This window comes from Saccoglossus kowalevskii, chromosome 17 (assembly GCF_978046115.1).
Source record: "Saccoglossus kowalevskii chromosome 17, keSacKowa6.1, whole genome shotgun sequence".
Classification (NCBI taxonomy): Eukaryota; Metazoa; Hemichordata; class Enteropneusta; family Harrimaniidae; genus Saccoglossus; species Saccoglossus kowalevskii.
This window is the reverse complement of record NC_140657.1, coordinates 5898132-6022113: the sequence shown is the minus strand read 5'-3', so window position 1 is coordinate 6022113 and position 123982 is coordinate 5898132. Positions and strand designations below refer to the sequence as shown.

At 35.3% G+C, this 123982-nt stretch overlaps 9 protein-coding genes across 16 annotated transcripts; 6 read left to right on the top strand and 3 right to left on the bottom strand.

Annotated features, from left to right (window-relative positions):
* Positions 1-12971: 12971 nt before the first annotated feature.
* Positions 12972-25291, bottom strand: LOC100368577 (G patch domain-containing protein 4-like). The gene is made up of 6 exons (XM_002735237.4): positions 25218-25291; positions 18711-18784; positions 17907-17999; positions 15356-15457; positions 14081-14220; positions 12972-13404 (listed from the first exon to the last, which is right to left on the bottom strand). Exons 1-6 carry the CDS (start codon positions 25270-25272, stop codon positions 13083-13085), a joined length of 786 nt encoding a protein of 261 aa, XP_002735283.2. The 5' UTR covers positions 25273-25291; the 3' UTR covers positions 12972-13082.
* Positions 25292-25830: 539 nt separating this feature from the next.
* On the top strand, positions 25831-29702 carry LOC144352799 (uncharacterized). Its single transcript, XM_078009663.2, has 2 exons — positions 25831-26058; positions 27037-29702. The coding sequence occupies exons 1-2, from the start codon at positions 26023-26025 to the stop codon at positions 28912-28914; spliced, it is 1914 nt and encodes a 637-aa protein (XP_077865789.2). The 5' UTR covers positions 25831-26022; the 3' UTR covers positions 28915-29702.
* A 4373-nt stretch (positions 29703-34075) lies between these two features.
* Positions 34076-52552, bottom strand: LOC102804082 (3-keto-steroid reductase/17-beta-hydroxysteroid dehydrogenase 7-like). Of its 4 annotated transcripts, none has more exons than XR_014926922.1 (10): positions 52346-52552; positions 48731-48934; positions 48007-48099; positions 46035-46149; positions 42232-42350; positions 41382-41562; positions 37477-37533; positions 36891-36989; positions 35012-36157; positions 34076-34625 (listed from the first exon to the last, which is right to left on the bottom strand). XR_014926922.1 is itself a non-coding variant. In XM_085492576.1 (9 exons), the coding sequence occupies exons 1-9, from the start codon at positions 52381-52383 to the stop codon at positions 36071-36073; spliced, it is 993 nt and encodes a 330-aa protein (XP_085348702.1). In that variant the 5' UTR covers positions 52384-52552; the 3' UTR covers positions 34076-36070. The 4 variants fall into 4 exon arrangements, 2 of the variants coding, with proteins under 2 accessions (XP_085348702.1, XP_085348703.1); XR_014926923.1 differs by having other exon boundaries at positions 34076-35096; positions 35293-36157; XM_085492576.1 differs by having other exon boundaries at positions 34076-36157.
* Positions 52553-52659: 107 nt separating this feature from the next.
* On the top strand, positions 52660-62258 carry LOC102803958 (torsin-1A-interacting protein 2-like). The gene is made up of 2 exons (XM_085492575.1): positions 52660-52769; positions 58166-62258. Exon 2 carries the CDS (start codon positions 58186-58188, stop codon positions 59209-59211), a length of 1026 nt encoding a protein of 341 aa, XP_085348701.1. The 5' UTR covers positions 52660-52769; positions 58166-58185; the 3' UTR covers positions 59212-62258.
* Positions 62259-63027: 769 nt separating this feature from the next.
* LOC100368886 (pappalysin-1-like) lies at positions 63028-84456 on the bottom strand. 2 transcript variants are annotated; one of them, XM_085492043.1, is made up of 17 exons: positions 83944-84456; positions 79740-80805; positions 78358-78503; positions 77782-78078; positions 77388-77690; positions 76629-77076; positions 74689-74817; positions 74122-74213; positions 73216-73415; positions 72795-72875; positions 71895-72404; positions 71057-71219; positions 70396-70600; positions 69849-70026; positions 65830-65962; positions 64359-64513; positions 63028-64117 (listed from the first exon to the last, which is right to left on the bottom strand). In XM_085492043.1, the coding sequence occupies exons 1-17, from the start codon at positions 84326-84328 to the stop codon at positions 63908-63910; spliced, it is 4701 nt and encodes a 1566-aa protein (XP_085348169.1). In that variant the 5' UTR covers positions 84329-84456; the 3' UTR covers positions 63028-63907. The 2 variants fall into 2 exon arrangements, with proteins under 2 accessions (XP_085348169.1, XP_085348170.1); XM_085492044.1 differs by having other exon boundaries at positions 69849-70023.
* A 4523-nt stretch (positions 84457-88979) lies between these two features.
* LOC100368424 (medium-chain specific acyl-CoA dehydrogenase, mitochondrial-like) lies at positions 88980-110497 on the top strand. 2 transcript variants are annotated; one of them, XM_085491785.1, is made up of 11 exons: positions 88980-89045; positions 104155-104227; positions 105497-105594; positions 106438-106507; positions 107258-107358; positions 107987-108067; positions 108427-108666; positions 108866-109006; positions 109106-109201; positions 109952-110200; positions 110303-110497. In XM_085491785.1, the coding sequence occupies exons 1-11, from the start codon at positions 89007-89009 to the stop codon at positions 110381-110383; spliced, it is 1269 nt and encodes a 422-aa protein (XP_085347911.1). In that variant the 5' UTR covers positions 88980-89006; the 3' UTR covers positions 110384-110497. The 2 variants fall into 2 exon arrangements, with proteins under 2 accessions (XP_085347911.1, XP_002735282.1); XM_002735236.4 differs by lacking the exon at positions 88980-89045 and adding an exon at positions 103012-103113.
* Positions 89584-95297, top strand: LOC100369033 (medium-chain specific acyl-CoA dehydrogenase, mitochondrial-like). Its single transcript, XM_085492347.1, has 7 exons — positions 89584-89589; positions 90334-90406; positions 92744-92841; positions 93058-93127; positions 94179-94279; positions 94771-94851; positions 95202-95297. The coding sequence occupies exons 1-7, from the start codon at positions 89584-89586 to the stop codon at positions 95295-95297; spliced, it is 525 nt and encodes a 174-aa protein (XP_085348473.1).
* LOC146732611 (medium-chain specific acyl-CoA dehydrogenase, mitochondrial-like) lies at positions 95286-99648 on the top strand. The gene is made up of 5 exons (XM_085492345.1): positions 95286-95441; positions 95644-95784; positions 95882-95977; positions 99217-99465; positions 99568-99648. The coding sequence occupies exons 1-5, from the start codon at positions 95301-95303 to the stop codon at positions 99646-99648; spliced, it is 708 nt and encodes a 235-aa protein (XP_085348471.1). The 5' UTR covers positions 95286-95300.
* Positions 110498-114839: 4342 nt separating the features above from the next.
* Positions 114840-123666, top strand: LOC102808014 (serine/threonine-protein kinase Kist-like). Of its 3 annotated transcripts, none has more exons than XM_085491806.1 (10): positions 114840-114943; positions 116087-116202; positions 116338-116590; positions 116824-117101; positions 118867-119085; positions 120239-120366; positions 121268-121437; positions 122520-122608; positions 122969-123111; positions 123470-123666. In XM_085491806.1, the coding sequence occupies exons 3-9, from the start codon at positions 116359-116361 to the stop codon at positions 123101-123103; spliced, it is 1251 nt and encodes a 416-aa protein (XP_085347932.1). In that variant the 5' UTR covers positions 114840-114943; positions 116087-116202; positions 116338-116358; the 3' UTR covers positions 123104-123111; positions 123470-123666. The 3 variants fall into 3 exon arrangements, with proteins under 3 accessions (XP_085347932.1, XP_085347933.1, XP_006817136.2); XM_085491807.1 differs by having other exon boundaries at positions 114848-114947; positions 123528-123666; XM_006817073.3 differs by having other exon boundaries at positions 114848-114947.
* Positions 123667-123982: the final 316 nt, after the last annotated feature.

The following is a 123982-nucleotide window of genomic DNA, read 5'->3' as shown; positions in this document are numbered from 1 at the left end:
AAAAATCCCCAGCTGGTTTTCTCAGGCAGTCTCCCATATAGGCTAATATAGGCTGTTTTCATCTCGCTTTTATTCATTTGTTTGACTTTACAATGTTGGAATGTTGGGAGAGGCGATGTCCACCACAGAGACGCCGCAAGCACGTGTAGGTGACAGGGTAACTTCGGGTGTAGGCGACAAACGATCGTAAATATGTTGGATTGTGTAAGAGGCGGTATAATGGTTGGGAGATGTGTACTGTGGAAATGCCGGGAGTGAGTGTGGTCGTACTGGAATGTTGAGAGAGGCAATGTTCACCACATAGACGCCAGGAGCGGGTGTAGGTTACAGGGTAACGTCGGGTGTAGGTGACAAACGATCGCAAATGCCGTGGATTATGTAATAGGCATTAAAGAAAGGTTGGGAGATCACTTGTGCACCATAGATATGCCGGGAGCATGTGTGGCAGTACAGGAATGTCGAGAGAGGCGATGTACACCACAGATATGCCGTGAGCACGTGTAGGTGACAGGGTAACATCGGGTGTAGGCGACAAACGATCGCAAATGCCTTGGATTATGTAATAGGCGTTGCATGAAGGTTGGGAGATCATGTGTGCACTGTAGATATGCCGGGAGCGTGTGCGGCGGTACAGGAATGTCGGGAGAGGCGATGTTCACCACAGAGACGCCGCGAGCATGTGTAGGTTTCAGGGTAACAACGGTTGTAGGCTACAAACGATAGCAAGTGCCGTGGATTTTGTTTATAGGCGGTACAGGATGGTTGAGAGATGCCGTGTGCACCATGGAAATGTTGGGAGCTGGTGTGGTGGTACAGGAATGGTGATAGAGGCAGTGTTAACCACAGAGATTCCTGGAGCATTTTTAGGTGACAGAGTAACGTCGGGAGTAGGCGACAAACAATCACAAAAGCCATGGATATTGAGGCAACAAACGATCACAAATCCCGTGTATTTTTTATAGGCGGTACAGGATGGTCGGAGATGCCGTGTGCATCGTGGAAATGTCACGAGCAGGAGTGGCGGTACAGGAATGTCGGGAGAGGCGGTGATCACCACAGAGACGCCAGGAGCACATGCAGATGACAGGGTAACGTCGGGTGTAGGCGACAAACGATCGCAAATCCCTTGGATTTGTTTATAGGCGGTACAGGATGGTTGGAGATGCCGTGTGCACCGTGGATATGTCGAGAGCGGGTGTAGCGGTACAGGAATGTCGGGAGAGGCGGTGTTCACCACAGATACGCCGGGAGCATGTGTAGATGTAAGGGTAACATCGGGTGTAGACTATAAACAATTGCAAATGCCGTGGATTTTGTAATATGCAGTACAGGGTGGTTGGGAGATGCCGTGTGCACTGTGGAAATGCCGGGAGTGGGTGTGGTGGTACAGGAATGTCGAGAGATGTGATGTACACCGCAGAGACTCATGGGATGTGTGTAGATGGCAGGGTAACGTTGGGTAGAGGCGACAAACGATTTCAAAATCCATGGATTTTGTGGAGACAAACGATCACAAATCCTGTAGATATTTTTATAGGCGGTACAGGATGGATGGAGATGCCGTTTGCACTGTGGAAATGTCACGAGCAGGAGTGATGGTACAGGAATGTCGGGAGAGGCAATGTACGCCACAGAGATGCCGGGCGGGTGTAAGGTGACATGGCAACATCGGGTGGAGGTGACAAACGATCGCTAATCCCTTGGATTTTTTATAGGCGGTACAGGATGGTTGGAGATGCCGTGTGCACTGTGGAAATGTCGCGAGCAGGTGTAGCGATACAGGAATGACGGGAGAGGCAGTGTTCACCAAAGATATGCCAGGAGCACGTGTAGATGAAGGGTAACGTCAGGTGTAGGCTACAAACTATCGCAAATGCCGTGGATTTTGTAATAGGCAGTACAGGATGGTTGGGAGATGCCATGTGACCGTGGAAATGCCGTGAGCAGGTGTTGCGGTACAGGAATGTCGGGAGAGGCAGTGCTCACTACATGGATGCCGAGAGCGGGTGTAGGTTACAGGGTAACGTTGGGTGTAGGCGACAAACGAACGCAGATGCCGTGGATTTTGTAATAGGCAGTACAGGATGGTTGGGAGATGCTGTGTGCACCATGGGAATACAGGGAGCGGATGTGGTGGTACATGAATGTCAGGAGTGACGAAGTTCTTGACCGAGACACTGAGAGCGGGTGAAGGTGACAGGGAAGCATCTGGCGCAGGCGAGAAACAATCGTAACTATGTTGGATTGTGTGATAGGCGGTATAATGGTTGGGAAATGTGTACTGTGGAAATGCCGGGAGTGGGTGTGGTCGTACTGGAATGTCGAGAGAGGCGACGTTCACCACATAGACGCCGGGAGCGGGTGTAGGTTACAGGGTAATGTCGGGTGTAGGTGACAAACGATCGCAAATGCCATGGATTATGTAATAGGCGTTAAAGAAAGGTTGGGAGATCACTTGTGCACCATAGATATGCCGGGAGCATGTGCAGCAGTACAGGAATGTCGAGAGAGGCGATGTACACCACAGATATGCCGTGAGCACGTGTAGGTGACAGGGTAACATCGGGTGTAGGCGACAAACGATCGCAAATGCCTTGGATTATGTAATAGACGTTACATGAAGGTTGGAAGATCACATGTGCACCGTAGATATGCTGGGAGCATGTGCGGTGGAACAGGAATGTCGGGAGAGGCAATGTTCACCACAGAGACACCGGGCGGGTGTAGGTGACAGGGTAACATCGGGTGTAGGCAACAAATGATCGCAAATGCCGTGGATTATGTAATAGGCATTGCATGAAGGTTGGGAGATTACGTGTGCACTGTACATATGCCGGGAGCATGTGCGGCGGTACAGGAATGTCGAGAGATGTGATGTACACCACAGAGACGCCGCGAGCATGTGTAGGTGACAGGATAACGTCGGGTGTAGGCTGCAAACGATCGCAAATGCCCTGGATTATGTAATAGGCGTTACAGGAAGGTTGGGAGATCACGTGTGCACAGTAGATATGTCGGTAGCGTGTGCAGCGGTACAGGAATGTTGGGAGAGGCGATGTTCACCACAGAGACGCCGCAAGCACGTGTAGGTGACAGGGTAACATCGGGTGTAGGCGACAAATGATCTCAAATGCCTTGGATTATATAATAGGCGTTACATGAAGGTTGAGAGATCACGTGTGCACCGTAGATATGCTGGGAGTGTGTGCGGTGGTACAGGAATGTCGGGAGAGGAGATTTTCATCACAGAGATGCTGGGAGCGGGTGTTGGTGACAGGGTAACGTCGGGTGTGGGCAACAAGTGATCGCAAAAGCCATAGATTTTGTAATAGGCGGTACAGGGTGGTAGGGAGATGCGTGTGCACTGTAGATATGCCGGGAGCGTGTGCGGCGGTACAGGAATGTCGGGAGAGGCGATGTTCACCACAGAGACGCTGGGAGCACGTGTAGATGACATGGTAACGTCGGGTGTAGGCTACAAACAATGGCAAATGCCGTAGATTTTGTAATATGTTGTACAGGATGGTTGAGAGATGCCATGTGCACCATGGGAATACCGGGAGCGGTTGTGGTGGTACAGGAATGTCTGGAGTGGCGAAGTTCTTCACCGAGACGCTAGGAGCGGGTGTAAGTGACAAGGTAACGTGGGATGTAGAAGACAAATGATCGTAAATGCCGTTTATTTTGTAATAGGTGGTACAGGGTGATTGGGAGATGCCATGCGCCCCATATAGACGCCGAGATCGGGTGTAGGTGACAGGGTAACATCAGGTGCAGGTGACAAACGATCGCAAAGCCATGGATTTTGTAATTGGCGGTACAGGGTGCTTGAGAGATGCCATGTGCCCCGTGGAAATGCCAGGAGCGAGTCAGGCGTTACCGGAATGTCGGGAGAGGCGGTGTTCATCACATAGATGCCTAGAGCGGGTGTAGGTGACTGGCTAACGTCGGGTGTAGGCGACAAAAGATCGCAAATGCCTTGGATTTTGTTCATACAGGATGGTTGGAGATGGCGTGTGCACCGCGGAAATGTCGGGAGCAGGTGTGGTGGTACAGGAATGTCGGGAGATGTGATGTACACCACAGAGACGCCGGGAGCGGGTGTAGGTGTCTAGGTAACGTCGGGTGTACACGACAAACGATCGCAAATGCCATGAATTATGTAATAGGCGTTACGAACAGTTGGGAGATGCCGTGAGCATCGTGGAAATGCCAGGAGCGGGTGTGGTGGAACTTGAATATTGGAAGAGTAGATGTTCATCACAGAGATGCGGGGAGCGGGCGTTGGTGACTGGGTAACGTCAGGTGCAGGCAACAAGCGAATCTAATGATTTTTTTCTCTTTTTCTAGGATATTTTAGAACATGTTACGGTCAGCACATAAGGCACTATCCTAATATACGAGACTTTCACTTGCATTTTATTCACTTTTCGTACTTTATAATTTCACGGTTAGATATGCCAACAACTTAGTTCAAACATACACGCTATTCTACCAACTTTGTACTCACTTTGTACAGCTCTGTACGCAATTTTAATAGCTGACATCCACTATAGCCGGCCGCAAGGGGATAGTTGTGCATTGAAAATATGTGCACATTTTAAAACATTCTATGAACTTATATTATCAAAATAACTAGCACGACTTTCTACTATTAAGGTGTAACATTTCAATAATAAAAATACAAAAAAATGCTTTATGTGTTTTCCATGTTTGTTTTGGAACCAACAAAAACTATTTCACCAGCTTGTTTGCTCAAATAGTCTCCCATGCAATTACTAGCCATGCCCGATTGATCTTAAATTTTGTGACAGGTCCAGCACATGACCACATGACTCGACTACTGGAATTATTTGAATTTTATTCGAATTGGTAGCCATTTAATGCATGGAAGTGTTTCGAAATTATATTCGTTTGCACGTGTGTCTTTCTTAAGTTGACCTATGACCTAGGCGGCTTTTATCTGGTTTTATTCATGTTTTCGTCTTTATAACTGAGGGGTTCTGTATGCTTAGGGCATATATACAAAGACATCTACTAAATTTGAACTCACTTTGCACAACTTTGCAATCACGTGGCACAACTTTGCAATCACGTGGCACAACTTTGCAATCACGTGGCACAACTTTGCAATCACGTGGCACAACTTTGCAATCACGTGGCACAACTTTGCAATCACGTGGCACAACTTTGCAGCGTGTGTCCACAGCCTAAACCCACGATGTACCAATAGCATCGACAACTTGTTCATTGAAAATTAGAGGAAATTTGAAAACTTTCTATGAATTTAAATAGTACGCAAATCTTCACGATTTACTGCAATAAATAATTGACATCGTGGTAAGAAAGAATGCACGTACATTGCCTAACACACCGTGCAAAGTTGTGCAAAGTAAATTGTTGGCATATAGAAACGCGCAGCTGTAAAATCGACAAATTCAATAAAAGCCAGTTGAAAGCAGCCTACACATGTTCACATGAGCTGACTGTAAAATGTTAGAAAACGGCGTGCAAAGTTGTAAAAAACGCAGTAAGTGTTTGCGGATTTGCTTGTATATTTACCCTAAGTCATTATCATGACAGCCCTGCAGTTAAATTTCGAAAACATTAAGTAAATGTTGCAAGAATGCCTCCTATATAAGCATAATATCACAACAGTCAACCGAAAAATCGACAACAAACTGCTTACAAAGTTGTGTAAAGCAATTTCAAAGTTGGTAATTTCATTCGGGATCATTACATGTGATATCATATTAACACGTTCCAAAGTTAAATGTTCGAAAATGTTAATAAATATTTCGTAAATTGCTGTTAAATTACCGTAGCGTTACTCCAAGTATGTAGAGGTCATAGGTCAATTCTATAAGGTACATGTGCAGGCGATATTGATTTTAAAACATTCAAAAACATGAAATAGCCGTCAATTCGGCTTAATGTCAAATAATCCATGCAGCTGTGTGGTCAGGTGACTGACAAATGTAAAAGTAAAGCACAATCAGGCGTGGTTAGTACTTGCATGGGAGACTCCCTGAGTAAACAAGCTGTTGAATTTACTTTTTTTTGTTTCATCACACACATGGAAATGATTCTCGGCAACGTTCCTGGATTTTTTTACTGTGATGTCAATCATTTATAGTGGAAAATTGTGGCATTTGTGTTGCTTTTTTAATAATAGAAAGTTTTCAAATTTCCTCTAATTTTCAAAAACAAGTTCTTGATGCTGTCGGCACGTAGTGGGTTTTAATCTGTTAATGGTTAAGTTGTTCAAAATTGAATGCAAAGTCGTGCAAAGTTAATGCAAAGTTATTGCAAAGTTGTTCAAAGTGAGTGCAGAGTTATGCAAAGTGAGTGCAAAGTAGGTAGATGTATTTGTATATTTGACCTAAGTTGTTGGCATATAGAACCCCGCAGTTGTCAATTCGCAAAAAATGAATAAAAGCCAGATGAAAGCAGCCTATATTAGCACATTGTCACATGAACTGTCTGTATAATGTTACAAAAACAGTGTTTAAAGTTGAAAAAATTATTAAAATGTTGCTGAAGTTACTTGTTTATTTAACCTAAGTCATTGTCATGCCAACCCCGCAGTTAAATTGCGAAAACGTTAACGAAATGTAACGAAAATGCTCTTATATAAGCAGATTATCTCAACAGCAAACCGCAAAAACGGACAACAACCCACTTACAAAGTTGCGAAAAGCGATTGCAAAGTTGGTAGATTCATGTTGATGTGTGACCTACGATATTATATTGACAGAACCCATAGTTCGAAATTGTGAATAAGTATTTCGTTAAATTACCGTACTGTCTTTTGATAAGTGGAGGTCAAAGATCAATTCAAGAAGTCACTTGTGCAAACCTGATCAATTGTAAAACATTTTCAAGCATAAAATAGCCGCCAATTCGAATAAATTTCAAATTATTCATACAGCAGTGTTGTAGAGTGATCGACCATTGTCTAAAGTTAAAAAAAAAGTAAATTCAACAGCTTGTTTACAGAGGAAGTCTCCCATGCAAGTACTAACAACGCCCAATTGTGCTTTACTTTAAACATTTATCGGTTACCTAACAACACAGATACATGGATTATTTGAATTTAAGCTGAATTAGTGGCTATTTCATGTTTTTGGATGTTTTAAAATCGATATCGCTTGCACAAATATTTTCTAGAATTGACCTATGACCTCTACATACTTGGAGTAAAACTTTTAACTTTGGGACGTGTTAATATAATAATAATAATGAATTTATTGCATCCTTAGAAATAATTTCCATTGGTTGACAGCAATAAAATGTTAGTAGTAAAGTACAATACATATAAAACTAAAGTAAAAGTAAAATGTCAGTTATTGTTATTTCTGATTTCAAATATTTTGTACAAGTATTCACCAACTTGTCTTCTCTTGAACTCATAATATATTTAAATATCTGGTTATCACTTTTCAATTCTTCTGGAATACTGATATTATTAAATAACTTTTGTATTTCTGTTTGGTACCTAAGACATTCCATGAAGAAATGTTCTTCATTTTCAATTTTGATCAGGGAACATTGCTTACAGATTCTGTCTTCTAAAGGTATTTTGGGTTGGGTATGTCTACCCTTCTCAATTTCTAATACATGACTGCTTATTCTGAAACGAGTCATTATGAATTTATGTTTCAGATTACATACGAGCAAATATGGTTCAAAAGTGTACGAGTCTTTAAACTTTATATACGTTCTCAGTTTTCTATTATCATTTGTTACACTCAACTTCCATAACTCTACATACCTTTGTCGGATGTTTTTTTGTATGTTTTTTTATTTTACTGTGTGGTAATTTTTGAGGCATGACAGACGAGGACAAGTTTGTAGTATTTTCAGAGACCACCTTTTTTACTGATGTAAACCAATGTAAATTTTGTTGTTTTTGTTCTTCAAAGGCTTGTTTTGTAATATTACTGTCTGGTAAGGCACTAATACGATACAAGTATTTAATAAGATTTTCCTGAATATCTACGAGTAATGGAAATTCAGCTCCACAAGCTGCATTTATGAGAATTTATTCACATCTAGTATTTGTTTGCAGAATTTCAAATGTTCGATTTGGTGTTTTGTCCCATCTATTATTGTTTAGTATGTCATGTCCCCAAGTTGTTGATCCATATAACAAATTTATTTCAATACATTTCTGAAAAAGGTGCATAAATGTTCTACAGTCAGTCTCTCTTGGCATTGCTTTCAACAGTGCATACATTGCTCTAGTAGCTTTGTCTGCTAAACGTTTTTTTTCTTGGAACTTGCCATTTGATTGTAAAGTTATACCTAAATAAATATAAGAATTGACACAACTTATATTTTGTTCTTGGAATTGAAATAACTCTCTCTTTCTCATTATTCCCTTTTTGAAAATCATAACTTTGGTTTTATTAATTTTACCTGGAGTTTCCATTTGTCGCAGTATTCAGATAATTTATTTAATGCATTTTGCAAACCTAATTGTGTTGTTGAAATCAATACTAGGTCATCTGCATAAAATAAAGAGTTAATTTATAATTATTTAATGTTACCTGGTTTACTGAATCATTTAATGTGTCATTCAAGTCATTAACATAAAGATTAAAAAGCATTGGACTTATAGTACATCCCTGTCTCACACCTTTATTTGTATTAAATATTGGAGATATTGTGATACCAAAGCGAATACATGTTTCAGTATTGTTATACATATCACAGGGAATGATGTATTTTTTATATGTATATAAATTTGACCCAGGAATTAAATTATCCATGTCATCATTGTTCTGTGATAGGTATTTTTGATGTTTCGAAATCTTTCACTTAGGTAACCGGGATTCGATTGTTCTCCACGTTAGACTCACAAAAAACACACGCACAAGCTTGATTCGCGTCACATTTGATTCTCTACTGCCTCTCCTTTCTTCCCGAGACAGCTTCAAATCACCTTTATTACTTGTCAACCATTAGCCAATTACAATACAGTACAAGTGACTTTGAGGCGTTACCTCCAAACAAACAGCCAATCACATGAAAGTTTTACACATCATAATACAATTGATTAATCGTCACTATCATACATGTATCGTCAACGTCAGTTTATATTTATGGGTACTAATGGTCTTGCAATAACATTCCACAGTTGACATCAATATACATCATTCGTTCTGGACAACGACCAAGACATCGCATAAGCTTGAAATTGCAAACATCATTAGTTTTGGTCTACGACTAAAGCACCACATAAGCTTTAAATCGCAAACTCATGAGAATGTGTCGTCTGGTCTCGACCAGTTCCGTCATCTGGCCTCACCATTTAACTTTTATCAGTATATGTCATGGCAACCACTATTAAGCCGACTGGCCTCATCATTTAACCTTTATCAGTAGATGCCATGGCAACCACTATTAAACCGAAGTATAAATCATGATAGTTCTCATAGTCAGCTAAGAACCTACTCTGCTATTAAAGTCCACAAGAATGGCAATAGTACCATTGAATGAAAAGTTTGTAATATGGTTGTCTAACCGTTCAAAAAAGTCTGGTTTACAATGTTTAGAGTTGAAGGGTGGGTGGTATACAAACAGATATACATGTCTTTTTCCAATTGAAAAAAGTTTTTTTTTCCAGTTGGCACCATTTCATTTCTGATTGTGTCTGCTCAATTCTTATGCCTTTTCTCAGTTGTTTTATTAATGGAAAGATACCTCCTCTAGATTTGTTTTTTCTTGATACTAAATAAGTATAATACAAAAATTGCTTTATGTTATTTCCATGTGTGACGAAAGCAAAAAAAAAGTATTTTACCAACTTGACTACAATCGAAAATATTTTATTAAAATTACGTTCAAACTTTCTTGAACATTATAGCAATCTTTATGATATTCTACAAAATTGTTTGTCATCACAAGTAACGAACATTTAACTGAAATATGTTATTTCAATGTGTGTAACAAAATACAAAAAAAATAGTTCCACTAGGTGAATTGCTCAGGTCTCTCCCGTGCAAGTACTTACCACTACCGCGGAAGCTTAATATTTCGTACCGGCCGATCTCTCGACCACTCTGCTGAAGAGGTATGATAAATTTGTTTCTAATTGTTGGCCATTTAATGTTTGCAAATGTTTCAAAATGTATATTTGTAGCACTTGATGTTTTGGATTTGACCCATGATGTTTACATGCTCATGAATACAATGCATTTCATATGATGGGTTTATAAAAAACTCTTAAGCCAAATTTCCCAATCAAACCTAGCAACATTGCAATCGCTTTGCAAAACTTTGAACTCTATTTCTTAACATTATCAAGTTAGTTCGCATGGTAGTCTATTTAAATATGATTTTGGCTTGCTTTTACTTGACTTTTGAATAATTTTCAAAACTTATAACTGCGGGGTTCAGAAGGACAACCACTTACGCTAACTTTTTGATCACTTTTTAAAACTTTGTACAGTAGTTGTTATCATTGAGCTCGCTTTACAACTTATTATCACATATAGGGCTTTTATTTGACTTTTGAATAATTTGTCTAAACTTTTACTGCAGGGTTTGGTAAGACAGCCACTTAGGTAAATTTTGCACACATATCTACTATGAACGATTTTTTCAACAGGCTAGACCCACCCTTACGTGCACATTTTCAAATTTCCTTGAACATTATTTGAGGCTGGTGTCACTTAGCTGGATTTCCATGTAACTTTACCAGCTTTGCAAGCTTTATACGTAAATTTACCAACATATCAGACAACTTTGCAGGCATTTCATCTTCGCAGGATTTCCACGTCGTGTTATCACCTTTGCAAGCAACTTCACAGGCTTTCCATGCAAATTAATCAACCTCGCTTGCCAAGATTTCCACACGACTTTCCCAACTTTTCACAAAATCTTGCAGGCTTTTTATGTAAATTAACAAAGCTTGCAGACAACATCATGAGCCTCTAATGTAACGTTATCAACTATGTACAGCTTTTCTGTCTTTCCATGCAACTTTAACAGCATTGCAAGCTTTCTACGTAAATTCCAACTTTGCTCATAACTTTGCGGTCTTTCAATGCAACATTATTGGTTCTTATAACAACCATGTACGAAACATTAAAGGCAGTTTTTCCCATAACACAATTTTACCAACATTTCAGGTAAATTTGCAGGCATTATATATAACTTTACCAACTTTATACACAAGTTTACAGGCTTTCAACACACCTTCACGAACTTTGCACAGCTTTCCACATAACATTAAAGAATGTCATGCCTCTTTATCAGTTTAGCATGTAACTTTGCAATGTTTCTACATAATTTACCAACTTTTCATGCAACTATACCAACTATGCACAAGTCTTGTTTGAAGCGAGACGAATATCAATTATATAAACATAGTTGAACTCTGGTGACCTTGCCCTTTGTTATATAATATAATTCCCTCTATCAGTTTGTTTCAATATAAATATGCATTGTCATAATTAATTTTGAATACAAACAAGTTTTGGGGTTGAACCAACAGTGGGGAATCAGCCTACCGAATGTCCTTAAAAGATGTAAATATCTTACAAAAACATTGGTGCCTTATTTGTTTAATTATTTTAAGGGACATAATTTCCAGTTTTATTCAAAGTAATTCAGATATTTTAGTATAAAAATAAATGCCTCATCGCACAAAAAAAAAGTTCTGCAATTAGACGTGAATAGATTCATAAAACATGCAAGATAACAGAAAATCTTAGCTGGCTTTTGTCCAAGTATTTTGTATTACATGAAAAGTAAAAAAAAAAACACCCTTTATGAATAGCTATCATGTTGCAAGCTCTGCTTTGTAATGCAAATCAACTTAAATAGTTGGTGTCCAGTGGAGGGAGAAGTCAACAGTACTGTTGCCTCCTGAGAATCTACATCTTCAAACACTGCAATCTTCGAAGTGCGTTTTTAAACTAGTATTATGAAAACATTTGTCAAATGAACTGTTTGTCAAATACAGAATACATACATTTTAGAACAATTTTCTTTTTAAAATGTGGATGAAATGTTTTGCTTTTTATGTATTTTTTATGTATTGTTTTTGATTTGAACAGATTTTCTATTAGCTTCAGATCTTGATCAAAGTTTGGCACCCAGTTCATAGGAGTGCTTATATTGATTTTCTGTAAAGATTTTATTGGTAGGTTTGCAAATGTGTATCAGAAAAATCTCTCCATGAGTTGGTTTTGAAACCCAGTATGGGATTCTGAGATACATTACCAAGGATATTATTACAAGATAAATCATTTGCTTCATTTAACACATACAACAATGCATATTTCCACTGAGATCAGTGACCTTTGATGTGTATCACCAGTGATCAGTCAAGTAGAAACAGTCAAAATATTTTATCAGATTTTCTCAATTTTTGCATGATATTTTCATACAGGACATCTGTTGTTCAAACTCAGGGAAGACATTATACTGATGAATAAGGTGACCAAGTTTGATAAAGTTTGGAATAGAATTAGTAAAGTTATTATGCACACAATAACAATTATTAACGACGACGACGACAACGACAACGACGATGACAACGCCGGACAAAATCTTTCCCTTAATATACCTTTCCCTTCCATCTTTGATGGTACGGGCAAGGTAAAAATTCACATCATTGGGGCATTTTTCGTGACTGATGGAGATTGTATTATTCAACATTCAACGTATTATGTAACTACTACATGTAGTTAATAATGAGGTATCAAGTTTGAATTGGAAGTTTGAAAAAAAATATGTTCTTATAACAATTTTTTCAATGTGCATGACAAAGGCATTATGATAGAGCTTGGACACACAATGTAGGTTATAGGCTACTAGTAATTCCCACACAAGTATCATATGACAAGTGCATCTCTGTCTTGAAAACAACTAGATTGATATGCACAGTCAATTTTTTTTCTTGACAAATCACCAAAACAACTATTATACAATTAAAAAAAACAAGTATAAGCAAGAGATTTTGTTATAGACAGTCTTTGCAAATATCAACTTTTAATTTAATGAATGCCAAATCTATCCCACAATGCAATAATCAAAATGGATGAATCTATTACATGTATGTACAAAAATCAATGTTTTTTTCGCTTTGATTTCTTTTTCTTTATTGACTTCTCACTTTCAACATCGCTTATACTCTTCTTCCTTTTCTTAGATTTCTTTTTTCTTTTGACATGTTCATTAGTGCCACTATTTTTGTCCAATTCATTGTTTGCACTGATTTTTATTTCATCCTTGAATTCAGTTGGTAACTTGTTATTACTATTGCTTTTGTCATCTTTATTAATAGCTTTACTGCAGACAGTTTCCAATTTCTGTTGCTGTAGAACCCATTTTTCTTGGTCTTCTATTCTTTTCAATTTTCCATTCAGTTTCAGTCCATGACGAGCAGCTCTGTGACAAACGTGAACAGTTTTAGTATACAACAGACTTGCACATCATTGTATGCATCATGTAACAATTTTTAAATACAATATATTCACATTCTGCGCCATTTGTGAGATGACATGAATACTGTATTCACTCGATTGGAAGTGCATTGTAAATGTGTGTTGAACATAAACTAAATGAGGTTGGTTCACTCTCAATACAAACAAAAAAACATAAACCATCATTAAAGATGCTCTTCTAATAGAGCAAATATGCAATATAAATATGCATCATATTTTTATCTTTTAGCGCCCTATTTATGATAATTATTTAGTATACTGTTCTTGCAACTAATTAGTAAAATCAAGAGCTTGCAACGTTCTTTAATTTCACACGACAGATTTTCTTCAAATTTGCAAGTTCGTGAATGAATGTTGTAGCAATGACTTTTGCAAAAAATGTTCTCACAAACATTACAAGATCAAATTGTGAATTTTCTTAACAGTGAAAATTAAAAGGTTTACATTATTATTAGGAAGATAAGATTTTCTTTGGTTTCCAAGAAATCTCATAAGGGGTAAACTAAAAATGGTTGTCAGTCTGGTTACAAGTTATTTCATAATAGATCACCCAAAATGGCAGTCACTTTGTTTATAGTCTGCTTATACTTCCTATTAATGTAGAATGATTTCAGACTTACTTGTGTGCTGTCATTCCTCCACATGCTTTGAATAGCTTCTCATCTTCATCATTGCCATGGCAACTCTCTGTAGATGAATCACTATCAGATGAAGATACATTACCATGTTGTTCCTCTAGACCATCTCTCAATGTTGATGACTAATGAAAACAGAAATTTACAGATAACTTAATAATATAAACTGAACTGAGCTCTAATTTGTGTATAATTTGTAAAAGTAAATGTTTGTTTTTTCAAACGAATGCAATCCATTTAAAACATGAGATAAGTGAAATTTGACAGATCAGATGATTATGATAAAGGTATGGAAGTACATGTATGTTGTTTGGTTCACTACAGAGAATTTCATGAAGGCATGAATGCTTTCTTATAGTAATTTTTAAATTATATTTATGATTCCATCACTATACTATAAAACCAAAATTTTATGTGAAGCATTTTTCTGTTATAGTTAATCTGAGATATACTGTGAAACATGTCTTTTTCGCGAATTTAGCGAGAAAACTAATTCGCTAATTTAAGATGTCACTAATAATTTCATTATAAAATCAAAATGGCGGCCAAACAACCTCTTTTCCTCCACACACACTTTGTAAACAACACAGGAAACGTAATAATCTGGAGCGCATCCTTATTACACTTGACAGTTTTTCTTTGTTTTTATGGAGGTGATAACTGCGCATTTGTTTTGACAGGTGACAGACAAGTATTGTGAAAACAGGAAATAAACAAAGACAAGAGAGATTCGCTAAATCAACATTTCGTTATTACGTCATTTTACTACAATTCGCTAAAATAGTATGTCGCTTTATCAACACGTTTTACAGTGCACACTGGAATCTTTGAGTTGATTTCTGTATTATAGTTATAATGCCACGCCTTCTTAAATTGATAGACCCACTAGGTTAGTTGTGTTTAGCACAACCCCCTCTCCTTCCAAAGCAGAATATAGCAATATATGGTATAATAACAATAGTATTAATGAATAATTCTATAAAAAAACTTGTTGGCTTTTCAATCAGTATAACTTGCAAATCAGATCTGATTGTTATCCATGTATACTCAAAATTGAAAGGGCTTTCAACTAAAGTCCATATTACAACTTTAAAGTGAATATTATGAATACTGAAATCATCAAGTCTGAATAACAGGGTACTATAGTATATGCTCTATTAGTGGAATTCATGTTTGTTTAAGATCTTTAAGATCAAATAAAAATTGTTTGAGATATCTTAATATTTGAGATTGCTGGTTGCCATGGAGACCTCTGCTTACCTTAATAAACCTACCATACAGCATGTCTTTATCAGCAAAAGTTTTAGAGATTTTCTTTGTAGTAATATGTGTACTGTTTCCACATTTAACTTCAACACCATCCTATAATGAACAAGCCATGCATGGCACAGTCCCTGTTAGTTATCAAATTTAACATAGTTAGGTTTACAGTAATATAGTTGGAACATAAATATGAATCAAAAAGCTGATGCTTGATTATAATTTTATAACATTAAAATGACTGATATTCAGTCATCTTGTATCTGATCATCAAACAAGAACTTGTCCATAATGATAGATATTGCTCTGGAACAGCATTAATTGAAACAAGCCATGCATGGCACAGTCCCCGTTAGTTATCAAATTTAAGATATATATTTTTGTTTATACAATGTAGTAATATAGCTAGAATATAAACATGTCAGGAATATGATTTTTTAACATTAAAATGATTGACATTTGTATCTGATTGTCAAACGAGTATTGAAAGATATTGCTCTGGAACAGCATTAATTAAAACAAAATCAGCCATTTTGAATACATGTATAATGAATATTCAAAATTTGAACATAATCAGTCACAGAAAGTCAGAGATCTGGCACTATAGAACCACATTCATTAAAACAAAATGGCCGCCAGTCAGCCATTTTGAATCTTATCAGAAAAACAAAATTATGTGCATCAAAGTCCTATAATGTCCAACATATATACCAAGTTTGAACAAAATCCATATGTAAACAGCCAAGAAATGCTTGAATTTGATGAACTGATAGTGATACATGTAACATGGGCTGATACAGAAATACGTGTAACATGGGCTGATACAGTAATACATGTAACATGGGCTGATACAGTGATACATGTAACATGGGCTGATACAGAAATATGTGCAACATGAGCTGATACAGTGATACATGTGATATGAGCTGATACAGTAATACATGTAATATGAGCTGATAAAGTGATACATGTAACATGAACTGATAGTAATACACAATGTACATGTAACATGGGTTGATACAGTGATACATGGAAAATTGGCTGATACAGTGATACATGTAACATGAACTGGTACAGTGATACATGTAACATGGGCTGATACAGTGATACATGGAACATTGGCTGATACAGTGATACATGTACATGGAACAATGGCTGATACAGTGATACATGTAACATGGGCTGATACAGTGATACATGGAACATTGGCTGATACAGTGATACATGTAAAATGGGCTGATACAGTGATACATGGAACATTGGCTGATACAGTGATAAATGGAACATTGGCTGATACAGTGATACATTTAACGGGCTGATACATAGAACATTGGCTGATACAGCGATACATGTAAAATGGGCTGATACATGGAACATTGGCTGATACAGTGATACATGTAAAATGGGCTGATACATGGAACATGCGCTGATACAGTGATACATGGAACATTGGCTGATACAGTGATACATGGAACATTGGCTGATACAGTGATACATGGAACATTGGCTGATACAGTGATACATGGAACATTGGCTGATACAGTGATACATGGAACATTGGCTGATACAGTGATACATGGAACATGAACTGATACAGTGATACATGGAACATTGGCTGATACAGTGATACATGGAACAATGGCTGATACATGGAACAATGACTGATACAGTGATGCATGGAACATTGGCTGATACAGTGATACATGGAACATGAACTGATACAGTGATACATGGAACAATGGCTGATACAGTGATACATGGAACATTGGCTGATAGATACAGTGATACATGGAACATTGGCTGATACAGTGATACATGGAACATTGGCTGATACAGTGATACATGTAACATGGGCTGATACAGTGATACATGGAACAATGGCTGATACAGTGATGCATGGAACATTGGCTGATACAGTGATACATGGAACATTGGCTGATACAGTGATACATGGAACATTGGCTGATACAGTGATACACGGAACATTGGCTGATACAGTGATACATGTAACATGGGCTGATACAGTGATACATGGAACAATGGCTGATACAGTGATGCATGTAACATTGGCTGATACAGTGATACATGGAACATTGGCTGATACAGTGATACATGGAACATGAACTGATCAGGGATTGAAATAGAATTTTTTCCCTGTATGCATAGTGTGCATGTTGAATTTGAAATTTACCTGCACTAACTTGTTGTGAAATGCACCATTTTTAAAGTTTAAATCAAATTTACGGGTTCTCGATTGATGCAATCACAAAAGAATTTGATTTTTTTTTAGTTGTCTCACAATGTTGGTTGAACTTAATTTAGGCTTAGTGAATATAATGAGAAAATGTTGTGTTAAAGTCTACATGCACAGTGTGCACATTATATTTTGAGTTTACTTGCACAAGCTAATAATCTATGTGCATAGTGCAGTGTGCACCAGGGTATTTCGATCCCTGCTGATACAGTGATACATGGAACATTGGCTGATACAGTGATACATGTATGTAACATAGATGAATATCAGCAAGATAATATTAATCTCTTCACTTACATCTTTGCTTTCAACTACAATATTATTGGCAGCTTTATTGAAAACATGATTCCACCATTGGAAAGTGAACTGCTCTCCATGGTCCACACCCACCTACAATAGAATGCAAATATTTGGCATGTAAAAGTCAAATATAGTAAAACAAATAATGATTCATTAATTTTTTTAAAAAACCTGCCTGACCTGTATATATACCATAAATGTATGACATGTCCTCAGAGTCCTCCAGAGGCTTGCTGAAAGGATTGCCATACATACATGTACAGCACACAATCCAAATTCATGTAAACAGTTTATGTACTTTACATAGATTGTATGGTACCCATATTCAACATACACTTTATAAAGTGAAGACTTCCAGTCACTGGTAGCATAGTGCTAGTGCAATTGATGAATTATTAGTGGACTTCAGTTCAATTCTTACCTGGGATTGAAAACAAAGAACTGTCAAACTCTAATCTGCATGAGTGTGCTACAGAACCAATGGGAAGGCTAAATCCACCGGGCAAAATTCATTGACTGACGAATACGACTTTGAGGGAACCTTGATTATTAAGGTCTGCAGGTGCTTGTGTTCGACCGGGACTGGTTGATGGAAGGGTAGCGCATTAAATTCCCATTAGATAGGGAGATGTCATGTAGTCCCATACACGGGATATGGCTTCTGTGACAAAAATGCACAATGTGTAGTTGTCTAGCAAAGAAAAGTGAACACCAGGACCTCTGTTGTACTAGTTCACTTACAGTTTATTAAACCAACAAATATTTGGGTTTGATTATAATATAATGTTAGAGATTACTCACCCCAGCTTTGTCATTTTTAATTTTGACTTTTATTGCTTCTGTGATTCCAGACTCATTCTTGCCAAGTCCTGACCCTTTAAACCAAGAAAAGATAATTAAAAACAAACGAGTAATACATGTACACTGACAAGTGATGTTATCAAAACTATAGATGATTACAGTCTCGGTATAACCTAAAGCAGAGGAGTTGTGACATGAACATGTGGCAAATGGTCATAGCATCTCGTTTACAAACAAGCGTCTATGCCATGAGCCTCTATATTTGTTGTTGGCATACATTGCACAGGTACCACCCTAGACTGGCAAAGTCAGGACTACTTTTTGGTTTTACAAAAGAAATAATTAATTGTTTTAGGTTTTTTTAGCGTTATCGCAAAAACTAACATGACCGTGAAAGAATCCTGAATGAACGCATCTGCGGGCATTTGACTGCTATTAATTATTCATGATGTCATTGATTATTCATGAGTGGGTGTGTTAACATGACCTTTTAAAGGTTGCGTCACATTGCAAATGGCGGACAAGTCACAGAAACATGTGAATGTTCTGCTGCTAGTCACATCTTGTAGTTTAGAACTGAAAATGTAGCTGACACGGAATAAAATGTTGTAATGTAGTGTAGTGCAAGTTAGAATAATGGTGGTCGTGGTGCTGTGTAGTTATTTCACTCTCAAAAATGACAACGTAAATGTGATTCAAACATCAGAGCTGCATTTTGATTCATTGTCAATGCTAGTCAACAACTTTCGCTCTGGTTTTCACACCAACGCAGGGGATTGTCTGCTGATGCATTCAGTCGTCAAATGACCGGATGCACTCACCCTTTGCTGATAGTTCAATTTATTCCTTTTCTCTACAATATATTACTATTCACTTATTTTGTATTTACCAAGTTAATTTTGAAAAATGACACGGAAGAAAAGTGATCCAATGAGAAGCGAAAACTCTGAGTTCCTTATAACAGAAAGCGTACTTTTTACTACAAAACAGAGTCAAACAAGTCAACATGTGAAACACAAGTAAAATCTGCTCCACCACACCGGAGACTGAAGACACCACCGTAACCACACTGAATGCTGATGACACCACACCGTCACTGGAGGCTGACAACACAACAACAAATCATATTAAAATTACCTGGCAACGCTTGCGGTGAAGCAGCCATTTGAAAAGTAACAAGCCTAACACCACAGAAATCATGATTACGCAAAAAGTTGTAGTCTGATTTCATTGATTTTTTTAGAGATTGAACTCAAGATCAATTGAAAACAAACTGTTAAATCGTTTTCAAGTATCATTCTTTTCAAGTATCAAATTCTTCTTCAACGCTTTGTAAAAGAACTGAACAATTACCCAACCCCCAACAACATGACCTAGCCATGTAATATTCCTCCAGAGTGACATGCACAATTCTCATTTTTATCAAAATCAAAAATGGATAACCTATGTGTATTATTTTATAATACTTTTATGAGTGGGTTGGGGAATGTACCAGCTTTAGGTCCTTTTTATTATCCAAGAAACGTACCGAATGTTGTGCTGTTGCTACCTTTAAAATGTCACTATTCTATTCATTTGTCGAAGCTTTACTAATTATTTGGAACTTGTTGAAAATGCGCCTAAAAATACTTTTAAAAAATAGGCCAATGGCCTGTTGCTCAACGGTTATTGTACAAAAGATTAGTGCTGTATATGACAAATACCCCAAAAGGCAGTGAGTGAGACAATAAAACATAATGCTAAAAGTGGATTTTTTTACAAAAATAACAGAAATATTCAATAAAATTAGAATCAAAGAGAGCTTAAAAAGAACTCCAGCGTGTTGAGAGAATAACATAACATGATATTTGCAATTATCTGAATTCGTAATACATGTATATACCAAGTTTTGTTGAAATATGTTGAATAGTTCTTGAAATAGCACCCAAATAGCTTGAATTTCACGAGCTGATATGCAAATTAGATAATTTGCATTAGTTTGCATAAATTACCACCAAAAACTAAATATATCTGGAGACTGCCCCAACACATCTATGCACCGAGTTTTATTGAAACATATTAAATGGTTCTCAAGATATCACCAAAATAGCCTAAATATTGGTATGTAAATTAGGCAATTTGCATAATTTTCCACCAAAATCAATCATGTATATACACATTTAAATATGTTGAGTGGATATGTTTTTATTACAATCACAATAGACAAATCAAAGAAAACTTAGAACTCCCATGTGCTATGTGAGAATGAGAAACAGTTGACAGAACAAATGGGGAACATTACATCTCCCTGTGAGCATATAATTTCAATATGGCATCATTGTATAATCTTCCAAAGTTTTGTCCATTTTCCGACAACTTTAGTGCATTAAGCAGAAGGTTTCTGAAACTTTTGATAAATTTGGACACTTATAATGACTGGGTGAAGTGTCATGTGTATCAAGTATGTATCAAAGAATTTGGACTCTGGTTTTGAAGAACAAGTCAAAAGTACTATTTTTGATGAAAAATGACAAAATATTTGCTAAAAATAGAGAATTGAAGATGTCAACACAAAATGAATAAATCTGATAGAGGTCCACCCAACGTATATACCATGCTGGTTTGAGAGCAATCGGACTACCAGTTTCGGAGAAGAAGTCGAAAATAGCATTTTTGACCAAACATGACAAAAACTATTTGCTAAAGATAGAAAATTGAAGATATGGACATGAAATGAACAAATCTGATAGAGGTCTACCCAAGGTTTATACCATGCGAGTTTGAGTGCAATCGGACCATCAGTTTCAAAGAAGAAGTCGAAAATAGCATTTTTGACCAAAAATTACCATTTTAAAAAATTTGCAAAAATTAGGAAATTGCAAGCACTTCAAATGCCTATCCAAGCAACAGTTATAATTAAAACAAAATTAAACCACTGCAATATTATTTCGAATACAGTTTAGAATATACACAACTACATGTATAAATTAAGGCCGCATTTAGGTTCGCTTTCGCTTTAAATGTCTGAAAAATGTAAATAATGTTTTCGGAAGACGTCATTGTGAAGTGTCTGGTCTCCTAAGCAAATATTAACTAGCCATGCATGGCACAGTCCCCGTTAGTTATCGAATTTAAGATATATATAGTTTTGTTTATAGTAACATAGCTGGAATATAACCATGTCAGGAATATGATTTTTTAACATTAAAATGATTGACATTTGTATCTGATCGTCAAACAAGTACTTGTCCATATTGAGAGATATTGCTCTGGAACAGCATTCAAAATCAGCCATTTTGAATACATGTATATATATATTTAACATAATGTATAACGAATATATAAAATTTGAATATAATCAGTCAAAGCATTTAAGAGATATGGCTCTAGAAGCCCAATCATTAAAACAAAAAGGCCACCAGACAGCCATTTTGAATCCGATCTGAAAAATAAATGATATGCATCAGGAACCTGTAATGTCTAACATATGTACCAAGTTTGAACAAAATCCATCCATAAATGCTTGATATTTGATGATTTTTTTGGACAAAAAATGGCCACCATTTGGCCATTTTGAATAGGATCGTCAAACCAATACAGTATATCTGTCTATCTATGACATGATGTATAATGAATATTTAAAATTTGAACATAATCAGTGAAAGCAAGTCAGAGATATGGCACGAGAACTACATTCATTAAAACAAAATGGCCGCCAGTCGTCCATTTTGAATTTATCTGAAAAACAAAATTATTAGCATCAAGGTCCCATAATGTCTAATGTATATACCAAGTTTGAACAAAATCCGTCTGTTAACAGCTGAGAAATGCTTGTTTTTGATGATTTTTAGCACCAAAATGGCTGCCATTCGGCCATCTTGAATCAGATCGTGAAACAAATTGACGTGCATATGTATACTATCATGTATGATGTATGTGTGAAGTTTGATTGTGATTGATCCAGGCATTTCTAAGATACAGGTCCCGACGCACGCACAGACGCACGCACGCACGCACGGACACACGAAGGTCAAAACACAAGTCCCCGTTTTCGGACTGCGTCCGAACGGGGACTAAAAAGTAAACGATCGTGTTCTCCTATACCTAAGCTTTCTGGAAACATATATTACAAGTTGTACACAGACAACATATCTCAACGCGGGTCATTAACTTACATCTTCAAGCTCAGTTTGACCCGGTACGGGTCATTCCAGTTTTTGTCCACACCCCCCCTACGGATGGGTTAAATCCGAGGGGTCATATTTCTACAAAAAGTATGGATGGTCCAATTCCGAGAGGTGTCATTTTTTGACTATTTTCTTTTCTATATCCACACCCCTACAGATGATTTAATTCCGAGGGGGGTCATATTTTTGATATTTTTTTTTTCATATCATGCACACTCCCCATAGATGATGTGAATCCATGCGGTCGTAATTTTTAAGCTTCCAAGGGGTAGGTTTGTAAAAAAAAAATCTGTCAGCCAAGAGACCTGGGGGGAGGGTGTACGCCCTTTTAAAATGCATGCAGTCATACGTGGCTGTACCCCTGCTCGCAAACTGTTTTAACCCAAGAAAATCTATTTATTATTCTACGACTGTGCCGATCAAGCCCACACAAACATATCAGTCGCAACTTAGAATAAAGAATAAACCAATGTGTTGGGGCAAATAATTCATGTGTATACTTGATACATTCATTTAAAAGAGTCTGACTTGTACATTTCAGTTGTTCTCAAATTTCATTGGCATCCATGAGCTGGAATAGTTCACATTATAAATTTAAAAAAAACTCAACTCGACATGTGGCTATTACATCGGACATTACAACACTTGTATACATTTTATTTATAATATTTGAAATCTCTGTATTTTACTGGCTGGCATAATTAGAAAGTTTCGCGTTCATTCCCTTTATTCTAACTCTAGGCTCGCACAGCAATTCACATTTATTGTCAAGACCATGAATGACTGGGAAATTACAAGAATCACAAAAATTTCTAATAGAAAATTAAATAAATTTGCCTTAGTCAAAAGCTTGGAAACTAGTCTATAATAGTTAGCAGAAGAACATTTGTTTTATTTGCCTGAGCCTTGGAATGAAAGACGTACATAATATAAAATATGATTTTGTGAATATACATCATGCATGGTCTCAGATAATGTTTAGAAAGTTTATTGTTCCGCGTAGACCAAATATAATCACGCAAAGTATAAATTCAAAGTGTTTTAATACATTGGTGAGAGGTCGCATGCACTTAGAAAAAAAAGCCGAAGTCAAAATTTGGTACAACATACGCCGCGACAACTGAGTGATCAGCGACATCATTTTGGGGCGCAATTGAATTCAAGTACTTCTTTGCAAAACTTGCTGTGCTGCGATGCTGACATCAAGTGTATGTTGACCGAAGTTTGGCACGTTACCTTAGCAACCCCTTTTGTTCTTGCTTTGTGTGTCGTTCTAGGCCAATGTTGGTAAGTTACTCACTGTTGCATCATGGGATTTAAGTTGTTTTCCTAACTTAAATAACTTGACCATTTTTCAGGCAAAACCCATAGATGTTGTCCTGGATTTTGTTTTTGGATTTGGTTAAGGGGGTCAAATTAACCTATTTACAAAGGGCTTTCAACTAAATATAGAACTTTAAATTAATGTTTTTGTGACATTAAATCCAAAGCAGTAAACCTGTGTATTAAAGTTTTACCAATAGTCATTAGACCTTGCAAATTATGAGCAATAAAAATTTTTTATTACACTCTACATATATATATGCACTCTAGATGTATATTTTTGCATTTACACTGAGCGCCATATTGCTTCATACATGTACACATGATTTGTGAATCAGTCCGCAAATTACCTGGCCATTCAGTTGAACGTACTTCTACATTGCAATTACTAGAGACATATCACAATAAAAAAAAAATCAACACCAATGACAAAAGTCATTCAACTAAAAGGTGCACAAAGCAATGTGGGACACAAACATCCCTCTAGGTGACGTTATGACATCACTCTAGTTGTGCAGACCCCCCCCCCAAAAAAAAATCATTGACTCCTTCCAACTGCACTGCTCTTTGCAACATACCATCCAATTTACCAATTTCTGTTTTATAATTAGAAGACCCAAGTAGGCCACTTGCAAGCCACACAGCTTTTTTTCCGAGGGGTTCTGTTTTTGTGTGTATCCGAGGGGTATAATTTTTTCACATACCCATCCGTATACGTCAAATCAGTAGTTTCCAGGGGGTGTGTTAGTGAACAAAAATCCGACACCTGAATGGTGGATTTGAATCCATAGGGTGTCATAACCTTAATATCCATCCGTAGGGGGGTTGTGGATAAAAACTGGAATGACCCTACATACAATATTTCACAACGAGCTCTATACTATTACTGTAGTTTTTGACGACGACGATCGCCAAGAGAATACTTATTTTGCGAGTCATATGCCATCGTGTACTATTGTCTATAAAATAAAATACATTCATAATCATACATCTTACTGCAGTAAAATAATACAAGTACCTGATTTCCAGCCGTGTTTTTCAAGTTGACAACGTGCGAATTCGCTGTTGGCCATTTTGTAAGTCACCTGACTAATCACGTGACTAAATAGCATGTCAAAGTTTAAAATCCTAACATGGGTTGGAAGCATTTGTACTTTCCAGAGGGTCGGCAAGGGGTATTTTCGTAACTTTATTTTGTTTATCCACAGTTTTTATATAGAGGATCTGTGATTCATCGTAACTTCGGTGGCGGCCATTCATTTATTTTAGAAGCCATTCAAAAAGATATGCAGCAAAAAGGTCTGCATAGAGCAAAAAAAATAGTCTCAATTAATTATAAAAAAAAGTAGACATCGGCTTATAGCAATGTTGGAGACGTAAGTACTGTAAATTTCACGTTGTAGAAGACAATTTGCTCTTTATTACACACGTCTATTTATGAAACTAACAGATGGTAATTATATTTTTTGTTATTGCCAGAGAAAATCATTTCAAAAAACTACCAGTTGCCCCAAAATAAACTTATTTTTTTATTCTTTTTTAGCACTCCTAGTTTTGCAACTTCCTCAGTTCTTCATCTTTATTGTAATTTTCTTTTTTCTGAGTCAATACTCAAATAAGGATAGAATTATACAGATTATTATTATTACTTGTGTCCCGGCTGGAAGGTCAGTCGGTGAGGGCGCAGTAACTCACGGCGCGATGTCATGTTCGAGGTCCAGTCATATGCCAGACCACTTAGAAGCAAGTGGCAGCGTTTGATCATAGTTGAACAGTGCCTGTAAGATGGGTTATGTTTGCACGAGTTGAATGGTTCGGTGTATATGTTATGCCATTGCACCATGCAAAAACGTGCTCCGGTAAGTCATTCCCTCGTCCTTAAATCGATAGTCCGTCGAACATTTCTGCCTTGTCACGTGTGCGCTTTCATTCCATATTTACATGTGTTGTACGCACAACAGCGACTTGTGCAGGTAATACATTGTGATTGTGACATATTACGAATTTATTCCAATCTTGTTTCACAAACTTGGGTCACTAGGTGCATGATGTTAAGCTTCACCTTCCTATCAATTTTTATTCAAAACATCTCAATATCTCTTGGAAGATTCTTGGCAGTGTTTATACATGTACCTTTTTATATTTCTTCTTTAATTTTATTATTTATTCAAATTACTAATACTAATCAACCTTTCAAGTGGTTTTAAACATATGCATGTATGTAGTATCAGGCACTCTGAATATCATATTTTCAGCTTATTATAATTATTATCCTAGCAATTTGGTCAAACACATTAAATCATGGTCATTAGTTTTGAATCGATAATCGTGTTCAAGCTACACCAAGAACGGGTGATTTAAGCTACACTCGTGTGCTTACATATACATGTACATGTAGGCTAGACCCAATTGCGTTCATGCATGCTTCGTTATAGCCCGTGCTAAGTCTGGACCAGGTTTTAAAAACTGATCAGATTTAATCTGTATTAAGCAATTCTTAACCCATGCTATTAAGTGTTCTTAACACAGGCAATGTTTTTGAACTTTTAGCCCATGCTAAGGAACTATGCACAAATGCAACTAATCTATCAAGCATGAGCAATGCTGAGGCAGAAATTGTTGTTAGTTGTTCAGTAAATGTCAAAGATTATTGAACTCACTTCACACAGAAGTATTTTCTAGCAACTTTTGTTAAATAATCCAATAAAATAGTGATAGCAAACTGTATGCAACTGAAACCTTATACTACTATAGGAATTTCTGAGCATTATTGATTTATATAATAATTCTTTTTGTTTGTTTTTTTCTAATCAAATATTATGTTTTTCCACATTTAGCCACTGTTGAGGAAATCTATACCTATTAAAAATGAGCAAGTACCAACAGTCAGTAACATTATGAAAACTTCACCCTGTATACGGAAAAGATCTGCTCCACCACCAGTAGCTCCATTGGGTCAGAGGTCAATGTCACCTGCCAATGTCACAAACACTATGTCAATTTATAGGGGTTCACTGCTACACCAACCTAGTATTAGTCGTGCAACTAGCATTGACAGTAGCTTTGTAACCACGGAAACTCGATACCAACAATATGAACATCATTCTCCTCGCTTTCTGCATCGTAGTATTTCAACATCCTTTGAACAATCTCGTTCTCAAAAAGAAGGTTTTTCATCAAACAAAATGTTAAGGGAAGTTAGCTTTACAAGTAATTTGGGAGTTGATATAAATACTTCCATTTGTAGTCCTGCAAGGATGACAAAGGGAGATAATTCCATTCAGACTCCTGTGAGGGTTAGGGAAGTTGACAGTTCTTCTATTTGGAGTCATACGATGAAAAGGAAGGAAGGTGGAGATATTTCCATTCAGACTCCTGTGAGGGTTAGGGAAGATGACAGTTCTTCTATTTGGAGTCCTACGAGGAAAAGAAAGGAAGGTGGAGATGTTTTCATTCAGACTCCTGTGAGGGTTAGGGAAGTTGACAGTTCTTCTATTTGGAGTCCTACGAGGAAAAGGAAGGAAGGTGGAGATATTTCCATTCAGACTCCTGTGAGGGTTAGGGAAGATGGCAGTACTTCTATTCAAAGTCCTGCAAGGAGGAGGAAGGGAGATGGAGATATTTCCATTCGGAGCCTCACTGGAAGACACAGAAAGAGAATTACTGACAATAGTGATCAAGATGTTCAACCATTGGGATCAAAACAAGTGACTAAAAGGAAGCTTTTCTATTGTGTTGTCTTAATTGCTTTTGCTTCAGTCCTTATAGTTACTGTGCTGTTTGCTTCGCACCCTGCTGTCAACTCTGTTACAATGTCTATGATATCAGCTATGTATTCTACAGTTAATTCAGTGCCAAGTCCAGAGTTTATATATTCCCACACAGGCATTACACAAGTATTTGTTAAATCAGTGTTTGGTCAAGACTTAGTTAATCAAATTTTACCATCAGCGATATTGAAATACATGTATAATAATGTTACTAAACCTTTGGTGTTGTCATTTCATGGTTGGACAGGCACTGGTAAAACATTAGTTACGAGTGTACTCATTGAAGAGTTGTTTATAAAACATAATTTAGACAGGTGTGCGCATAGATTCATTTCGTCTTTGGATTTTGCATCTGAAGACAACTATAAAGTTTATAACACTGCCATTATGAATTTCATTAATTCTACTGTCAAATGTAAAGTCAGGTTATTGGTATTTGATGAAATTGATATTATGCCGAAACAGATGATTCCAAGATTGCATGCTTTGTTCAGTGATAACTCCCATCTTAGTCAGATTGGGAAATCAATTTGCATCTTAGAAAGTAACTTGTTTGGTCATGAAATTAATAGATTCATGGTTAAACAGTATTTTACAAGATCATTCGATTCTACTGTTTCTGTTTCTAGTATTACAGAATATATAAAACAGACAAGATCTGCGAGGGAAAACTTTGCATACACTGTTGATGGTGAAAGTGTTGAAGGTTACTTGTGGTACAGTGAGTTAGAGTCAGTCATAGACCAGTTTATACCATTTTTACCAATGACAAAGGAACATGTCAGACAATGCATCCTCAACAGTTTACGAGAAAAAGGTATATCTGCTGGAATTAATATTGAAACTATACTTGATCAATTACAGTATTTCCCTGCTGATAGTAAATTGTTCTCTGTCAGTGGGTGTAAAAAAGTTTCGGCTCAAGTTGATGTTTTCCGTACATAATGCTGCAGTTTTAGGTTTCTGTTCATCCAATGTAATGTAACAGAGCAGCACATCATACTATAGTGTACGTTCTTTAAACTGGAATTTACTGTGGCAGTAAAAATTCACTTGCTAATTTCCATAAAATTTGGATAATTATTCTGAAAATTGTGATGATTTCTTTACTTTTTAAACCACACACAATTCATTTAAAGCGGGGGAGTCATCACCTGTGCATGTGTCAGATGGCCATAGCGTGTCATTGTTTACAAACAAGAATCTACCCATGAGCCTTTGTGGTTTTAGCATGTATTGTTATCATTGCTTGAAATTATTACCGTGTATGCGCAGGTGACGACCCGCTTTAAGAAGCTCAATTTACAATTTAAAAAATCAGCAATGGTACAGTGGAAATAAACTACTGTTACAGTGAGGACAATGTCAGTATTGGTCCATTGTTGTAGAGTACATTCTGTCTATTATCTTGAGATTTTTAAAAAGATGTGAATAATAGACTAATGAATCAGTTTGGAGGGCAGTGGACGGGCCTTGCATACAGGTCAGTCTAAGTAAGCAATTTTCTGACTGCCAATCAGTGATGACACAGAAATCTGTTCAGTCTAATATTTATAAAGCAATTCATCAGACCATACTTAAGTGCACTGGGAAGGGTACTCTGAATGCTGGAGTCTGGGCTATAATTGTGTTTGTAAAACAAATCACTGTGGAGGTACTTTTTGTATCCTGGAAAAAAACAAACACTGCATTAAATGGCTAATCATGAAAATAAACAATTAGTTAAAATGGTATATTTTGAGTTTCATGTTTTGAAGTGAAATGTATATATATATACAATGAATAGCACAATGTATACAATGTACCAGTATAGTAAAGTGGTACAGTTTATTGTAAAAGACACGATATGTCAAAGATGTATTGACAATTTAATCGAAGATGAGAAACATTTGCTATTAACTTGTCCAAAATATGATACTGAATAAAAAATATTCTTTAATAAAATTAAAACTTAAGACGCTAAAAATATATTCATATATTTACTTTCTAGTAGAGATACTAACATTAATTTAAATTTAACAGATTATATATGTACAACAGAGAGGCTCTTGAACTAATATTATTTTATTCACATAAATTCTATCATATTTCATAAAATATCACTTTATAACCCAATGTATTTACAAGAAGGCAATAAAGTTATTATTATATTGGAATTTAAAAAAAATAAAATGGCATCAGCACATCACTTACCAACAATGTGAACATTCGGAAAGCAAGGATATTTACTCGTAAGTCAAAGACGTGTGCTAACAATTTTAGAAAAAAATAAAAGGTGATTTGTTCTGTTTTTAAAATTAATAGTAAATGAGGTCAGAGATGTTTCAAGTTATGAAAATGAAGCTGATCAACTACACTAGTATCGGCATTAAAACAAGTTTCATCACTATGAATGCATCAATCCAGTATTAAATATAAAAGTTTTAATACAAGCATGCCATTCATTGCACAAAGTTGTTTGGAATACAAGTTACTAGCAAAATATGAACAAATACACAAAAGTCTACCGGTGGTATTACATTACATTACATTTGTGTTGTCTACCCTATCTGTATTCTAATTTTGGTGTGAAAACTGAACTTGATGTGATATTGCTAAGCAACAATCGTTCAACAACTCATTGAGAATTTCATAGTGAATTGTGTAATATATTAATTGGTTCACTGAACAAAACAAAACAAAATAGTAAATTGTTTGGCCTAGTGAATCTGAGTCATTTTAAATAATCAGCATCATGTTTTGGTGAATAAACCGCATGGTCAAAATATTAAAATGAATAATCATAGGAAGTTAATTGAAATTTGATTTTGACATTGAAATTTTGAAAAACAATTTTGGCTGGCCACCAAAACAAACCTGTTTGATCAATAGAAAGGATAACATAGTTAAATTAAATGTTGATCCTTATCACTAAATTATGGGATATCCTATACAAACAAATTAACATATTAAAAAACTTCAGATTTGACATTAATTTTGGGGATCCCTGTACAAATATGATTTGTGCAAGATTAAATTCCCAGCCTGTACAATAAAAGTTTAGCAGATCGTGAAATTATATGAAAGCTCAGTTTCTTTGTTGAAAACGGTTTGCATTTACTGGTAAGCGGTATGTTTTTCAGAACAATGTGGTTCTCCGTGATCAACTTTCATATCAGTATTTAAGTAAGCAGGTGATTTGTGATGAAATGCATCACTTAGTTTATTATGATACGTACATGAATCAGGTGCGATATTTACTGGTCATTGGTCATGGTGGCCATTTTCGTGCTAAAAAATCATCAAAATCAAGCATTTATGGATGGATTTTGTTTAAACTTAGTGCATATGCTGGACATTATGGGACATTTATGCACGTCATTTTATTTTTCAGGTCAGATTTAAATGGCGAGTTTTAGTGCCATATCTCTGCCATGCTTTGACGAATTAAGTTCAAATTTTATATATTCATTCTACCTCATTCCAAATGGCAGCCATTTTTGTGCTAACAAATCATTAAAAATCAAGCTTTTCTGGCATCCTAGAACTGGATCTTGGCTTTTATAGATGATTTTGTTCAGACTTCGTACATGTGTTGGACATTATGGGACCTTGATGAACATCATTTTATTTTTCAGATCCAATTTAAAATGGCCAACTGAATGCAGTTCTAGGTCTCATGCCACTAATCAACCAATGGCTGCTCATTTAAATGCCTTGCAAGAACCAATGACATTTTTTTTCTCACCTGGGTCAAAGGTGAGACCAACATGTGGTCTTTTTTTTTTCTTTTTTTTTTTGATAAATACATGTATTTTTTATTACCCATAAACAAAAAAAATACAGGACTTTAATAAATACAGTAAATACTTTTGTTTACTACTTAGCGGCTGTGTACCTGTTGGTTTATTTGGATGTTCTAATCTTGGTGTTTTTCCAGTAATTTCTCTAAGTAGCAATCCAAATACAGTAGGTGTGGTGTTTACCTGAGATTTGTAAGAATTTGAGCTGGCCAACATTTTTTTTTCATGTGATTGATTACTGGCATGTTGATTTCCCATTTTTGAGCCATGTTTTCTACTTTCTTCATCATTTTCATATAGCAATCCTGTCATATGTTAGGGACGACGTCAAAAGATCGATGTCGGTTAAAAAACTTATTTCCTTTAGTTTGGGGGTGGGGGGGGGGGGGGGTTTGACCTCAAGAAGTTTCCATCCTACAAAAACGATTTTATTTTTTAATGAAGTCAAAAAAATCTTGGAGTATTTGTAGTTCGTTTTTTTTTCTATCCAATCATGAACAGAAATAACCGAAAAGGGGAAAAAATGGTTTGTTCGAGTGTAAATCTGTGCGTCAAATGAGGTGCATTTGTAAAATCTTTTTACACCCACCCGACAACCAACTGCTATGCAATACTACTGTCCGATTATCAATTTGTATTTAATTGTGAATGTAGTCTGACGCCATGACCAATATTTATCAATTAATTTTGAGTGGGGGGTAGGGGGTTTTGGAAAAAAACTAAAGGAATTAAGTTTTTTTATCAGACATCGATCTTTTGACGTCGTCCCTTAACATTGTCGTCTATGGAACTTCAATTAGTGGTATGAGCCCTGAATCTAGTTCCATGCATATCTCTGCCATGCTTTGACTGATTATGTTCAAATTTTATATATTCGTTTTACATCATACCCCAGTAAATGTATTGAAAATGGCCGACTGGTGGCCATTTTGTTAGTCCCCGTTTGGACGTAATCCGAAAACGGGGACTATTAATTTGGCTTTGTTCTATTCGTCATTACAAAGTTACTTTATGATCAGAGCAAAAATGGTCGACTGGCGGTCATTTTGGATGTAAAATTTGCTATTTCTGATACCTAAACGTGTCCGCAGCAGTTTCTCTGAGATGACTGGGCCGATTTGGATCAAAGTGGGTATGATGATCATACATATTGGGTTGTAGGTGCACATATTTTGTTTGTGTGATTCGAACAAATATGGCCGACTGGCGGCCATCTTGTTTTTTCATGGTACCCATGCTACTTTCTCTTTAATGCAATGAATGTTTCTGTTTAAATTTTGTACAAAGAAAGTATACCAAGGGATACATTTGCACCAACATGATTTTTGTGATTCAATTCAATATGGCTGGCCGACTCCCAATTTTCATGTAAAAGCGCTAAATCGTCATTTTTACATGTCTGCAGCAGTTTCTCTGAGATGACAGGGCCTATTTGGATCAGGGTGGGTATGATGATCATACATATTGGGCTATAGGTGCACGTATTTTTTTTCGTGATTCGAACAAATATGGCTGATTGGTGGCCATTTTGTTTTTCATGATACCCATGCTACTTTCCCATGAATGCAATGAACATTTTTGTTTAAATTTTAAAAGACGGTATACCAATAGATACATCAACATAAACATAATTTTTGTAATTTGATTCAATATGACTGCCCAATGTCCAATTCGCGTGTAAAAGCACTAAATCATATTAATGTTTTCAATCTAATCTCAATGACTTCATCAGCATCAAATTGATATGTCAGATCACAAAATTTTGGACAGGGACTGTGTCATTAACAATGACTTGTTTTAATTAATGCTGTTCCAGAGCAATATTTCTCAATATGGACAAGTACTCGTTTGGTGATCAGATACAAGATGTCAATCATTTTAATGTTAAAAAATCATCATAATCAAGCATCTTCTGGATCCATACTTCTGACATGTTCATGTTCCAACTATATTACTATTTATAAGTAATAGATCAGGCTGTGATCTTTCCTTGTGCAATGCTGTCTTTAGGAATTGTTTTAAATTTGGTCTTTTCATATAACAATCAATGATTTTATTTCTTATAACAGCCATCAATGTTGTGATTGTGAAAGTGTTTTGATACTGCGCAACAAAAATCATGGACGTAATAGTCAATGATAATGAGATTATGTAATCCGGTGCTAGTTCATAGGTCGGCCTAAATGTTTAGGTTCTTGTTCACACGCAAAATTAAGTCAAGCCTAAAATTAGGGTAAAGCTTGCCATATTTTCTACCTACTTTTGCAAAAAGCTTATAATAAATAAATTATGCGTCTTTTAAAAAAACGAATATTCACAGTATATTTGATGTATCTGCTTTATTGGTTTACCTCAAAGTAGCAGTACTAAATAAACTTGTAATTAATATTGCACATTTAAAATTGTCATACTTGCATTTACAGTATTATAAACATTAATTATAGGAATCCATAGGATTGCCCATATAACCAGAAACCAGAGTGATTACCTTGAAATCACGATTTTACAAGTCATATGATTAGTTCATTCAGTTACCAGCTATGAGAAAACCATTCTTATCAAAACAACATTAGCACCTGAATGTAATACCAATGTGGGTGTATTAGGGTGGAAAGAGTTGTGCAACTGAATGTAAAACCAATGTGGGTATATTAGGGTGGAAAGAGTTGTGCAACTGATTGTATTACCAATGTGGGTATATTAGGGTGGAAAGGGTTGTGCATCTGATTGTAATACCAATGTGGGTATATTAGGGTTGAAGGGGTTGAGCACCTGATTGTTATACCTATGTGGGTATATTAGGGTGGAAGGGTCAAGCACCTGATTGTAATACCTATGTGGGTATATTAGGGGTCGAGCACCTGATTGTTATACCTATGTGGGTATATTAGGGTGGAAAAGGGTTGTGCACCTGAATGTAATACCAATGTGGGTATATTGGGGTGGAAAGAGTTGTGCACCTGATTGTAATACCAATGTGGGTATATTAGGGGTCAAGCACCTGATTGTAATACCAATGTGGATATATTAGGGTGGAAAAGGGTTGTGCACCTGAATGTAATACCAATGTGGGTATATTAGGGTGGAAAGAGTTGTGCACCTGAATGTAATACTAATGTGGGTATATTAGGGTGGAAAGAGTTGTGCACCTGATTGTAATACCAATGTGGGTGTATTAGGGTGGAAAGAGTTGTGCAACTGATTGTAATACCAATGTGGGTATATTAGGGTTGAAGGGGTCAAGCACCTGATTGTTGTACCTATGTGGGTATATTAGGGTGGAAGGGGTCAAGCACCTGAATGTAATACCAATGTGGGTATATTAGGGTGGAAAGAGTTGTGCACCTGAATGTAATACCAATGTGGGTATATTGGGGTGGAAAGAGTTGTGCACCTGATTGTAATACCAATGTGGGTGTATTAGGGTGGAAAGATTTGTGCAACTGATTGTAATACCAATGTGGGTATATTAGGGTGGAAAGAGTTGTGCAACTGAGTGTAATACCAATGTGGGTATAATAGGGTGGAAAGAGTTGTGCACCTGAATGTAATACCAATGTGGGTAATAATAGGGTGGAAAGAGTTGTGCACCTGAATGTAATACCAATGTGGGTACATTAGGGGGGAAAGAGTTGTGCACCTGAGTGTAATACCAATGTGTGTATATTAGGGGGGGGGGGGAAGAGTTGTGCACCTGAGTGTAATACCAATGTGGGTATATTAGGGTGGAAAGAGTTGTGCAACAGATTGTAATACCAATGTGTGTATATTAGGGGGGAAAGAGTTGTGCACCTGAATGTAATACCAATGTGGGTATATAAGGATGGAAAGAGTTGTGCACCTGAATGTAATACTAATGTGGGTATATTAGGGTGGAAAGAGTTGTGCACCTGGATGTTATACCAATGTGGATATAATAGGGTGGAAAGAGTTTTGCACCTGATTGTAATACCAATGTGGGTATATTATACCAATGTGGATATATCATGGTGGAAAGGGTCAAGCATCTGATTGTAATATACCATTTGCATAATAAGAATGTAACATAAATAACACCCTATTAAATGGATTCATGTTCCATGAAAATGATATCAAGTCAATTAATAAAAATAAATAATTACAAAATTAAATCTATGTTTCAGTGGTCTGTCCTACAATGCAGAAAAGATTTTTAAAATGCACAACCTAATTAATTTTGTTAAAATGGTTGGCTACACTATTGTATCATTGTAGTGATTAATTCATCATTGTAGTGGCTACTTCATCATTGTAGTGGCTACTTCATCATTAGTGATTACTTCCTTGTTGTGTAGTGACAATCATGTCTTGTATTTAGATTTGTATGATCCTTCCATGGCTACGAGTTTCTTGTAGAACTGTGATGGTACATGATCATCAAACTTTATCTGAAATAAAAAAGTCTGTTAAATAAAATGGTTGCTTGGTGGCCATCTTTGATTTAGACTGTGCCATAATCAACATTGTATGTATTGAATAAGAAATGTATATACATAACAACCACTGTCAGTCAACGATAAGTATATGACAGAATCAGTCAATCCAGTGATATCATTTTATGTCTGAGTTCAAAACAATATAATGCAGTTAAAGGATTGTCTTTGAAACAAATCAGGGGGTTATAGTGTTAGGTACCTAGTATGTATGCCAATTTCAAACTAAATTATTTTTTTAGCTAAGCAGTAGGCCAAACAGTTGGGCAGGATGGCAAAATAGATTGACAAAAGGATGACTAAATAAATGGGCAGAATAGCTAAACACATGGGCAGGACAGCAAAAAAAGATGTACAGAGGGATAACAAATAGATGGGTGGAGGAAGAGCCAAACATATGGGCAAAATGGCCAAACAAATCAGCAGAAAAATGGCCAAACAGATGAAAAGAAGAACAAGCGACATACCAACCGGAATAGCTCCGCTGTTTCAGCAGAGCCTTGAGTGTTCTCCCAATATCACAAAAGAAACTTCCGGTAATCTAATAGAGGCCATTCAAGGTACACATACATGCATATCAAGTATTAAAGCAATTGGAATAGCAGTTTTCAAGAAGAAATCAACAATGACAATGAGACAAATAAATCAGATTTACTGTCAACATAATCAGGTTCGACCATGTACCTACCTTTTCAGGCAAAACGTAATTATTACCACATATTGATGTTCTACTGTGATAGATACTTTCAGAATCTGCTCTCTCTGCATTTTCACTGAACATCCAAAACTATAAAAAAAAGATAATTTTTAAAAATTGTATAAGTGTAGATTTGGAAAATTACTGCAGAGGTCCAGCAGTGATAGCAGAAGTCTGACATTGGTCCAAGGGCAGCACAGGTGGAACAGGATTTCAAGCAGGTGTTCAATAAGCAGCAGTGAATGGAACAAAGCAGCAGGGGTGCAACAAAGGGTAGTAGAGGGAAACAAAGACAGGAGTACAGCAAGGGGAAGCAGTGGGGGACATACAGAAGGAGTAAAGCAGGAGACAGCCGAAATGCAACAAGTGAACAGAAGGGGGCAGCAGTGGTCCAATGGAAGTCCAACAAGGTCAAGCAGGAGAGCAGCAGGGAAGCAGTATTTATATTCAAAATGATTAAAATGCTGGTATGGATGTGTGCCGGATTTACACATACATACAAAAACAATGTTTTTATTTTACAATAAATCACACAGAACAATATTTAAACATCCAAATTTGAATAACTATGACTTACCAGACTCTCTGCACCATTATATGGACTCAATGTAAAATTGGCTGATAAAAGACGAAACTGAAATGACACAAAAATAAAGTCAATTCTATATTACAAACGACTCGTATTGAGATTGAGATTGAAGTTAATATTATGAGGTTATTAGGAGAACACCTCAAAGTAGACAGTACAGCTGGAGTACAGCTGGTCGATGCACTGCGTACTTTCTGAGTGCATACTTTGAGGTATTCTCATAATAACCTTATTATTATACATCTTTTCCTTCCAAGGAATGTCGAAATCCAAAATGTTTAGAACAGAATCAGCGAACTTCTTTGTATGGAGTCCGGTCAAATCCTGGTGGCAGCCATGTTTGTTTTTATTATTAGAGGACGCTTACATGCATAATAATCTTATATTTGGAATTCACATTTTCTAATATGATAGGATGGAAATGCCCAGTAAAATACCGCAAAATTATGGCACGCTGTAACTTATGGCGTTATGATGACAGATGTACAATAATAATATGAATCACATGTATCATGCAGTAGCAGTGAAATAAAGCCATGTAATATTTTTCCATACTACATCCTCTGAGCAGTAAATCTTATTTGTTCTTGCATTCAATTTAAAAAATTGTCACCAACTAATCATAGTTTGTTTAATGACTAGACAAATTATTTTTGAAGAAAATGTTTTTGCTCTATACCAATAGTTTTATGCATTCACCAATATGTTTTTTTATTTTAAATTGAGGATTTCCCCTAACTTTCAATGGCTGAACCACCACTACAGCTTGATCATTTTCTGTCAAGATAGAACTCGCTCACAATTTAGTTAAAATGTTGACAATGTATCTCCATAACTGTAAATACATTTAATGGTTCCAAAAATTGATTATTTGTTTAATAGCAAAATAAACTGGTCACAATGTACATTCCACAAACTGTGTTGCTGTATGCAAATGTGTTGAGATTATTAGAATACTTATATACACAAATAGCAAATCTATATTAGTTTCTACTGGTGAAACAGCTTAAAATACATGTGAATTGGTTACCATGTAATATGTACATGTATTTATTAAACTTGTGTAGTATTTTTCATCTGTGCTTGAAGTACAACGATAAAAATAACAACACTTGTTTAATAAATACAATATACAAATATTCACCCCCAACAGAGCTGGACATGCAGTTTTAGCGACCCGAAGAGCTCTGAGGGTCTCTAAAACTGTATGTCCACCGCTGTTGGGGGTAAATATTTGTATTATTATACCAAATAAATCTTAAAACAGAAATTGTGACACTTGATCATGACAATCTTCAAGGTCACTCTCGTAGACCTGAATGCATGTATGGAAACAAATATACAAGTTCAAGAGCAGTGATTGAATTCTACACCAATCTCTTTCAACAAATACACTGTACATAATATGTGATATACAGTCAAAACCCGCAAAATATGTAACAAAAACAAACTGTGTCGTCACAAGGCAAAGCAGACACCTCTCAGATGCTTTAGGGAGACGAATTGCGTAATCGCAGATTGAATGTCTCAAAGCATGTAGGTGAGTGCGCTGGTGAAACGCACAGCAAGCGCGACTAAAAATCATGTGAAATTACTACAAAATCCTAGTTTTTCTCTTCAATAAGATAGTCAAATAGTGAACGCAAACCTGGCAAACAAATCAGTTCATGAATATTGCCGCGTATCGTGTTCCCTTAACAAGTTATTGGCATAAATCACACAAATATGGCAGCAGGTCAACACACGAATATGTCTACCTGCAGTACGCGAATCTGATTGGCTGTAATGGTCACGAGGTATAATAATATTACATGGTCACTAATTACATATCCTTTATATATTCCCATCAAATAGTGGAGTTAAACAGAATGTTCTAGGTTGGCAGGTCATGCATTATTGTTAATATGATTTCATGACAATGATTTATCTGCTGATCTTTATTCTAATACTGTTAGTTTTATTAGAAAATACATCTTTCAACTGTTTGCTATTTGCTTATGATATTCAAACTCAAAATGAGCCTGCAAAATAGCTCTGATAAACTTAATGCTTATTGTCAACACATCAAAAGTTATTATTTTTAACAAATCAGGAAAATGTATTATTACTGTAATCATGATTTTTATCTGGATATTAAAGCAGGAGGGTAGTCACCTGCGCACGTGCTGGAATTGAGTACCAAGTGACGATAACAACACACGCTAAAAAAGGCTCATGGGTAGACGCTTGTTTGTAAACAATGACACACTATGGCCATCTGATGCATGACTCCCCTGCTTTAAAAAAATCAATATAAATTTCTCCTGGAAATTATTTTTGTTTAAATAATGGAAATTTTACAATCAAAAATAAAAATTTAGTAAAAAAACACAGCATGCATATGGTGTGGCACTAATTATATTAATCTTTCAGAATGCCGTTTAAAAGCGCAATTTTGCCAATATTTTTTGGGGATCCTGAATCAAAATGGAAAACCCCAAATTCAAGTTGTGTCAGCTTGTTGACTGCTGTGGAAGACCGTCTTCAAGAAAAAAAACAAAATTGTGTGTGTGTGACTGTACAGGTCACTTGAGGCACACACAAAAATGCTGTGGCCCCTGATTTCTTTCATTTTTACATTTTTTTTGTTTATGAAATGTGACCTTCATTTTACCAAATTATAAATTCCCTAGATACCAATATTATTATTATTTCTTTATTCCGCACTATATGGCCACCGGCCTAAAGTACTGTTACATTTCAAAACTTAAATTACACACGGCCGCTTTAAAATTACAAGATACATATACTTCAAATCATACTTCCATTTCAGTTTCTCTGTAATGAAAACTCTTAAACAAATATTTACCCAAACTTAGTAAAATATACGAGTTAGTACTCTGTAGCAATGCAATGAATTTTATCTTGGTTGGTGGTGAAAAATAATATTTTGGTAAGAATTTTTGTCTAAGTTTACATTTTTTTTGTTTATGAAATGTGACCTTCATTTTACCAAATTATAAACTCCCTAGATACCAATATAGTAAGATTTTTTTCAAGAACACTATATCAATATATAAATTTCTGTTGTGTTGACTTAAAGGGCACACCAATTATGGGGGAACTTTCACTTTAAAATTGCACAAATCAACTGAATGTGGTAATATCCAATAAAATGCTCAAGTGATGGTAATTCACAATGGTTATTGTGATATAGAATGGACTTATAAAATAGACCATTTTCCGTTCACTGCAAGATCCCGCGTTATGTGTGAAATCAAACGTAAAAACAGGACAAACAAAGGTTATAACGCCGTAGTGGCAACAAACTTCGCGTGGGATTCGACCAACACGAAAGTATTTTGGGGTACATTTCCATGCTTAATGATGTGCTGTACACATTTGATGATGATCAATTTCGATAAAGTAAGGATATTCAAACGCAAAATTCCTCTGTCAAAGATCGGCCTTTCGATGTGAGCTATGAAATAAAGAAATTCAAGTTCAAAATCAAATCGTAAGATTCGACACAACACGCAAGATTTCGCAGTTGAATAGAAAATCTCCTATTAACATCATCTTGTAAAGATTTTAAATGATTCGTATTGTTGAATTGTTTATGACAAATGAAGTAGACATATGATATCTCAAAGGTAATATGTTAACATTACTTTGATACTTAACATTATAATATTTTTCTTTCCTTATTATTTCATTATTACATACAGGTCCGGACGCACGCATACACTCACGCACACAAAGGTCAAAAAAGTATAGTAAAAAAAAAGTACTGTCAAAGTATGCATTTAGACAGTACGCCGTGTCAGTCGATACTCCAGCTGTACTGTCTTCGTGCATACTTTGAGATATCCCCATAATAACCTCATATTATTATTATTGTTAACTTGACTTACCAAATAGAGAAGTGGTGTGATCAGTGACCAAAACCAGTTAGGCATAATATTATTTGTCATATTCGACACAACCAGCCCAGGATTAGTCAGATGACTGTAGATTCCTTTCTCATTCAGTACATTATTTAATGCAATACTCAATAGATTCACAGCATATTTGGATGATGCATAGGGCTCAAACCTAGAGTAGAACATAGCATAACTAATGTCACCTTTCCTTTGCTAAAATTTGCCACAGTGAAACTGTAGATTCCATTCTTGGTTTGGTTAATCTAAAGGTGTAATATGTATTTGATACTGAGGGGGATAGTTCTGTATTCTATACAAGGGCTCAGCTATAAATTTACATCATGTACACATTCAATGTAATGTGTAATTATGTCATGTATTGTGCATAGTGTTCATATCTGTGGTTGTAGCTCATTGAACATACTACATGTATTACTGGTAGTAGCATATGCACTTACATCTATAGTCTATTGTCTAAATAAGCCATATTTTAATAATCCAGCATACAATAAATGAAATTATATGTTCACCTCTTTAGAGCATATACATATGTAGGACTTATTTCTAGACTAAAGTTCAGTATAGGCATAACTTGATATCTAGCTAGTTTTTTGCTTAAGGCTACATGTACCTTGGCTTGCTTTCAAAACCAGAGATCTAAATTATGTCTAAATATAAATTATTATTTAATAGTATCATAGTTAAATCACAAAACATCATGTGAAATTATTTTCGATAATGAATCTCACTAAAAAAATTATAAATTTTTATGATAGTACCAGTAGCTTGGAAATTAAATTGGAAATTTGCCCAGACTGTATGTACTGTATGTGCATCTTACCCTTCATGGTGTTGTACATCGTCTAAACTAAAGGCATCTTTTTTAGCATTGCTAGAGGACGTCCACACAACTCTTGCTGTTGAACTCTGTCTACTCAACATCTCAGTCAGTTCTTTCAACTGAAAGAGATAACAAAATTGTGTGTGGATGGTAACGTAGTATTCTAAATTTCAAAGGCAAAAACAACAGTACTGTTAAATCTGTATTAGAAGCTGCATCCCTAATACAAGCCACACCCATTCTTTTTGAATTATTGAGAATCAAAAAATCATAATTTCTTATATGTGTAGATGCTCTAATAGAAGCCGCATCCCCTCTTTTTGCATTGTACCAATACAGATTTACAGTACTATTATTCCTGTTTATTTTGAGAAGCAAAACTCAGTGGAAATAGTTCTGTCTGCACAGAACTGATGACGTAGGCACAGTGGTATTTTCCATTATACAAGGAATAACTGGAATTGTGCATGTGATAATAGGTCTGATCAATTTGTTGACTGTGATTGAATTTTATGACACATTCTATCTACAACCAAGGACATAACAGCGTGTATATCTCATGTATGCTACTCAATACTATCATTGTGTTTTGTTATTTACAGCCAATATGTCTTATTTTGGTGGTAAGTGCTTCCTAATTTTATCCAATTTATCATAATTATTGTCTAAGGCAACAGTTGACACAGACACAACAAGCATTCATACAGTAAGCATGTATAATGTATGTACAAGAAATGTTTCATCTAATTTATCCTTTGTTGTAATTCGAAATTACCCAAACAAAGTTAATACACTCAGAGCTAACCCAAACCCCTTTACCAACACACAAGTTTAGCACAGTGTGAACCAATCAATCACAAATGGAACAGGAAGCTTAATCTATTGATGCTATTTTGATGGTGTGAACAACATGCCAGGGCTGCAAGGCATGATACACAGTAATGTTCATTCAACACTGAATGGTTATTACATCACATTGTTACATGGTGTGAACAACATGCCAGGGCTGCAAGGCATGATACACAGTAATGTTCATTCAACACTGAATGGTTATTACATCACATTGTTACATGGTGTGAACAACATGCCAGGGCTGCAAGGCATGATACACAGTAATGTTCATTCAACACTGAATGGTTATTACATCACATTGTTACATGGTGTGAACAACATGCCAGGGCTGCAAGGCATGATACACAGTAATGTTCATTCAACACTGAATGGTTATTACATCACATTGTTACATGGTGTGAACAACATGCCAGGGCTGCAAGGCATGATACACAGTAATGTTCATTCAACACTGAATGGTTATTACATCACATTGTTACATGGTGTGAACAACATGCCAGGGCTGCAAGGCATGATACACAGTAATGTTCATTCAACACTGAATGGTTATTACATCACATTGTTACATGGTGTGAACAACATGCCAGGGCTGCAATGCATGATACACAGTAATGTTCATTCAACACTGAATGGTTATTACATCACATTGTTACATGGTGTGAACAACATGCCAGGGCTGCAAGGCATGATACACAGTAATGTTCATTCAACACTGAATGGTTATTACATCACATTGTTACATGGTGTGAACAACATGCCAGGGCTGCAAGGCATGATACACAGTAATGTTCATTCAACACTGAATGGTTATTACATCACATTGTTACATGGTGTGAACAACATGCCAGGGCTGCAAGGCATGATACACAGTAATGTTCATTCAACACTGAATGGTTATTACATCACATTGTTACATGGTGTGAACAACATGCCAGGGCTGCAAGGCGTGATACACAGTAATGTTCATTCAACACTGAATGGTTATTACATCACATTGTTACATTGTGTGAACAACATGCCAGGGCTGCAAGGCATGATACACAGTAATGTTCATTCAACACTGAATGGTTATTACATCACATTGTTACATGGTGTGAACAACATGCCAGGGCTGCAAGGCATGATACACAGTAATGTTCATTCAACACTGAATGGTTATTACATCACATTGTTACATGGTGTGAACAACATGCCAGGGCTGCAAGGCATGATACACAGTAATGTGCATTCAACACTGAATGGTTATTACATCGCATTGTTACATGGTGTGAACAACATGCCACACAATAATAGGAAAATTGTTTGCTAAATAATACTGTATGAAGTCTGGATGGCTGATAAATTCAATAAGCACAATTTCATCCCTGTTACAATTCATTAATATAGTTTTCCACATTCGATACAAACTTAAATATGCATATTAAATAAAAACATATTCATAAATTTGTAGATTACTCCACTCACTACCAGGCAGTCATTTTGTATAGTATACTTGAGTAAGTCACAAAAAATTATCTTACATTTATAATAAAATCGTAAAACAAGACAATGTGCACTAAGTCTAGGGTTTAAACCCAAACCCAAATATCATCAAAATCTGCCTACCGTTAAAGTCCTAATATAAACCGCGGTTTATATTACAATGTATCAATTTAAAAATTGGGATCAAAAGCTCAAGTTCGGGGTGCGGTTTCTATTACGTACATATTGCAATCACTAAATGGGCGTGGTCATTTTTTGCCCACAACACTTGCACAAAACAAACAATACACCGTACAATCTCTTGAATAGGCGTCGGGGAAGAGTGAGAGGCCTTATTTTGGTTCTAAAATAGGCGTTACGAAATGTTACAGTTACAGTCAATCAAAAAAACTGTACACATGATAAAAAAATACTCACTATATTTAATGTAATAATTTTTTTTTTTAATTTTCTTGTTAACGAAAAGTATATTCTAACAGAAGTTTCAAGTAAAAACAAACACGAATGCACTGCTTAGTAGCAAATGATCACAGAACGGTAGCGCAATCTGGCCATGCTGCGGTTCACAAGTGAATAACTTACTTGTTTTCGAAGTGTTTAAATTGGCAATTATTATTCATTAGTGATTACAATAACGCACGAAAAATAAATCCGTTGAATTGTTATGAAATGCAAGTAGTTTCGCCGTAAACGACTGATTTCAGTCACATGTAAACGGTCGATACGATACCGGCCATGTTTTTGAATGCACACGTGACGTTTTATTGGCCGAATAGGTCATGTCGCTAATTAACCAATCAAAATGCTGGATGGTGCCCACGTGTCTAAATTACATAGCTCATTTAAATATGTTAATGAAAGTTCAGCGACCTCATGGTGAACACGGAAGAAATTTACCGATAATGTAGTGCGATGTCTTGGCTTTGATTTCCATGGGAAAACGACATGATTTTTTTTGTAAATCAAGAAATTATTTGTTTTCGAAAGATAAACTGAGCATTGAAGAAGAATTTAACACTTTTACGGTGATAATAGCTCATTGTCGAAAACTTACGAAACACAGACGTATTCAGAAAGAGTATTGACAGAGGTTGCCGCCAGAACAAAAGCAGTTTCATTGCGTGTCTGACATCCTATCACCGCTGAACAATAAATAGGTGTGAATATTTTTAGGCACGTTGTCGAAACAAATGAATAGGTTTAGGAACAATGCCGTTTTGGACCAGCTTGTTGAAACAATGAAGTCAGTCACGGTCTTGTTGAATTGGGGTTGCGGTTAGTAATAGGTACTTTTCAAGTTTTCAATTTTTGTTAAGAACTCTTCAACCCTGAAGCCAGAATTGGGGGTGCGGTTACTATTACGTATGTGGTTTATATTAGGACTTTAACGGTAATACATTTTTCAGAAATCACTTTAGAACCAAAACACAAACCCATGCAAAGCATTGTATGATGATGAAGATAATTACCAGTACAAAATGTCCAAACACATTGGTTGCAAACACATTTTGGAGGCCATCTTGAGTAGTTGAGTCTTTCTGCATTAGAAGTCCCTCTCCAGTAGAAAACATGTGAGCAGCATTTCTGAAAGTATAGTCTCATGTTAGGCACAAACAATAATTTCTATGCTCTATATCACATTCCAAAATAAATTTTGAACAGTTCAAAGTAGAAGCCAATGTAGGAATAAAAATACCCAGAATTCATTATTTTTGCAGTATATTGTAATTCAGAGAATTATAAGTATGTTGACTTAAAGCGAGGGAGTCGTCACCTGCGCATGCATCAGATAGCCATAGCGCGTCATTGTTTACAAACAAGCGTCTACCCATGAGCCTTTGCGTTTTTAGCGTGTGTTGTTATCGTTGCTTGGGACTCAATTCCCATGCGTGCAGGTGACAACCCTCTCGCTTTAAGTTAGGGTCACCAGTTTTTTGAAAAAAAAAATGCATATATCTCAGTCAATGGTGGCCAGTTTTTTAGTACGGTATTACTGTACAGTACTTGCTCAAGTCATGTTCGCATAGAGCAAATTTTACAACTTTTGTTTTTTGTATCAATAAATTGTACATGCAAATGCAGACAAATACGAACCATGAGATTCAAACTCAAGTTCTTCTCATCAATGCAGGCAGGAGTGATACCTACCGCGCCACAACGACTGCACCAAAAAACGCAGTTTGAAATAACGTATAGTGAACAGCAAGTAGATAGTAATGCACAAGCCAAATTTCAAACATCACAAACAAGGTATATTTAAACAATAATGAATGACCTGCCAACCCATAATGAGCGAAATCTCACTTTGTGCGACATGTATGTGCGAGGCGTGAGCCGAGTACATATATGGAGCACAAAGTGTGCTTGAGTCCATTATGGGTTGGTGGGGAGTTCATTATTGTTATTACTTTGTAGCATTGTCAATACCGGTGGATTTTCTGCCACTAAAAAGCAGAACAATCCACAGCTTCACAGTCACTGGCCCGTGAATCTGCATAATTTAAAATGTCTTTCTGGAAATTGTTTCCCTGGATGACAAACTAAGAAAGAAACTTGTTTTAATCCATCAAATATTATTACTAGTATTTAATCACACCAAGACTGGTACGCCGTCTGAGTGTCCGCCCTGGCCTTGCACAAATTCTAAGGGAGGCAGGTGATTTGACGAATACTATGAAGCCAAACAAAATTACAGGCATAGTAAGCAAACGAACATGGCTGAAAAGCTAGTGGGTGTTAGCCAACAACAGTGATTTAATCTGACTGTATAAATAAAGAAAACACATTAGAACAAGGATAATTTCATTTTTTATGCAAACTATTTCCAGACTGTGACATTTACTGAGAAGTTGATGCTGAGGGAACACAATGAAAAAGTTTTGGCAGTATGTGACATCACAGTGTGTGACATCACAGTGTGTGACATCACAGTGTGTGACATCACAGTGTGTGACATCACAGTGTGTGACATCACAGTATGTGACATCACAGTATGTGACATCACAGTATGTGACATCACAGTATGTGACATCACAGTGTGGTGATACGCAAGTTATGATAAAGCTATAGTCAAGCTTTGAAAGAACTTTTAATACTTATAATAATTATTTACTTTTTAATAATTACGAATTATTCCTTTTACTGTATTTCCTCCTCTTTGTACAAGAATAGTATAAACTAATTTAATTAGGGTAGATCTTTGAAATAATTTTTTAGAAAAACTGCACTAAATGACAAAATTCTAATATTAGCATTTTTGAAAGATAGAAATTGTGACATATTACCATGAACAGATATTCTGTTGCAATTTGTGACCAATTAGGCACAATTTTACACTAAATTGACTGGACTTAATGAGGTTTTAGCAGCATAGAATAAATATATTCATTGACCTTTGAACTCATGGAGACATAATATTAAATACAGGTAATGCATACTCACGTTGAAAACAAACCTTTAAAAAATTGTTTCCAATTGACTGTCGGATTAGGCATTATTCCTGCGTTGAAGTACATATATTCTATATGACTGTATCTGAATCAATGCAAACATAGAGAAACTAATGAAATTAAACCATTAAAAGTGAATCATAGAAAGCTTTTGTCAAATTATCAGCAATCTGGTGAGTTATTCGATTAAAAACCAAAACCAATTTATGAGAAGTAAAGCTGTCCTTTGAAACTAAGTTAGCTGACAATAAACATGTATCACATGAGTCATGAAACTAAGTTAGCTGACAATAAACATGTATCACACGAGTCATGAAACTTAGTTAGCTGACAATAAACATGTATCACATGAGTCTTGATACTAAGTTAGCTGACAATAAACATGTATCACAAGAGTCTTGAAACAAAGTTAGCTGACAAATTTGTAGTCTCTTGTACTCAAATCAAATTATGTGTGTTGAATGGAAATACCCAAGTACAACTCAGTAAACAGTCCTGTTTTTTCGTTAATCGACCTGGCAATCAAGCTAACATAGTGAGTTTGACTTGGGAGGAAATGTGGGAGAAAAAGGATTAATTTAATTTCATCAAATTTTGTGTATTCATTGTATATTTGTTCTGACTCATTGTGACCTGACCCATTTCATTATGGGATATACGTAGCTCACAAAAATCATCAGCTGGAAGTACCATTCCTGTGGTAGTGATATATTTACCTTTTTTTGATTTCTTTAGCTGCATTATAAACTGATTGTAAATCACTGACATCTAATTGTAATAACTCAATAGTACAACCTGGATGAGATACTAGCAGTGCGTCCTTTGCAGCTCTGGCTTTACTGGGATTTCGACATGCAAGACATAAATGGATACTTTGATCTGCTGCCAAGAGCCGTTCTGCCAGTGCCAGACCTATACCACTGAATATAAATACAATTATTCAAAAACTCATTCAGATCATTGAGATGAGAGAAAACAGAATGCAGTTAACATCTTAAAGGCCTGTAGTTGCCGTGTCGCGTTCTGTGCAATATGGGACTCATAGCGATGTATACAACGTCTGTAAAATATATTATTTGTTTACATGAAATTTGTACATACGCTGTGCGACGACCACCGCCCTTTTACTGTTTCAACATGCAATTTACACATTTTGTCTTCACCACAACAGCATGATTATCATATTTCACCATAATAAAATACCAGGGTATATGCAAATATGCAAAAACATTCCCATCATGTTTACACTACAACTGTCCAATCATCAAATTTTTAAATGATGAGTCTTAGCCTGTCATATTATTTACTAAAAATATTGGTTTATTGTCAAGAACGCAGACTGGGAACCATAACTTTAATTTTGTTATTGGAATTTTAGCATGGAATCTTCTTCCAAACATATCAGTATTTTTTTCTTAGTACATTCAATGTTTTCTTTCCACATAATTGTTACACATCTTTTTAGAATAGTATTAAGTTTTAATAGTTTGCGCCATGCTAATATAGGTGTGGTAGAAGGTTTTCACATGTGAATCATGTTCACTATGAAGAAGTGAAGTACCAACTGTAATGATCATACTCAAGTCACAGTCCCTCTATCCCTGGTTTGGAAACGGCTATTGTATTAGGTGTGAACTGGCCTCCTTCCCTGGCAAAGATGTGTTGCGGGTATGGACAAAGCATTGTCACGTGATTGGTGCACATACGGTCACTATTTTTGACATCGTCAGTGATTTGTGGTTTTTACAACTTAGTTGTATATTCCAGAATTCAAGCTTTTTCACATAATTTTTTAACCAGGATATCTGTATAAGATCATATTTTAGCCGACAAGTTGTTTTTTAATTTGTATTTTACCAGCAGCGACACATTTTCACAACAAATTTTCATACATTGAACTCTATTTTAACCTTCTTCTCGGTGCGTAATCAATATTTGTCTTCGATTTTGGCATTTTATGATCAAAACATATCATAAAAAATTGGTGAGCTGATTTGTTATTTGTCACACCACATTTTATTAATGTTAAATTGGTTAATTTTTATCGATTCTCTTTTAGATCATAAATGCAAATGACCACGTTTTGAAATGACAATGTGCACTATTCAGCGCTACAAATATCGATTTATATGAGAAATTGAAGCATTGTTATATACCTGGGTATTGAATAAAGTCATTAGTTGTTGTATATTTGACATGAATCAGAAATATCACAGGTTTTTTGATCGACCACATTAACATGAACAAAGCCATTTTGACAAGATTTGTTTAGCCATGTCAGCATGTTGGTATGCGCCATTTTTTTTCCTATTAAAACTAGAAGATGAACATAATTTCCAATATTTATCTTTACATGGCAGGAACTGGATGTTTATGAGTTGGTAGGCTGGTTTACATGTTTTGTTTTTGTGTACCGTAGTTACCTGTAATATTGAGGTCAAAATGAGATATTGTTTTGCATGATAAAATTGCCGATTTACATGAATATTCATGAATATTCTGCCGGTATCTTAATCTGTCTGACTTTCTGACTCCCTAGGCCCGGGTGTGAACAGTTTGTTTACCCGTAACACGATTCAAGATAAAAAAAAACGCTAGCCGTTTTCAGACCGCGGATAGAGGGACTGTGCACAAGTATATTTTCTGAAAAATTGAGATTTTCTATCCATATTTATGGTTTTATACTAGATAAATACATAAATAAATCCAAAAAATAAAACATTTTGAGATACACATGTATAAAAAAAAGTTTCTCCAAATTGGTATTATGCTCACCCTCATAAAAGCCTATATTAAAATAGCAAAGATTGTAACATTAAATTTATCTCAAAAATTTAGTTTGAGATCCCAATTTATTTTTTTACACATATAAATTTCTATAGCAATAAGAAATCTAATTGCAAACTCTAAAATAATTTTTAATATTTTCATGAAATACTGTGGAGTATCTATTTTATTTTTTATATACACACACAAATGAAATTAAATTAAATTAAAAAACTAAATTTGGTAAATCAAATACACTTTTTACAATTGTATAATTGCATAAAGCTGTCATATACATGTTATTAATATGAGGGTGGTCACAATTTCTATTTCACATGAAGGCATGAGTATGCATTATGGGTAAAATGTTTATCTCTTATGTCAATCACTATTAAATAGTTGAGTTTGAATGAAAACTTATGATCTGTATTTACATACTAGTATTTTTATAATTATATTTATAGGCTAAGATTTCTTAAACGTGGTTCAAAGTGACCGCAGACCTTTTTAGCGACAACACTTTCTATTGCCTATGCATTAGCTCAGAGCAAATCACTTAAACTGTTGTATTTTTAAAAATAGATTTCTACCTGCATTTTTCTATTTTTTTAAAAATGATGTTCCAGACATACTTTTTCATTACCTTGAGTTTAAAATGACAAAGATTTTTTTCTAATTGAAATAGTCCGGTTTAACATTTTTCCCAGAGAGTTCCCATGTATTAACTCCAAATTAAATTAAATATACAGTGTTATCACATTTATGATAACCCTTTTTTATATCTTTTACATATGGCCTTGTGTTGCACTACGCAATCTATTCGAAAAATATAAAAAATTCAAAGACTATACATGTAATTGAGCCACCTTATCCTGCTCAGTGACGGTGGCACAGGGGGGGCGGGGTGAAATGGGACAGACGTCCCAAACCCACTAGTAAGGTCGCGTCTCCGGCGCAAGTTGGTGACCAGATCTCGCCCCCTCATGCAAAATGTCCCGCGAGTGACTCTGCCGCTAGCCACCAGTATTTTACATTGACTAGACCAAACAAGGGTTATTAAGGCAGAATGGTACTCGTGATTTTATTTACATGTGCGCATATTTTAGCGCATATGACAGCAACAATATTTCGTGTCAAAATCTGTCTGAAATTAATTGTCTTAGTATTCGTTATCAGTATGTAAACTTTTTTTATTTCAAATACTAATGTACAAAATGCCATTTTGGCAGCGGTTTCCACAGGCGCTCAGAACGTTTCCGGGATAATAAAAATGACCTAAAGTAGGGTCGATACAGTTAGTCAGCCGCCGGTACATTTGCCTACCACTCATATAATAACATTGTTATTATATGAGTGGTAGGCAACTGACTAAGTATACCGACACTACTTTAGGTGCTTTTTATTATCCAAGAGAAGTTCCGATTGCCTGTGTGCCCTGGTGGTTTCTAGATCGAGCACATTCTATAAATCATGTACTGAGATTATATCCTGGCATAAAACCATTCAGAGTCCAATGGTGATCTGAAAATACACACACATAATGTGACTATAAAAGATTTACTTACGCATTTCCGCCAGTAATCAACACTACTTTTTCTGACATCTTGATATCGTTCGATGATATCTGCCAACAGATGATACGTTAGTCTGGTACATCAGCTGTCAACAGAGAGGGCGCTAATACCAATTGGGAAGCGCGTGCACTCACATTTACTGACAAGTACATTGTAACCCCCATTTCTTACACATTACCGAGTTAGGAAACGTCGCCCGCCTAGTCAACACGTTCCATCTGACATGCAACTGTTATTTGAAAGTGCCATGAGAGTAAAACAAAATCGGAAATAGTCTGTGGAGACAGCATCCCATACAAGCAACCAACAAACAAACAGTACTTCACTACTTCCTGGTTGAAAAAGCGGGGCAGGTTGTGGTTTATGTTCACAACAATTTTGCAGTGGAATGTATTAGCCAGATACACGCCGTACGGTACGTGCAGTATCTTTATATTATTCTTGTTTATAATAGCTAAATCACTCTTGGAATCAATCAGTGATCAACGATGTGGAAAATGTGAGAGACATATTAGTACAGTGAAGGACCATGCAGGCCTGGTGAACGACATAAAGATGTGGTCACGTGTTATAAAAGTTTTATGCATGTAGATGTATTCATTTGTATAAACCCAAATGGATGTTAGAATTCAAATTAACCAATTCAGAAATTGTATTGTGTCATAAACATAGTTCTAATTATTATTGATGAGGTATTTCATCATTATTCAACTCTCATTATGAATATGTGAATATGCTGCTATGTGAAATGAAGTTAGTTCTTGAGCCAGTACATATTTTCAATTCTTTTAAAATACGCTTGTATTAAAGCAAAACACCAGATTTGTGTCTATTTGACTGTAAATGTTGGTTACCACTAAAACATATTTATATGGCCAAACTTTCTCAAATTTTATCATATGCCTTTTTTTTTTAAGTTATTGCTCACTACTTTTGTAGAAAAGATCAATAAAAACCCATAATTTTTGTCTTTCCTAAACTTGTTTTGAACAAACATAGTGCAAAATTACACATAATTTCACTGAGACATGAATTAAGCTGAATTGATGATCCAGATTTTTAAAATCCACAAGCCATTGAATGATTTGCAAGCAGTAATGTCCGATGAAAAAAAAAAATTAAAGTGTGACTTACTGCACCTGTTTTTGAAGTGAGCAACCCTCAACTCCAGTGTTCTCCCCAGGCCTTTCAAGCACTGCGGGCCTGCGTCGCTTAGACAAACAGCCGCGTCGCTTTTGTTTCGCCCGCGATCCATGAAATCCTGCCCGCGATGCTTATTCACGTTGTATTGTTTACAAGTGTCAGCCTCGTCTAGCACGTCTTTAAAACAATAACATGTATTGATCGAAAGGTAATCCCGCCTTTGTACATAGTTAGCCTTACAAAAACAGTGATAAAAACGGAAGTCTACAAGAAGTTACCAAGTCTATCAAGGGTGCGGAGCTGGCAAACCCCAAAATACTAGGGTAGTAATAATTTGCCCATTGCGTCGGGAAGGTCTATCTATCCCGAGTTGCTGCACTGCGATTAATTGCGTTTTTACTACTTCATCGCCAGTGACACTAATTACCAAGAATTAAAAAAACAAGTGAAATTAAGTCGCATCGGGGAAAAAAAACTGTAAATAAATCGAAGTAAAAATTATTCAACTGCAGACGAGACGGACGAGGAAAAAACGAACCCTGACCTCTAGAAAAAACTCATTCATAGTGCATCATTACCGAGGAACGCCACCCTAAGGCGACGTAACGCATGTAGTGACATCACAACCAATGCATGCTGGGTTACAACGGAGATTTTGATTGAGGTAACAAAGATGGCGGCGCAGAGTGCATGTTTAAAAACAACATTTCGTTGGCGATTTTGATGTAATTTCTAAGTTAATCATCAGTGAATCGTTTTTATTAAGCAAACATTCTAAGTTTGTGTATTTTTAAACAAAAAAGTCAGGGACCGATGATCGCAACTGCAGCGGTGAATACCCGTTCAACGCAATGCCGTCAGCTGGCAATGTTACGGTGATCGTAGCGTTACACAAATAATAGATAGATCAATGAAAAATCGCTGACTTTAGTTTTGAAATGCCGTTGTAGAAAAAAAATGTCATTATTGATTTATTAATTTCTTCATACAGATTTTACAAATTTAACAAACAAATCCCCCCTCCTCCCCCGTCGTATGAACTGACAGTAACATTGGCACTAAAACTGACTGTACTTGTACACAAAATAATGATGAACCAGTTACCTCCACGGATAAACAATATATTTACTGACTGGCTATAAGTATTTCCATTTCTTTCCTGTTCTATTTCAAACTTTATTTGACTCGATGCACACATAAAACACAATGAATGTAAATGATAAAAAATATATGAGATATGTATCTCTTCTTTATTTCAGTTATAATGTTTGTTGGGGAAACTAATTATTATGCAAACAAAATTATGCAAATAAGATGTATTGTTATGTAAATTAGCCGCGATGCTTGGTTTAGAGTCTGGGGAGAACACTGATTACTCTAAATGATAACCTATATATACATGTACCCTGCCCTACCCAACAAAATGTAAGAATGAGGTATAATAAAAAAAACTTTTAACTTGAAGAGCTGTGGTCTGTATATTTGTGACCAGTCACTGCATTGTATTAAATTTGTTTTCAATAGAAATTGCTGCATATACATGTATATACTTTTACAATAGTCTGTGTTGTAGTGCTCTTTAGCTACTGTAGAATACTTTATTTTCGCTTGGAATTTATTTTCGCTATTTTCGCTGAAGGGATGATTCCGTGAAAATAAAATCCAGCGAATATACTTTTTTTTCTATATTTCACATTCAACTCATCAAAAATCAGTGAAAATAAATTCCATAAAGAATGCCCAAAAAACTTTTTCAGCGAAAATTAATTCCAGCGAAAATAAAGTATTCCAAAGTATTTTATTAGATTCATTGTATAGCGCCATCTAGTGACAGCAGATTCCAAGTCCACTTCAGTTTTGTTTCCCTGGTTCTTTGAAATTTGTATATACTATAAAATGACTAATTTTCACTAGGTTTAAATTTCGTTGATTTACCATTTCAGCGGGTTTTAAATTCACTGTTTTATCATTTAGATAATGTGTTCTATGCTAAATTTTACATATTCACTGGGTTTTAAGTTAGCACATTTTTCGGGACAGCGAAATAAGCAAAATTAAAACCCAGTGAATAATTAACCCTTTTACAGTAACCTTTATTAGCTCAATATGATTTTAACCTGTTGCTGGTGACTCACTGAATAAGCTAAAGCAAAGATAATATAAGAGTTTGATTAACCACAGTGAACAAAACAAAATTTCTATGTGTGTAGTTTTAACTCCCAGGTGCCAAGCACACAATGGGAGTCTTTGTTGTTTGTACGTCTGAGCGTGTATTTCAAGAACCAATTATTATTAGTTCCCGTTCGAACACAGTCTGAAAGCGGGGACTTATGTTTTGACCTTTGTGTGTCCGTGCGTCCGGACCTGTGTCTTAGAAATGCCTGGACCAATTACAATCAAATTTCACACATACATCATACATGATATTAACAATTCCCACATTAATTTCTTTCACGATCTGATTCAAGATGGCCGAATGGCAGCAATTTTTATACTGAAAATTCATCAAAATTAAGCATTTCTCAGCTGTTTATAGATGGATTTTGCTTAAACTTGGTATATACATTGGACATTATAGGACCTTGATGTACATGATTTTGTTTTTCAGATAAGATTCAAAATGGCTGTTTGGCGGTCATTTTGTTTTAATGAATGTGGTTCTAGTGCCATATTTCTGACTTGCTTTGACTGATTATGTTACAATTTTTAATATTCATTATACATCATGTCATAGATATACAGATATATTGGTTTGACGATCCTATTCAAAGTGGCCGAATGGTGGTCATTTTTGTGCTGAAAAAATCATGAAATTTCAACCATTTCTGGCACTTATGGATGGATTTCGTTCAAACTTATAACATACATTAGACATTACAAGTTCCTGATGCACGTCATTTTATTTTTCAGATCGAATTCAAAATGGCTGACTGGTGGCCATTTTGTTTTAATGAATGGGCTTCTAGAGCCATATCTCTGACATACTTTGACTGATTATATTCAAATTTTATATATTCATTATACATCACATTATAGATATATACATGTATTCAAAATGGCTGATTTTGTTTTAATTAATGCTTTTCCAAAGCAATATCTCTCAACACTCGTTTGACGATCAGATACAAATGTCAATCATTTTAATGTTAAATAATCATCATAATCATATTCCTGACATAATTATATATTCCAGCTATATTACTATAAACAAAACTATATATCTTAAATTCAATAACTAACGGGGACTGTGCCATGCATGGCTTGTATTTTAATGAAATTTGGTACATAGATGGTCTAGGATAAAGCACTGTCCTGATTTAATAGTTTCTGGTTACAGTCTGTGCATATTAATTACCTAATATGCATATTAATTGGCCAATTTTTAGCTTTTCCACCAATATTTCAATGAAACTTAGTACATAGATGTTATGCCATACATGTATATATGTTTAGTATTTAACTTTCTCCTCACTTATTACCTAATTTACATAACTTAAACAATTTATAGATCTTGAGTATCATTCATCAAATTTCAGTGACACTTAGTACATAGATGTTTTTGGATAATCTGCATATCTGATTACTTCAGGTATGAAACGCATGCATATTAATCACCTACTTTTTATAAATTGGTGCCTATGACTCCATTAATATGCATACATTTGTACAGTACTCATCCAACTTAGTGCCCTGGGTACTCAGCTCACAAAATCGTCTTTTTTTTAAGGGGTGGGTGCTTAGTTAAGCTCAACACTAGTACAATTTAATTACAAACACTGTAACAATAACAAGACATAATTTTGTGTTCTCAAATGTTCAGTAACCCAAATATAATGACCAATGTTTTAATTATATTTGTAAATAACCCATGAAAGACATTATTATAAAATTCACGTTTAAAACATAGTTGTTATCATAAATGTCAATAAACTGCTGTGTTTTTTTAATTATTACTAAAAATTGAAGGCTACTATTGTGGTATTTTGGATTGAACTTGTGGCAAAAGCATGCGCATACTCAGTACAATGACAAGACACAAACACAACCAAGGCTTGTAGAATACTGACAACATTTTATTGAATTACATTTCTTTTATAACACCACATACCAGATGTACTGGCATAACCATGTGTACATTCAATTAGCATATCGATAGTGTGTAAAGATCACTGCAACTATTACTTCCTAAACCTTTTCACCAACATTTCTCTCTTTTTATCACAAAATAGTTTCATTTACACTTTCTTCACAAGATTGGGACAAAAATAGACAATTTTTTTGAGTAAAAACAGAAAATTTACACAAATTTTGTCTGTTGGCTCCAAGATTAGTGGTCTTTTCCAGAAATATTAAAGAACATGAGAAGAAAAGTGCAGGAAAATTTGGGCAAGAAAGTCTGGTGATGAAAAGGTTAAAGATAGAATAAGCATATACTAGTACATGTACAGTATGTATGTAGCTATTATTTTAGCTCTGAGTGGACATGTACATGTATCTCTGGCACATACACACAATGTGAGATGTTTATTTGCACATGTACATTTAAATATTGCATGTTGAGGTGAAATGGATTATGATATAAATATACTCCATATGGTCTTTAATAATCTCCAATATTTTACTTATGTAGCTTTTAGTAAACTTGACATAATTTTTTATCTATTGTAGTGTACAATAAGTGATAGAAAATGAGTAGAGTCAAAGAGCGGATAACATCGAAAGAAGAAACTTTGGTCAAACCTGAATCAAGGAAATATTCGCAATCAGAATCAGATGTATCTTGTGAAGAGATTGACGTGGAATCTATCAGCCCACAAAAGCAAAAGAATGAAACTTCTAGAAATGAATCAAGCAATTCAGACAAGAGTCCAATAAAAAGTCCTGTGAAAAAGAAGAAAAGAAAACAAGATACTGCAAATATTATTACTCCAAGACATGCAGCATTAAAATCCACCAAACATTCCAGTGCCTTTGGTGTTATCTGTGGTACATGTGTCATAGTGGTTGCTTTGTTTATCAGCATTTTGATAAATTATGTCAGTGGTGGAACTTCAGACAACATAAAAACGAATGAAGAGTTACACTATCTACAGAATCAGTTTCTCAACAACTTTCATCTGTTACAGAAACAATTTCCTGGTCTGAGCAATCGATTTTGGTCCGTCACAGGAATACCTATCCAGTCAGTTATATATAACCCTTTATCTAGACAACCAGCTGTCATTGTTATTGTCAACCCCCCTGGTAAAAACAACCAAGGCAACCAGATCGCTACTAAACTTAGTCAGATCTATCCTGCAGCCAAGAAACCTGTTTTTATAAACAGTACCGAGTATAGACAAGAAGATCCAGATCTCATAAAATATCACCTGGATTCCTTGTTGTCAAAAGGATTTAATGATGGAAGTAAGTCAGCAATTATCTATCAATTAGAAGAGTTGCCTCCAACTAGTACTCTCATTTTCTACAAATACTGTGATAATGAGAACGCTCCATACAAGGATGTTGTTATTATTTTCACGGTTAGTATTCCTGATTCTTTAAGTGATGATTACACTACACTACGACAAGAACAGATAGTAGAAGATTTTCTACGGTCAAAGTGGGAAGGTCAACATGACCTTGATGAGGATAAGATTAGTGCGTTATTCAGCCGCATTTTTAATTCCGTTGCTATACTGAACACAGAACAAAATCCAAATCCTATTATTTAGAAAGAACAATACATTTGTATTGCTTCATTCTATGTGTACTGTGACAATTATAGGTGATTTTACATTCACTGTGATATAATGCATGAATGATGCGAATCAAATACTGAATAATGCAAATCAAATGCTGAATAATGCAAATCAAATGCTGAATAATGCAAATCAAATGCTGAATAATGCAAATCAAATGCTGAATAATGTAAATCAAATGCTGAATAATGCAAATCAAATGCTGAATAATGCAAATCAAATGCTGAATAATGCAAATCAAATGCTGAATAATGCAAATAAAATGCTGAATAATGTAAATCAAATGCTGAATAATGCAAATCAAATGCTGAATAATGCAAATCAAATGCTTAATAATTTGATTTTGAACTTGAATTGGTCGAAATATCATTTAAGCATAGCTGACCATCGTCAATTGTGTATAGCCCATTATTAGAGATGAAAATATCTTTAAAATTTGTGATTGTCAAATCCACGCCAAAGTTTTGTTTTTCCTGTTTTTATGTTTGATTTCATGCATAACATGGGATCTTGCAGTGATCATAAAATGGTCTATTACATGTCTATCAGACTAAATAAATAAATCAATCCTGTGTTTCTAGGAATCCTATCTAGCCACATCTTGAGGGGAAATTGAAAAGTTTAATTTATGCAAATGAGCTAAACAAATTTTAATTCAAAGCCGATTACTGTAAAATATTTTATTTCAGCAGGAATTAAATTTCACTGAAAAGACACTTTGGGTGTTTTGTATGGAATTTATTTTCACTGATCTTTGGCGAGTTGAATGTAAAATATAGGAAAAATTACATACTTAATGGATTTTATTTTCACTGAATCATCCCTTCAGCAAAAATAGCGAAAATAAAGTATTTTACATAAACTAAAGTACAAAATGTATTAGCTTGTGACCATTCCACCAATTTTTTAATTTCATTCCCTTGCATCTATGAAGAAAATTTATGATGAAAACTTGGATGTCATTTTTCACATCTGTAGTTAAACTACAAATTAACTAAAAAATACAATACAATAAAAATGCTGCCTACCTCGAAACATCAAATTTATTTTATTTTGTCTTATTGTAGTTCACTGTAGTCATGTATTTGCTATGACGAACTGGCTTTAGTTTCTGTGTGATCTTATAGGCTAGATCATTTATATCAAAATAACATTTACAAATAACAGGAAATATAATTTATTTCAATATATATATATATTAAATTATTCATTTATCACCATTGGAGATGATTTTGAGGAGCTATTTATTGATTACATGTTGTCATCCATTCTTTGTCTGTCGTCTTTTATATCATAACTTTAATCTAAACTGTCTACCACATAACATTACATACATGCAATGGTTTGTTCTTTTCGTAGCTGTGTACAGAATTTAGTTTGAGATAAATTTCTGTCAAGTTATTTTCCACTTTTTAAAAACTATAAAATTGTACTACCCTAGTTATCCGGGTAAAAGTCCAAGCCAGGCAAATGTCCACCCCCCAATTTTGATACAATGCAAAAATTGAGGTCATGTCCAGGCATACGCCCAAGGGGTCTTTTTTAAACACTTCTATGAAAACACTTATTTTTTGTTCGTTGTATTAAAAGTTGAGTTCTTTGCAGTTGTGATTCTGATAAAAATTCTTGAAAAATAACTGTCAATTGCGTTCTGCATTTGTTCACATTTTCTGTAATTTTCACTGAATAATAATTATTTTTTTCCTTGGGCAAGGTTGTAAATATTTAACTATGTTCTATTCTTGGTGTTCATTTCCCCAGATTGTTTTCTATGTGATGTGAATGGTATTTTTGACTTTGATGTGTAAATGCTATTGATAATTTTATTTCATATATCGATGTATCACCCATTTGTTATCAATTGTTGCTGTTGACTTGTATGTGCAATACATGTGTGTGGTTGTTTTGAATAAAATGAGGTGCAATATTATATGTACATGTATTTCAGAAATCGTTTTTTTTGGAGTATACCTACTTTTGTGTTATTCTAACCACAATTCCAAGATTTGATAAGTAACCTATAATACATAATTCTATTAAGGTAGTGAGAAGGGAAATTTTCATTTTTATTTTAGTTTTTCAAAAATTGATAAAACAGTTATGACACATTTCAATGAGCTTGATTACGGAAAATTCATGGCGGAAATTTTGCAGTGTGTTCTCTCGCATTCGCTTATTTAGTAATTTTTACAAGGTTTGGCATTTTTGTTGTCACATGGTAGTTATGTAAACAATGACTGTCCAGTATACTTAAGCTAGACTGGCAAAGTCAGGACTTCGTTTTTGTTTTACGAAAAAAATGTAATTAATTGTCTTTTTAACGTGATCACAAAAACTAGCATGACTGCGAAAGAAATCCCGACTGGATGCATCTGCAGGCGACCCCCTGCGTTGGAGTGGAAACCAGATTGGAATCACTCCGATGATTATGCTAATTAAAGTTGTTGACTAGCATTGACAACGAATCAGAGTGCAGCTGTGACCTTTCACTTCTGAGATCTCGGCGACTGCATGTACACATTGGTCATTTAAATAATTAATGACATCATGAATAATTAATAGCAGTCAAATGCCAGCAAATGCGTCCAGTCGGAATTTCTTTAGCGGCCAGGTTATTTTTCGCGATCACGCTAAAAAAAATAAAAGAACAATTATTTTTTTCTTCCCGACTTTGCCAGTCTATATTTAAGCCTTTGAATCATACATGCTAAATTACGACTCTAAATGAAACAACAGACAGAGAATGCTTTATTCAAAAACGTCATCAAACCCTTCTCATTACCTTAATAAAATTTAATTAATTCAATTAAAATATTATCTTTAAGTTGCCATTCAATATTATTGTCTTACTTTCACAAGTTCGTGTGAGTATTTTTTCCACTAATACAAAGTGTATACTTAGAATAATTATTGGATTTTGTCATATTTTGTTCAATTCTGTTTTCTATCAGTATACAGCAATAAAGTGTGAAAATGTTATTTTTCAAAATGCAATAAAACATTATTATAGACTGCCTTAATTTGCATAAAACTTTTATTTATTTCTGGCTATATCCTAAGAACCGCTTATGGGATTTTTGTAAATTTATTGTTAAATAATTTCATAAACCTGATTTACTTCTCATTAGAATTTTGTGACAATTAGCTTAGCTCAAAGTTCTTGCACTAATTACCGGTGTCGATAATTTTGTGGGTTTAGGTCCCTAGAACCCATGTTAGTGGTACACATCACTTTTGAGGACTGATAGCAACGAAAGGTTTGAGAGTTTCAGTAGGAAACTCCATAGTCTGGTGTTAGGAATCCCAGTTAAAACCATTTATTAATTTGGATATCTTGTTCTTGAGCATTTAAAATCGTCCAATTGGCTTGGCCAGACACCGATGTGATTAAAATGATTTTAAGTAGTTTTCTTAAATTTTTGTTTTCCCATTTCCAAACTTATATTTCCAGCACTCTCCCACAGTTGCAGAGCGTTATGCATCTTTCTGAAAAGAACGTTGACATCATTCGTTTAAATTCTTACAATCAAACCTGTTCAAGGATCCATATTAAGGACACTTTGGCCCAAAAAATTTGGCGTTTTTCGTCAAATAAATGGCCTAAACTTTTTTTAAATGGCCAAAAATAAAATTGGGGTCAAAAAGACCTGCATGAACGTGAAAATTGGTATAAAACAGTAGACACTTGTTTGTAAACAACGAAATGATATAGCCACCTGTTGCATGTGCAAGTGATGACTTCTCTGCTTTAATATACAAAGCCAACACAGAAAAGTACACAACCATTACTTAGTGGTTCGTTATTTGCAGATACTGCTTTATTCAAGAATCTTTCAAGCCTCAAATATAGATTCTGCACCAGGCAGAATCAAATGTAAGTAATGATATATACACATTATTAATCCCTAGATATATAATAACTGATATAATATTCAACATGTTTTGTGTTAGTGTGCTAAAACTAAACATCACTTTTTATTAGTTTATACCTGCCATCCTTTCAAAATCTACAAAACGGTGATACATAGAAAAAAAAAGAAAAATCATGAAATCCAGTTGAATTATTCAAATTATCTAATTTACATACTATAATTTATGTACACTCACTAATTTGCATACTGCATTCACTGATTTTGAAACAGTTAGCTTATCTAAATTGCTTCAATATTAATATCGAATAAAAGTTGCCATGACCAAACAATTCATCACACACTGAGACGACTTATGTCATCTGATGGCAACGAAATTAACTATTCATCCAGTGATGATTGGTGGAGTCGCAATTCACTATAGATCGCAAATTTCCATTTTATCAAAATATTGTTTAATTAAATAAAATGGGGGTGATTGTACTCAGGATACTGATGACGCCAAAAATGTGCCAAAATGCAGGTATACTTAGGTTTCATTTTAAATAACCACTGAAAACCCGGACATAACATCATGTGGATGACTGCTGCACTTCTGAGACTGCTGTAATGATAATACTATTTCAGCTAAAAATGGCCACTTGACGGCCATTCAACTTAATATCTACCTACTTCTGCTTTTACCAATAAATATATAGTATACGTACTGATAATACTGATATTATATATTTGGGTTATGATACGAAAACAATTATACAACACTGTCAAATGTTTAAATATGATGTTATTTCTGCAACTTTTCAGCCATTCATGTCTCTGATTAGTTTCTTTGTCTTCTGTCTGCTTTCTTTAATATTTTCCTCGGCATCTGGATCTAGACATGGGCACTCCTCCATGCAGAGTGATTTGTCAACCTCTTTACCTAAGGTAGATGCACAACAGTCACCTCCATCCCAATCACAGTATGCTCTGTTGTTCTGGGGATCACACATCTCATCTTCAATGAATTTCTATAGAAAACAAATATTAGTTAACGAGTTAGGTGGTACTATGATCAATACACATTTCTTTGTATTGTGCCCTCGAACGACAAAACACTCCTGCAACATAAGTGGGTGACCCAAAAGTTGTTTAAAGTAACAGTATCATTTTTAACTGTAATTGTAATTATTGATGTTAACAGAAGGATATTAACACATTACTTTGCATGGTTGCATCATTGATAAATTGCAAAAGAGTCAACCCGGTTACCTCAATGCATTTCTGAACACAGGAAAAACTTGTAGGATCCGGAATCCATTTCTTAAGCCCAGTGCACATAATGCTACTGTGTCTACTGATAGTTCCTGCGCTCTGTATGACAGAATCTACGTCATGATCCTTACAAGTTACTGAACAAGTGTCGCCTACAGATAAAAGTAATATAGATATCTCAATTGTAACGTATACCGTAGCATTATGCTGCGGGGACAAAAATATTTTCATATTTATTAACACATACTCTCCAGAGGGAATGGTAATGGTTGCAGATAATAGTGAAAGTATACAGTATTAATACACTTAAACAGAATAATAATAGAAAAACATTAAAACAAGATGCATATTATTCTTATTTTTGTTGCCTAATCAGTATATAGTAACTTCATAGGGCATACAAACCTTCCGAAGACGTTTTTAATAGTCCTTGGGGAAACCTTGCTTATAATAATAGTTAATTCAACTTACGTTTTGTGTAGCTTAGGGTTAGTAAAAGGGGAAGGTATGGTACACTTTATATCAATATTAATATATATTACCATACCTTCATCCTTTACTAAACCTAAACTTTGCAAACATTTCTATATTTAAGTTACAGGATGTATTATGTTATTTCTACTTTGTTGCATTTTTATACATGTATTATTAAACTTAAAAACACACTTTATAATTTGCTCTTTAATTAAACTTCAATTAAATCACAAAAGAGTCGTGTTTTAATCCAAACATAAGGCAACTGTACTAAGAGTTAATTCACTATATTACCCGGTAACAGTTAATCCATTTGAGTCCTCAGAACATAGCAATACAAGTATGTGTATGAGTGTGTGCGCATGCTCCAAGTGTGTACAATTACTAGTATGCAACTTGTGGTACTATTACTGATTTGGTATTGTAAATTTGCATGCTTGAAAAAAACAAACACCATATTTTAATGGGAATAAAGGGTAAAGTTCAAAATAACAGATGAAGTGTAACTGAAAATTCACTTCCATGTTAGAATAATCTCAGAGTCCCAATTATTTATCATTTAAATTAATCACTTAAATTAGATGAATATATTTACATATACATACATACTATTTTTGTAATGTTTAGTGAGGAAGAGACTTATTATATGTACCGGTAGTTTAAGAGGTGTAACACATTTATACATAAACTTACAGTATACTATATAATTTGCGCAGGGAAGGTAGAGAGTTTGGGATCTGTATAATTTTGTTCGTCCCTGCATGGTACTTTGTGTGTTATACTGCACACAATAACAAGTCTTGACATGAAAGCAATTTCAATATGACCAAAAGACATACCGGTAGTACATGTACTTCAAAGTTTGGATATTAATATGATATAATTTGTAACAGTATGTTGTGTTAATAAGGCAAAGTGTGTAAACATGAGAGAGAGCCACCGATGTATCTCAACACATTGTGAATGCAGTGAGCAATTTTATAAGAATTCTTACTGATAGAATGGCCTTTACACTTGAACTCAACATATTTACTAGACGCTGGTTGGCCGCATTCCCCGTGCATTAATTTGCATGCTTTAAACGTGCTGTCCCAAGTGCCGTCTCTGGTGCAGGTTATAATGTTAGCCTGAAATGAAAGAAAATTATTGAAACACATGGATTGTAACGATGTAACCATATCAGCACAATGACACATACTTGGGACATGGATTGTAACGATGTAACCATATCAGCACAATGACACATACTTGTGACATGGATTGTAACGATGTAACCATATCAGCACAATAACACATACTTGTGACATGGATTGTAACGATGTAACCATATCAGCACAATGACACATACTTGGGACATGGATTGTAATGATGTAACCATATCAGCACAATCACACATACCTGGGACATGGATTGTAACGATGTAACCATATCAGCACAATCACACATACTTGGGACATGGATTGTAACGATGTTAACATAGCGACACAATCGCACATACCTGGGACATGGATTGTAACGATGTTAACATAGTGACGCAATGGCACATACCTGGCACTTGAATTGTAACAATGTAAACATAGCGACACAATTGGCACATACCTGGGACATGGATTGTAACAATGCAAACATAGTGACACAATTGGCACATACCTGGGACTTCGATTGTAACGATGCAAACATAGCGACACAATCACATGTACTTGGGACTTGGATTGTAACGATGTTAACGTAGTGACACAATCACACATACCTGGCACATGGGTTGTAACGATGTTAACATAGCGACACAATCGCACATACCTGGGACATGGATTGTAACGATGCAAACATAGTAACACAATCACACATACCTGGGACTTGGATTGTAATGATGCAAACATAGTGACACAATGACATGTACCTGGGACATGGATTGTAACGATGTTAACATAGCGACACAATCACACATACCTGGGACATGGATTGTAACGATGCAAACATAGTAACACAATCACACATACCTGGGACATGGATTGTAACGATGCAAACATAGTGACACAATTTGCACATACCTAGGACTTGGATTGTAACAATGTAAACATAGTAACACAATCACACATACCTGGGACATGGATTGTAACTATGTAAACATAGTGACACAATTGGCACATACCTAGGACATGGATTGTAACGATGCAAACATAGTGACACAATTGGCACATACCTAGGACTTGGATTGTAACGATGCAAACATAGTAACACAATCACACATACCTGGGACATGGATTGTAACTATGTAAACATAGTAACACAATCACACATACCTGGGACATGGATTGTAACGATGTAAACATAGTAACACAATCACACATACCTGGGACATGGATTGTAACGATGTAAACATAGTAACACAATCACACATACCTGGAACATGGATTGTAACGATGTAAACATAGCGACACAATCGCACATACCTGGGACATGGATTGTAACGATGCAAATATAGTAACACAATCACACATACCTGGGACATGGATTGTAATGATGTAAACATAGTAACACAATCGCACATACCTGGGACATGGATTGTAACGATGCAAACATAGTAACACAATCACACATACCTGGGACATGGATTGTAACGATGCAAACATAGTAACACAATCACACATACCTGGGACATGGATTGTAACAATGTAAACATAGTAACACAATCACACATACCTGGGACATGGATTGTAACGATGTTAACATAGCGACACAATCGCACATACCTGGGACATGGATTGTAATGATGCAAACATAGTAACACAATCACACATACCTGGGACTTGGATTGTAATGATGCAAACATAGTGACACAATGACATGTACCTGGGACATGGATTGTAACGATGTTAACATGGCGACACAATCACACATACCTGGGACATGGATTGTAACGATGCAAACATAGTAACACAATCACACATACCTGGGACATGGATTGTAACGATGCAAACATAGTGACACAATTGGCACATACCTAGGACTTGGATTGTAACGATGTAAACATAGTAACACAATCACACATACCTGGGACATGGATTGTAACTATGTAAACATAGTAACACAATCACACATACCTGGGACATGGATTGTAACGATGTAAACACAGTAACACAATCACACATACCTGGGACATGGATTGTAACTATGTAAACATAGTAACACAATCACACATACCTGGGACATGGATTGTAACGATGTAAACATAGTGACGCAATCACACATACCTGGAACATGGATTGTAACGATGTAAACATAGCGACACAATCGCACATACCTGGGACATGGATTGTAACAATGCAAACATAGTAACACAATCACACATACCTGGGACATGGATTGTAACGATGTAAACATAGTAACACAATCGCACATACCTGGGACATGGATTGTAACGATGCAAACATAGTAACACAATCACACATACCTGGGACATGGATTGTAACGATGCAAACATAGTAACACAATCACACATACCTGGGACATGGATTGTAACGATGTAAATATAGTAACACAGTCACACATACCTGGGACATGGATTGTAACAATGTAAACATAGCGACACAGTCGCACATACCTGGGACATGGATTGTAACGATGTAAACATAGTAACACAATCACACATACCTGGGACATGGATTGTAACGATGTTAACATAGCGACACAATCACACATACCTGGGACATGGATTGTAAAAATGTAAACATAGTAACACAATCACACATAATTGGGACTTGGATTGTAACGATGCAAACATAGCGACAAAATCACACATATCTGGGACTTGGATTGTAACGATGTTAACATAGCGACACAATCACACATACCTGGGACATGGATTGTAACGATGCAAACATAGCAACACAATCACACATACCTGGGACATGGATTGTAACGATGCAAACATAGTAACACAATCACACATACCTGGGACATGGATTGTAACGATGTAAACATAGTAACACAATCACACATACCTGGGACATGGATTGTAACGATGTAAACATAGTAACACAATCACACATACCTGGGACATGGATTGTAATGATGTAAACATAGTAACGCAATCACACATACCTGGGACATGGATTGTAACGATGCAAACATAGTAACACAATCACACATACCTGGGACATGGATTGTAACGATGTAAACATAGTAACACAATCACACATACCTGGGACATGGATTGTAACGATGTTAACATAGCGACACAATCACACATACCTGGGACATGGATTGTAAAAATGTAAACATAGTAACACAATCACACATACCTGGGACTTGGATTGTAACGATGCAAACATAGCGACAAAATCACACATATCTGGGACTTGGATTGTAACGATGTTAACATAGCGACACAATCACACATACCTGGAACATGGATTGTAACGATGCAAACATAGCAACACAATCACACATACCTGGGACATGGATTGTAACGATGCAAACATAGTAACACAATCACACATACCTGGGACATGGATTGTAACGATGTAAACATAGTAACACAATCACACATACCTGGGACATGGATTGTAACGATGCAAACATAGTAACACAATCACACATACCTGGGACATAGATTGTAATGATGCAAACATAGCGACACAATGACACGTACCTGGGACTTGGATTGTAATGATGCAAACATAGCGACAAAATCACACATATTTGGGACTTGGATTGTAACGATGTTAACATAGCGACACAATCACACATACCTGGGACATGGATTCTAACAATGCAAACATAGTAACACAATCACACATACCTGGGACATGGATTGTAACGATGTAAACATAGTAACACAATCACACATACCTGGGACATGGATTGTAACGATGTAAACATAGTAACACAATCACACATACCTGGGACATGGATTGTAATGATGTAAACATGGCAACACAATGACTAGTATATAATTTAACGACCTGAATTTAATTGTTATTGATTTGTGATTACAAATCATGCCATTACCTTATCTGAATCACCAGACTCTCCCGGGCAGCGAAGTTTGCATTCACTTCCTGAATTATATCCATCAGTGCAGTTATACATGCCGTAATACAGTAGTGGGGGAGGTTCACACTGGACTGGCTCACATGTTTGTCCGTGCCATTCAGCGTCTTCTCCGCATACATGACGGAATGATCTACTAATATACCGGTAATTATTAAAGTAAGTTAGATAGTTTTTTTTGTAAATTTGTTTTGTGCTAGTTCCGGACATTAAATGTCACTGTTGTCTCTAAACGTTTTTTCTTTTATGTGCAAATTGCAAGTGTGAGTGCTGAAGACATACCAGAATTTATGTTTTTTGCAACTACATTATAGGGCTGTGCTGCCATCTTTCTATCAAATATCAATTTAATGTGCTATCCTGGCATCAACCAGGCCTGGTCAAATACAAGCACCTGTGGACCTTAACTAAAGTACCTTCAAAGTTTCATCCATAAGTATAGTATGTGAAACTATAAATAACAGGGTGTATTCAACTCAGCTCAACTAGAAGAGATAGCACTCACCTGCTGTATGGTTGTCCTTTTATATAGTATCCTGCTTTACAGCGAAACTTACAAGACGTACCAACGTTGTGGCCACTGTGTTGGCATTTCTGATTTGCAAGTATTGCATTTGTTGGTAACTGTGGTGCATCACACATCAACTGACAGAATGCATCTGGCAGGCTAAACATGCCATCACTTTCACACACTACTGTGTTATCGGTACCTGACAAATGCAGATATAATATGGATCACTAAAACATTATAATGATTCCAGATATGATGAATATTAGGAGATGCGTCATCTCTGGTTCATTTTAAGATAATTATTTTCTTTCTTTTTTCCCCCTCAGGTTTTCACTAACAACATTTTTTTTCATGAATTCCCACAGCCTACCTCTGATTGTCTAATGGGAAGTAGTGAGACTGGGGTATAGACCTGCTTTTTTATTGCAGAAAATACAAACGTGTCTTGCTGATATTCGATAGAAGGGAATTATATTTTTGTGACATTGATTGATTGATGATACCCAGAAGCACAATATCATGCATGCAAGTTTACAGTTTACAGTTTCTTCGACTTTCGGGAAAGTGATCTCTAATCAAATTAACCAATGTTCGATTTGAGGGTTTAGTCGTTAAACAACTGGAAATGAACATACATTCTGGTAAAGACATGTACCTTGCATCTTAGCTGGGTGAATACATTTGAAGGAGCACTGTTTACCAAATGTTGTACCATCAGAACAAACTACCTCTGCATGGGCAATATTTGGTGTACCACAGTTAATAGGCATACAGGATAGAGACGATAAGCCTTGCCAATTACCACCCACACACAACACCTGTAATACACAATATTTCCATTGAAGAGAAGGATTTACGATAACTATGTTTGTATCTCATGAAACACATACAATGTTATTACATACATGTACAACAGATGCTTTGTTTAACCTTTTCACTACCAGAATTTCTCACCATAATTTTTCTGCACTTTTTTCCTATATTCAAAATTTTTGGAAATGGAATGAATTTAGAAGCCAACAGACAACATTTGAAGAAATTTTCAGTTTTCACAAAAACAAATTGGTTATTTTTGTCCCTATCATCTGAAGGAAAGTGCAGACTATAAACGGGACTATTTTGTGAATTTGTGATGAAAAAAGGGAACTGGTTGTGAAATTGCTCATTTCAAAATAATAAAATCATTATTCTATAATGTAAATCTTGTGACCTTGATTATTATTCTGCGATTACACAGTTGTAATGTTTACAACAAAAATTGATTTATCTTGTTTGTTTTTTATTCTGTATCATAAAACATACTAGATACATTGGTGAAGATCAATACTCAATTTTAATGACCCTTGGAGGAAGTAATGACCTCCACTGCATATTTGTCAATAGTTTTCTTTTCTTCAAGTCATTATACCGGTAAAACTAAATATTGATTTCCACTGAGATAACTATTTGTTTAATGCTGCTGTGTACAATTTCAATTTATTATCCATAATTACCTGTTTACTTTCATTTGGTACGTAGCCATTAATACATTTCACCTTGCAAATATCACCTTCCACGTAATCTTTATCGTTGTCCTGACAATCAGACGAGGCATGTTTAATGGTCAGTTTATTACACATTGGTTTTTTACATTGATACGAAGTACACTGCTTAGTGGCTGGATTATAAAGTTCACCCGGATGACACCCGGCTAACGTGATTGGATCCAATCCATTGTGTGAGCGTAGTGCCACCGCCGAGATTGCTATATTTGGAGAAGTGAACTTGATTAAAACCGCTTTTGTAAGGTAAAACGGTTTACTAAGGTCATGGACGACGCCGACGTGAATTGGATTGTCTTTGCAGAATAGCATAATTTCATTGGTTCCAAGAGGGTGGCTAATATCAGCTGTATCAATAAGATCTATTGACATGGAATTGGGTTCAAAGTTCAATGTGGACGCTCCATCAGAAGCAATATAAATAATGACAGTGGTAGCAACCAAAGGCCTGTCAAATCCCACCTAAAAAAAAATAATAAAAGAGTGTAATATCAATTAGTTCTTATATTTGTTATGTATTCACTGGTTTCACTGTAAAGGAATAAGCCATATCTGAAGACACAAATGAACCTGTTACCTAACTATTGCTGTTTTGGGGTTCTCTCTGCAATAAAACCCAAGAACCCACAAATAAAAGTTAAGAACCCACAAAACCATAAAAAGGTAAGCAGGCTACTATACCTATGAGCTCAAAGAAACACAAGAATTTGAAACATTGATTATTTAAGCAAAAATAAGACATTTTATTTCACTAGTGGCCATCACCATTCGCACACACCCTATAGTTCCTGCCACAGGTTTTCAGTTTGGATAAGTCACACTAGACGAGTCTACACACTATTGTGTACTCACCCTCAGCCAATAGTCACCATCATTTAAAACAACATTACATGGACGCCATGCAGTGGAAGGATCAATCTCAGCTTCACATTTCTGAAAATGAAGAATAATTATATCTCAATGTGCAGTAAAGATGAGTGTAGCTAATCACCATGGAAACAAAAAAGGATATACATATTCATGTCAGCAGACTTAATCAGTGTGCCATGATAGAACTTTCACCATAACGACAAACAGTAGTCCCAATGTCACTTAATTATACCATATGTTGTATATGTCACTAGAAATAGTATTAATAGTTAATATGTTACAAAAGCCATTATAAATAGGTGAATATTTCATTAGAGCAATTATACATAGTTTGACACTGGAACAATTACTCTCTGTATTAAAGTTTCTAGGTACTTTGATCTCATAAATTAGAAATAGCTACCTGTGATAAGTGTGGTTCACCAATGACTACACTTTCAGGACAGTCATCATGTTGATACATTGGATTTGCTACAGCAGTTGTTGCATACTGGTCACTATAGCCAGGTGGTGTATAAAAACCACAATCACGAACACTGGAAAGTTGTTCAAAATCCTCACAAATTCCATCTCCATCATGTAAGTAACATAAACTTGGTTCTCCTAAAACAAACAGTAAATTAATCCAAATAATTATTGATAGCATATGTGACTGATAGATGGGAAAAAAATATTAGTTACATTTCATTTAATCAAAAGGTATACAAAAATAAAAATATAGAGCTGGTAAGTTTTAAGGCATGACTAATTGCTATGACAACAGGGATAACCCATTCTAAGAACTGCATGCTCATTTGCACATATTCTACACAAAACTTTGACAATTTATGAATTGAATTATAATTATTGACACTAACTCTAACATGATACATTACCAGATGATATGTAATCATCTTACAGGCACACTAAATACTGTAAATTACAAATTATATGTGAAACCATGTCAACATACATGTACCAGTTCTCGTCAATTTTTTTATTCAATTATGAATCTTGAGGCCGACGATTGAGGTGTTGACTATCTGTCAGAGTATTTAAGTACAAAGACGATATCATATTTGGAATTAACAATATCAACATTTTACAACAGCAGCATTTGTTTTGATATATGCTGGTGTTGAATTGTACCATGTCTGTTTGCTTAACAGTCCCACTCCCTTCACTATATATTGGACGACATCTCACCATATACAACATGTTGATATGCAAAGCTTATCTAAATCCTGTGACACTCAAAATGGCCTAATTCCATCACAATGTACTCAAAATTTGGGATGAGAATAGATAGAAGTGTGCCTACAAAACCTACCTTTACAGTGAAAGAATTCATCAATTTTGCAATTTAAATTGCATCCATCTTGATTTATGGCGTTGCCATCGTCACACTCTTCATTGCGAGATCTGAAGATCATAGAACTCATGAAAACAAATGAGCAACTTAAAGGGTGGTGGTCGTCGCACCACACATGCACGAGATATGGGTCTCATAAGAACAAAGTTTACTAAGTTTTAAACTAGGTAATTGCATCAGTGATTGGAAGGCATTGAAAAAGTCACAGGCGGTATTATAAATTAGTGCACGTCTTGCCCGGGGCAAAATGTGTAATGATGTGCATTAGAAAAGTGCATTAGTTTGTGGGATGTTTATCAACACAAATGTTGCACATGTGCAGTGCGATAATCACCTCCCTTTAAAATGCATGTTTTACCAATCAATCAATATCACTTCAACAACACTTGACTATATCCTCCAAATTGTGTTGCACTTAGTCTGATGTAAGCATTTGTTATACAACAGTCTAATTCATGTTGTCATATTAGCTGTACAATTGTTATATTATGGAAACTATATAGAGTTGTAATGAAGTTTACTAACCTGTCAATAACGCCATCCCCACAAAATGACTGTCCATGGGTATATAGCAAAGATGGTGACATCTCACTTAATTGACCACCTTGTACAGCTTGTATGTTGTATACATATTGGGTTCCAAGACTCAAATCACTTAAAAGTAAAATATTAGAATGTTATATTCTTATTGCCATATTTACAACAAACATGCATATACTATGCATGGACACATTTGTAGACACTATGCATGGACACATTTGTAGACACTATGCACGGACACATTTGTAGACACTATGCATGGACACATTTGTAGACACTATGCACGGACACATTTATAGACACTATGCACGAACACATTTGTAGACACTATGTAGGGACACATTTGTAGACACTATGCACGGACACATTTGTAGACACTATGCACGGACACATTTGTAGACACTATGAATGGACACATTTGTAGACACTATGAATGGACACATTTGTAGACACTATGCATGGACACATTTGTAGACACTATGCATGGACACATTTGTAGACACTAGGCATGGACACATTTGTAGACACTATGCATGGACACTTTTGTAGACACTATGCATGGACACATTTGTAGACACTATGCATGGACACTTTTGTAGACACTATGCATGGACACATTTGTAGACACTATGCATGGACACATTTGTAGACACTATGCATGGACACATTTGTAGACACTATGCATGGACACATTTGTAGACAATATGCATGGACACATTTGTACTTACTTCTTCAATATAGTATTATAAATAGTAGCCATAATAGTATAAAGATGACCATGATTAAAATAAGTATGTAAGTATAGTGTATGGTATGTAAATACCTGTCATGATACTAAGGTGTAGGTCATTTACATACCTGTCATGTTATTAAGGTGCATGTTATGTACGACCTGTCATGTTATTAAGGTGCATGTTATGTACGACCTGTCATGTTATTAAGGTGCATGTTATGTACATACCTGTCATGTTATTAAGATGCATGGACACATTTGTAGACACTATGCATGGACACATTTGTATACACTAGGCATAGACACATTTGTATACACTAGGCATAGACACATTTGTAGACAATATGCATGGACACATTTGTACTTACTTCTTCAATATAGTATTATAAATAGTAGCCATAATAGTATAAAGATGACCATGATTAAAATAAGTATGTAAGTATAGTGTATGGTATGTAAATACCTGTCATGATACTAAGGTGTAGGTCATTTACATACCTGTCATGTTATTAAGGTGCATGTTATGTACGATCTGTCATGTTATTAAGGTGCATGTTATGTACGACCTGTCATGTTATTAAGGTGCATGTTATGTACATACCTGTCATGTTATTAAGATGCATGTTATGTATGACCTGTCATGTTTGTAAAGTGTATGTTATGTACATACCTGTCATGTTAGTAAGGTGTATGTTATGTATGACCTGTCATGTTTGTAAAGTGTATGTTATGTACATACCTGTCATGTTATTAAGGTGCATGTTATGTACATACCTGTCATGATATTAAGATGCATGTTATGTATGACCTGTCATGTTTGTAAAGTGTATGTTATGTACATACCTGTCATGTTAGTAAGGTGTATGTTATGTACATATCTGTAATGTTAGTAAAGTGTATGTTATGTACATACCTGTCATGTTAGTAAGGTGCATGTTATGTACATGCCTGTCATGTTAGTAAAGTGCATGTTATGTACATACCTTTCATGTTATTAAGATGCATGTTATGTATGACCTGTCATGTTTGTAAAGTGTATGTTATGTACATACCTGTCATGTTAGTAAAGTGTATGTTATGTACATACCTGTCATGTTAGTAAGGTGCATGTAATGTACATGCCTGTCATGTTAGTAAAGTGTGTGTTATGTACATACCTTTCATGTTAGTAATGTGTACATTATGCACATACCTGTCATGATAGTAAGGTGCCTGCACTGTAACACGATGTTCTCCCAATGTAAATGCTGGTGTGCGGTGTATAATATATCTTAATGGTTTACATTCTTTGCAGACGGGGTGGTCCTTTTCAGATGTCAGCTGCACTGCATCAATACTAACATACTGATTCGTTACATGTATGCGCACTTTTTCAATAACCCTTCTACCAACAAATAACTGTGTTGTGTATGGCATATCACAATATGCAGTAATTGCGCCAAGAGATTGTTCAGTGCCATCTTTAAATACAAGTACAACATCTTTTATTCCATCAGATGGATTCCAAGCTACCCATATTGACAGTTGTATTGGAACTATGTTGGTCTCAAAACCTAATTCAATATAGCAGTTTTCACAGTCAATATCCTTGGGCATCCAGGCTTTGCCACTTACATCGCAGTGCTCTGCATCTGGTGGGCCTGTGGAATAAACAATGATAATGATAATGATTATGTCCAACATCAGTATTTGTCTCATGTGTCGAGCATAGAATATTGAACAGTTCACACACACACCCTGTGGTTTACCCCCATAGTTGAACTATACGGTTGTGTACCACTGTTTTGCCCCCATAGGAAACAGATTGTTCAAAGCACTGAAGCATCTAATTTTGATTCTCAATATCATTGGTTGACAAATAAAACAATGTATCTGATTGGTTAACTTGATTCTTTTTATCATTGTCAACAAAACAAAGTATCTGATTGTTCTAGCTATTTATATCACATACCTGTTGCTTGGGATGTGTCCCCAAAAGACCATGAAGGGTTAGGAGAATATGCTGTTTTAGCATACTGGATCAATGTGTTGTCATGGGAACACTCATTACATTCATTGCCTGGTCCACCAAGATTGAGACTTAGTGATGGCACCCAGGCCATACTAATAGAGCCCTCTCCTTTAGAGATAATTTTCGGTGGTAATGGCACCATTGAGGGCGTTTTACTGTCTTGCCAAGGCTTGTATATCAAATCAATGTAGCAGTGCATACGGGCACGTTGTTGAGGTGTGAAATTATCAATGCAAGCGTTGTCTGTGAACAGAGAGGTTTTGTTGAAAAGAAAATTAGAAAATAAATCCATCATATGACCTAATGATAGAATTGATTACATCATCATATTTACCTGCATATCCCATGTAATTTCTAAATGGGGTGTTGATATAGTCAATCTGTATTCCACATTTATCAAACTCATTGGGTTTGGGATCCCTGCAATGCTGATTCAAAGGAGTTGGATATGTATCAGCAATAAGATCTCCGAGTTCTAGCGATGGGTAAATTTCTAAACATTCATCAGTGCATCCCATTTCTGATATTCCATGGTGAGTGTGCCATAAACCTAACACGTGACCCAACTCATGAACCATTGACTTGGTATATGCCGGTTTACCATAGTGATCGGGTTGTAGGATTATGCCACCTGTAAAACAACAAGTAATTCATTAATAATAATAATCTCAATCAAGGTTGTTTAAATTTACTACAATACTATGTCACCACATGCAATGAGTCACAAGACAGAACATATATCACCACATGCAATGAGTCACAAGACAGAACATATATCACCACATGCAATGAGTCACAGGACACACCATATATCACCACATGCAATGAGTCACAAGACACACCATATATCACCACATGCAATGAGTCACAGGACAGAACATATATCACCACATGCAATGAGTCAACCTACCAAGAATATCATACACCTCTTTTTCCCAAGGAAATGTTGCAATTCCTTGCAAGTTGCGATTCGTCCACTGAGCAAAGTAAATGCTCAAATACTCGCTATTATCAAAACCAAGAAGTGTCTTGTATTCATCAACGTCCAAATACACCCTGAAATGCAAGAAAGAAGTGGACAATGTAAACCTGATGTGTATCTTGTTTTACACAATGTAAACAAGGTGTATATTATGATTTATACAATGTAAACAAGGTGTATATTATGATTTATACAATTTAAACAAGGTGTATATTGTGTTTTATACAATGTAAACAAGGTGTATATTATGATTTATACAATGTAAACAAGGTGTATATTGTGTTTTATACAATGTAAACAAGGTGTATATTATGATTTATACAATTTAAACAAGGTGTATATTATGATTTATACAATGTAAACAAGGTGTATATTGTGTTTTATACAATGTAAACAAGGTGTATATTATGATTTATACAATTTAAACAAGGTGTATATTATGATTTATACAATTTAAACAAGGTGTATATTGTGTTTTATACAATGTAAACAAGGTGTATATTATGATTTATACAATTTAAACAAGGTGTATATTATGATTTATACAATGTGAACAAGGTGTATATTATGATTTATACAATTTAAAAAAGGTGTATATTATGATTCATACAATTTAAACAAGGTGTATATTATATTTTATACAATTTAAACAAGGTGTATATTATGATTTATACAATTTAAACAAGGTGTATATTATGATTTATACAATTTAAACAATGTGTATATTATGATTTATACAATGTAAACAAGGTGTATATTATGATTTATACCAATGTAAACAAGATGTATATTGTGTTTATACCAATGTAAACAAGGTGTATATTATGATTTATACCAATGTAAACAAGGTGTATATTGTGTTTATACCAATGTAAACAAGGTGTATATTGTGTTTTATACTATGTGAACAAGGTGTATATTATGATTTATACCAATGTAAACAAGGTGTATATTGTGTTTATACCAATGTAAACAAGGTGTATATTGTGTTTTATACTATGTGAACAAGGTGTATATTATAATAAATACCAATGTAAACAAGTTCTATATTGTTTTATACATTGTCAACATGACGTGTATTGTGATTTATACAATGTAAACAAGGTGTGTATTGTGATTTACACAATGTAAACAAGGTGTATATTGCATTTATAGAATGTAGCCTGGCGAAATATATGTTATGAATATGGCACATGTAAAACATTTTAATAAAGATTTGTTAAAAAAAAATGGTAAGATTATCCATTTAACGTTTACATCGGTACAAAATGCTGGCATGGTTGCATCAGTAAGTTATCAAACAAACTCACCTGTTTGAAGACCTTGGATCATAACACTGCGTGGCTTCACCTGGGTTGCCAAGACAACAGTCTCCACCATCCCAGTTGTGATATGCGTTGTTACAGTCGCTGTCACACTTTCCATTAGATTGCTTAGACGCCTCACACTTTCCTTTCAGGCTCTCTTCGTCACAATCTCCGCCATCATTGCCTGTACGTTCGTGGCGACATTCATCGTCACACACGCCATTTCCAACGTTGCTTATGTCGCATCCATATGTGATTGCACGGCGCCGTAATGCAGTGTTGGTGACATTAACTATTGTTAGCTCCCATGATATGTTATACTTATTAAATGCAACATTAATCGCACGATGTTGATAATGTATTTGTTCTTGGCTGACAGTCGGGTTAGTTTGGTCATCTTCATACACGTTAATTACACGATAGCGAAGCGTCTTCGGTTTTCTTAGCGACCAGTTTTCGGTATAACTTATTGTAACATCCGGGTCATCACATACAGTTTCGCTGCATGCATTTGTCTTGAGAGTGACGTCATGGAAGTCAGAGGGCATATCTGAATTAATAATCCTGGGTTCAGAGTCAACTACAACATCCCAGTCGTTCATGTCAGAGAAATCTTCGTAAACGTCTAATTTACTGAGGTTTTCCTTACGACGTGAAATGCTGTAAATACTGTCCTTAATTTCTACATGTGACCTTGCTTCTGACCATAAGATTACTTCATCTATTACACCACGATAAAAAGTTCCCGTCAGAGGATTTCCACCGATGTCGAGTTCTTTACATTGACTTGACGACCTGCTAAAAATATCACCTCTCTGATTTGAACTTGTTGCTACCTTAGCCCCATTAATATATAATACCATAGTTGTACCGTCGTAGCTGGCGGCCACGTGTACCCAATGATTTGGTTCGTATTGGTTGTGAGCTGTAATGATAGTGGCATCTCTAGACCGATCCGATCGAAGGGAGAAATACAACTTTGCATTCTGCTCGGAATCTTTATCGTTTGAATGTATGCCAATAGACCAGCCTCTATCAGTAATGGACATACCACATGCATCGTGTAGACCTATAGAGACGTATTAAAACATAGTGGATACATTGGGAGTGTATTAGTACTAACATTTCTTTTACCAGAGGGGCAACAGTGTAGAAACAATGTATAACAATGAAATAAAGTAAATAACGAGTGAAACTAAATTGAAATTGAGATATATACAACGTTTCAGCGAAATAGTGTCTTTGGTCTGATTGTATTAGGAGTTAGTGAGGGGAAGCGTAGTAAAATGATTAATGAAACATTACATCTATTCTCCTCCCATCTTTTGCGTTCTACAAGTTTTAGTCAAACGTGATACATTATTAACATTTTTTATTAAAATTAATAACAATAAAGAATAAAATGTTTTATAATTTGGCAGTGTATAACTATATCTATGCTTTCAATTAATTGTACGATACCTCACACGAGTCGAAATTATAGACCAGTGTTGTGTTCCTTTCAATAAGGGAGATCAGAACTCGTGGTATGACGTACATTTAAATTAGTAAGACCACAGTAATGATTACTTTGAATGGTACGAATTATATCAGTCAGACCGCATAGCTGCAGGTCATTTGCGCCAACAGACGAGTTTTTATTAAATTTTTGTTTGAAGCAATTCTTCTCACTTAGAGACTCAACTTTGGTCGTCAACAGCTTTGATGTTTTCCCAATGGCGACTGATCACTTGATTGTATACGAGTACGGCTCAATGCGTATGACTGTGGTGACTTCGAACAAAGGACTGGTCCACCGCGACATGCATTTTAACATTTTGCCAATTAATTAAAATAAACCAGAAAAAGGAACCCCGTTTTATGTAAATGCCGGTAACTCTGTAAGCATTGAAGAGTGAGTCGGGTTTAATCAAACGTGTAATCCCATTGTGTTCTATATTATTTCTACTACAATAAGATTGGTTCAGAACTGCAGAGAAAAGCGTGCACCGTCGAAAATTGACAAAAGAATAACCACAATCTGATCAACTTTATTCATGTCTATATACCGCAGACAGCGGAATCAAAGTTTCAAACATATCGCAGGTGTGTTTGATTTCAGGGTGGTCTTAACTCACATTATAGAACACTGTTGTAGCGGTATTTGCCTCAGTCGACTGTGCCTGTAACTGTGTCTTTGTCATGATATATTCTACCACAAAATACATCAGTCGGACCAGACAAATGTATCACAAATATAGTTACGTATGTACGCTATAATGCACTGGCAGTGAGGTTGCACTGACCCCATTTTCACAGAAAGCGAAGGCACTATCAGCCCGGAGCAGTTGATACATAGCTGGGTAGGGAGGTGTCCCTGAGTGCTCAAAAGCGTGACCATTTCTATACCTGGATAGTGGTAAAATCTATACCCATATTCATACCAAAGTATCATTTCTGTCATCACAGTTTATTCCAAATAAAACAGTTACCGTATTTGCTCTATTAGAAGAGCATCTCCAATAGAAGCACATGTAAACAGTTGAATTGTATATTGATTTATTAAAATATGTATTTTGACCATAGAAACACCTTTGTCACTTACATAAGAGCATATTATTAACACAATGTTCAGGTTATTTATATCAAATCGTATATTATTACCGATATTAATACCTATCTCGACCAGAAATAAGACCAATACTTAGACCTAAAATGCAAAAAACGAGACCCATTTCAGGGGCACGTCCACATTAGGCAATTTCTATGTATTGCCCCCCTCCCTCGGTATTATCAGGAAGTGTTACCTATTAACGGTTTATAATAACTTGATCAGAATCTTTGTTAAAGGGGCGATATCATTGAAAAGATCGGTATCATGCTTGAGTAAGGATATGTGAAAGATGTACAAAGAAGAGGATATAGATGTCTATCTATTAGTCATCGCTTATTCTCTAATTTGACAGCCAATGTGTTCCACAGAATTATTTACTGCAATATATGTGAAAGGTCAAGCTACGTCTAAAGACGCCTGCATCCTGTTTATTTTATCAGCAAATTCCTCTTCACATTTTTGATGTAAGACTTGTTTTATTGTTGCCTAATTTACGTAAATGATCGATGATAATGCTGATGTCATACTTCAAACAGGCTGCATATTAATAAAAACACGCGATTTGAGAGTTCGCGTAATTGGTTGGTAATGGGACAAGCATCTGATTTCTTGAACTTGGTGAAGAAAATGGGTGTACATTTCGAAGTTTGCATGCTCACGAAAACCAAAAAAAGGTACTTTTTAAAACAAAAAAGTGTTTTGGCAGTAGAAGACTTTGTTGCTTTCGAAGTTCCGCCTGGACCAAACACATCAAATGCACAGAGGCGTTTGAAGAGAGCGAGAAGACAGCGTGGGCGTATTTTCGAATTCTGAACTAAATTAGCTTATTTAAAAAATAAAGTCAGTGTTTCCTCTACAATAAGAGTTTTTTTTAATGGGAGTTAAGTTTTATTTAAAAATCAGTAGAATTTTTTTTTTCAGAACACTCATATGTCGTACCTATACCAGCCAGGTGCCGTGCGGTTTGCGCATCATATTTGGTGCATTAGACTTTTACGGTAGGCGAATCCCTGAATGCACCTTACAAATGATTCGTTATGTTTGTTACATAAGAACCACGATGCATATACCCCTGCTCAGTGTATTATTACTACAAAATGCGACTTATCTGTTGTCCAACAGTTTCTTTGGATTTGAAACGAGAACATTAGCACGCAGACTACACGAAGCGTGAAAGTGGTTTACTGATTCGCGCCCTGGGCACACAGAATAAGATCTCATAATGGTAACAATGGGCAATTAAAACTACCTGATCATCGTCATTTTATTTTAACCTACTTTTCAGTTTCTGTATTGTTCAATTAATTATGTGTTAATGTCGCAGTAGTTTTGCGTAGTTTGTTTAATTTCTCGCTTGAACTGAGAGAGACAAATTAATATCGGCGAGAATATGATGTGGAAATAACGTGTCAGCATAGAGTTAACAATGTTAACAGGAGTGTTGAATACAATCACAGTCCGTAGAAAATACTAGGGTTTAGTTGATAGTATTATGTCTGAACAATGAAATAAAAAAAATATTTTCCCCTTTCAGGAAGCCTAGCAAACGTCAATACTTTGTTGTTGTTTTTTTATATATCATGATTATTAAAACAAATTCAAGCCATAACTCACCAACAATAGTTGTCGTTTTATTTCGCTGTCCACCTTCTGGTTTCAACCAAGCTTCGATAGCGAACGCCTCGCGGGGCAGGTTGTGATTGGCATTCTTCGGCAGTTTGTATCGAATCACTTCGGCATCCCCTGAGAAATACGCGGCCTTACCGAAGAAGTACTTTTTGGAATCTGGTAACGCCCTTGGAAATCGTCGATGGTGATGCAATCGTGTCTTCTCACTTTTCGTACATTGTTCATTTGCCAATTCCCTGTACCGTTTAGTTTTTATTTCATGGTGGTATATCTTTTCAAGGTGGTCGCTTGTGCTTGTCCCGTCACAATTTTCGCCAACTGCCACGAGGATGAGAGTTATAGACACAATGGAAATGAACGCATGCATCATGTTGGCTTCGTCACAGATAACGTGAATGTGGTAACTTTTGACGAGTAACGAGCTTATATCCCCTCACTGACGTCCCATTGACAGTTTGCATGAACGAAGTGGGATGGACACTTTTACACGAATCGTCACGCGGAATGCTCGTGTTCACTTTTGTTGACACCAGGAATGCATCCGTAATCGGAAAATTACCGCCGACAAACGAAGGTAGATTGCCGACACTTTCTTTATGTTGGCATGCCTAAGACATTGTATTGTAACACACATACAATAGTTATTTCAATCATATGCCTTAGAAATACATAAGGTCCATGTCTCAATAAGCAATGTGTATTTTATGTGGCCGACTACAGACAGTCAATATTATCTATGTAGGCTCGTGCAAGTCTTTTTACGTTATTCTATTTACCTCACTGTATGTTGAATTCTTGGTGTAGTGGTACAGCCTGTATTAAATGTGTATTCCTGTGTACAACGGTGGTATGCTTTGATCTCAACTCAAGCGATATTTAGCCAAGTGATGAATACATTTGTCGTATTGCAGGACGAAATAAACACAACGCCGGGCTCGATTTGTCACCGAGCAACGGGTAATTGTAATCACTGTCGATTTCAATGGACTTAGACTGTTCATTTTATGTGAAAGATATATGTGTTTAGTGTAAACAAGTGAAACACAACATGTGTTAATTGCAGCTGTCGACTCATTTTTGACGGCTGTCCGAAATCCGAAATACATTGACGAATACATTGAGTTGCCAACTAATGAAGAATTGTTGAGGCGATCGCTCTGGACCAATACAAATACGAGTGAACAATCACAGAAAATCACAGAATATAATTTAGCATGTTTTGGCGCATTTAACTCGAATCGGCGAGGGAGGGTGTGAATTGGATTCAATGGTTGACTTTCAGTCTGAAGTATAACTTAAGCAAGAGTACGTGTTGACAATGACGTCATGTCCGATGAGGAATACATACAATAACTTCCGCTCGTGTGCTGTTTTTGTGCACGACGTCAAAGGACCATTTCGTCGAAAGTTGAATATAACGTTATTTGAGTATCCAAAAATCCCACAATGTGACACAAATTGAGGTTCAATGCAATACTACTTGCAGTGTGATTGGCTAACCAGCCCTAACATCGAAGAGTCAGACCAATCAGAGTGAAGCTTGTTTGTTGACATGTTTTTCGACAGTGTGATTGGCTAACCAGCCCTAACATCGAAGAGTCAGACCAATCAGAGTGAAGCTTGTTTGTTGACATGTTTTTCGACAGTGTGATTGGCTAACCAGCCCTAACATCGAAGACTCGGACCAATCAGAGTGAAGCTTATTTGTTAACAGGTTTTTTGACAGTGTGATTGGCTAACCAGCCCTAACACCTAATAGTCAGACCAATCAGAGCGAAGCTTGTTTGTTGACAGGTTTTTTGACAGTGTGATTGGCTAACCAGCCCTAACACCTAATAGTCAGACCAATCAGAGCGAAGCTTGTTTGTTGACAGGTTTTTCGACAGTGTGATTGGCTAACCAGCCCTAACATCGAACAGTCAGACCAATCAGAGAGAAGCTTGTTTGTTAACAGGTTTTTCGACAGTGTGATTGGCTAACCAGCTCTAACACCGAAAAGTCTTCGCTATTATCAACTATTCATTCCTGAATTAAATTAAATTATCAAACCATTGAGATGAATTAGTTATCTTATCTTAAATTTATTGATGGTTTGGAAAAACAGAGTAGTTTTTTATCTAAAAGATTTTTGTTTGTTTTGTTTTTTTGTTCGGGTAAATAAAAAAATGCTTTACTATGTCGAAAAATATATTACAAACTATTCGATGATGAATATGTTTGTGTGGGTATATATGTACTTCATCAACATACCAAAAGTTCAAAGGTGCATTGATTGAGATTAGTATGGAATACATACATTCAAAGTCAACGACCTTTATTTCAGAAAGCAAATTAGAAAAACAGCTCTTAACGTCATACAACAACATGTTATGTTTAACATGTGAGTGTATTTTACTTCTAGATTAGAAGGTTCTGACCCCATAGATCGGCTACTGTGATTGGGGCTTTGCTCTCGTCATACTAGCTAACCTCTGTAAAAAAATAACTGGTGGGCTTCCAGATCAGCTAGGCAATCAACATAAAGTTAAAGGAGCAATATTGTCGCAAAGTCATGCCACGTTTACAAGACACCCAATTCTATCGAGTTAGCAGGCTTCTGAAATGAGTTATCAATAATAAACTAAATTTAACGAACCCACCTTAATTCTAACGGTCGTAGCTGTATGCTACATTGTTGTGAAAAACATTCTTTTGTGCGTATTTGGCAAACAGCTGTTAAAGAATCCGGTGTTTTTATTAGCAAATATTCTCTAATTTGTCATTTCAGTCTATAACAACTAAATCATTGGGTTTATGATAAATCGCGAATATGCGGCCTTTCTGGCCTGGCTCGATTTATAAATACCGAGGCCGCATACGGGGTGCTTTAAAAATATCGTTCCTTTTGCTGAGTACATTTAGTCGACGATCTTTGTTACACCATGGGCATAAAATACACAGTTTTCTTTTACGATTTAAAAGTTTTCAGACGTGAAAAAGAACACATAATCTACTGGAGGGTCTATGAGTAAACATTGAACTTGAATTATGCCATAGAGATAAAAACGAAATTAGCTCCATTTATTTATGTGTAAACTCGATTTATCCTATAAACCAATGGACACTCGTTGAATTTCCTATACATAGCCCTGCTATGCTGTCAAGCTGTTTGTTCTTTTCCAATAAAAAACAAACAAACTAACTATAATGCTGTTACCTTTTCCATGAATTCCTCTTGCGTCACCAGCCTTTCCTATTTAGTTACACAGTATTAACCTTATCAATTAACATTATTGGCGGATAAAACCTGTCAATGATCGAAATTCACGTGTTAAACTAGTTGAATATGACAATGTTGCAATTAAACGTTTTGCCGAATTACGTTTTTGGTAAAAATATATAAACATGATTTGCAAAAAATATATATTCATAATTGCATGCTAATAATTGTAAATAGATGCTCGAGTAATCAGTTTCATGTTGGTCTGGCAGCATAACGGTTGGCTTAGTATTCTATGGATTAGCCTTCAAATCATATTATACGGAAGATTACGTAAATCTGCCATTCTCGTTTGTCTATAACCAAGGTAAGTTTCCGTAAAGATATAAATGTAGCATGGGCTCCTTGGAGTTGGAATGTAGTGTGAGCTTCATGCACGTTTGGGTCAAACCTTTAAGTCGAAGAAAAGAATTTACCAGTCACTAGCGGTGCCGTTAACACACGATACGAGAAGGAGTATTGCGCCCTCAAACAATATGAGTAAATACTTCTGTGAGGGGTTCCGAATTCACTTACACCAGGAACGCGTGTGCATTATCAGGTCATTTTCCTTTTCGTGATTTGAGTTTTTGAAATTATAGTTACGTGTATGTTTGTTCGTTTCACTTGTCTAAGCGACAATAAGAATAAGGAAGACGTCTTTTGAACAGTCATCAACAGTTCGGCAAATAAGTACATAGTATGCATTCCAACTTAACTCAAGCATGGAAGGTACTAACGGAAGGAGCCACGAAGCTATTGTTTTAGCTTTACCCTATGATCGTTGTCTTGTTAGCTTTTAGCATCTTGGTACAATGGGTTACGCTAATCTCGAGCATTCGGTAATATACGGAGGATGTTCGGAAGCGATAGTCGAACCTTGCATGTACAATATTGAAAATGGCGTCTGGTTTAAAAGCTGTTGTTTCCGGAGATCTTGGCGAACATTAATGGAAAATTGTTAGTACCTTCCATGACTCAAGCAACAACATAATAGAACAACTCGTTAAAAATATTCTAATGTCTCATTCCCACTTCGTATAATATACAGACAAATTCCCACTGACCCCCAAGGGCTGATAACAACACCAGGGCTTTAGATTTTAGAGAATCTCACTCAACATAATCATTAAGTCAAATCTAGAAGTTTTCCTAAAATAAAGCGGTCTTGAGTTGCACCAATTAAAGGTATGTTTGGTTAATTAGTGATTACACACCAATATTACAAGTATTCAGTGCTCAAATAGTTCCGGGTTTGCGATCATGTAAACTGATTCAGTTTCATAATTTTTCATGATGATAAGAAAATACATAATTGTATAAACCAACTTTATGTGCCAGACTCTCGTTTAACTAAATTTAAATGTAACAGCTTTACTGATTCACTGTCGTATTAATGTTGGTCCAAACATGGAGGTAAAAACCCCCATGGTCTAAAGTTACACAATAAGAAGCTGTAAGAAGCCATTGCTCGAATAGAGAGACGTTCGTTATTAGTACACAATACACAAAACATGTGCCATTAACCCTTGCGATTTCTTTTTTTTTTTTCAGTTGAGGTTTTCTCCACCAGTTTGTGAGTATGTTACACTGAAGATGTTCGAATTTTCACAAAATGATAAAATTAACGTCTAGTCTTCAAAAGGTCATTTATAGTGAGTTTTAATCAGTGGATAGAAAGGTGCATCTCCCGTGATCATGGTAACCAATGAACGTAACGTGTTGGTGTCACGTGACGAATTGCGGTCGTGACTGTTCAAACGTCAAGGGTACTTTATTCATACGTGTAAGACATTTTAGTCCAGTAAAAATGGCTTTGCGCGGCTTCACTCGCTTCCTGTGCCCTGTGGTAAGTACATGTACTAGTATATCATCTATTATATACTGTTTACAATATACTAGTACCAACAGATAAAGTGGTTCATTGTGTGTAACACCGGAAGCACATGTTACTTGTTTTTAATACATTGGCGGAGTCACCGTGTTGGTGACGGTGGTATAGTGTACAATGTTACAGAGTTCAGTTCTTAGCCGTTAACGAGTGTCTATTCAGGTAACAGCCCACTAAATAAATTTGTATATACGGCAATGCTATCACAAGAAAATCATTGGTTTATTTTTTTTTTGCTCCATTGTTTCTCAGGTACGGGTAATAAAAAACATACACCAACATTTACAGCTACCGTAATTGGATGTTGACTCTGCGTAAAAATATCGTGAAAAGAAAGAAATAAGGTTGTTCAGTATGACCATGTACAGATCCACTGATGAATTGTTAGATGGTTTGCGATCTTCAGTTTACACGAATGTGCTTGAGAGATTGACGGGACTATCTACTCTTGGAAGATAGCATAGGCTCCCTAGTATGCGCTCCCTGTGCATAGCATATGGAGGTGAAAAGCAGTATTGGCTTAAAATGTATAGAAAGTATTGGGCGCCCTAGACATGTTATGTAATGTGTTCCCTGGACACGGAAGGTAGTATTAGGATATTCACTGGATGTGGGAGGTAGTATTGGACTCTCTCGCAAAGGAAGGTAGTATTGGGTTCCCTGCATGTGCAAATGTGCTCCTTATACATTAAATGTATGCACGAATATGTAGAATATAACGTGGAATATACAACTATGTGGGTGGTCGCAGTAGCTTGTCACGTGAAAGCATGCGCGCGCATTATGGGCGTAAACGATGTTTAGCCCTTGAGCCAATCGCAATTAAATATTTGAATGAAAGCATTTGATCTATATTTAAATTGTTTTTATATAAATACGTCTATAATCTAGGTGTATAGCAGGTTTCTTTAAAGCAAACCTAAATGCGGCCTTAATTTATAGTTGTGTATATTCTAAACTGCATTCGAAATAATATTGCAGTGGTTTAATTTTGTTTTAATTATAACTGTACAGTAGCTTGGATAGGCATTTGAAGTGCTTGCAATTAAACACCATGGAGGCGATGACATGCATGACGCGATTGCTCCCTTTAGTCCTCATTTAAAGGAAACATCAATCCAAACAATATAATGACCTCTAAAGAAAAAGCTCCACAAATGTAGGAGAATGCAATTTACAGTTTTTTTATATCACTTTTCATTCTCTAGATATTCAACTTTTCATCAGTATCTTGATTTGTTTTCAGAATTTAACAAAGCTGACATCAGTTGGATCTATACGCTGCTCATCTACTCAGTCTGATAATAAATTGTGTTTTGGTGAGTCAGTGATATTATATGCATGGCATGAGCCTATACTAGAGGTAGAGCTTGATGTGCATGGCTACACACCTCGTTATCAAAATACCCAGTACTAGTATACAGTAGAATTCTGTAACGGTATAGTTGACAGTGCCACGTTAGAGTTGTAAAATAATGGCACAGATATTATGCAGCCAATGATGACCAGTGTTCACGATTAAACCCATTGTTTCGTGATCAGGAATACTACAAATCAAAAATGAATTTTAAACACCTTTTATTTTGTTTGTGATCAGTGCAAAACGATATAATGTCAACATGAAAACCCATTCCATCATTCAAAGGTGTACGGTGAAATATTTCTACTTTAAATGAATAAAAACCACACATTACAACTCTGTCTAGAAGCATAGAGTTGGTTGGGTCCTGGTTTGCTTATCGTATTTTTAGCAGGTCAATCGACCTCCGACCTTTGAATTTCTTGGACGACATCACTCATTTTTTTATCATTTTTTATCATTGAAAATGCCATATTTGTTTTGCAAGCTACACGAATAATTTGTTTTATTTGTCTTGGAAGTATGACAACTATGGCTTGTGGCTTAGTCGTGAGCGTACACTGAAATTTCTCAATCATAATATTAATTGATGAACGACTACAGATTAAAACGATATCGACGATTTGATTGGCCTTCATGTCAACTATTGACGACATTAAAGCGCCCGTCACTAGAGGGCGCCATTTGAATGAACGATTATGAGATTCTAATTTTGTTGAAATTAAATACGGACGCCGTGGTGGCCTTCGGTTTGATTTGAATGCATCAATACCAAATACCAGACAAGGGTTGTTAGCTGAGTATCTTGAAAACGAACGCCCAGTAATGTCGTATCCAATATCGTATGCATTCGCGTTAACGTATCACAATGTTATCTCTTCAAGTAGAAATATTACGATCGTAGTTAGCATCACCGGTAGAATAGTTTATTAAAATATGAAGAACACATTGAAAATGGAATCATCCACGTTGGTCCACATACACAATCATGACATTATATGATACTACACTATATAGTTGACGTATTACCCGATATAGTTGATGTACTGCACCATATAATTGACGTACTACACCATATACTAGTAATTGACGTATTACCCGATATAGTTGATGTACTCCACCATATAGTTGACGTACTACACCATATAATTGACGTATTACCCGATACAGTTGATGTAGTGCACCATATATTTAACGTACTACACCATATAATTGACTTATTACCCGATATATCTAATGTACTGCACCATATAGATGACGTACTACACCATATAATTGACGTATTACCCGATATAGTTGATGTACTCCACCATATAGTTGACGTACTACACCATATAATTGACGTATTACCTGATGTAGTTGATGTACTCCACCATATAGTTGACGTACTACACCATATAATTGACGTATTACCCGATATAGTTGATGTACTCCACCATATAGTTGACGTACTACACCATATAATTGACGTATTACCCGATAGAGTTGATGTACTGCACCATGTAGTTGACGTACTACACCATATAATTGACGTATTATCCGATATAGTTGATGTACTGCACCATATATTTGACGTACTACACCATATAATTGACTTATTACCCGATATATCTAATGTACTGCACCATATAGTTGACGTACTACACCATATAATTGACGTATTACCAGATACAGTTGATGTAGTGCACCATATATTTGACGTACTACACCATATAATTGACGTATTACCCGATATAGCTGATGTACTGCACCATATAGTTGATGTACTCCACCATATTGTTGACACACTACACCATACAGTGGACGTACTACACCATACAGTGGACGTACTACACCATACAGTTGAGCGACTACACAGTGCGGTTGACAAACTACACCATACTCTTGACATACTACACAATACAGTTGTCGTACTACTCCATATCGTTGACGTACCGCACCATATAGTTGACGTACTACACCACACTATTGTCGCTCTACACCGCACACCGGACGTACTCACCATATTGTTGACGTACAATGCCATACTGTTGACCATTATAAAAGTTACGAACTACCGAGAAATATTTTTTTTAATTCTGCAACAATTCTCCCGTGACTATTATTCGCATATAAACATGTCTCAGTGGAAAGCATTGAGAAGCCATTTACAAGTAGATTATACGTGATAAAACATTTTTTATTTATATTGAGGATAGATTATTCATTTTTTTCTTAATCTCACAACTAAGTGACATTCATACAGCGCCATATTTTCCTTTATCATATTACTAAAATAATTTTCTTTTGTGTGCAGATTTCAGCCCCGAACAACAACAGATCCAAGAACTATGTCGTAAGTTTGCAAAAGAAGAAATCATACCAAAAGCGGCAGAATGGGATAAAGCAGGGGAGGTACTAAATATAATAGTCTGTGTTGTATATAGCTTGTAAGTTATTTCACATATATATATACATAATTTGCCCATACATATGTATTAAAAGTGTCCATACCATAAAATGAAGTTGAAAAGTCCACAAACAACGAATTATTACGGAAAGTAATTGTACTAATTACGATTACGCGTGGTTTAATAGTAATAAACATTATGTTTATATTTTTGTTTCCAGTTTCCCAAAGAATCACTAAAAAAATTATGGGAACTGGGTCTGCTGAATCCCGAAATTCCTGAAGTGTATGGTAGGTGTTGTTTGCTAGTCCAATCATTGTTATGTGAACCACAACATTACTAAATACGTATATACTTGCATCCATGGCTGGCCCAAATCACAATAAACTGTAATAACACCTTCACAACGAAAAAAGCTCAAAAACTATTATAAAACCAGCAAGCTGTATTTACATTGTTTTAAAAATAAAGAAGGAAGCTCTAAACAAAATACAAATTTATCGTTATCTTCATGATTTAATGTATTGTTCTTGTATAGTTGTTTCTGTGTAGCTTATTGTATTTTGATGTAAACATCCATCCAAACATCTGTCATGAATTTGTTTTCGTGTATCTGTTAACCGACTTAATTAGCTGATTATTAGCTGAATTGCTGTGTTATGTCTGTCATCGTTTAGGTCTATTTGAAGTTTTGGACGGAACTTGGCTCAGTGGTTTGGAACTAATTACCAGATAGCCGCCGCTTTTTAGACTACTCATTCTGACAGTTGGTATCCGTAGTTATTAATGTAGTGAACGATTAATCAAAAGATATGACGTTTTCAGTACTTAGTGTGATTGGCTTTATGATTGAAGGTTACGCCCTAGAGTCTTTTTACTGTTTTGTAATTGGTTAGAGTTTTGAAAATGAATAAAGAGAGTTTGAGTTGGTCTTGGCGAATACTCCACGACAGACGCGGTCCGAGAGAGTCCAGGGGCGAGCCTTGAGGCAGTCCAGTCTTGGGCGAGTCTTGGTTCAGCCTTGTGAGAGTCTTGGGGACTTTTCCCCAGGGCGCTGTGTCTTATAGAGTGCTCCAAAAGATCGACTATGACGAGAGTTGAAACGTATTCCGTTGTGTGTGTCTTATTTGACTGTAAAGTTAAAGTGACTTTCCCGATCCCGTACCTCGAGGGGACGAGATAGAGAGACGAGACGAGTTTCCCCCCTGACAAGTGTGGAGAACCCCGAGAGAAGGAAAGATTTCCCCCTGATACATCCATCCATTGGTGACCTGTTCAGGTATTACACTACTCGATTATTTACTTACTATACATTTGCATTTGTTATCAATATTACCTCAGGTGGTCCTGGATTAAATATAGTAGAAGCTTGCATTGCAATGGAAGAGTTGTCATATGGCTGTACTGGATTTAGTACGACAGTTCTAGCAAATACACTTGCTGTGAGTATGTGTCAGTTGTCACCACGTTTTGCTAGGGCATGTATGTTTCACTTTTTTGTGTTTTACAAGAATAGTCCATCATCTTACTGACAAAATGTGCACTGAGTGACTATTTGTGAACAGTACAAGTCCTTCAGTTTTTGAGAAATACACTTCGGCGAACAAAAACCTAATTGTGGTGAACAATTCACACTAGCACCCCCAACAGCAAAGAACACTGTTTGCATTCACTTTAAATGTGTATACTCTAATAGTAGCAAAGTTTAATGCATATTACAATTATCATCAACATATAATAATAGATAAACAAACATCAATTTAAAGCCACGGAATAGTGATGTGAACAATACATACTACGAAACAACGTATTGATGACACATGATGTGAACACCACACTCCAATTGTTTGTAAACACAGTTGTAGCTGTTTCTATTCGTGTAATGACAAAGAAAATAACTAAAAACTAAAAAAGTGAAATCAATTTATTACAGCAAGTGTCAGTAATCTTGGCTGGAAATGAGGAACAAAAGAAGAAATATCTTGGAAGAATGTTAGAAGAACCACTCTTATGTGTAAGTTGTTGCATTACCATACACGTCTTGCATTAATCATGTTCATGTACTTTGTGAAACGTCGAAGTGCACAGAATGGAAGTAATATTAGAAATTATATAATATATGTATCTCTTAGGGTTTTACTATTAAATAATCATTGGCATGTTTTTTTATTTGATCAACTATTTTTTTTTAATATTGTGTCTTGTGATGCCAGTAAACGATGAAACGTGATTGGTTAATTGATTGATTGATTGATTCAGGGGTGATTATTTCTAAAAGAACAATAATATTGTGGTACAATGAGTACTACATTTGTATCAATTGGACGAGTATGTCCAATTTGAGTCAATGCTTTAACATTTCAGTCATATGGTGTAACAGAGCCAGGTGGTGGATCTGACGTTGCCGGAATTAGAACTAGAGCTGAGAAAAAGAGTGACCATTATGTTATAAATGGATAAAAGATGTGGATAACAAATTCTGGATATGCAAACTGGTATTTCGTACTCGCCAGAACGTCTACTGATCCTAAACAACCTGCAAGTGGAGCTTTTACAGGGTTCATAGTGGACAGAGATACACCTGGACTAACACCAGGTAGAAAGGTATTCAATATGGCGTATCCTGTTATGAATAAAATATTCTAATAAATATATAGATTGCGATTGTTAAGTTTTATCATATGTATTCTATAAACAATAATGGCAAACTACACTGATTGGTTTCAGTTCTCAAATATCATGATTGATAGTCATGGAAATCTAACAACACCTAATGTCATCATTAACATGATTATGTTTAATCCAGGAGTGGAACATGGGGCAGCGTAGTAGTGATACACGTGGCATTACTTTTGAAGATGTTGTTGTACCTAAAGAAAATGTGTTATTGGGTGAAGGAGCTGGATTTAAGATTGCCATGAAATTTTTTGATAAATCAAGACCACTGGTAAAGAATAATATAATAATGTTGACACTATGTTTTTATATCTTTTTTTAAATTAATATATTATAATGTAACAATAATATAGTGATTCTCATTACAGGTGGTTGCAGGTGCCGTTGGTCTAGCCCGACGAGCATTGGATGAAGCAACTAAATATTCTCTGGAACGACGAACAATGGGCAAATTAATTGCTGAGGTTAGTATCATTGGTAGAACGTTTATGGTCCTGTTTATTTGATGACAGTACATGCTTATATCAATGTTAGAGCATTTGTTCATGCATCGCTAGACATGTAACGGTACAGGCTATATAGTAGAGCATTGGTGCAGGTTCTGCCAGTTGATGATTGTGCTCTTAGTGTATTTTGTATTTATTTATTTATTGGCGATAGATTACAGATAGTACAAAGAATTAAAAACATACGACAAGAGAGAGAGAGTACATTAATAATAAATAATAATAAAATAATAAATAATAAAATAAATAATAAATATTAAAAAATAAAATAAAATAAAATGAGCAACTGATCCATGGCTGGGGTAACAGAAGATAGCAATTGTAATGTTAGACTAGTATGATGAAATTGTTTACGCGTATCTGTTAATCGACTTAATTAGTTGATTACGAGTGAATGGCTGTGTTATGTCTGTCATCATTTCGGCCCATTTGAGGTTCTGGACGGAACTTGGTTCAGTGATTTGGAACTAATTACGAGATAACTGTCGCTATTCGGACTACTATTTCTGACAGTTGGTATTCGCAGTTATTAATGTAGTGAACGATTAATCAAAAGATATGACGTGTTCAGTACTTAGTGTGATTGGCTGTATGATTGGAGGTTACGCCTTAGAGTCTTAATACTGCTTTGTAATTGGTTAAGGTTTTGAAAGTGAATAAAGTTGTTTTGAGTTGGTCTTGGCGAGTACACCAGGACAGGCGCAGTCTTAGAGAGTCTTGGGGCGAGTCTTGATGCAGTCTAGCAGAGTCTTGGGCCAGCCTTGCGATAGTCTTGGGGACTTTTCCCCAGGGCGCTGTGTCTTATAGAGTGCTCGACTGACTGACTAAGACGAGAGTTGAAACGTATTTTGTTGTGTGTGTCTTATTTGACTGTAAAGTTTAAGTGACTTTCCCGATCCCGTACCTCAAGGAGACGCAATAGGCGAGACGAGATTCCCCCCTGACACGTGTGGAGAACCCCAGAGGAGAAGAATCCCCCTGATACAAATCTGTTTCCCCTGTATAAAGTTATTTCAATGGAAATAAAATACAAGGGCGTAGTATTCACCTAACACAATTGATTATTACAAAAAATATTACGAAGACTAATTATAACAGTAAATAAATAATACATAGAACTAAACATAGAAATACAGTGTAAATAAATAAGAAAATAAATTAATCAATTTCCTTCACTAGTGCATTGTCAATTTCTAAATAAATAAATAAATTTCTAAATAAATAAATAATTAAATTTTTAAATAAATAAATTTCTAAATAAATAAATAAATACATTTCTAAATAAATTTCTAAATAAATTTCTAAATAAATAAATAAATAAATAAATAAATAAATAAATAAATAAATAAATAAATAAATAAATAAATAAATAAATAAATAAATAAATAAATAAATAAATAAAATAAATAAATAAATAAATTAACCAATCAAGCAATTAACCACGCAAGCAATTAACAAACTAACTAACCAATCAACCAACCAACTAATTAACCAGTCAACCAATTATCCAATCAATCAACCAATTAACCAACCAACCATTTAATCAATCAATCAACCAATCAATCACCAATCACTAACCAATTAATCAATCATTTAACCAACCAAAAATTGCAAACTTATAGTGAAAACAAATACATTTTGAGTTCTTTTTTGAACTTTGCACGGCTGTTAATGAGTTTCAAATAACTGAGTGAAGCAGTCCATAGTTTTGAACCATTATAATCAATTGAATATAGACCTTTATTTGTTCTCTTTTTGGGAAGGGAAAAGTCAGAATTGGTTACAGATCGAGTGGTATAGTTGTGGGAATGAAACGAAAAATAGTCTAAAAGATTACGAGGGAATGTTTGATGCCGAAGGTCATGAATAAAAGTGCATAGCTGATATTTGAATAAATCATAAATAATAAGAATTCCTAAAGAATAGAATAGAGGTTTGCTGTGAGTATATTGGTCTTTGAATAGAATAATGCGTGTTAATCTCTTCTGTTGTTTATAAATTGGAGTAATTGTTGAGGGAAATGTATTTCCACAGACTTCAAGGCCATATGAGAGATGCGGAAGAATAAGGGCATTATACAACATAATGAGAATAAATTTTGGGAAATAGTGGCGAAGCTTGCTGATTAATCCGATGATAGGTATCTATCCAGAACAACGCCAAGATACGTTGTTTCGTCAACTTTGTTTAGAATGGTATCATTCATATGGATAGGCTGATTGTCATGATTTACTCGTTTATGTGACGAGGAAAAGAACATGTAACTAGTTTTGTTTGAGTTGACAGTTAATTTGTTATCATTACACCATTTGTTAACCAAAGACAGATTGTACTCTATATCTGGTACAGGAATGGAATGTGATGTTAGTGTGTGAAACAAGTTAGTGTCGTCAGCAAATAATTTAAATTGGAAGAAAGGAGAGGATTTAGAAATATCATTTATATATAAAAGAAAAAGTATAGGACCTAAGACAGATTCTTGTGGAACTCCATAATTGATAGGAAGGGTTGAGGAATGATAACCATCTACCTGAACATATTGTCTACGGTTAGATAGATAATCTTTAAACCAATTTAGAGGAGTACCCCGGATGCCATAATTGAGTAACTTGGATAGTAAGATTTCTTTTCCTGGATTATAATGTCCATTCGTTTGAATACAAATTTCTGTCAAAAAGCATGATTTTACAACTGCCAGTACATGTACATAAGATAGTGACGGTAATCTCTTTCTTCAAACTATACGATTGATCAACACATGCTCCTCGTAGCATCGTAGCTAATATACATACAAAGGTCTATTGATCATTTCATAACTTATTCTTCGAAAACGAAATTGCCTTTTGAGTGTTGTTTATTTGATTAAATTTACAACTTAATTGGTAGGCATATTTTACACAATAAGTCTATGTTAGAAGACAAATTCGAACCTATGACTTCTTGTGATATTGGCTGACAGTTACAGTTTGCAATTTGCACAAACACATTGTAGACTTGCATTTGAATAAAATGGTTTATTTAAATTTGTTATATGAATAATATTTTGTATTTTTAAATTTAATATTCGCATAATGCTGAACAATTATGAAATATAATATTCACCATCCAAGGCAACGAGTGACCAAGATGGGTCAACGTGTTCTCTAAGAAGATGATTGACTTGCATATAATTTATGTAATATATTTGTATTATATAGCATCAGGCAGTGGCTTTTATGTTAGCAGAAATGGCCATTGGTATAGAGTCTTCACGATCTATGGTATACCGTGCTGCTTTGCAGACTGATGAGGGAGAGCGCAACACGTACTATGCTTCAATTGCTAAGGCATTGGCCGCGGATGTGGCAAATAAATGTGCTACTGATGCTGTACAAATATTTGGTGGATACGGGTTTAATAGCGATTATCCAGTGGAGAAACTGATGAGAGATGCTAAAATATTCCAGGTAATTGCAAAGCTGGGTATTACAAGTCTTTGTCAGCGGTATTTAGGGATTATGAACCACAATATGCAACGCTGTTAACACATGTTGTTGTTTATTTTGTAGATTTATGAAGGAACGGCCCAAATACAAAAGATGATTATTTCAAGGCACTTAATTAGAAGATTTCAACAACAAAAGCATTAGCATCCTTATATGACATTGTCTGTTGAAGTGTTTAAGTATTACCATACGAATACGCACATTAACGTTCAGATGAAATTCCAATAACTGTTTGTAACCAAGCTTAATAAAGTGTAATAAGGAGTGTCTATGTGTATCCTACCAATGAACTTCGACTACTACCTTCCTAGGTCAGTTTATTACCCGGCATTCACACCCACCCCCTAATAAAACGCGGACTTTTGGAAAAATCAAAACACTCTTGTTTTAGAGAAACAATGTTTTCTCGTTCAGTTCGAGTGTTTGTGAGTCAACGGATGTGTCAACCTGGAATACTATTACCCCTTTCTCCTTCGCACAATTCAAGGGTCCGGGCATATCACTACTATCTCCCGTATGTTTTATTCAATTCGTTCATTTAAAGTCAGTTTGAAACACCTAGCCAAAATTACATCAAACAAAAGCAAAAATTACAAACATCAAACACAGAGAAAAACAACAGTAAGATTTCACAAATAATCAATTAAATATCTTAAAATGATGGTGACCACATTGACACCATTTGCTTAAAAGGATACAAATCTTTGCACTCCTTTATTCGATTAGGAAGCGAGTTCCACATTTCAGCACCATAATAAAACAATGACTCCAGTCCATAGCGTTTAGTCCTTGGTCGTTTTAACTGTAATTGATGAAAATTTCTTAAATTGTACATTACATTTTTCTCCTTGTATAAATCCCACATAAAAGATGGGGAGAGAGTTTGTTCACACTTTTATAAACTTCAACAAGTATGTCACGATTCCTGGACATCTCCAGTGTTTGTAGTCCAGCACGTTCCAATAAAGTTTGATAGCTGGACTGAAAATCATTGTACACAAATTTCAGAGCTCTGTATTGAATACGCTCCATCTTAGCAATGTTTGCTTTACCACAAAAATTCCAAACTAAAGAACAATAAGTAAAATGTGATAAAATAAAACATCTAAATATACATAGTCTTGAGGCTTGATCTGAATAACCCGACATTCTTTGCTAAACTTTCAATTGGGCGCCTGCCCGTTTACACAGAACACTAACATGATGATGATAATTTAAATTCTGATCAATATTAATTATAATTTTATGGGCCATTCTTAACATGAAACCATTCTTATATTTACACCTGTGTTTCACATTTAACCATCTATATACGTGCTGTATACTTTATGTTAACACTATAATTGAAGATCTGAAAATTGTATTCATTTTCAAATAAAACCATGTTTTTGATTTATTTATCTTACACATATCAGTTTTTTAACCTAAAAATAATATAAGATGGATAATGTCTATCAAAATTAACATTTCAGTAGATTTAAAAAATACTCTGTCTAACAATATTTGTTTATTCGTTGTAGTTTTTCGGTGATATTCATTTAATGTATGGTTTCAGAATTTTTGAATAAACTAAATATACTGTTAAATAAAAATTGTATCTTCTTTCTAAATTTGTGGGAAAAGGTTCGACGTATGTGTGTGCGAGAGAGTAAAACAAGGCAATGTTGACTGTTTCAAACCTAAAGAAGAACTGCTTTATTTCTTAGTAATACAGAGATAATTAACATGTGTTGTTTATACAGTTGAAGTAAACAACTAATACTAAATATAAAGTCAGACATGAAGGCGGCATTAAAACTATCTACACACAGGATGTTACGTAATCCCTCTATTAATACCAGCCATGAACAATATGTGGTAAGAGTCTGATGGCGGCAGCGTTTGAAATAATACGACAACTACATAGATTTTCCGATAAAATTTTACATTCCAATAACCAAAAATCAGTGAAAAATTAACTTTATACATACAGCTAAAATATCTATAAAATAAATTATTTTTGCAGTACTGATTTTGTCATTGAAAGCACGATTCATTTCATTCCAGAAATGTTATCCAACACTAGAGACACTTTATATTAGGGAATATGTATGAAATACATACGTGAAAATGTTGTTGATTTTGGAAAGGTCAGGGCATGCCAATTTACAAAACCTATCTATGTCATTTATTACTTAATGTGTGTTCAAATGGTAATACAAAACATTATTATACAGCGTAGCGCCGTATGTAGTGGCAAAATAAATGAGAAAAACATGTAGAATACGTATAATTGAAGAAAATTATTATTCATATTCCGTTTCTGTAAAGCTGTAACTTAAAGTATGTCATATTTCTAGTCGTTTGTTATTTTTTTCATTTGCACAACGAATATATATATATATATAGTTAATTATATATATATATGTCAGTATTGTTTTGGGATGCCGATGTTAGGAACGCAATGATCGGGAACAAAATCACGGACTTTAAATGCCCGGATGATGCGAGAGAATAGTTAATTACATAACACTGTCCATTGACAGCGTAATTCGTCATCATTCAGTGTGACGAATTGTTTGTTTGCGCTAAACTTCATCATTCGTCTGTCATTTTTCTGCGGCCTTAGATCGTGGTTATGATGGTATAATTCGATCTACACATATTAGAAACGCTAACAGACTTACTAGTCGCCTGGTTACTAAGTTATACCCACTAGATGTTAATGTAAACACCACGCCTACCGAAGTCCTCAAAAATGACACTCATATGGACATAACACATAAACTGTGTGGTAATACTCACAGTCAGCTGGCGCACACGTGATAATAAAATAATTACGATATTTACTAAATGGGGGCCGCCATCTTGAACGACGCATAAAACTAAATAAGAGACAAGTTGTGAAACGCGTTTTTTCAGATTTCTACAAATCAAGACAAAAATACCAATCTTTCACAAAAATACGGTCCGTTTGAGTTATATTAAGCCAACCGATAACAAAATTCGGCCGAATTCGTCGTTTTTGTGTGGAAAAATCCATTGCATACGAACACCTAATTACGCGAAGAACCTAGAACAGTAAGCCGGGGTATTTAAAACTAAAAATTGGCATTCCAGCTCAGCAGCCAATCAGTGACGGCCTAACGCTTAGATGACAATTTCGGTAAGTCTCCTTGGGATTGGAATGTAGTGTGAGTTCCCTGCACGTTTTGATCTAACTTACAAGTTAAAAGCAAAGTAATTACCAGTCAAATACATTATCAGTCATTCTTCATTATTATACACAAAACAAGTGCCAATAACCCCTGCAAAATAATATTTTTTCAGTTGAGGTTTTCTCCACCAGTTTGTGAGTATGTTACACTGAAGATGTTCGAATTTTCACAAAATGATAAAATTAACGTCTAGTCTTCAAGAAGTCATAGTGAGTTTTAATCTGTGGATAAAAGGGTGCATATATCCCGTGATCATGGGAACCAATGAACGTTACGTGCCTGGGTCACGTGACGAATTACGATCGCGACTGTTCAAAGGTCAAGGGTATTAGGTTTAAAGTTTATACGGGTCAGACATTGTAGTCCAGTAAAAATGGCTTTGCGCAGCTTCACTCGCTTCCTGTGCCCTGTGGTAAGTACATGTATATCATCTGTTAAATGTACCAACATACGAAGTGGTGCATTATATTCGGAGTGTAACACCGGAAGCGTATGCCACTTGTTTTCAATACATTGGTGGGTTACCGTACCTCAACACCGTGTTGGTGACGGTGGTATAGTGTACAACGTTACCGAGGCCAGTGCTTAGCCGTTAACGAGTGTCTATTCAGATCACAACCCACTAAATAAATTTGTATATACGGCAATGCTATCACGTACAAGAAAATCATTTCAAGTTAGTTTCTTCATGGTCTATTTTTTTTAGCTCCATTGTTTCTTAAGCACGGATAATAAAAAAACATAAACCAACATTCACAGCTACCGTAATTGGATTTTGACTCTCTGCGTAACAATATCGTGAAAAGAAAGAAATAAGGTTGTTCAGTATGACCATGTGCAGATCCACTGATGAATTGTTAGATGGTTTGCGACCTTCAGTTTACACGAATATGCTTGAGAGATTGGCGAGACTCCCTAGGCTTGGAAGGTAGCAGAGGCTCCCTAGGCATGGAATTAGTATGCGCTTCCTGTGTACAGAATGTAGCATATGGAATCCGAGACATGGACTGTAGCATACGGTTACGATGATAAATAATATTGGGCTCCCTAGAGGTGAAAAACAGTAAAAGATTAAAATGTATAGAAAGTGTTGGGCGCCCTAGACATGTAAGGTAGTAATGGGAACATGGTAATGTGTTCCCTGGACACGAAAGCTAGTATTCCACGTACTTAGTATTGGATTTTCTTGACGTGGAAGGGAGGACCGTTTCACCTGAAAACATGCGAGCGCATTATGGGTGTAGAAAATGTTTAGCTCTCGAGCCAATCATAATTAAATATTTGAATGAAAGCTTCTGATCTATATTTAAATAATTTTTTATATAAATACGTCTATAATCTAGGTGACAGCTTTATGCCCTAAATAGTGGGTTTCTTTCAGTTATTACTGGTAACTTGGTTTTATGTGTAGTTACGTAATATATGTATTAAAATATGAACGATTTGTTTTCAGAATTTGACAAAGCTGTCATCAGTTGGATCTATACGCTGCTCATCGACCCAGTCTGATAATAAATTGTGTTTTGGTGAGTCAGTGATATTATACAATTAACGACATAACATGAACCTATACTAAAGGTAGAGTTGGATGTGCATGGCGATTGCTAAACCTCTTGTCCGTTATCGAATTTTAAACTTCTGGAACATCATTAATTTAGTTTGCGATCAATGTAAAACGATATAATGTCAACATGAAAACCCATTTCATCTTTTAAAGGTGCACGGTGAAATGTGTCCACTTTATGTGAATAAAAAACACACATTACAACTCTGTCTAGAAGTCAATCAATGGAAGCATAGAGTTGGGGTCTTGTTCGCTTATCGCATTTTGAGTAGGTCAATCGGCCTCTGACCTTTGAATTTGTTGGACGACATCACTCATTTCGAACTCTATTTTATTATTGAAAATGTCATATTTGTTTTGCAAGCTACACAAATAATTTTTTATCAGTATTTGTCTTGGAATTATGACAACGTACGACCCTATACGGTTGACGGAATGCACCATACAGTTGACGTACTACACCATGCAGTTGACCGACTACACAGTGTGTTTGACGAACTACACCATACTCTTGACATACTACACAATACTACACCTTTTCGTTGACGTACCGCACCATATACTGTAAAATAACTAATTTTCACTGGGTTTAAATGTCACTGATTTAGCATTTCGGGTGTATTTAGTGGTTTTAAATTCACGGTTTTATCATTTAGATAATGTGTTCTATGCTCATTTTGACATATTCACTGGGTTTTAATTTAGCGCATTTTCCAGTCAGTGAAATAAGCAAAATTAAAACCCAGTGAATAATTAACCCTTTTACAGTAGTTGACGTACTACACCACACTGTTGTCGCTCTACACCACACACCGGACGTACTACACAGTCTGTTTGACGAACTACACCATACTCTTGACATACTACACAATACTACACCATATCGTTGACGTACCGCACCATATTGTTGACGTACTACACCATACTCTTGACATACTACACAGTACAGTTGACGTACTACGCCATATCGTTGACGTTACGAACTACCGAGAAATATTTGTTTAAATTATGCAACAATTCTCCCGTGACTATTACTCGCATATAAACATGTCTCGGTAGAAAGCATTGAGAAGCAATTTACAAGTAGATTATACGTGATAAAACATTTTTTATTTATATTTGAGGATAAATTAGTTATTTCTTGCTTAATCTCACAACTAAATGGCATTCAATCAGCACCATATTTCCCTTTATCGCGTTGCTATAATATTTAATTTTCTTTTGTGTGCAGAATTCAGCCCCGAACAACAACAGATCCAAGAACTATGTCGTAAGTTTGCAAAAGAAGAAATCATACCAAAAGCGGCAGAATGGGATAAAGCAGGGGAGGTACTTACTATAATAGTTTGTTTTGTATATATAACTTTCTGAAGATTTGACTGTTCACTGTTATTACGTAATGCATGTAGTCTCAAATCGTTGCGTTCACTGTGTTTTTTGAGAGACTGTCCTTTTCGTCGGCGTGTTAGGGCTCTGCTAACTGGTCCTTATAGGTCATTTTTAATCTAAGGCCTTGACCATGTTATTTATAAATTATAAATGTCAGGAACATGGTTATGTACACTGGTTATGTTTGAAACAAATCCAGATATTCACGTCACTAAATGTCAATGCGCGAAAAGTAAATACAGCTAATTGTTGAAATAAAATCAATAAATTTACACTCGGTGGGTGAATTGAAAAATGAAATGAGGGATGCAGCAATACACACCATCTCCATGCAGACAAATAGATCGCAAATTGGAACATATTGACATCGATCTTTATATTTATTTAAAAATTGTTCCCCTTCAAATATGTTACTAGTAATGTTAGTATTAAATGGTTACTAGTTATAGCTGTCACTACAGTTGGAAATAACAGTTATGATTGTGTGACCCAAGTTGGTGATAACTAATCAGTTCTTGAAAAGTTGGTAAAACTTAGTTACTACTTATAGTTGTCACTAGATGTGTCACTAAATAACTGGTTGCTAGTTTAGATGTCCTGCAAATCTTTCACAAATATATAGACATAATTTGCCCATACATGTATATGTATTAAAAGTGTCCATACCATAAAATGAAGTTGAAAGCCTACAAACAACGAATCAATACGGAAAGTAATTGTACTAATTACGAGTACACATGGTTTAATAATTAATAAACATTATTTTCATATTTTTGTTTCCAGTTTCCCAAAGAATCACTAAAAAAGTTATGGGAACTGGGTCTGCTGAATCCCGAAATTCCTGAAGAGTATGGTAGGTATTGTTTGCTAATTCAATCATTGTTACGTGGGCCATAAAATTACTAAATACATTTACTTGCATATACAACCATGTCTGATCTGCTTTGACACACACACTGGTATTATACAACTACTTATGAACAGTAAATTATACGAGAAAGAAAAAAGCTCAAAAACTATTATAAAACTATCGAGCAGTATTAGCTTCGCTGTCGACTTTGTCGAGCGGAGCTTATCATCTGAGTGATTGTCCGTCGTCGTCCGCCGTCCGTTTCAACTTTTTACTTTTTCTACTTTTTCTTGAAAACTAAAATAGTTTTTGCCTTGATACTTGGTGTATATGTTCCTTGGGCAGACTTCTCTGAGATTTGTTCATTTCGTGATGATATCTTCAATTCTCTAATGTTGATGGATAATTGTATCATTTTTGGTAAAAAGTTATATTTTCGACTTCTTGTTAAAAACCGCAAATCCAATTGTTTTGATGTTATATATGTAGGTACCTCGGATATACCTCTTTCAGATTTGTTCATTTTCTAGTGATATCTTCAGTTCTTCAATTGAAATGTGCATTGCTAACTGGGGAGGCTCCTTGTTTACATTGTTTTAAAATAAAGAATATAGCATTAAACAAAATACAAACTTGACGTTATCTACATGATACATCCATCCAAACATCCATCCATTGGTGACCTGTTCAGTTATTACACTACTCGATTATTTACTTACTATACATTTGCATTTGTTATCAATATTTCCTCAGGTGGTCCTGGATTAAATATAGTAGAAGCTTGCATTGCAATGGAAGAGTTGTCATATGGCTGTACTGGATTTAGTACGACAGTTCTAGCAAATACCCTTGCTGTAAGTATGTGTCAGTTGTCACCACGTTTTGCTAGGGCATGTATGTTTCACTTTTTTGTGTTTTACAAGAATAATCCATCATCTTACTGACAAAATGTGCACCGAGTAACCATTATAGGTCATTCAGCTTTCGAGAAATACACTTCGGCGAACAAAAATCTAATTGTGGTGAACAATTCAGACTAGCACTGCCGACAGTAAAAACACTTCAGTAAACAGTTCACGCTAGAAAGAAACACAGTGGTGAACAATTTTGTGTTAAGAGACGTATCGAAAGGAAGTATACAATGAAGTGTGTATAAAATCCAATAGTAGCAAAGTTTAATGAACACTACAACTATCATTAACATATAATACATGGTAAACAACCAACATCAATTTAAAGCCACGGAATGTGATGTGAACAATACATACTACGAAACAACGCTTCTGTGAACAAAACGTGCTGCTAGCGTTGACATACCCATCACCACTTTACACCATAAAAACACTATCTGTCACCAAGAACTGACATGCGCTGTTGATGTGAACACCACACTCCAATTGTTTGTAAACAAAGTTGTAGCTGTTTCTATTCGTGTAATGAAAAAGAAATTAACTAAAAACTAAAAAAATCAATTTATTACAGCAAATGCCTGTAATCTTGGCTGGAAATGAGGAACAAAAGAAGAAATATCTTGGAAGAATGTTAGAAGAACCGCTCTTCTGTGTATGTTGTTGCATTTACCAGTTACTATATATGTGAATATTACATTTACTTGGAAAATAAAGTTTATGTACTTTATTCGAAGTGAATAGATTAGGAAATAATATTAGAAATTATACAATGTATTTCTTGGGATTTATTTTTGAATAATCATTGACATGTTTATTATTATTATTTGATAACTAATTATGTATTTTTGTTGTGCCTCGTAATCCTAGTATGTGGTGCAACTTGATTGGTTGATTCAGACTTGATTAGTGTTAAAATAACACGGATATTGTGGTACAATGATTACTACAATTTGTATCAATTGGACGAGTTGGTTCAATTTGAGTTACTGAGTCAAGGCTTTTACATTTCAGTCATATGGTGTAACAGAACCAGGTGGTGGATCTGACGTTGCCGGAATTAGAACTAGAGCTGAAAAAAAGGGTGACCATTATGTTATAAATGGACAAAAGATGTGGATAACAAATTCTGGATATGCAAACTGGTATTTCGTACTCGCCAGAACGTCTACTGATCCTAAACAACCTGCAAGTGGAGCTTTTACAGGGTTCATAGTGGACAGAGATACACCTGGACTAACACCAGGTAGAAAGGTATTCAATATGGCTTATCCTGTTATGAATAAAATATTCTAATAAATATATAGATTGCGATTGTTAAGGTTTATCATATGTATTCCATAAACAATAATGGCAAACTACACTGATTGGTTTCAGTTCTCAAATATCATGATTGATAATCATGGAAATCTAACAACACCTAATGTCATTAACATGATTATGTTTAATCCAGGAGTGGAACATGGGACAGCGTAGTAGTGATACACGTGGCATTACTTTTGAAGATGTTGTTGTACCTAAAGAAAATGTATTATTGGGTGAAGGAGCTGGATTTAAGATTGCCATGGGAGCTTTTGATAAGACAAGACCACCGGTAAAAAATATTATAATAATGTTGTCATTTTAAATAAAGGGTATTTATATTTTGTTAAATTATTAGAATGTAATAATAATATAGTGATTCTCATTACAGGTGGCTGCAGGTGCCGTTGGTCTAGCCCGACGAGCATTGGATGAAGCAACTAAATATTCTCTGGAACGACGAACAATGGGCAAATTAATTGCTGAGGTTAGTATCATTGGTAGAATGGTTATGTTCATAGTAATTGATATTAGTAAAGGTTAATATCAATGTTAGAGCATTGGTTTGTGTAATTTTAGGCTGGTAAGTTAATTATGTTACAGGTTATTATCTATATTAGAGAATTGGTGCAGGTTCTGCCAGTTGATGATTGTACTGCTTAGTTAGTGTCTTTTTCCTGGATTATAATGTCCATTCGTTTGAATAAAAATTTCTGTCGAAAAGCATGATTTTACAACTGCCAGTGCATGTACATAAGATAGAGGTGGTAATCTCTGTCTTCCAAGTATACCATTGATCAACATACGCACCTCGTAGCATTGTAGCTAATATACATATAAAGGTCTATTCATCATTTCATAACTTCTTCGAAAACGCGCGATAACGGAATCGTCTTTTGAATATGTGTTTCTTTGAATTATCATCTTTTAACACGTTGGCATATGTTGCACCTTAAGTCTATATTAGAAGAGAAATTGGAACCTATGACTTCATGTGATATTAGCTGACTGTTACAAATTGCCCAAACACATTGTACACTTGCATTTAAATAATTTGTTCATTTGTTATATGAATAGTATTATGTTTTTTTAAATTTAATATTTGCATAATGCTGAACAACTATGAAAAATATACATTAACCAGCCAAAGAAACGAGTGGCCAAGATTGGTACAACGTGTTTTCTAAGAAGGTGATTAACTTGCATATAATTTATGTATTGTATTTGTATTATATAGCATCAGGCAGTGGCTTTTATGTTAGCAGAAATGGCCATTGGTATAGAGTCTTCACGATCTATGGTATACCGTGCTGCTTTGCAGACTGACGAGGGAGAGCGCAACACGTACTATGCTTCAATTGCTAAGGCATTGGCCGCGGATGTGGCAAATAAATGTGCCACTGATGCTGTACAAATATTTGGTGGATACGGGTTTAATAGCGATTACCCAGTGGAGAAACTGATGAGAGATGCTAAAATATTCCAGGTAATCACAAAGATGTGTATTACAAGTCTTTGTCGGCGCTATTTGGGGATTATGTATTTGAATATGCAACGCTGTTAACACATGTTTGTTTGTTTTTTGTAGATTTATGAAGGAACAGCCCAGATACAAAGGATGATTATTTCTAGGCAATTAATTGGTAGATTTCAACAACAAAACCATTAGCATCATTACATGACATTGTCTGTTGAAGTATTACGAATACGCACATTTCAATTGTAATCCCAATTAACTGTATCCAAGCTTAATAAGTGTAATAAAGTGATTTTAAAAATAAAATTTATCCCCCTTCCTATTAAAACGCGGACTTTTGGAAAAATCAAAACACCATTATTTTAGATAAAGGCTGCATTCTCGTTTTGTACGAGTGTGTGTATGCATTTGATATGATTGCTGGACCATGTTCAACAACATAAAAAACGTGGTTTTCCACTGTCAAAACTATATTATTGTCTCTTGTAGTTCTGCTTGACCTATGAGTAGATGTCAGTTCTTTAAAACGTGCGTTTTTTCGGATTTTCATGGTGTCGCATACGACTTATTTACCACTTCCGTGTCACTGAGAATGTTCTAGAACCGTACTGTGTCTGGGTGGAATATTCTAGATTTTTTTTAGAAAATGGTTGAATAGGTAATAGAACACTGTAGGAGGCAATAGAAGGTAATGGAACATTCTAGAAATTGGTAGTAAGTTCCAGACTCATTATGTATGCTGATGTAATGGTCTATTTATAGACAGTGGGGGTATATATAGGGGAGTTGTTCAGCACCGAGTTCAGATCGGAGATCTCGTTGAATTGTATTGGAGTTTAAGTATCTAGTCATTGGAGTAGTGGAGTTTTACCGCGTTATTGTACTTGATGTTTGCAGAGTATAATAATACCAGTACCAGTTGAAACCTCATATGTTGGCTTCGTGTTCGCATTTTATCATCGCCGCCAGGGAAGTCTTTCTGTTACTGTTGCCATTTTGGTATTTGAACCATCACACCTGTACTATACCAATTACGGTAATATTACGTTGCGTGTGACACATGGACATTCCACTTAGAAAAGTATACCATTTCTTCTTCGCAGATTTCAAGTGCCCGGGCATATCACTACTATTTCCCGTATGTTTTATGGTCCATCCATAAACATGAAACCAATACTTATATTCAAACCTGTGTTTCTCAGTGAAAATCACATTTTACTATCTAATGTTATATACTTTATGGTAACAATATAATTGAAGATATGAAAATTATATTTATTTTCAAATAAAACCATGTTTTTGTTTCATTTGTCCCAAACATGTCACTTTTTGTTGTTTTTTTTAACCCAAAGAAATATAAGGGGGTAATGTCTATCAAAATTAACACTTCAGTAGATTTAAGAAAACAATATGTCTACACAATATTATTTATTTGTCGTCATTTTTCGTTGATAATCATTTAAATTATCGATTTCAGAATTTTTGAATAATCTACTGTAAAAAATATGTTGAATGAATCCGTGCCAATAAAATCCAGGGAACTTATTTTTCTAAATTTTACATTCAAATAACCAAAAATCAGTGAAAATAAACTTTATACATACAGCTAAAATATCTTATCCAACAAAAGTGTATTGCAGCTAAAATAAAGTTGTTTTACAGTACTGATTATGTCATTGAAAGCACGATTCATTTCATTCCAGAAATGTTATCCAATAATAGAGACACTTTATATTAGGGAATATGTATGAAATGCATGCGTGAAAATATCAGAAATCTTGGTTGAAGCAATGCTGACTTCAATTTGTTGCTGAGGTGGGAATGCTAATCTACATAACCTGTCTATGTCATTCATTAAATAATCTGTGTTCAAACATAGACCCTCCAGTCTACTGGAGGGTCTATGGTTCAAATGGTAATACAAAGCAATATAACTTCAATGTTCTGCAAACAGCGAAATGTGCAGACCGATGTGGAGGTATTCCACAAAGTATGTGTACAGTTGTTTAATGGCGTCATTAATTATGCAAAATGCATACAAATACATGAATTAGGTCATCAAAACAATCTTTAATTTCATTTGAGATAGAAATTCTTGCAATAGAGAGAATGTAGGTTTGGTACAAAAGTACACAATTTCAATGTTGACCAAAAATGTCATATTACAAGTACTTGAGCATTTGAACTTATACAAACACACCTTATTCCAACGTGAATTTTTTGAGAAACCCGATGCATTTTCAACATTCATGTGTGTAGCAAAACGCGGGGTTCGACACAGAGTTAATTTAGCCACAGTCACTCTACTAGTCTACTAGTACAGTGACTGTGATTTATTCCAATATTGAAAAGCACGTGTGGACAGATTAACCTTATCTCGACGCTGGTTAGATTCAGCATCGAAGTCAAATGTCACGTGTGAACAAAGGGATGTCTGAACAAGTGGTTCCAGTTGAAACAATGCTACCCAACGGTAGGTGAATGAGGTGTGAAAAGGTATGAGTGCCTTTAATGTAAACGACTGCGACGTATAAATAGAGCGCAGGTTCACCTCCTTATAAGGAATGTCTGCAAAGCAACCTATCCCTGCGTTTCTCAGCACGTGCTCTCTTTTCTGTAGTGTGTTGAACTGTGACATGTTTAGATTAAGTCCAGAGTCGAGCACACTCAATTGTCACCAGTGAAAGATTGATGTAGCATATTTACTGACTTGTTAAATATAATTCAAGATGGTGTGCCTCGTTTTAAATTAACTAAACAAATATCAGTTCATATAAATGCAATATAATTTGGTCGTATACAAGTGTGTGGATTATGTTTTTCCTATTTAGAAACATCTAAAAATATAAACCGACAGTTTAAATATTTAAATTTCAACAATCTAAACTTTTTAACATTTATACAATTTTAGAGATTTCTGTTTAGCTATGTTTATATAAACTATTATTTAGGAGTCGCGCCTTGTGTTTCAGGATGTTCTTCTGTTTGTGCACAATAGACAAGTTTCGAGTTTGAATGTTACCTTGGAAAACTTTTCATTCTGGTGTAAAAACGTTTCCAAAAACAAATCTCATCACACAACCATTGGTGTAACATGGGCCGATCTGACGTCGGAATATGGAATGTGTTTTTTGAGCAACACCGGATTCCCATCAGAAAGCATGCACTCACTGGCAGGGAGTTTCGCGTTTTCAACAATAACTTGTTCTATCTCAATGCATAAATTGTTGATATAGTTCATGCATTATCTCCTAGTTTATCAATGTAATACACTTTTTGGTGATAATGTTTCCCTGGGTAATGTGCAATTATTTTGAAGTAGCGTGTTGGTGACGGGATGTCAAGCCTTCATCCAATCTAGTGGCTTTCTCAGCTCAAGGTTTAGCATTGAATGTTGTTTAGAAATACCCACATTGGTACATCCGGGGGTTTTAATGTGAAACTACATCCGGGGGTTTTAATGTGAAACTACATCCGGGGGTTTTAATGTGAAACTACATCCGGGGGTTTTAATATGAAACTCAAAGTCTTTAAGGTAGAAACCTACTCATAAATTAAAATACCCAGAATTTATTCATTTTGCAATAAACTGTACCCCAAGGCAATATTGACGTAAAAAAAGTTAGGGGTCACCCGTCTTATTTTCGAGAAAGTGATGGTTGTTGTTCTGAATTATTTATAAAATCTGGATATTAAAAAGTGAAAATAAATTCTTTTTTTCTTTAATATTGTATTCTATAGAATTGTTCTAAAAATAGCGATTTTCGGAACTGGATTTTCAAGAAATATTAGGACACGTTTCTCAAAAAGCATAACTGTAACACACAAAATAATTCTATTTCATTGTACTATGGGACATTTGCATCATGATGATTGTACTGACATAATAAACTAATAAACATTGTCTTGTGATTTATAACCAATTTTGTCAAAAAATATGAGTAGACTTCTACCTTAAAATGTTATTTATAGATTCAAATTACTGGTTACTCTCAGTCACGCGCCCATTTCAGCAATCATGCAGATTCACGCCCCTATCGCAACTGAACCTATAGTAAAAAAAATGTTGACCTTATTCGTTAAGAGCCCTAAGCTCGTATCTTATGCGTGGAAGTTCATCAAAACTGGCAAAGATTTTATTTATTCATTATATATTTTATCAATCATTCGCATTCGAGATAGATTTCGAAGATAAAAAACATATAGTTTCGATGTTACCAGGTTAACGGTCTTTTAAATTGATTTGTCACGGTGACTGTAGCCGTTAGATGTGACGGTGATTGTAGCCGTCTCATCTAACCTCTTTTTTTATTGAAAAACTAAAACTTTTAATGAATGTGATGATCACAAATTTGGGAATTTTGAATGAGATTTGTTTATGGTCATTAATGTGTCTAACATTTTTTTTAAAATTGTACTTGTTTTTCTGTGCCATCAATGATTCAATCTCCTCTTTCCCTTTTATGCCTTTTTTAAAAAAAAACAGTAGCCATACGATTTCAACACTTTCTCTTCTATTCTGTTATTATTTTTTTGTAAAATTAAACAAAATTAAGATATTGTGCCGTTATTTTTATTTTGAGTAATTCTGAAGATTATGTTGTCACCACCCAGCCAACAAACAAAAACAAAATCAATGCGTTATCTGCCAAAGAGGGCGCATGATAATTTCAAAATGGCAGCTCTTCCTGTTCACGTTGTGTTTTGTTTACGCAGAGGCGTTGATTTGATGGATCTTCACAAGATATATTAGTATGTATGTAAACTCACTAATCTAGTGTATTGTTTTTAATATGTACCGTAACTTGTATCTTCGAAGTAGCCGCTACCATCTCAACAAAACAGCCTGGCGATTGCAATACATGTTCAATGTTATTGTTAGCAACTCTTGGATCGTTTATGATTGAATGTGTTAGGGACGACGTCAAAAGATCGATGTCGGATAAAAAACTTAATTCCTTTAGTTTGGGGGTGGGGGGGGGGTTGACCTCAAAAAGTTTCCATCCTTCAAAAACGATTTTATTCATTAATGAAGTCATAAAAATCTTGGAGTATTTGTAGTTCGTTTTTTTTTCTATACAATCATGAACAAAAATACCAGAAAGTGAAAAACAAAACATCCAAGACGAGAAAATAGTAAAGTCTTTTTACACCCACCCGACAACTAACTGCTATGCCATACTACTGTCCGATTATCAATTTGTATTTAATGGTGAATGTAGTTTCAGTGGGGGGGGGGGGGACTAAAGGAATTACTGTAAAGGGGGTAATTGTTCACTGGGTTTTAATTTAGCTTATTTCGCTGACTGGAAAAATGCGCTAAATTAAAACACAGTGAATATGTAACATTTAGCATAGAACACATTATCTAAATGACAAAACCGTGAATTTAAAACCCACTGAATATGCCTGAAATGGTAAATCAGTGAAATTTAAACCCAGTGAAAATTAGTCATTTTACAGTAAGTTTTTTTATCCTACATTGAACTTTTGATGTTGTCCCTTAGTAATGATGTGTAGAAACGATGTCTTTTGTTCATTTACGTAGTTAACCTTTTTAATGCTTGCCAGTCGCTTAGGTGCATGCAGGGGATTCACCACTGGAAACTCGGGGCGGGCAAGTCTGCAGAGATTGCAAATCAAATGGTACAGAAAAAAAAATATGTTTACACACAGGGAGCCCAGGAACTATATGCGATCTCTATTAGGGGGGGGGGGGGGTATCGGCTGGTATCTAGTGTAAGAAATAGACAAGGGGTGAAGGCTCCAGCAACTGGAGCCTTCATCCCTTGTCTATTTCTTACACTAGGTACTAACCGATACAGTACAGTACAGCAAATATTGTTACTTACAGCAATATGATCCTGACAAAAAAATCTTATTGCTGTGTTGCAGGTACAGTGGTGATAATGACAATAAAATGAAAATATTGAAAACTCAATGAATTACAGTAATTATGTTACTATGAGTAATTATGGATCAAAGTGAAAGTAAATGAAGGAAAACTTAAGGTATGCAACTTTCTTGACCATAAGTGACAATGTGCAATAACAAATCCATTGAAATTCAGGATTCTATTAACATTTCCATTTGTACGTAAACCAATCTTGTTCATGTGTTTTCCATGTGTTATGTTTGTGTATTAGGGAGAGAAAAATAATTCTGGTATGTCTACTAAAGAATTTGGTGATTTTGCCATCGGGGATATTCTAAACAATGTCTGGTGTATTGTAAGGACACTGGGTAAAGGAACATGTTGTATAGTGTATGAAGTGAAGTCACATGACTGTATTGGTGCCGTCAAGGTTTACAAGAAAGAAGAGAAATATCTTCCAGTGTACTACAGAGAACTGAATATTTTACGCTTATTACACAAGGATGCTAAAATTACCAGTATAGGTACAGTATGTAATAATAATATTATGATGTTGTTAAAAAAATACACTGTATTGTACAGTGAAGGTTCTAAGGCTTGGTTATTCTGATTTCATATTAAATAATTCCCTATATAAATATATAAAATGTTTAATATTATGAAGTTATTATGAGAATACATCAAAGTATAGAGTATGCGCAGTGGAGGTTGATGCAACGTTGTACTGTCTGAGTGCATATTTTGTTTGTTTTCACAGTTAAACTCTACAGTCATTTTATACACAAAGGCCATCCATGTCTGGTATTTGAGTTGCTACATTTTGGATTAAGACAGATAATCTATAAGAACAATGATGACAGCTTATCCCTGTATGTCATCCAATCTTTAGCCAAGGATTTACTCCAATCTGTGGATTATATTCACAGTAAAGGATTAATACATGCTGATATTAAACCTGATAATCTACTTTGGTCTGTACAGGATGGATGTATTAAAGTCATAGACTTTGGTCTCTGTATGCAACAAGGAAATCAGGTAAGAATGACTTATTCCTCATGAGAATAGTATTTGTACTGTTTATCCACAGTCCCTCTATCCTCTAGAGGGACTGTGGTTTATCTTTGTTTTTTGTATTGTTCACCAATTGCTTTAAGTGTATTGCGTATACATATTTGCACACACCTGAACTGAATGTCTATGAACCCTAACCCTAACCCTGTAAGTTTCAGTGTTTGTATATTGTCATGGAAGTTTGAGGAAAAAAATCACCAGAATGTCAAGATGCCATCAATTGTTTCATACCTGATCTGATGTCATTCCAACTCATTTTATTTTACAATTTGTTTAATTTTAATTCAGAAAGATAGCCATTGTTAGTGCCTATTCAGGTGCAGTCAAAAAACATAGATTTATGGAGTGACCTCTAAGTATTCGTTCACCTGTATCTTATACATGATTGGCCAATCACATTCAAACTTCACACATGCATTTCATGATACATATACACATCCATTTGTTAAAAATTCATCAAGTATTACTGTCATTCAAGATATAAATCTCAGTCATATATGAATGGATTATATTGTGGTACATACATTTGACATTGATTAAAAATGGCCAACTGGTGGCCATTTTGTTTTTAAGAAATTCTTTTCTGGAGCCATATGTCTGATATGCCGTGACTGTTTATGTTCAAACTTTATATATGTATCATAACACAAATATGCACGTAATTTGTTTGACTATATGATTCAAAATGGCTGAACGGTTGCCATTTTAATGTTAAAAATTCCTTCATCAAAATCAGATCAAACATCTCTCCTGACCCAAAACTTGGCCATACATAGCTATCATTTACATACATTGAACATAATTGAACCTTGATGGACATCATTTTCTTTTTTCTGATCTATTTCTAAATACAATACAACTGTATATTAATAATGAATTTATTGCATCCTTATAAATAGTTTCCATGGTGACATGTTAGTAATAAAGTACAATACATATAAAACTAAAGTACAAGTAAAATGTCAGTTATTGTTATTTCTCATTTCAAATATTTTGTATAAGTATTCACCAACTTGTCTTATTAGTATGTCTTCTCTTGAAGTCATAATGTTTTTATGAGTATTGGAACATCACTTTTTAATTCTTCTGGAATATTGATGTTATTAAATAACTTTTGTCTTTCTGTCTGGGAACATTGCTTACAGATTCTGTCTTCTAAAGGTGTTTTGGGTTGGGTATGTCTACCTTTCTCTATTTTATTACATGACTGCTTATTCTGAAACGAGTCATTATGGTTTTATGTTTCAGATTACATAAGAGCAAATATGGTTCAAAAGTGTACGAGTCTTTAAACTTTATATACGTTCTCAGTTTTCTATTATCATTTGTTACATTCAACTTCCAGAACTCTACATACCCCGGTACATGAACGTCTGCTGGACATTTTGTATTGACAAATATTTTTCCAGAGCCATTTCTCTGACTTACCTTGATATATAGAAATCAAACTTTTCACCAACATTATACATCCTATCACACATGTTGACATGCATTTGTTATAAATTTGAACAAATGAAACTGTCATGTCATCCATTTTTTCGACTCACTAAATTTGGTACAAAGACAAGAGATAACAATAATCATAGGCATAACTACTTGTTTTTTGCTTCAAGGATATTTTCTTGACATCCTTCCCCCCTTTTTGTCCTTTTGAGTCTGCCAATCGGATCAAATTTCAAAAAGTCAATGAAGTAATTATTTAATTTTCTTTCCTCATTTTTCTTTACAGGAATATTGTCATCAAATTCAAAGCCTTTGTTATCAATGTCCTGAAGCCAAACGATGGAACACTTTTATATGTAAAAATCCTGAAGTATTCGTTGGTGGTCCTATATGTGGTCCAGCTGCAGATATATGGACCATTGGGTGTGTCTTGGTATATATGTATACAGCACATAAATTATTTGGTAAAGATGATGTACCTGAGAATGGATGTGACAAATGTCAGGTTTGTATTAAATAATAGATCAAAATGAATCAATGGGTTCCATTAGAAAACAATCTCAATGAGTGATGAATATGAATAATATCTGCAGGGATTTTTTAAACAAGGGAACCAGGGGCGCAGCGCCCTCATGCCATAGCCATGCGCCCCTTACCCTGGGGAGCAGATCCTCTGGCAACCATAAAAGTCTGATTGACCAGGGATCACATGTGGCTACAGTCTTCAACTGTGACCTGTCTGATAGTAATTTTGGCCCCAAGGAAGCAATAGAATGCTCTATTTTAATTTAGAATTATCAAAAACTGCACACCCTGGTAGGGGTCTCCCCCACTTGGTGGCGCCGCTGAAATACAGTGCTCCCTCTTGCAGTTTTTTCTAGAAAAACCCCTGGTTCAGGAGTTCTATCAGACCGCCCTCACACCTGAGCTTGCACCTTCTTACCAAACCTAGAACAGTCATTAGATTATAATCAGTTCTAACAAATTTAGAGTGTTACCAATGGTAACAAAGGTGTACTCTCTCTTAAAACGCCTGCAGTAAAAAAAAAAAATCCCAGACCTGATTCCATGATAGTTGGCAAGCCAAATGTCTAATGTAACTAAAACTTGTCTTAAATTCACAAAATAATTGGTCTTAAAGGGTGATGGTTGTCTCATCGCTCATGTGAAACATTTGTGTTGGTAAACATTGATTTTCCCACAATCCACAATTGCTTCTCTAATGGAAATCACAGATACTAGTTTTGACCTGGCCGCACTAATTACTATATCTTGCACTAATTACTATATCTTGCACTAATTACTTGCCAGTGACTCATTTGATTCCTTACATGCAATCACCTAAAAAAATTATCTTATTAAAGCTTCGCATTGTCTCAGTCAAAATCGTTGTTTATATTGGACCCATAACTCGTGCATGTACAATTAACAATCACTGCCCTTTAACAAAGCTGAAACCCCTCATGGATTCCTGTCAAAATGAATGGCAAAAAGTGGTTTTAGCAGGTGATGAGTTAAGACCAATTATTTTGTGAATTTAAGACCAATTTCAAGAGACATTGGACATTTGTAGGTTTATTTACTATTATTCATGTTTTGAAATTTGATCTAATACACATAGAATATGTATGTTTCTAATGCTTTTTATGATAATTTAGGTTTGTGATTCCACTCTAAGATGTGAGTATGAAGTGTTAGTTGACTCTGTAATTAAACCAAGACAACACGATGATGACATCACAAATCAAAATGCAATCATGTCAGATTTCAGAGATCTAGTGCAAAGGTAATATCACAGTTTATCACATACATAAATTTACAGTATGACATAATACAGAACAGATCGATAAGGTGTATAACATAGTCTGACATCATATACTGCCAAAGGGGGAGGTATGTCTGTATGTGGAAACTAAAAAACCAAAATCTTAAATCAACTGAGCAAATTTTTATGAAATTTAGTTTGATTAGTTTTGGGGTTATTTTCGTGCATATTAAGTAGTTATTCATCGTTCAAATCAAATGGTTAGTTGGTGCTGACTCATTGCCGACTCCACCAACCCTTGCGGGATCAGCCTGGGTAAACACGTATTTTATGTTAAACAAATGGCCAAGTTTGATGCGCCTGTTGGAAAGGCGGCCAATCAGACGATGTGTAACATTGCGCAGTAAGCTAAAAAACAAAATGTTGGAAATGGTGACATGTAGCACGGTTACTTCAAAATTCTTCTAGTAACCATGCATGTAGAGTGTGTTTAGATTGTTTGCCAAACCCAACAAAACGGCAAAGCATTTTTTCACCCAGTTTTCCACAATTTGTTATGCCAACATTGCAAAGTAACAAATATTTATGTCGACTATGTTTCACTGTCATACATATTAAACACTAATATGTGAATTGGATGTAATTATATAAAATAAAATATATAATAGATGAAAAAATACGCTCTGTTTACCATTCTAACTTGATTGGTATGTTATAAAACATGAACCAAAATGTCCACCATCTGCACCACGTGTAGACAAAAATTCTAATGCCAAATTTGTTGGTCAAAAAATACAAAGTGAAAGTTATGGCTTAAGCTTTTCACATTTGTATAAATGTGATCTATGTTTGATATCATACAGTGTAGTGCTATGTTCTGGTGGCGCACTACTTACACATTAACATTATTCCATTGCTATAGAATGTTGTGTTGTCATAGTGACCACAGAATTACTGCAACTGATGCCCTGCATCATCCATTTTTTCAACATCATCTACAAGCCAGTTATAAAGACATGTTATTATTTCCGACACGAATATTGCGATTACTCAATACAGTGGAACAAAAAGACTTAGATGATGAGTATCAAGGTATGACTGCACTCTTTTTCCTCAATATCTGAACAGTTTATGGTTTCACTGATTGTTTTTGTTCATTTCTAGGTCCAAATGTGAACTACCGGTAGATTAGTTCTTATTCATGCCTTGTTTGTTTGTTTGTTTGTCTGTCTCAGCCATTTTAATCTCCTCTTCAGCATTAATGGATTTTGACCTGTAGTGATGTAGTTGTGCCAAACACAACATGGCTGCTGCGTTACCACTGGTTGCCTGGCAATGGTCACAAAACAAATAAAGTCAGTACTGTAGGCATCAAATTTCTGCAGTATCACACATACATATTTACCCAATTTTTGAATTTTGTTTTATTTCTAAATGCCAACCCATTAAATTGTTGGATCATCTTTGCCTACCAACTGGTTTATTTTTGTTGTTGTTAAATAATCAATGAATGACCAATTATCAGATTGTTTTATGTATTTGACACCTGCCCTCAGATATTATATTATATATACATATTTACAAATGTACATGAAGTCACTTTTTATGGTTATGCTACCATTGCAGGCACATGGTTAACCTTTTCACCACCAGACTTTCTCACACACATTTTTCTGTACTTTTTTCTTATATTTTTCAATATTTCTGTAAATGAAATTTGGCTATTTTTTACCAAATTTTTTGAAGGAAAGATTATAAACAGAACTATTTTGTGTATTTGTGATGAAGAAGAGGTAACTGGTGGTGTAAAGGTCAAGTGGGCAGATGGATAATCAGACATTTTATTTGGCACAAAAATAAAGGAAAGAACAATATTTATTATATTGAAATGCGATACAAATGTAGAAACGCATCAGACAACCAATAACAGTTTCCACACATGACAAACCACCATAGACCAAGTGCCTAGAGTCACAACAGATTACGTCACAGTCAGCTGGCACACACGTGATAATAAGCTGAGCTGGAATGACAATTTTTGGTAAATATCGCATTTATTTTATTATCATTTGTGCGCCAGCTGACTGTGGATTACATCATCTTGTCTTGATTTTTCACATACAGCGTTGGGAGTTCCTTATCACTTTTTTTCTCACCTTTGATATGATTCACAGATATTGTTGATGATATTAAAGAAGAATGTGAGAAATATGGGCATGTTAATAAATTAGTGATACCACGATATGGACAAGGAATTGATAAGGTATATATTGTAATGCATCCAATATATGATTAAACTGAATTAAAGATTGGTTCAATTACCGAAGATACAATTATTGGATTAACTTAGAAATGGTTAAGAAACAAAGTACCTAGTTTAACCGTTTCACCACCAGACTTTCTCACCCTAATTTTTCTTCCATTTTTTTCCTAATATTTCTGGAAATGAACCCTAATTTTGGAGCCAACTGATGAAATTTGAGCCAATTTCAGGTTTTACTATAAAAAATTTCACTTTTTGTCCCAATCTTCAGAAATGAAAGAGCAAAAGAGGGAACTGGTGGTGAAAAGGTTATTAGGAGAATCATGTTACGATGAGAAACTTATCTGTATATCATTCTAGGTGTATATTGAATTTGATGATTCTACCAGCTGTGAAGAAGCACAGCATTGCATGATGGGAAAATACTTTAATGGTAGAACTGTGATTACAACATACTTTCCAATCAAGCTATTCAAAGATGGTGACTATTATTAATAAGTCTGGTAGGTGCAGTCAATATCTTTGATCAGAAATCTTTTCTACTCTCAATTCAACCCATACTGTTGTCAATATCTCATAAATCCTTGCTGTACCAAACTCAGCCCACTTCTCTGGTCCAAAACCCATATTGACAAGAACTAATAGACAATGATCAAAAACAACTTGAATATTAAATCATTATTTTTACTCATGAATAATCAAATGGCTTGTTACCACTGATTGAAATATGACTTGCGCCCTCATTAGTATGAAAATGAAATTACTTTGTTTGTCATGTTTAACATATAATAGTCAAATTTAATCAGTGTCTTTAATTGGTTTCAACTTTTTTGTTCAATTTTTTCAATTATTTAATTTCAGTAACTTGGTTTGTACCAATTGTTTGATGATGATCAACATTGTGTTCTGTGGACCAAAGCTTGGTATATTGGTGAGACAATGGTCATACTTCATAACCCATTTGAATTAATATATGAATTGTTATGTCATTGACATAATCATACCATGTACACAAAATATTCAATGATTAAATAAGTAAATAAATTGTTATCCTGTCATCTAAACGGTTTATTCTTTATGTGTGCCTGACTACAGCATGCTATGCACTGTATTTTGTTTACTTCTCAGCTTTCTCCCAGTGTGAAAGTTTTTGAGTTTGAAAATTGAAGAATGCAAACTACCTCGTAACAATTAGAACTTTGTATCCACTTTCACCTTGATGCTGCAATGCATAGGGGATATACAAACTGAATTATGTTTCCAGGACGATAATTGAAATACCAAGATATAGTAAAATGCTATAATATAAGATGATTGTACTTAGCAGAGACAAATCCTGGCCATATGATCAATTTATGAATGACAAGAAAGCAA

What these genes read in the sequence shown, in the direction of transcription:
- LOC102808014 (XM_085491806.1), top strand. Translation starts at nt 116,359, where the DNA reads ATGTCTACTAAAGAATTTGGTGATTTTGCCATCGGGGATATTCTAAAC. An exon ending in GTATGCAACAAGGAAATCAG is followed by an intron (nt 117,102 to 118,866) that starts GTAAGAATGACT and finishes TTTTCTTTACAG; the next exon opens with GAATATTGTCATCAAATTCA. An exon ending in TTCAGAGATCTAGTGCAAAG is followed by an intron (nt 120,367 to 121,267) that starts GTAATATCACAG and finishes CCATTGCTATAG; the next exon opens with AATGTTGTGTTGTCATAGTG.
- LOC146732611 (XM_085492345.1), top strand. Translation starts at nt 95,301, where the DNA reads ATGTGGATAACAAATTCTGGATATGCAAACTGGTATTTCGTACTCGCC. An exon ending in TTGATAAATCAAGACCACTG is followed by an intron (nt 95,785 to 95,881) that starts GTAAAGAATAAT and finishes TTCTCATTACAG; the next exon opens with GTGGTTGCAGGTGCCGTTGG. An exon ending in GAGATGCTAAAATATTCCAG is followed by an intron (nt 99,466 to 99,567) that starts GTAATTGCAAAG and finishes TTTATTTTGTAG; the next exon opens with ATTTATGAAGGAACGGCCCA.
- LOC100368886 (XM_085492043.1), bottom strand. Translation starts at nt 84,328, where the DNA reads ATGATGCATGCGTTCATTTCCATTGTGTCTATAACTCTCATCCTCGTG. An exon ending in TGAATTCTTTCACTGTAAAG is followed by an intron (nt 73,416 to 74,121) that starts GTAGGTTTTGTA and finishes TGTTTGTTTTAG; the next exon opens with GAGAACCAAGTTTATGTTAC. An exon ending in GTGTAAAGGCCATTCTATCA is followed by an intron (nt 64,514 to 65,829) that starts GTAAGAATTCTT and finishes TTTTATCTGTAG; the next exon opens with GCGACACTTGTTCAGTAACT.
- LOC144352799 (XM_078009663.2), top strand. Translation starts at nt 26,023, where the DNA reads ATGTTATGCCATTGCACCATGCAAAAACGTGCTCCG. An exon ending in CCATGCAAAAACGTGCTCCG is followed by an intron (nt 26,059 to 27,036) that starts GTAAGTCATTCC and finishes TTCCACATTTAG; the next exon opens with CCACTGTTGAGGAAATCTAT.
- LOC100368424 (XM_085491785.1), top strand. Translation starts at nt 89,007, where the DNA reads ATGGCTTTGCGCGGCTTCACTCGCTTCCTGTGCCCTGTG. An exon ending in TGATAATAAATTGTGTTTTG is followed by an intron (nt 104,228 to 105,496) that starts GTGAGTCAGTGA and finishes TTTTGTGTGCAG; the next exon opens with AATTCAGCCCCGAACAACAA. An exon ending in GACTAACACCAGGTAGAAAG is followed by an intron (nt 108,667 to 108,865) that starts GTATTCAATATG and finishes TGTTTAATCCAG; the next exon opens with GAGTGGAACATGGGACAGCG.
- LOC102804082 (XM_085492576.1), bottom strand. Translation starts at nt 52,383, where the DNA reads ATGTCAGAAAAAGTAGTGTTGATTACTGGCGGAAATGC. An exon ending in GCTAAAGAAATCAAAAAAAG is followed by an intron (nt 48,100 to 48,730) that starts GTAAATATATCA and finishes GCATTGATTCAG; the next exon opens with ATACAGTCATATAGAATATA. An exon ending in GATGTACAACACCATGAAGG is followed by an intron (nt 41,563 to 42,231) that starts GTAAGATGCACA and finishes GTTCTACTCTAG; the next exon opens with GTTTGAGCCCTATGCATCAT.
- LOC100369033 (XM_085492347.1), top strand. An exon ending in TGATAATAAATTGTGTTTTG is followed by an intron (nt 90,407 to 92,743) that starts GTGAGTCAGTGA and finishes TTTTGTGTGCAG; the next exon opens with ATTTCAGCCCCGAACAACAA. An exon ending in TAGAAGAACCACTCTTATGT is followed by an intron (nt 94,852 to 95,201) that starts GTAAGTTGTTGC and finishes TTAACATTTCAG; the next exon opens with TCATATGGTGTAACAGAGCC.
- LOC100368577 (XM_002735237.4), bottom strand. Translation starts at nt 25,272, where the DNA reads ATGGCCAACAGCGAATTCGCACGTTGTCAACTTGAAAAACACGGCTGG. An exon ending in TTAAAAATGACAAAGCTGGG is followed by an intron (nt 18,000 to 18,710) that starts GTGAGTAATCTC and finishes ATTCTATTGTAG; the next exon opens with GTGGGTGTGGACCATGGAGA. An exon ending in TTGTAGTTGAAAGCAAAGAT is followed by an intron (nt 15,458 to 17,906) that starts GTAAGTGAAGAG and finishes TGTTCATTATAG; the next exon opens with GATGGTGTTGAAGTTAAATG.
- LOC102803958 (XM_085492575.1), top strand. Translation starts at nt 58,186, where the DNA reads ATGAGTAGAGTCAAAGAGCGGATAACATCGAAAGAAGAAACTTTGGTC.